This window comes from Phocoena phocoena, chromosome 18, assembly GCF_963924675.1.
Source record: "Phocoena phocoena chromosome 18, mPhoPho1.1, whole genome shotgun sequence".
NCBI lineage: Eukaryota > Metazoa > Chordata > Mammalia > Artiodactyla > Phocoenidae > Phocoena > Phocoena phocoena.
This window is the reverse complement of record NC_089236.1, coordinates 5,361,455-5,505,633: the sequence shown is the minus strand read 5'-3', so window position 1 is coordinate 5,505,633 and position 144,179 is coordinate 5,361,455. Positions and strand designations below refer to the sequence as shown.

At 44.8% G+C, this 144,179-nt stretch overlaps 3 protein-coding genes and 1 pseudogene across 3 annotated transcripts; 3 read left to right on the top strand and 1 right to left on the bottom strand.

Annotated features, from left to right (window-relative positions):
* Positions 1 to 35,151: 35,151 nt before the first annotated feature.
* Positions 35,152 to 88,864, top strand: FLT3 (fms related receptor tyrosine kinase 3). Its single transcript, XM_065896328.1, has 24 exons — positions 35,152 to 35,311; positions 38,840 to 38,961; positions 44,791 to 44,993; positions 47,662 to 47,777; positions 51,529 to 51,658; positions 53,754 to 53,881; positions 54,208 to 54,347; positions 54,444 to 54,597; positions 55,600 to 55,768; positions 65,367 to 65,470; positions 66,140 to 66,248; positions 66,515 to 66,693; positions 67,690 to 67,796; positions 67,883 to 68,015; positions 68,105 to 68,209; positions 71,733 to 71,843; positions 72,845 to 72,998; positions 74,798 to 74,880; positions 76,580 to 76,707; positions 80,084 to 80,206; positions 82,044 to 82,155; positions 82,473 to 82,572; positions 83,042 to 83,147; positions 88,742 to 88,864. Exons 1-24 carry the CDS (start codon positions 35,152 to 35,154, stop codon positions 88,862 to 88,864), a joined length of 3,099 nt encoding a protein of 1,032 aa, XP_065752400.1.
* On the bottom strand, positions 78,399 to 79,928 carry LOC136137848 (large ribosomal subunit protein eL29 pseudogene; annotated as a pseudogene).
* Positions 88,865 to 96,400: 7,536 nt separating the features above from the next.
* On the top strand, positions 96,401 to 104,168 carry URAD (ureidoimidazoline (2-oxo-4-hydroxy-4-carboxy-5-) decarboxylase). The gene is given in 3 exon segments (XM_065896327.1): positions 96,401 to 96,499; positions 96,502 to 96,577; positions 103,822 to 104,168. Coding segments are annotated over 3 exon segments (522 nt in total).
* Positions 104,169 to 112,537: 8,369 nt separating this feature from the next.
* CDX2 (caudal type homeobox 2) lies at positions 112,538 to 118,908 on the top strand. Its single transcript, XM_065896081.1, has 3 exons — positions 112,538 to 113,210; positions 116,655 to 116,800; positions 117,723 to 118,908. The coding sequence occupies exons 1-3, from the start codon at positions 112,676 to 112,678 to the stop codon at positions 117,951 to 117,953; spliced, it is 912 nt and encodes a 303-aa protein (XP_065752153.1). The 5' UTR covers positions 112,538 to 112,675; the 3' UTR covers positions 117,954 to 118,908.
* Positions 118,909 to 144,179: the final 25,271 nt, after the last annotated feature.

Below are 144,179 nucleotides of genomic sequence, written 5' to 3'. Positions count from 1 at the left end.
TTAAGGTGCAGACCAGGGAAGGATTGGGAGTTGCTATTAGATTGGTGTATTGAAATCTAAGATTTCAGAGGTAGAGGACTGTCAAGGTGTAACCTTGAAAATGGACTGGTACATTTTAATCACAGTGGTTGGCAGCAATGGTGTCAATGTTCTTTGAGGATAGATGGTTGGATGGGTGTATATCATCACGATCACAGTTGGATGGAGAGGTGCAAAGAAATGAAGAGAGTTACTAGATGGGGGTGCAACTTGATTCAGGAAATGAAAGGTTATGTAAGAAGTTATAGTTAGAAAAGAGTGGCAGTGATCAAGAGGAATACATAATGTACTGGATTTTTCTTTTAAACCCCAAAACCAAAAACATGGTTTGAAGAAGTGATTAGCCAAATAGACTGGCCAGTGTGAATTATTCTGGAAGGTGCACCCAGGTTCTCATCACCTGACGCCAAATCAATAACCCGTGATCCTAAGTTTACCTGTCGCAGCCAGGCTGAGCTTCTCTTAGTCAGATAAGAAAACTTGCAACTCTGGGAAAGTATACAAATAAGCTTTTAGATGGTTAAAAAAAAAAAAAGCCAAATTATAATGTTAATATTTTTTAATAGGTGTTGTCATAAACTTTGTAATCATTGTTTGTTTTAGTTTCTATGTTTTGTTCATGATTCGAGGTATTTGATATGTTTAAGAGAATCAGACAAACTTATGTTTTTAAGTGAAATACTTAGAAATATTTAACTAATTAAATTTATAATTAATGTTTAAGCATTTAAGGGAATCTGGGGTTTTTTTGTTTTTTTGGGGGGGCGGCCGTGCTGCACGGCTTGCAGGATCTTAATTCCCCGACCAGGGATCGAACCCAGGGCCCCTGCAGTGGAAGCGCACAGTCCTAACCACTGGACCACCAGGGGATTCCCGGGAATCTGATTATTAAATCTACAAGTTTTGCCTCATTATGCATGTAAATACTCCTTAAATGCTGAGGAAGTCTGATTGATTGATTAGGTATTTGAGGTGCTAAAGAGAAATAAATTTACTAAGTGTGTGACTTACGATTTGAAATGTCTAAGAGAATTTGACAAAACAAATATTTAGGGAGATTTAATAGTAAATTATAATGAATAATTTACATTTATAGATGATTATTAACCAAGAACAAGTAAAAATGAGTGTTTTAAAGTTCAAGACAAACTATATTAGATTTATAAATAAAATAAGATTTGTAAGTAGAGCTCAAAAGCCTCAAAAAACTAAGTCCTAAAATTTGCAACCATAACTGAATAGTAATTAAAATAAAAATAGCTGTAAAATGCCCCAGAACATCGATTGGTTACATAAATTATGATTCATCCATATGATAGAATTTCTAACTATTAAAAATAATTTTGTAGAAAAATCAACATGGACAGCATTTGATTTTTTTTAAAGCAAGCTATAAAATTGTATTATAAGATGGTCCTGTTTTCTAAAAATATTAATTTTTTAAAAAGTCTATGTATACATACATGCATAGAGAAAAATTTGGATGGACTAACATCAAATTGTTAGTAGTTACTAGTTGGTACTTATAGGTATTTGGGTATGGGTGTGTACTTCCTAATTTTTTTTTGTATTAAACATATATACTTCTGCTAGAAAAAGAATATTCTTTTTAACAGAGAGAGGAAAAAAAGGAGGTAATAGTGTGAAAGTAGCAACGAAGAACTAGGAGAATGCCCACAGTCCAGGCTCCACCATACCGTCATCCCTGCGTATCCACAGAGGATTGGTTTCAGGACCCCAATGCATATAAAATTCCAAGGATGTTCAAGTCCCTTATATAAAAGGGCCTGGTATTTGCATATAACCTATGTGCAACCTCCTGTATGCTTTAAGTCATCTCAAGATTACTTATAATACCTAATACTTGTAAATGGTATGTAAATAGTTGTAAATACAATGCAAATGCTATAGGCTATCCTTAACTCACAGCTGGGATGAGGTGGGACTGATAGAGTGGGTGACCCAGGGTAAATCTAGAAGGAGAATAAGAGTTCAGCAGACTGGAAGTGGCAAGGGAAATGGTGAGAAAGGGAAATGGTTCATTGAGGACAGAAACAGCATCAAGTATCAGGACATGGAAACAAGGTAGAACATAATTATCTAGTCCACTGTGACTCTAACTTTGGGTTTATACGGAAGAGTGGTGGAAATAAAAACAGGGTACAGACAAGGCTGTTGTTACCAAGAGACTCCAAGATACAGTGGATTAAATAGGATCAAAGTTTATTTCTCTCCTGCAGCAGTCTAGAGGTACATAGGTAGTCGGTAGCCCAGGCTTTCAGGGTTCTCATTCGAATCCTAAATACCTTCCATGTGTGGCTCCACATCCCTAGGATGCTGCCTTTATCTGCATCATCAAAATGGGATTACTGTCATGTCCATGTTGCAGGTCAGAGGAAAGAAAAAGCACATATGGAAGGCAAGAAATTTCCTTTAAAAAATAATTTATTTTGGGCTTCCCTGGTGGCGCAGTGGTTGAGAGTCCACCTGCCAGTGCAGGGGACGCAGGCTGGAGCCCTGGTCCGGGAGGATCCCACGTGCCGCAGAGCAACTAAGCCTATGTGCCACAACCACTGAGCCTGCGCTCTAGAGGCCGCGAGCCACAACTACTGAAGCCCGCGCACCTGGAGCCCATGCTCCGCAACAAGAGAAGCCACTGCAATGAGAAGCCCACGCACCACAAAGAAGAGTAGCCCCCGCTCTCCGCAACTAGAGAAAGCCCGCGTGCAGCAATGAAGACCCAACGCAACCAAAAATAAATTTAAAATTTTTTTTAAAATTTATTTTGAAATGATCCCAAATTTACAGAAAATTTGTCTGAATAGTAAAAAAAATTCCCATATCTCCTTCACCTAGATTCTTCTGTTAACATTTTATTGCATTTATTCTGTTGTGTTCATGCTCTCTTTACAGACACATATAGAGAGAGACTAGTCCCTAAACCCTCTGGTTTGTATTTCCCCCAAGCAAAGACACCTTCTTACATAACTAGGATATGAACCCTTCACAGATGTCCTTCAGATTTTGCCTTCAACAATGTCTCTTTCCCTTTCTGGTCCAGGATCCTACTCAGGAATATGTGTTATATTCCACTGTTATATTTCTTCAGGCTCTTTAGTTGTTTGAATGCCTCCGTCTTTTGCATCCTGGACAGTTAACGGTACAGGTCTTACATTATGTGGAAGGACCCTCAGCTTTAGGCTAGCTCATGTTTCCTCATGACCAGACTCTGGTAATTCATTCTTGGAAAGAACACCACAAAAATGACACTGTGTTCTTCTCAGTACATCCCATCAAGAGACATGCCATGTTGACCTGTCCTATAGGTGATGTTAACCTTGATCACCTTGTCAAGTTGGTGTCTGCTAGGTTTCTCCTCTATAGAGTCATCAATTTCATCACTTTGTAATTGATTCATATTTTGTAGGGAGGTATTCTGAGATTGTACCACTATTCTATTCCTACCACCTGCCTTAGCATCCACTGATGACTTCTGTCTGAATCCACCGGCTCTATGAAGGCTAGCAAATGTTAACGCTTCATAACATGAAATGTGGCATCATCACAGGTGTTACTGAAGCGAAGTTTTAGAGAGGCCATTGTGATCCCAGTGGGAAGGGGACAGTGATGGTGGTAGTGAGGTGATGGTAATAATCTGGGCAAGACAGTTGTGAAAATGATTGGCAACTGAGGGTAGAATGGAGGGAGGGAACATAGTAAAAAGATATACACGACACAGCTCCTGATCTAGATCTGGTGACGAACTGAATGTGAAGATTTAAGAGATTACTACGAGGGTGACTGGTGAGACCAGGGCAGTGTGTCTCAGGAGGAGCACATTTTGGTTATTTCGAAAATGGGTATGTAGTTGGTGAGGCAGGTATAAACTGCAGGTGGAGAACCTGGAATCTTTGGCATCGAGATGGTACTGGAAGTAGATGAGATCACCAGGAGGGCACAGAGGAGAGAAAAGATTTTAACTCAATGGAACACCAGAGCTGCAGGAGAGAAAGAGGAAGTGGAGCCAGCGAGGAGGGTTAAGAGGTATTATCTGAGTGGTAAGACAACTGAGACAGTGGCTGTAGTTAAATAAGACAGCAGACTAGCTGGCTACCACCTAAGAGAAGTCTGAAGGAATAGAAACTAAGACTACAAGTTTTGCATGGGCGTGGAGGAGAGTGGAGAAAGATAAAAACCAAAGAGCCCTGGGTAGGCAGGGGACAGCACAGAGACCCCAAGTGAACATGTTTGTGTAGGAAGAGTGGGAAACCCACAACTAATTAGCATTCCCTTTTCCTCCATCAACTTCTTGGCACTGAGCTGGGGCCACTCCTTTTATTCCTCCACAGCCCAAAAGAGTGTTTCCTTCCTTCCATCATCTGCTCTCTCCACTCACCACCCAGACCCACAGAGGAAAACACCACGAGCTTTACTGTTACTATCTTGTTACCAAACACAAACTATGTTTATAGTTTTAAATATCTTACTTCAAGGGCTTCCCTGGTGGCGCAGTGGTTGAGAGTCCGCCTGCCGATGCAGGGGACACGGGTTTGTGCCCCGGTCCGGGAAGATCCCACATGCCGCAGAGCGGATGGGCCGCTGATCCTGCGCGTCCAGAGCCTGTGCTCCGCAACGGAAGAGGCCACAACAGTGAGAGGCCCGCGTACTGCACCAGGGAAAAAAAAAAATTTTTTTTTACTTCGAGAAACTACAAGAGAAATAAGAACAAAGCGAAAACTCTGCAAAAATAGCAATAGAGCAGTTTGTTAGTTACTGTCTTCTCTGAGGACCTATGAGGTGCCTGGGGTAGTTTCCTTAGTTGGGTTGGGTCCTGAATCAAATGATTCCTTTTTTAAACCCAAGGTTACTTCTGCTGCTGACTCTTGCACGCATACAATTCTCAGTTTCTTTCTTCCTTTTTTTTTTTGTTAAAAAAATGTATTTACTGAGATTAAATTCCCATACCACCAAAGTCACTCACTTGAAACTTAAATTCAGTGGTTATAGTATATTCCCAGAGTTGTGCAATCATCACCATGACCTAAGTTAAGAAAATTTTATCACCACCCAGAAAGAAACCTCAGACCCCAGTAGCAGTCAATCGTCATCTACAATACACACCGCCTGCCCCGCCGCTCTCCAGCCCTAGGAAACCACTAATCTGCTTTTGGTCTCTATTGGTTTGCCTATTGTGGACATTTCATATTAATGGAATCATATCATATGTGGTTTTTTGTGACTGGTTTCGTTCACTTAGCTTAATATTTTTAAGGTTCACCATGTTATAGCATCTATCTTTCTTTTTTTTTGGTCAAATAATATTCCATTGTATGGATACACCAAAATTTTGTTTTCCCATTCATCATTTGATGGGCATTTGGGCTGTTTCCACTTTTTGGCTATGATGAATAAAATTGCCGAGAACATTCACGTACAAGTTTTTGTACGGACATACGTTTTCATCTCGCTTGGGTATGTACCTAGCAGTGGAACTGCCAAGTCATAGAGTGACCCTATGTTTTATCTTGTGAGAAACTGCCAGACTGTTTCCCAAAGCAGTTGCAACATTTTCAGTGTCCACCAGCAAGGTATGAGGATTCTAATTTCCCTACATCCTCACCAACACTTGTTAACTGTCTTTTTGATTCTCAGTCTCTTCTGATCAGAACTTTCTGCTCTTCTGTCTGGATGGGATTCAGGCCCCAGCTAAACTGCCCTTCTATGCTTTAGCAGCCTGTGGTACTCCTGAGCCCTGTGGACAAGAAAAGCAAGTCCTTTTTGGGAATTCCCTGGTGGTCCAGTGGTTAGGACTCAGCGCTTTCACTGCCAGGGCCAGGGTTCAATCCCCAGCCGGGGAACTAAGATCCCCACAAGCTGCACGGCGTGGCCAAAAAACCATAAAATTAAATTAATTAATTAATTGTAGAAAGAAAGAAAGAAAGAAAAGCAAGTCCTTTTTTTAGCTCTAAAAATTCCACTGCTAGGCTTTGGGTCAACCTGCACTGACCTGGCCTCCCTGTCTTTGCCCTTCCTGAAGTCCTCATTCCCTGGTTCCTTAGGGGGCAGGGTGTTAGGAGGCTATCCTGCCCTCCCCCACCAATTAGTCCCCTTCTTCCCCTTGCCCCTTCAGTGTTGTGGCTCCCCCAGGTCCTTTCCTCTTTGCTGGATACTGGGTTAGGAGAGTCGCTTTCGGTCTTCCTTGATATGTAAATGGACCTAAGTTTGCTCTCTCATAACCCCCCTCCCACAGGCTCACTCTTCTATTCCATTTGTCTGACGTATGTTAATTAGCTGGCTGTTAAGACTTTCTTGATTTGCTAAAACTCTACCTCTTTCCTTCGATTTTGTTTTTATTTTCATCATTTTATGTATTGTTGGTTACTGAATTCATGATTTCCTCCTTGAGCCTAATATCACTTAGCAGAGTGTTCACAAACTTCCCAGATTTGGGATTCGGATTTATAATTAACTTTTTGGCTTTACTGTAGTGTGATGAGAGAGTATAATGTATTCTTTTGAGATTAATTTCTGTGACCTAGTATACGATCAATATTTTTAAAGTGACTTGGAAGTTCAAAACGGAGATATTTTCTCTGCTTGCAAGATACCGATTCAAATAGGTATGTAAACTTCTTCCTTGTTAATTATGTTGTCCAAATCTTCTATAACCTTAGTTACTTTTTTTTTTGCCTGCACAGCATGGCACGCCGGGATCTTAGTTCCCCGATCAGGGATTGAACCAGCATCCCCCGCAGTGGAAGCTCAGAGTCTTAACCACTGGACCGCCAGGGAAGTCCCCTTAGTTACTTTTGACAATTTAAGTTGGGCCAAGTCGTCATGACAACAGATGCCACCATCTTCATAACTTGTCTTCTTTCCATGAAATCCTTCCTTTGACCTCTTGAATCATCAATCTCTCCCTGCTTCAGGATTTATGTTCTTATTAGACTTCTTTGGAATGGGAATAATGGTACCTAATTTATGGGATTGTAATGAGAATTAAGAGAGATAATAGTTGTAAAGTGATTAGTACAATGTTTGGCACATTATAGGCGCTCACAGGGTAGCAGTTATTATACTGAGGCTTAATGGTTTAAAGGAGAATGGATTCAAGCCAATCTGAATTCCATTAGCCTCTTACTAGCTGAAAGACCTTGGGTGTGTCACCCAACAGCTCTGAGCCTTAGATTTCTTTCTTTCTTTTTTTTTTTCAATGGTATAGTTGGTTTACAATGTTGTAAAGTGAAGTGAAGTAGAGTTCCCTGTGCTACACAGCAGGTACTGAGCCTTCGATTTCTAACTGGAGGAACCATTCCATCTCATTCCTAATGGCAAGCCAGAGATAACCAGTTTGCATTTTGGTGTACTGCCTTCCAGTCATTTAGGGATATATATATATATATATATATATATATATATATATATATATATAATTTGTTTATACTTTAACCTAACACAGGTTATTCTATATAGTTTTGTATCCTTTTTACCCCAAACTCTTTGAAAGCATAATTTTTTAAAAATTGAAGTATAGTTGATTTACAACGTTGTGTTAATTTCTTCTGTACAGCAAAGTGATTCAGTTTTATATATATATATATACACATTCTTTTCTGTTATAGGACCTTGTTGTTTATGAAAGCATAATTTTTAATTGTTCCCATTTTTTGTGTTAACTTCTAAGTCATCCATGTTATACTTCTTTATAAAACAAAATATACACTTGAAATCTATTCAGTATAGCAACTAACAACTAATCTGTAGAAGAATCATATGAATTATTTTCTAGGCATTGATTTTGAAACCTATCTATTGTGTGTTAGATTGCATTCCCCCTCACCTATCCCCCAAATATTTTGGAGTCCTAACCCCCTGTACCTCAGAATGTGACCTTATATAGAAATAGGGTTTTTACAGAGGCATTCAAGTTACAGTGAAGTCATTAGGGTGGGTTCTAATCCAGTATGACTGGTGTCCTCATAAAAGGAGGAAATTTGAACACAGAGACACACGCACACAGGGAGAACATCATGTGACGATGAAGACAGAGATCAAGGTGATACAGGAGAAGCCAAAGAATGCCAAAGATTTTCAGTAAGGCCCCAGAAGCTAGGAGCACCGAGGCATGGGACAGATTCTCCCACAAGGCTCTCAGCAGGAAACTTACTCAAATCTCTAGCCTCCAGAACCATGAGACAATACATTTCCATTGTTTAAGCCATTCAGTTTGTGGTACTTTGTTACAGCAGACTTACCAAACTAATACATTTTCTGTTGCCAAGAATTGTAAGGAGATGATTATTTTAAAATCATCTTAGACATAAACAGTTATCACAAAATTCTGCCATCAGAGGTTTGCAGTTCACCTGTGTGCCACCAAGTTTGCATCTTGGAAACAGTTCCCAAGGTTATGCTATAGTTCATCTCATTTAGGTGGGTTAGTAAGATGACAGTAAAGAGTAGCTGATGATATCTAAGGAAGGATAGTTATCTTCTGCACGTTCAGGATGACTTCACTAATCCATCGTTTCAAAAGCTTTTTTCCCCCAAATCTTTTTAGTATAGAAAATTTCTAAGAGAAGTATAATGAGCTTATGTCACTGTCACTTAGGTTTGATATTACTCACACATGGTCAGTTTTGATTCCTCCACTCAAATCCTCCACATCAAATAATTTTGAAGAAAATCTCAAATTTTCTATCATTTTAAACAGCTTTTTTGAGATCTAATTGCCAGGCCATATAGTTCGCTTATTTGGTGTACAATTCAATGGTTTTTAGTATATTTACAGAATTGTGCAACCATCACCGTAATCTAATTTTAGAACATTTTCATCATCCCAAAAGAAACCCTCTACTCATTAGCTGTCATTTTCTATTCCTCCCTCAACCTCCCCATTTTATATGTTACCCGTAAGTATTTCACAGGCACTTCTACAAAGATAGGAGCTATTTTAAAAATATGTAACAATATCATTAGTGAACATAGAAAATTTTGAATAATAATTATTTAACATCAAAGATAAAATCTGTGGTCACATTTTCTTGATTATTCTATACACGTTTTTCACTTTGCTTAAGTCAGAAGCCAAAAAAATCCTCACATTGCACACTGCAATTGCTTGATGTATCTGTTAGTTTTCTTTTAACCTAAAGGTCAACCGTCTAACTCTCTCTTTCTCTTTCTTCTCACAAATTTTTGTTGAAGAAACCAGGTTATTTGTTCTATAAACTTTACTAGGGCCTGGAATTTTCAGACTGTATCCTTGTGTCATTGTTTACCATGTTCCACGGTCCCATGTGTTTCCTATAAATTGGTAGTTGAATTTTAATGGGGTCTTAATCAGATTCAAATGTTTTTTGTTTGGATAAGACTTCTTCATAGGTGGAAGTGTGCTGTCAAACTGCCTTTTAAATATTCTTTTACTGTGAAATACATCATACTTACATCAGTGTATAAAAATAATTATATATTTTAGAGAAGAATAATAGAATGGACAAGCACCCATCACAAAGGTTAAATAGCAATAGAGTACTGCTATGAATAGACTCTAGTTTATCCTTTTGATAGTGGACATTGTCCCCAGATTGTCTCCAGTCTTTTGATGTTACAGACAATAATGCTATGAACATTCTTGCTCATGGTTCCCGGTGCTTGTGTGCAGAGTTTCTCTAAAGTGTCTGTGTGTCCGGGGCTGAAACTGCTGGTGTAAGGTGTGCAGACGTTCAACTCCAGTAAGTGATGGCAAATTATCGTCCAAAGTGTTTATACCAATTTAGACTCCCACTAGCAGTGGACGAGAGTTACCCATTGATTCGAATTCTTGCTAATGCTTGGTATTGTCAGATTTTGCCAGTTGGTGGGTTCAAATTCTCTATTAATAAAAGATGTGTAAAATTGTACTATATATTTGGTATTTCAACTGAATTTGCAGGAATCCTATTAAAATATTCCTTCTGCTTGTCCCTTATTTTCAGGAAAACAACGCTTTGTATTTTAAAAGTGACATTAAGGCATTTCACCTATAGATTGTCATTGGAAATATGTAACAATTTTTGAAGGGGGAGAGAGAGATTTGTGTAATTTAAGGGCTGGAGAGATATTCATGAGATGAAAGACTACTCACTCATAGCTATGCAGCAGCTAAGCATTATGGTGGTAAGAATCTATAGATAAAATAGATCCTTTGTAGGGCCAATGCAAGACCTTCCATTCAACCCAGAAACAAACTTACTCTTCTTTCTTCCGTTTCTTCTTTCATCTCATTCCTCCTGGTTGCTTCTTGCCACGAGCTCTGGAACCAAACTTTTCCACGAGGGTGTGCATAACTAGACGAACAACCTAGGGCTCCAGATAATGCAGGGCTACCTTCCTTAGAGTGTTGCTGTGACAAATAAATTAGGTATCATATTAGATATGGCTCTCGGCACCCTTCCAGGAATGATGGGCATCACCTCACCTTCTAAATGTTAGCCTAGGGGGAGGAGGGGTGGGGGAGGGATGGGTTGGGAGTTTGGGATTAGTAGATGCAAACTACTACATATAGAATGGAAAAACAAGGTCCTACTGTAGAGCACAGGGAACTATATTCACTATCTTGTGGTAAGCCATAATGGAAGAGAACATGAAAAAAGAATGTATATATATATGTATAACTGAGTCACTTTGCTGTACAGTAGAAATTAACACAACATTACAAATCAACTATACTTCAATAAAATAAATTTTAAAAAAATAAAATAAATAAAACAATGTTAGCCTATACCTCATACTCCAAAATGTTTCAGTCCATAAAATTTGCTCTTTCTAGAATTATTTTTCTCCACCAATTTCCAGGGAAAATCAAGAGTACATAGAAACCACTCTTATCTCTCCCCTTTTACTACCTCTCCTCACAGCTTTCTGCCTTATGTCTAAGATTCTTTGGAAACGCAGCAATAAATTTTGAATTGATTTTGTGTCCTTGAACAGTGCTCCACCCAAGCTGATATGTTTCAAACTTGTAATCATTAGTTTCTTTGAAAGCAGTAATCAAGCTGTAAATGAAAGGTAATGCCTTAGATCTCGGCAATTGGAAGGCTTGCTAGCCCACTTTTCTTCCCATCACCAGCCTGCCTCACTGCTTTTATGTGTTCATGTCTCACTGAACTCAACATTTCTTTCTCTAGCTCTGTCTAACCTAAGGTAGGTGCTTAAAACAAAATTTTTTTTTTTACTTTTCATTGTGGTAAAAATGCACATAACATAAAATTTACCATCTTGACCGTTTTTAAGTGTACAGTTGTGTTAAATACATGCACATTGCAACCGATCCCCAGGACCCTCTTCATCTTGCAAAACTGAAACTCTGGCCCCACCAAACAACAACTCTCCATTCCCCCTCTCCCCAGACCCCAGTCCCAACCCAACCACTCTTTCCGTCTCTACAAATTTGACTACTCTAGGTAACTTACATAGGTAGAATCACAGCGTTTGTGTTTTTGTGGCTGGTTTATTGCACTTAACATGTCCTCAAGGTTCATCCATGTTGTAGCATGTGCAGAATTTCCTTCCTTTTTAAGGCTAAATAACAGTCCAATTGTATGTATATACCATATTTGTTTATCTATTCAGCTGATTTTGTTTATCCATTCATCTGTGGATGGACATCTGGGTTGCTTCCACCTTTTGGCTATTGTGAAAACTGTTGGTATGAATATGGGTGTACAGATATCGTTTCATTAACCTGCTTTCAATTCTTTTGGGTATATACCCAGAAGTGCAATTGCTGGATCATATGGTAATTCTATTTTTAATTTTTGGAGAAATTGTCACATTGTTTTCCATAGTGGCTACACCACTTTTAAAGTTTCTGTTATGCTCTAGGGGAGAAAATTATCCTACTCTAGACTACAGCTGAGGGAAAGGATTGTACGGCCGAGAACGTGCAGTCAATTATCACGCTTGATTAGAACATGATTAAAATAATTAAAAGCATGGAATTCCTAGAACCTGGAGACACATTATAAACCATGTGGTCTACTGCGCTCACTTACAGGTGAGTAAACTGGGACTGTGAGAGAACAAGTGCTTGGGAAGGTCAAGGGCTGGTTAAGGGAAGAATCAGAGCCGGCATCCATGGCTTTCCAATCTTCAAATTATTGCCATGAAAATAATTTCAACTTGAAATATTATGTGATGAAGAACAAGAATTACGGGATGGTTAATTCAAAACATCCCCTGGGATGCACTGTGTGTTCTGCTTTTGTTCCTATGGCTGGTTTTTAGCCTCCGTGATTGCCTTGGTTGACATTGAAACCGAGCCTGTTTTTCTCGCTGCCGCTGTGGACAGCGTCCTGGGCATCCTAGGAGATGGAGTGGGAGACAAAGAAAATCGGTCCGCAGTTAGGATCCACCGGGCGAGGACCCCGACCCTCTGCTCGCCTGCGCGCCAGCCAGAGGCGTCCGCGTGTGGCGCGGATGTAGCTCCCATCCTGCGGCCTCAAAGCCCCCCGCGCGCGAGTGGCTGGCTCCCTGAAGAGTCCCCACTCTCCGGGACCCGAACCAGAGGGTTCCGGGACGCCCGGGGGCCAGACAGCTCTGGCCGTGCCTCCTCCTCAGCCGGAGCCGCGGAGCCCCTGCGACTATCCCTGGCGGAACCGCGCCCAGTCTCCCCCGCCACAGTCGGGGGACCCCGGGCGCCGCGGAGCTCGGGCTGCGGACCACGGTGGGCACGTGGGCTCGGCCGCAGCGCTGCGCCAGGCACCGGCGCCCCGGCACAGCCCCTGCCGCTGGGGAGAGGGATCCTCCCCCCCCCCCACCCCCCCCCCCCCCGTCTACTTTGCACCAGTCCGAGGGAATTTGCGGTCGGTGACGCGCATCCTTAAGCGAGCCACCTGCAGCGCGGGGCGCGCCGCTGAGGGCGGCATCGCAGGGCTGCGCCGGCGCGGCCTGGGGACCCCGGGCTCGGGAGGCCATGCCGGCGTTGGCGCGCCTCGGCGGCCGGCTGCCGCTGCTCGGTAAGGCCCCGCTCGCCCGCTCGAGCCCCCGCGGCCCCCGGCCCCCACCCCGCGCGGGGACCGGGCGCGCGCCTCCTCCGTCCCCGCCGCCGCGCGCCTCCCCGCCCCGCTCCTTCCCTCGCTCCCGCGCCCCTCCCCTCTTTCGCGCCCTCCAGGCTCGCCCAGAACCCGCCCGCGGCCCCGGCCTGGCCCACCCCGCGTCCTCCTCCCCCTCCTCTCGCGTCGCCGCTCCGACTCGGGCCGCGGTACCCACTGGCGGCCCCGACCCCGCAGGCGGCCTCGCCGAAACGCTGCCCGGGGCCGGGGCCGGGGCCGGGGCCGGGGCCGGGGCCGCGGCCGCCCCGCCCGCCTCTCTGGCTGTCCGCTCGGCCCGCGCGCCCGGGTAGTGGGCCGGCAGCCCGAGTCTGCGGCCCCGAGCTGGGCGCCGGGGGGCCGGGACCTCGCCTGCACCGACCCCGGCTACCGTAGACTCCTGGGTGGCGTCTTTAACTCTTCTTTTGAGGTTTTGATTTAGGGAGTGAACTATGATGGGAAGATGCGCCCGCTTTCCCCCCCAAAGCGAGTCATCTCGGGTAACGACCCCCTACCCGCCGAATGTCGGTTGAATCAATGAATAGTTACTTTGGAAATATTATGCAAACGGGATTTACATCTTAAAATACTAGCTACCCCCTCCTCCTGTACTCGATTTTTATCCCGGCATTAAACCCCAAGGGGCTTTTCAAGGACTCAGCTGACTGTTCCCAAATATTCTGGGTAGCACAGTTGTTACTGGAAAAAAAACAAAACAAAAAAACCACCCTTTAGATCCAGTTCATCTATCTGGAAAAAACTAGAGGGTTGATTTGCGTTTAGGGTGAAGGAGCCAGGGTCTTGGGAGCCAGGGGGGCTCTAGGTCCCGGTCCTAGTTCTGCACCCTTGGGGGACCAGCCCTCACTGTCCCCGGCCCCGGCACTGTGCTCTGTCCAGTGAAGGAGTCTGGCTGTGACTCCTCCAGCTCCAAAATTCTAGCAGTCTTTCTTGAATCCTCTGTGGTACATAAAATATTTGCAATATGGACGTGCAGGAATTATTTCCAATAGATTTTGTTTCAAATAATTCAGAATTATAGATTTTAAAAATGTAACAGAAGGGGGAAAAGAGTGGAAAAACATCTTGCATTTCCTGAACATCTTCGTTAATTGGGAAATATGTACATTTCAAATGTATGGTACAATATGTTTTTCAGAGTCTGTTACAAAAAGTTAGCTTTCTGTTATGTATAACATTAGTAGTAAGTGGATTTTTCAGCAGCATACAAAGGCTTTCGGAAAGTATAAACATCAGTACATGAAACTATAGTTAAGCTGCATTGAATTCTTTTATATTTAGGGACAATCTCAGAAATTCCTACATCTATCTCCAGATTTTTCTAAATTAGGTATAATTCACATAGAGCAAATATGCACACATCTTAATAGTACAACTCCATTCGTGTTTGTGTAACCGCGTAATCATTATCCGATCAAGACACAGAGCACTTCTAACTCCGCCCCCTCTCAGATTATACCCCCCAAAGGTAGCCACTATTGTGACTTCTGATAGCATGGTTTTGCCTGTTTTTTGAACTTCGTGTAAACCAAATCATTATGTTTTTTTTTAATGTCCAGCTTTTTTCACTCAACGTTGTGATTATGAGATCCAACCTTGTTCTTAGTAGCAGTGTTGTTTTTCCCATTGCTAGGTGCTATTCCTTAGTATGAATAGATTATACAATTTAATTATCCATTGCTGTTGAAGAACATTTTGATTTGTCTCCAGTTTTGTGTAATGAAACGTAACACAGCTGTGAATATTCTTTTACATGTTTTGGGGGGACAGAAACACCCATTTCTCTTTGATACCCTCAGGTCTAATTCCTAGATTATAAGGGAAGGCATATGTCAGTTTGGGTAGGTACTGTCAAACAGTTTTCCAAAGTGGTTTTACCGATTTACATTCCCACTAGCAGTGTATGGGAGCTCCGGTTCTTCACATCTTTGCCAATACTTGCTATTACAGATTTTCTTGAATGAAGAAGCACAAAGTGGGAAGCTTAAAAATGAGGACTTTAAATGTTTAAAAGCTTTACATTCCTTGAATTTTTGGATGCCATCCCCATTTCCCTTATATTGTAAGCTCTACCTTTCATAAATAATGATGAGGTTTTCTAAGTAGTATTTAAAGAATGGACACACACTCTCCATGGCCTTAGCTGCATTCTGTGTTGATCGTGGCTAGGAGGAGGATTTCAATATTTCAGTAACTGACAACTATTTCTCTCATTAGTGTCAGAAAATTCCATTCAGAGCTTTGACCTACACATTTTAGTTGGCATCCTTTGCCCTTGCTGCTTGTCTTACTATTTGCCTTCTTGTGAGCTGGTAGCCTACAGGGGACCGATTCAGGAGGAGGAGGAGGGAAGGGATGCTATGCAAAGATTGGTTTGAATTGGATGGGACACCAGACTTGGTGACCTGGTGTTAAGGTCCCCTTCGATCCTAAACGTCTTGGTTCTAATTGTTACCATCATACCAATTTAGATTTGGCTATTCATTTCTTCTTGGGTACTTCACGTGGATCTGTAGTAAATTATCCTCTTAGGTTTAATTATGAACTACTTGGCTCTACTTTTTATAACTAAAAAGACACTTTCATTAATTCTTAGTTATCAGTAAAGATTTTGTTGGTGGTGTTATTGACGTCTCCTGTTGTTTGACTGAAAAAAGTCAGGTAATGACGAGACATTAATTGTGGGGGAGGAAGAATTACTTATATTCCAGGGAAGACTTAAGAAAGAAGAAGAGGAAGCCTGCATGAGGAAGAATTTTTTTATTTGACAAACTTTTATTGAATACCTATTTAAGTGCTAGGCGCATGGGAGTACCAAGATGAAAGAGATGGGGAGGGGAGAACGTACATATAAATAGTTAATTCCGTTCTATTTTAAACATGCGTGCTCATCGCCTTTCCCCAAGAACACATTTCAGCACAGAGCTTGCTTTCAGTGAGTTAAACCTTCCAACACATTTATCGTGATCGCTAAATATCTGTGGATGGAAACCAGCATGCTTCAGCGAAGGAAGCTTTGACCAGGTCACAATAGGAATCCCAGGGCTGTCGTCCCCTAAAACTATTTAAACATGGATATACTGTGTTCAACGGTTGTGGGAAAGCAACGGCTCTTCCATTTAAAATAAAACAAATGAGCTGTTCAGGGTGCAACATGGCCCTTTTTTTTTTTTAGGTCCTAGGAAGAAGTAATTTTCCAAATGGTTCTTGGAACAAATTTGTGGACTGCATTTTACTCCCCAGGGAGTATCCCTGCTCAGCTGAGAAGTCCACAGGAGAGCTCAGCTTCATGACTTTCTCCACAATTCTTTTTATTCCCCTCATCTGGTCATTCTCTAGGGAAACTCACAAAGCAATGTGACAAGAGCCCTTACCAGTCAGTGTTCAAGATTGCTATCTTGCTGGATTCCCAAGTAGCCACCAGATATAGCCTTAATCTTTGGGTCGAGATTCTGATTTGGGCAAAAAAGCAAATAATCTCAAAAGTATGGTATTTTATCATTTTTCTTGATTTTGAAAGGGATCTTGGAGAGGACAGGAATAAGAATTTGCAGAGGGGAAATTGAGGGGCTGAAAATTCGCTTGGCCTGCTTTGTAATTTGCTTAGCTTGGTCTCGCCACTATGCTCCATCCTTTGTTCACTCTGAAATAGCAAAGTCTTGTGAATCTCACAGTAGATGGTTTGCCTGAATAGAGCTTTGGGTTTTCATCAGATGACTTTGTGATCTTAGTATTTTTCCATCAAGATTTCTAAAAAAGCCTTAGCTACTTCTTAGTTAGGTAGCCATGGTTGTGTGGCCAAAGGTTTTTCTGTCTTTTGGGGGTCTGTGAGCTTTACACGTAAGTGATTGAATTACCCCTGTGGCTGGAACTCTTTGTAGAACTCCGATGGTCGTTAGTTGGAATCACGCAATTCTGTTCGATGGGTCCCGACACATGTAGAGGAAAGTTAAAAATAATATAAAGTACACACACAGTGTTCTTTTGTGGCTAGAGGAATTGCATAAGATCCTAAAAGAGGAACTATTGTTATTTTTTAGGTTAAACAGTAAAAATACTTTTTCACTGCTGTCATTGTAAGTCAATTGGTAGCCAAGAATCCTCCATAAAATTATTTACAGTCTACTTTAAAACAGGCTATTGTCATCATTTCTTTAAACCATTGTGTTTTGATTTTAAGATATCCACGGAATTCAGTCTTCAACTGCTTTGCTACTTGAGTTAGATGTTCCCAATGTTAGGGATTCAGTTCTTGGAAGTGATGCAGGTGAATATGTCAGGACTAGCCACACAGTTAGGAAACATGAATTCTTTATTCTGGCAGGGAATGCCTCTACACTTAAGTTCCTCACCTGAGAAAAGGAGGTGAGCAGTGTCTTACTCCTTCATCAGTTAATACCTGTAAAGTGCAGCTTGCTTCCCTGGTTAGGCAGGTGCTTTGCAGAAGAAAGCGTCAGGATTTAGAGTCACAGGATTTTCCTCCTTGCCTTCTTAGACCCTTGGGAGTAGTGTAGTCCAGTAGGTGCCAGACAGTCCTGGTTCCTGCTCGGTCTAATGTTAGGGGCATTGGTGGGAAAGGGTAGGCATGTAAAAAGAAAAGGCATGTAAAAGGAAAATTGCAGAGTTAATTTTAGAAATAAGCACCGAGGCTGAGCCTCTAATGCAGACTGAGAAAATAAGGCAAGACCTCCAACAGGAGATGATGCCAGACCCTTGATTAGAAAGGTAAGACTTGATAGGGAAAGGGGAGTATCAGGACATTCCAGGCAAATAGGACAGTGAGGAAAATGGTACAGAGGTCAGAAACACAGGGTAGACGGAAACTGTAATTCCATCCTTGTTACTGAGGCACAATGTCTGAGGATAGGGGAACCCTCATTTAAAAAGTTGTGAGGGTCTTCCCTGGTGGCGCAGTGGTTGAGAATCTGCCTGCCAATGCAGGGGACACAGGTTCAATCCCTGGTCCGGGAAGATCCCACATGCTGCGGAGCAACTAAGCCCGTGAGCCGCAACTACTGAGCCCGCGCTCCTACAGCCCGTGCTCCGCAACAAGGGAAGCCACCGCAATGAGAAGCCCACGCACCGCAACGAAGAGTAGCCCCCGCTCGCCACAACTAGAGAAAGCCCGTGCGCAGCAACGAAGACCCAATGCAGCCAAAGATAAATAAATAAATAAGTAAATATTTTTTTAAAAAGTTGTGACTTAGAAAATTGAAGCCTGTTCAATGGGTAGCTTTCTTAAAAAAAAAATTCAGGGTTACCAGAGGCTCCGTGTGTGATGTGTAAGGAGTGTTTTAGTGATGTGATAAAGGACTTGGATATTATCACGTGGTCCAAGAGTCTCTGGATGGAATTCAGGGGGTCCGTTGCATCCTTCACGGGGTGTGTGTGTATGTGTGTGTGAAGGTTAATTGCTTTCATCAGATTTTTCAGTGGATTCGTGATTCACATGGTAAGGACCAGTGCTGTAGGTTGTCGAGGGGTTTGAGGGAGATGCTCAATGTGTATTTTAGAACGACATTTTTGGGGTCTGTGTCAAGGACGCGTGTCAGGCAGACGGGAACATGGCAAGGAACATGACAGCTAGGAAGCTGTTGGCAGTAGTCCAGGCCAGAGACAAACAAGGACTGGAATTAGGGCAATGGTAATAGAGATGCAGAGCTGCGGAGAGATTTGGGGATTATCAGGAGGTTAAAATGTCAAGGTTTGGCAGCTGCCTGGATGATGGGAAGTAGTGGGGAGGGAGGAGTCGAAAATGACTTCTGGGTTTCTGGATTTGGTGACAGTGGGTGTGCTGGCACTGTCGGGGTGGGGGTGGGGAGGGAGTAGGTTTAGGAAGGAAAACAGGGAGTTCAGTCTGAGAGTAAGGTTCCTGGGGGCCACCCAGACATACAGCCGTACACAAGGAGGTATGAATTTGGAACTCCTGAGCAAATAGACTGTAGTTAAAATCATGGGAATTTACAGAGAAAGAGCATAGACTGACTGGCAAGGATGAGAGCTCCCCAGGTCTAAGGAAGAGCACACAATCTCTGGATCTTTCTTGTGACCAGCCCCATCCTGAGGCTACAGAGGGGCCCCACCCTAAGCTGCCTTGTTAGCATAAACTCTGGAGTGCCCAGAAGGGGTCCATGATGAATAACAACAGACACTCCTATCCCTCAGGGAATTCCAGGATTTTAGGAGCTTTGTGGAATCAGGACTAAGACCAAACATATTCATTATACCATCCGGTCTGCTGCCCTCTTTTACCAAGTGAGGAAAGTGGGGCCTAAAGAGGTTAAACGACTTGCTGAAATCCAGGGTTATCACAGCAGGTAACTCAAAGCTGGACTTGGAACTCAGATCTTCAAGTCTTACCCGGTTCTCTGCCTCACAGCAGACTTGACTTGGAGGATTTGACAGTGAGGTGTCCTGACATTCTCTGATTTGTTTTATAATGTCTAAAACCATCACTTTTTCAGTGGAGTAGACTTTACTTTTACCTAAAATTTTATTTTACATGGGTGCCAAATTTCTTTCTCCACTTATCCCCCCACCACCCCTCAGGAGCTCTCTTCCGATTCTAAAGTTGTCCTTGGACTTCCCTGGTGGGCCAGTGGTTAAGACTCCAGGCTTCCACTGCAGGGAGCACGGGTTCGATCCCTGGTCAGGGAAGTTCCACGTGCTGCGCAGTGTGACAAGAAAATAAAACAAACAAACAAATGAAGTTGTCCTCATTGTTCAGGATATGTTTGGAACGAGACTCTGGGAAGTGCCACCAGGGTTTTGGAACGGATTCTTAGAAAGACCCTTAATATCAGTGGGGGCAAATTCTTCCTTTGGCTTTTTAAAAAGTCAGATTTATTGAGGTATACTTTTTATATAACAAACTTTACCCTTTTTACTGTATGGCTCTATGAGTTTAACCAACACATACAGTCACATAACTACCACCACTATCAAGACACAAAACATTTCCATTTCCCCCAGAACTGCCCTTATGCCCCTGTGTAGTCAACCCTGATGCCCATCCCCAACCCTGGCAACTAGTTATCTCTTTTTTTGTCCCTATCATTTCCCCCAAATTTTCCAGAATGTCATATAAGTGGGATTTTACAGTATATAGACTTTTGAGTCTGTTTCTTTCACATAGTGTAATTATTTGAGATTAATCCATGTTGTTACGTATATCAGATCTTTTTTCCTTTCTATTGCTGTGTACTATTCCATGGTATGGATGTGCCAAAGTTTGTTTATCCACTAACCAGCTGAAGTTCCTGAGTTTGCTTCTAGTTTCTGGCAATTATGAAAAAAGCCACTATAAATATTTGAACATAAGTCTTGGTGTGAGCATAGGTTTTCATTTCTCTTGGGTAAATATCTTAGGAGTGGTGTTGTATCACTGGAATGTATGCTAAGTGAATATTCAGCTTTACGAGAAGGTGCCAGCTTTTCAAAGTGCATGTACAGTTGCTCAAAATCATTGTCATAACTTGGTATGGTCAGTGTTTTTGGTTTTGTTTTTGAACATTTCTAACAGGTGTAGCAACATGTCATTGTGGTTTAAATTTGCATTTCCCTAATGACTAATGATGTTGATCACCTTTTTGTGTGCTTAATTGTCATGCTATGTTTTGTTTGATGAAGTGTCTCCTAAAGTCTTTTGCCTGTTTTTTATCAGGTTGTTTCTTTTGAAAATATTTTCTCCCATCCTGTGGCTTGTCTTTTCATTTTTTTAACTGTGTCCTTCGAAGAACAGAAGTTATTAGTTTTGATGAAGTCCACTAGTGGAGAAAAATTAGCTCTGTACTAAACACTGCTCTGGTCTCACCTAACCAAGCTCAAAAGCAAGACTTGAAGGGATCAAGTGTTTACAGTGAACTTAACTACATCTCAGAAAAAAGTTCAAGAATATTTAACAGAACACAGAAGTATCTGACAGCAGGTAAAATTCACAATGTCTGGCATCTTGTTACAAATTAACAGACAAACAAAAGATAAAAATTCAACCCATAATAAGGAGAAAACTCAAATGTCCAAAGGAGACCCATAAATGGCATAGAATATAGAATTACTAGACAAGAACATTAAAATAGTTGTTATAACTATATTCCTTTGTTCCTGAAGCTAGAGGAAAGCTTGTACGTGTTAAGTAGGGAAATAGCAAATATGAAAAAATCACACAAATTAAACTTCCAGAGGTAAAAACTAAAATTACACTGGTTGGGGTTAATAGATTAGATACTGCAGAAGAAAAGATTGGTGAACTTGAAGGCACAGCAATAGAAACTATCCAAAATGAACAGAGAAAATAGTCAAAGTGAAATGAACAGAGAATCAGCGAGCTACATGAGGACTTCAGTTGGTCAAACATACATGTAAGTCTGCTGTATGAATGTATCTGTTTTCTCTGGATGCATTTAAGATTTTCCCAGACAATGGCAAAAATGAGCATGAAAACTTTCTTTAACGAGCCCCAAATAGGGACTTTGTTGAAAGTGGCTACTTGCTATGACAAAATACTATAGGTTCTCTAAAAGAGGTTGATTTTTTTAAAGTTGGTTGGCAAATTCAATTTTGTCTTTAAAGTACTAGTGACCTCTCACTCTTGTCTGAATTCCTTCTCAGCCAAAAAATCCTTTTGTTGGCAAATATTCAACAAGCCTGATACCTTGTGTAATATAAAACATTACATGTATACAATGAGACATTTATGTGTGTTGTGATGAAAAAGTGATTCAGGATATACATGATTAAGAATACGTGTCATTACTAGCAACGATTAAAAAAAAAAAGATTTTCTCTTTATCATTGGCTTTAAATAACTTGATTATAATGTACCTTTTGCAGTTTTCTTCCTGATTCATGCACTTGGGTTTTGTTGGGCTTCTATCATTTGCATCAGATTTAGAAAGAATTTTCTCCATTATTTCATCAAATATTTTCTTCTGTCCTCCTTTCCCCCATTCTCTCCAAGAACTCTAATTACATGTATATTTGACCACCCAAAGGGAGTAAAATAGAAGACTTTTAAAAAAATGTTTAAATTGTTAAGATAATTGATTACTTACAGCAAAAATAATATCAGTGATATTGGGGGGGTTTAAAACTTATGTGGAAGTATGCTGTATGACAGCAATAGCACAAAGCCTAAAGAGGCATGAAATGGAAATGTACTATTGTAAGTATATACTGATACTATTGTATTCTGATATTATATGTGAGGTGGTATAAGAGCACGTAGAAGTAGACTACGTTAAGATAAAGACATATACTCTAAACCTCAAAGCAACTACTAAAATAAAAAAGCAAAGCATTATAGGTAATGATCCCAGAAAGGAGATGACGTGGAACCATAAAAAATACTCAATTCTTCCCAAAGGAGGCAGAAAAACAGGAAAAGGGGAAAAAAGAACAGAGGGACAAATAGAAAACAAAGAATAATATGGTAGATTTAAACCTAAGCGTATCAATAATGTCATTAAATAATCTACATATCACAATTAAAAGGCAGAGGTAGTCAGATTTTATTAAAAAGAAAAAAAAAAAAAAAAGCAAGACCCAACTATAATGTTCTTAAATGAAACCAGACTTGGATAGGAAGACACAAATAGGTTAAAAGTGGAAGGATAGGGGAAAAAATTGCATGCTAACACTAATCAAAAGAAAGCCGGGGAAGCTAAAATACTAGACAGTATATTCCAGAGCAAAGAATATTACTAGGGACGGAAAGTCATTTCATAATGCTATAAGGCTTGATTTATCAAGAGGACATAAAACTCCTAAACATTTATGTATCTAATAACAGAGCTTGAAAATACATGGATCAAAATGTGATTGAATTGTGAGGAGAAATGAACAAATCCATAATTAAATTCAGAGAGTTCAACACTCCTTCAGTAATTGACAGAAGAAAGAGAAATAAAGCATTAAGATGTAGAAGACTTGAACAATAGTATCAACCAACTTGACCTAATTTACCTTTAAAGAATACTTAACAGCTGAATATAGGTTCTTTTCAGTTGCATGCAATACACATCAATTTAGACCATATTCTGGACCATAAAACAAGCTTCCATAAATTTTATTCCTTTATTTATTTACTTTTATTTTTAAAAATAAATTTATTCATTTTTATTTTTGGCTGTATTGAGTCTTCGTTGCTGCACATAAGCTTTTTCTCTAGTTGTGGCAAGCGGGGGCTACTCTTTGTTGTGGTGCGGGGCTTCTCATTGCAGTGGGGCAAGGGCTCTAGGCACGTGGCCTTCAGTAGTTGTGGCACACGGGCTCAGTAGTTGTGGCTCACAGTCTCTAGAGGTCAGGCTCAGTAGTTGTGGTGCATGGGCTTAGTTGCTCCGTGGCATGTGGGATCTTCCCGGACCAGGGCTCGAACCTGTGTCCCCTGCATTGGCAGGCAGATTCTTAATTCCCTGTGCCACCAGGGCAGTCCCCATAAATTTTAAAAGATTCAAGACATACAAAGTGTATCCTTTGACGACAATGGTATTAAATTAGAAATTAATAACAGAAAGATAAATGGAAAATCCTTAAATATTTGGAAACTAAATAACACATTTCTAAATAATACATGGGTCAAAGAAGAAAACAAAAGATAAGTGAAAATGTATATTGAACTAAATGAAATGCAATTTATCAGAATTTGTGGGATGTCTCTAAAGCAGTACTTAAGAGGAAATGTATTGTATTAAATTATTAATTATTAAATGATTAGCGGCATTAAATTATATTGCTATAAATTACTAGAAAAGAATAAAGATCTCAAATCAGTGATCTCAAATCTAAGCACAAGCAAGAGGGGAAAAATAACAAGTTAAACCCCATGTAAGGGACTTCCCCGGCAGTCCAGTGGTTAAGAATCTGTGCTACCACTGCAGGGGGCATGGGTTCGATCCTTGGTTGGGGAACTAAGATTCCTCTTAGCGTGTGGTACAGCCCAAAAAAAAAAAAAAATCATGTAAGAAACAAAGGAAGCACACATGATCAGAGTGAAAATCAATTAAATAGAGGAAAAGGGAGAAAATCAGTGCAGCCAAAAGCAATAAAATATCAATAAAATTGCTAAACCTCTATAGCCAAATCGATCAGGGGGAAAAAGGACACAAATTTCTAATATCAGGAGTAAGAGAGGCAACACCACTACAGAATCTATAGATATTAAAAGGATAATATGGAAATATTATTAACAACTTTATACTTTGACAACTTAACATTTAATGGAAAAAATTCCTTGCAAGACACATACTACCAAAGCTATCCAGGAAAAATTGATAACCTAAATAATGCTATGTCTGTTAATAAATTGAATTTGTGGTTAAAATATTCCCACAATGAAAATTACCGAAGCACATGCCTTCACTGGGGAATCTACCAAGTATTTAAAGAGGAAATAATACCAATACTGCACAGATTCTTCCAGAAAATTTAAGAGAAGATAATACCTCTCAACACATTCTATGAGGCCAGCTTTACTTTGATACCAAAACCAGAAAAAGACATTACAAGCAAAAAACAAAAACAAACCTGCAGACCAATAATTGCCATGAAAATAAATGCAAAAATTCTTAGCAACCCTTTAGCAAATCGAATTCAACAGTGTATACATGGGCTTCCCTGTTGGCGCAGTGGTTGAGAGTCCGCCTGGCGATGCAGGGGACACGGGTTCGTGCCCCGGTCCGGGAAGATCCCACATGCCGCGGAGCGCCTGGGCCCGTGAGCCATGGCCGCTGAGCCTTCGCCCACGATGGTGAGAGGCCCGCGTGCCACAAAAAAACCCCGAAAAACAAAAAAACAGTGTATACAAAAGATAATATATGTCTAATCGGTGTTTATTCCAGGAAGTCAAGGTTGGTTAATATTTGCAAATGAATCAATGTAGTTCACCATATTCACAGAATAAAAAAAAAATCCATTAAAAAACAAAAACAAACCTGTATGATTATCTCAATAGATACAGAAGAAGCCTTTGACAAAATTTAACATCCATTCCTGATAAAATTTCCCAGCAAACTAGGAATAGAAATGATTCTCCTCAAACTAAGTAAAGGTATCTATGAAAAACACTTAGCTAACATCATACTTAACATCAAATGACTAAGTATTTTATCCTAAGATTAGAAATAAGGCAAGAATATCGATTCTTACTACCTCTTTTCAACATTGTACTGGAGATTCTAGCCAGTGTAATAAAGCAAGGAAAAGGCATCCATATTGGAAAGGTAGAAGTAAAACTGTCTATTTGCAGATGACATTAATCATATATGTATAAAATCCTATGGAACCTACAAAAAAGTAACGATAACTAATAAGCAAATTCTGTAAGTTTGCGTGTTACAGGTTTAGTGTAGAAAAATAAATTGTGCTTCTGTAACAATCAGAAATTGAAGTGAAAAATATAAAACAGCACAAAAATATGAAATAGGGATAAAGATAGACAAGATCTGTACAGTGAAAACTCCAAAACATTGCTAAGAGAAATTAAAGGAGCCCTAAATAAAAGGATATATACAATGTTTATGTATGGTATGACTCAATATTGCTAAAATGTCAGTTTTGCCCAAATCAATCTAATGATTCAATACAATTCCTGTCAAAATCCCTGCAGAACTTTTTGCAGAAATTGACAAGCTTATTCTAAAATTCATATGGAAACGAAAGAGACCTAGAATACCCAAAACAACTTTGAAAAAAAGAACAAAGTTTGAATATTAATAATACTTGATTTCAGGGCTTATTATAAAGCAATAATAAGACAATGTGGAATTGGCACCAAGATAGACAAATAGATCAGTGGAAAAGTATAGGAATTCCAGCAATAAATCAGAAATATGCAATCAATTTATTTTTGATGGAAATTTAGAGGCAATTCAATGGAGAAATCATAATCTTTCAATATATGGTGCTGAAACAATTAGATACTCATTTGCAAATACAGTCATATGAACAACTGTGATTCATGTATCATACCATATAAAAAGTTTACTCAAAATGGATCATAGACCTAAATTTAAAACTAAAATGTAAATGTAAAAACCTACATGTAAAACCTAAAACTGTAAAACTCCTAGGGGAAAATCTTTCTAACCTTATATTGGACCAAGATTTTTTTAGTTACAAAACCAAAAGCATAATCCATAAAAGAAAAACTGATAAATTGGACATCTTCAAGATCGAGTTTCAGGTCTTCAAAAGACATGTCACAGGTTCGTAGCAAATATTTGTCAATTACATATCTGATGAAGGACTTGTATCCAGAAGATACATTTTTTAAAAACTCGATGATGACTGTGAAGGAAGTTCCTGAACTCACCTCCGCCCATGGACACGCCAAATCTACAGCTACACGTGGAACAGTTCCTTCTGAAGGAAATCCGGAAACCAGCTAAGCAACAGTTACACATCAGGCAAATGAGAAAAAAAAAAATTGAAACGGATAGAAAAGACTGAGACACAATCTTGCCATAAGTCCAGCCCCCAGCACAGCAACATGCAATTGGTAAGGAACTCACAACTTTAATTTTCTCTCTGAGGAGCGAAGGGTTTGGACCCGGCATCTAGTGTTCTACTATTAGGACTTCCATCTGAGGGACAGGCCCCCAAAACCCCTGGCTCTGAAAGTCAGTGGGGCTTATGTCCATGAGACCCACCAGAATCTAGCAAACAAAGAAACAGTCTGTAAAGGTTTGCAAGGACTCATTATGACTGTACCTGAGCCTCTGGGCCGAGGCAACAGACATAAACGTCCTTCTCCCAGTTTCTTCCTTAAAGAGGCCTGTTTTTTTTTTTTTTTTTTTAATGCGTTACGCGGGCCTCTCACTGTTGTGGCCTCTCCCGTTGCGGAGGACAGGCTCCGGACGCGCAGGCTCAGCGGCCATGGCTCACGGGCCCAGCCGCTCCGCGGCATGTGGGATCTTCCCAGACCGGGGCACGAACCCGCGTCCCCTGCATCGGCAGGCGGACTCTCAACCACTGCGCCACCAGGGAAGCCCAAAGAGGCCTGTTTTTTTAAAAAAAATTTTATTGAAGTATATAGTTGGTTTACAATGTTGTATTAGTTTCTAGTGTACAGCAAAGTGATTCAGTTATACCTGTAAGTATATACATATTCTTTTTCGAATTTTTTTCCATTATAGGTTATTGCAAGGTAATGAATGCAGTTCCCTCTACTATACAGTAGGACCTTGTCATTTATCTGTTTTATATATAGTAGTATGTATCTGTTAATCCCAAGCTCCTAATTTATCCATGCCCCTCCTTCCCCTTTGGTAACTGTGAGTTTGTTTTCTATGTCTGTGAGTCTGTTTCTGTTTTGTAAATAAGTTCATTTGTATCATACTTTTAGATTCCACATATAAGTGATATCATATGATATTTGTCTTTCTCTGTTTTTCTCTGACTTCACTTAGTATGATAATCTCTAGGTCCATCCATGTTGCTGCAAAGGGCGTTATGTCATTCTTCCTTATGGCTGAGTAGTTTTCCATTGTATATATGTACATCTTCTTTATCCATTCGTCTGTTGATGGACACTTAGGTTGCTTCCATGTCTTGGCTGTTGTGAATAGTGCTGCTATGAACATTGGGGTGCATGTATCTTTTTGAATTATAGTTTTGTCCAGATATGTGCCCAGGAGTGGGATAGCTGGATCGTATGGTAGCTGTATTTTTAAGTTGTTTTTTTTTTTAGCTGCTCCACTCAGCTTGTGGGATCTTAGCTCCTTGACCAGGGATAGAACCCAGGCCGCCGGCAGTGGAAACATGGAGTCCTAACCACTGGACCACCAGGGAATTCCCTCTGTTTTTAGTTTGTTAAGGAGCCTCCATACTGTTCTCCATAGTGGCTGTATCAATTTACATTCCCACCAACAGTGCAAGAGGGTTCCCTTTTCTCCTCACCCTCTCCAGCATTTATTATTTGTAGACTCTTTGATGATGGCCATTCTGACTAGTGTGAGGTAATACCTCATTGTGGTTTTGGTTTGCATTTCTCTAATGATTAGTGATGTTGAGCATCCTTTCATGTGTCTGTTGGCCATCTGTATGTCTTCTTTGGAGAAATGTCTATTTGAGTCTTCTCCCATTTTTTGATTGGGTTGTTTGTTTTTAAAGAGGCCTACTTTCAACCTGAGGGTCAGACTCCTAATTTAACATACATCTAGGAACTGACTGCAATTCCGCCTGAGACTGGGGAGGCTGGAAGCACCATCTACACGTCCCCCCTCTGATATCTCTCTGAAAGGAGCTTTTGCACATATCTAGAACCCTGGCCTTTGTGACTGCCATGCAGAGGATACACCCCCTTGATCTGGTGGCCAGCAGGTCTTGCATTTGTGGGCCCCACTGGACTGTAGCAAACAAAGAAACAGTTATTAACTGGCTATCCTTTATGGCTCAGTGCAGAGAGAGCAGACAGAAACACTAGCTCCCATTCTCTCCCTGAAAGAGGTCTGCTTACCACTGCCTGGACATCCAGCCTCCCATCACTGTGCCTCTAGGTGCTGACTGAGACCCTCTCCTTTGGTACACTGACAAGTCATGGTACCCCCTCACTACTGGGAGACAATAAGCACAAAGAAGGCAATTTGAGAGACAACCAAGAGCTAAGCCTGGGCTGAAAGATAAGATTTATCTTCTACAAGAGACCACTCTGAATACTGGGAGGATATGGCTGTTTTATCTAATTCACAGAAACCAACATGGAGAATTAAGGGAAATGAAGAAAGAAAGGAGTGTGTTCCAAACAGAAGAACAAGATAAAACTCCAGAAACAAACCCCAGTGAAATGGAGATAAGTGATTTACCTGTAAAGAGTTCAAAATAATGGTCATAAAGATGCTCACTGAGGTTAGGAAAACAATGCATGAATAAAGTAAGAATTTGCATGGAGAGAGAGAGAGAGTTTAAGAAAGTACTAAACAGGGCTTCCCTGGTGGCGCAGTGGTTGAGAGTCTGCCTGCCGATGCAGGGGACACGGGTTCGTGCCCCGGTCCGGGAAGATCCCGGATGCCGTGGAGTGGTTGGGCCCGTGAGCCATGGCTGCTGAGCCTGTGTGTCCGGAGCCTGTGCTCCACAACAGGGGAGGCCACAGCAGTGAGAGGCCCGCGTACCGCAAAAAAAACAAATTTATAGGATGCAACAAAAACAGTTCTAAGAGGGAAGTTGATAGCAATAAACATCTACATTAAACAAAAATAAAGAGTGCAAACGCACAACCTAACTTTACATTTCAAGGAACTAGAAAAAGAACAAATGAAACCCAGGTTAGTAGAAGGAAAGAAATAACGAAGATCAGAGCATAAATAACATAGAGGCTAAAAAGAAAATAGAAAATATCAATGAAACTAAGACGTGGTTTTTTGAAAAGATAAACAAAATAGACTAACCTTTAGTTAGACTTACCAATAAAAAAAAAAAAAGAGGACTCAAAATTAGAAATGAAAGAGGAGACATTACAATTGATACCACAGAAATACAAAGGATCATGAGAGACCACAGGCATACTTTGGAGATATTGCAGGTTCAGTTCCAGACCGTCACAATATAGCGAATACTGAAATAAGATGAGTCACACAAATTTTTTGGTGTCCCACTGCATATAAAAGTTATGTTTACACTATGCTGTAGTCTAAGTGTGCAATAGCATTATGTCTAAAAAAGTGTACACACCTTAATTAAAAAATACTTTCTTGCTAAAAATGCTAACCATCTTCTGAGCTTTCAGCGAGTTGTAGTAGTAACATCAAAAATCACTGATCACAGATCATCACATAACAAATTAATAATAACAAAAAAGTCTGAAGTATTGTGAGAATTACCAAAATGTGACACAAAGACATGAAGTGAGCAGATGCCGTTGGAAAAAATGGCTCTGATAGACTTGCTCAAGGCAGGGTTGCCACACCCTTATTAAAGACGCAACATCGGGCTTCCCTGATGGCGCAGTGGTTGAGAGTCCGCTTGCCGATGCGGGGGACGCGGGTTCGTGCCCCGGTCCGGGAGGATCCCACATGCCGCAGAGGGGCTGGGCCCGTGAGCCATGGCCGCTGAGCCTGCGCGTCCGGGGCCTGTGCTCCCCAACGGGAGAGGCCGCAGCAGTGAGAGGCCCGCGTACCGCTAAAAAAACGCAACATCTGTGAAGCACAATAAAGCAAAGTGCAATAAAACAAGGTATGTCTCTACTATGAACAATTATATACCAACAAAATGGACAGCTTAGAATAAATGAATAAACTTCTAAAAACATACAGCCTACCAAGACCAAATCATGAAGAAACAGAAAATTTGAACAGAATTACTAGTAAGGAGATTGAATCAGTAAAAAAAAAATAAAGCTCCCAAAGAAAATCCAGGACCAGATGACTTCACTGATGAATTCTAACAAACATTTTAAGGAGAATTGTTTCAATCCTCTCAAACTCTTCTAAAAAATAGAAGAGCTGGGAACACTTCCAAACTCATCTTATGAGGTCAGCATTACCCTAACACCAAAACCAGAAAAGGACCCTACAAGAAAAGAAAGTTACAGGCCAATATCCCTGAACATAGATGCAAAAATCCTCAAGGAAATGTTAGCAATCTGAATTCAACAATACATTAAAAGGATCATATACCATCATCAAGTGGGTTTTATTCCACAAATGCAAGGATGGCTCACCATCTGCAAATCAGTCAATATGATACACCACATTAACAAAATGAAGGATAAAAATTATATGATCCTCTCAAGAGATGCAGAAAAAGCATTTGATAAAATTCAATATCCACTTATGACAAAAACTCTCAACAAAGTGGGTATAGAGGGAATGTACCTCAACATCATAAGGCCATATATAAAAAGTTCACAGCTAACATCATACTCAATGGTGAAAGCTGAATGCTTCTCCTCTAAGATCAGGAACAAGACAAGGATGCCCACTTTTGCTACCTTTATTCAACATAGTACTGGAAGTCCTAGCCAGAGCAATGAGGCAAGAAAAATAAATAAAAGACATCCAAATCAGAAAGAAAGGAGTAAACCTGACTCTATTTGCATATAACATGATATTATAGATAGAAAACTGTAAAGACTCCACCAAAAACCTGTTAGAACTAATCAACAAATTCAGTAAAGTTGTAGGATACAAAATCAATATAAAAAAATCAGTTGTGGTTCTATTCTGTGGTTGTTAGAATCTATGTGGTTCTAACAACAAACTGTCAGAAAAAGAAAACAATCCCATTTACTATTGCATCATAAAGAATAAAATACCTAGGAATAAATAACCGAGGAGGAGAAAAATCTCTACGCTGAAAAGTATAAGACATTGATGAAAGAAAATGACTAAGACACAAATAAATGGAAAGAATTTATGTCTTCATGGATTGGAAGAATTAATATTGTTAAAATGTCCATATCATTTAAAGCAATATATAGATTCAAGGCAATCTCTATCAAAATTCAAATGGCACTTTTCACAGAAATAGGAAAAAAAAAAACCCTAAAATTTGTATGGCACATAAAAGACACTAAATAGGACCACATCACACTGAAAGCTTTTGCACAGCCAAGGAAGCTATCAACAAAATGAAAAGGTAACCTATGGAATAGGAGGAAATATTCACAAATCATGTATCCAACATACATAAAGAACTCATACAACTCAATAGCAAAAAAAGACCCAGCTAATCTGGTTAAAAAATGGGCAGAGGAAGTGGACAGACGTTTTTTTTAGAAGACCCTCAAATGACCAACAGGTAGATGAAAGGCGCTCAACATCACTAATCATTAGTGAAATGTAAATCAAACCCACAATGAGGGAATTTGCTGGCCATCCAGTGGTTAGGACGCCACACTTTCACTGCCAAGGGCGCAGGTTCAATCCCTGGTTGGGGAACTAGGATCCTGCATGCCGCATGGCCAAAAAAAAAAAAAGAAAAAAAACAACCACAATGAGGTATTACCTCACACCTGTTAGAATGACTGTCATTAAAAAGACAAAAGGTAATGAGTGTCGGTGAGGATGTGGACAAAAGGGAATCCTTGTGCACTGTTGAAGGGAATATAAAACTGTATGGCTACTATGGAAATCAGTATAGAGGTTCCTCAAAAAATTAAAAATAGCACTACCATATAATCCAGGAATTCTACTTCTGGGTGTATATCTGAAGGAAACAAAATCAGTATCTCAAAGAGATGTCTTCAGCCCCATGTTTATTGCAGCATTATTTACAGTAACCAAGACATGGAAACAACTTAAGTGTCCATTGATGGATGACTGAATAAAGAAAATATGGTGTATACAGTTGACCTTTGAACAACGTGGAGGTTAGGGGCACCGACTCCCTGTGCAGTTGAAAATCCGAGTATAGCTTTTGTCTCCCCCAAAACTTAACTGCTAATAGCCTACTGTTAACCAGGAGCCTTACTGATAACATAAACAGTTCATTAACACATTTTTGTATGTTATATGTATTACATATGGTATTCTTAAAGTAAACTTAGCATAAAGAAAATGCTATTAAGAAAATTATAAGTAAAATAAAGTACATTTACGGTACTATACTGTATTTATCAGTGCTGTAAGTTTCCATTGCCTGTTTACATGATGAATCATCTGTCAGCACCTACATCAATATTGTCTTACATGTTACAAAACACTGTAGGTGTTATATGTATTACTAACACTACACATCAAAAATGAAAAGATGGGAAAGTCCCTGGCGGTCCAGTGGTTAGGACTTGGTGCTGTCACTGCCGTGGGCCTGAGTTCAATCCCTGGTCAGGGAATTAAGATCCTGCAAACCGTGTGGTGAGCCAAAATAATAAAAATAAAAATAATAATAATGAAAAAGAAATTCATATTTACTTATAACGATTCCTGCACTGATAATGAAGAAGCAACAATATGATTGCTTTATGATAGCTTAGTGTTAAGTGATATGATTGCTCTTCATGTTAGCCTAGTCTATTTATATATATACTTTTATAATTTTTAAAAATATTTATTTATTTGGCTGCACTGGGTCTTAGTTGCAGCAGGCGGGCTCCTTAGTTGCGGCTCGCCAGCTCCTTAGTTGTGGCATGCAAACTCTTAGTTGTGGCATGCATGTGGGATCTAGTTCCCTGACCGGGTATCGAACCCAGACCCCATGCATTGGGAGCATGGCGTCTTAACTACTGCTCCACCAGGGAAGTCCCTAGCCTATATATTAATGAATGAATCGGTCTAAAAATGTTATGGCATACAGCATTACAGTCATGTTCATAATACAATATCGGAAAAATTGTTATTTTTTTTTACAAAAGTGGTGAAAGACTGATATGCAATTTCTCCAATTACAGTAGAGAGGCATATAGTATGGTAATGTAATTCTTTGAAAGCAAAATTATAAAACAGTAAGAAAACTAAACATTATTAATTTTATATTAAGTATCACTCACCTTATGCCTACATAAGGATAGGCTATCCACTTCAATACAAGTCTTGCACACAATGGTCTACACCAGGGGTTCTCAACCCTGGGCCGTACAGAGGAAGTGAGCGGCGGGCTGAGAATCTAATGCCTGACGATCTGAGGTGGAGCTGAGGCAGTGATGCTAGCGCTGGGGAGCGGCTGCAGACACAGATTCTCGTTAGCAGAGAGGTTTGACTGCACAGAGACCATAATAAACAATTGCTTGCAGACTCATATCAAAACCCTATCAGTGGGCTTCCCTGGTGGCGCAGTGGTTGAGAGTCCGCCTGCTGATGCGGGGGACATGGGTTCGTGCCCTGGTCCGGGAAGATGCCCCGTGCCGCGGAGCGGCTGGGCCCGTGAGCCATGGCCGCTGAGCCTGCGCGTCCGGAGCCTGTGCTCTGCAACAGGAGAGGCCACAACAGTGAGAGGCACGCATACTGCAAAAAAAAAAAAAAAAAAAAAAAACCCTATCAGTGAGCGGCAAGTGAAAACAAGCTCAGGGCTCCCACTCATTCTGCATTCTGGTGAGTTGTATAATTATTTCATTATATATTGCACAATAAATGTGATGTGCTCAAATTATCCCTAAACCATCCCTCCCCTCCTCCCCCCGGCCCCTGGTCCATGGAAAAATTGTCTTCCACGAAACTGGTCCCTGGTGCCAAAAAGCTTGGGGACCACTGGTCTACGTGATGAATACGTAGGTGATGATGATGATGGTGACACAAAAACATCTCATACAGTTAGATTTTCACACGAAGATACACACGTACGCAGGAGATAAGTTTATTAACTGTAGGACGTGATGATGATTTACTATTTGTTAAGTAGAAGTAGATCATCATAAAGGTCTTCATCCTTGTCGTCTTCAGGTTGAGTAGGCTGAGGAGGAGAGAGAGGAGGAGAGGTTGGTCTTGCTCTCTCAGGTAGCAGAGCCGGGAGAGGTAGAGGCAGGAGAGGTAGGCACCCTTGGTGTAATTTTACAGAAATACATCATAATTTATCTCTGACTTTTTTGCTTCTTGTCTCTAAAAATGTTTCTATATGGTGCCCACCCTTCTTCCGCCATTTGCTTTAGTTTCAGTGCTTGTATCATAAAAGGATCCATGTCATAAAAGAAGTCAAAAGCAGTGTTGAATAATTGGAACTCTCCTGCCAGATTGTTCCATGTCAGTTTGGTTTCTGTCACCGCTTCTTCTGTGTCTTCTTCCTCATCGTGTGGCTCTGGTTGGAAGTGCTCGTCTACATCAGATCCTCTTCTGGGAATTCCTCGGGCATGGTGCCTATTAGCTCTTGAATTTCTCCAAGATCCGTATCTTAAAACCCTTCACCTCCCACCTCTTTTGCCATGTCCACATCTCTTTCATGATTTCCTCCGTTGGCTCTGTTGTAAAGTCAGACACACAACATCTAGACACAGTTTTCTCTAGCAGGAATTTATTGTTACAGGCTTGATGGCTTTCACGGCTTTTTCTCTAACAATGATGGCATTTTCAGTGGTGCAATCCTTCCAGACTTTCATGATGTTCTCTCTGTTGGTGTTCTCTTCCATAGCGTTGACAATCCTTTCCATAGAGTACTGTGTGTAATGAGCCTTAAAGGTCCTTATGACCCCCGCAATCTAGAGGCTGAATTAGATGTTTGGGGGCAAGTAGACTACTTCAGCGCCTTCAGTGTTGAACTCATGGGGCTCTGGGTGGCGAGGGGCGTTGTCCAGTATCATAAGAACCCAAGGCAGTCCCTTACGGGCAAGGTACGTTTTGTCTTCAGGGACAAAGCATCGATGAAACCAATCCAGAAAAAGTTACTCATTGTCCAGACCTTCTTGTACAACCAAAGGACAGCTTGTGTTTATCTTTTCCTTCAAGGCTAGTTAGCAGCTTTACAGGTACGGGCAGTCCTGATCGTAAATCTGTTGCTGAACCCAAGTTGGTGTGCCCGATTCCCAATGAGGCCCCATATATTTTATGCATTCACGACATACCTAACTTTTTCTTATTTTTCAGTATTTTTAGGCTATGCAGTTCGTCTGCGAGGTTTTTCAAATTGTCACAAATCTCCAAAAATTTTTCCAAATATTTATTGAACAAAATCCATGTGTAAGTGGACCTGTGTAGTTCAAACCCACGTTGTCCAAGGGTCAACTGTATATATACAATATTATTCAACCATAAAAAAGAAATAAATCCTGCCATTTGTGACAACATGAATGCCCTTTCAGGGCATTCATGTTGAGTGAAATAAGTCAGGCAAATTCTGTATAATCTCACTTATACGTGGAATCTGAAAAAAAAAAAAAAAACCAAACTCAGAAACAGAGAAGAGACTGGTGTTTGCCAGAGGCGGGGGTAGGGAGTGGGAGAAATGAGTGAAGGTGGTCAGGAGGTACAGACTTCCTGTTATAACATAAATAAGTTCTGGGGATGTAATGTCCAAGATGGTGACTATAGTTACCAATACAGGTTTCCCCACTATCTGAAAATAGAGCATTCCTGTGAAACCTTTTGCAAGCTCAGATTGTGTAAAGTGAAGAAGCTATTAACTTAGGGACACATCTTGCAAACAGATGCCACAGAATAAATGGAGATAAAGCACAGATGCTCACAGACACAGTACAAAGCTATGATGGCTTGATGGTGAGATGCTGAGCATAGTTTCTGGGGAAAGAGCTTGGCAGTTCCACTCTCCTTGCTTGGGGTTCAAGCCACCCCTATAAGAGCTCGCTACCAAACAAACTCTGATGCTATTTTTGCTTTTCACCTTTTTTCATAAAAGCAAAAATCCTCTTCAGATTTCTTTCAGTTAGTGAAAACAGGTGCTAATGCAGGTCTTTTGTAAAAGTGAAGTGGCATAAAGTGAACTTTCAAAAAGTGGGGGCTACCTGGACTCTATTATATATTTGAAAGTTGCTAAGAGAGATCTTTATTTAATTATTTATTTGTTTATTTATTTTTTTATTGGAGTATAACTGCTTTACAATGTTGTGTTAGTTTCTGCTAACACAACAGAAGTGAATCAGCTCTATGTATACATATATCCCCTCCCTCTTGGACCTCCCTCCCACCCTCCCACCCATCCCACCCATCTAGGTCATCACTGAGCACCGACCTAATCTTCCTGTGCTTTATAGCATGTTCCTGCTAGCTATCTATTTTACAAATGGTAGTGTATTTATGTCACTCCTAATCTCCCAATTCATCCCACCCTCCCCTTGCCCACTGTGTCCACATGTCCGTTCTCTACATCTACGTCTCTATTCCTGCCCCGCAAATAGGTTCATCTGTACCGTTTTTCTAGATTCCACATATATGCATTAATATATGATATTTGTTTTTCTCTTTCTGGCTTACTTCACTCTGTATGACAGACTCTAGGTCCATCCACATCTCGAGAGTAGATCTTCAGAGTTCTCATCACAGGAAAAAAACTTTAGTAACTGTGTGAGATGATGGATGTTAACTGAACTTATCGTGGTACTCGTATTACAATAAATACATATATCTAATTGTGATGTTGTACACCTGAAACTAATACAGTGTTATATATCAACAATATCTCAATAAAACTGGGGGGGGCGCCTCTCAAAACTCAATAATAAGAAAATAAACAACCCAATTTTAAAAGGCAAAAGATGCAGCAGACATACTACCAAAGAATATGTAGGATGTCATACAAGCATCTGAAAGGATACAATTGCAAATTAAAACCATGATGAGATATAATATGCCTCTTGGAATGGCTAAAATTAAAAATTCTCATCCAACCAAGCGTTGGTGAGGGCATGGTACAACTAATTCTCATACACTGCCAATAGGAATATAAAGTGATACACCCTCTTTGGAGAACAGTTGGCACTTTCTTAAAAAGTGACACAGACACCTCCCATAGGAGTGAGGTATGCTACTCCTTGGTATTTATTCAAGGAATCTGAACTCATACATCCAAACCACGACTTTTATACCAATGTTCATAGCAACTTTATTTGTAAGATCTCCAAAGTAGAAACAATCCAAATTCTATCAACAGGTGGATGAATTGAAATGTTGTGTTATATCTATATAATAGACTACTCCCCAGCGATTAAAGGGAATGAACTGCTGATAATGGGCATACCTTCTTTTACCTTGTTTTACTGCATTTCTCTATATTGTGCTTCACAGATATTCCTTTTTTTTCTTTTTTTTTTTTGATATTGCATTTTTTATAAACTGAAGTGTTGTGAAAACCCTGCCTCGAGGGAGTCTGTCGGCGCCATTTTTCCAAAAGTATTTGCTTACTTTGTGTCTCTGTGTCACATATTGGTAATTCTCACAATATTTCACTTATTCAATAATTATTTAAATCGTTATTGTATTTGATACGGTGGTCTGTGATCCGTGATCTTTGATGTTATTACTACAATTCACTGAAGGCTCAGATGATGGTTAGCATTTTTTAGCAAGAGTGTATTTTTTTTTTAAGAGTGTATTTTTTGATTAAGGCACGTACATTGTTTTCTTAGGTATAACGCTATTGCACACTTACCAGACTGCAATATAGTGTAAACATAATGCTTATATGCTCCAGGAAACCATAAAGTAGAAAAAAATGGCTGGCATACAAATAATCAGTTCCTCAGCTGCATTAACCTCACTTCAAATGCAGCTAAGGACCACCCTACTGAACAGCGCTAAGGAATATTTCCATCATGCAGAAAGTTCCCTTGGAAAACACTGCTCTAAGGACCTCCACTCCTGATTGATAGTAAGACGTACCTTTTATGAAATTATATTTCCTCCACACTTTCCTGTTGGCCACTTTCCCTTGATTACATTTTTTAAAAAATATTATTTATTTATTTATATTTTTGGCTGCGTTGGGTCTTCATTGCTGCTGCGCGCGGGCTTTCTCTAGTTGCGGCGAGCGGGGGCTACTCTTTGTTGCGGTGCGCGGGCTTCTCATTGCGGTGGCTTCTCTTGGTGCGGAGCACGGGCTCTAGGTGCGTGGGCTTCGGTAGTTGTGGCACGTGGGCTCAATAGTTGGGGCTCACGGGCTCTAGAGCGCAGGCAGGCTCAGTCGTTGTGGCGCACGGGCTTAGCTGCTGCTCTGCAGCGTGTGGAATCTTCCCAGACCAGGGCTCGAACCCGTGTCCCCTGCCTTGGCAGGCGGATTCTTAACAAGTGCGCCACCAGGGAAGTCCCTCCCTTGATTACATTTTGTTTTGTTGTAAGACAAACACGTATATTCTTTTTAAGGTGTGCATGGATCAACATCATTGTCTTTATTTTGTTTTACAGTTGTTTTTTCCGCAATGATATTTGAGACTATCACAAATCAAGATCTGCCTGTGATCAAGTGTGTTTTAATCAACCATAGAAACAATGATTCATCAGTGGGGACATCATCATCGAATCCCTTGGTAAAGTAATATTAAAATGACAACTTTAGCTATTTTCTCTAGAGACCATACTTTGTAAGCTATTGACACCTGCCATGGCTTATGGGCTTTTCTTTTTTGTGTATTTAAGTATACTATGTACTCATATCTGGTACAGATGAGCGTCTCTACTCATTGCTACCTGGCACTCCATTCCATCAAGAGCCTTGTTCTCTTTGGGTTTAGATTCAGGAAGGACAGTGATACTAGAATGAGTAAGAAACAGGAATTTCCCTTTCTCCTTAAAAAGAAGCCAGGCTTCTCTCTCAAGCCTGAATCCCTAATTTCCAACTGTCTCCTGGATTTAGGTAAGTAGATTTTTCCATTTGCTCATTGAGACACACCTGTATAATTTATTTCATTTCTATTTCCCCAAGCATCTTCTTGTTTTAATGGATTTCTGTTTATGGCCCTGTCTAGTTCCTAGGCTTGAAAGCTCAGCCTCGTTTTGGACTGCTTCCTCTCCCTTGACCTCATATTCAGTCAGTTACCAAGTCTTGTCAATTTCCTTTCTTTCCTAGTTCTCCTGTAACCACCTCATATTCCCTAGTCCCCCTGCCGCTTCCCTACTTCCGGCCCTCATAGTCACAATAATATCGTAAGTGGCTTCTTCCTTCTACAGTTCAGCTCACTTAGGGCTGCCACATGGGTCTTCCTGAAGCAGGGCTACATCCTCTACAGCCCGGCTTGGTCTTCCCACGGCTTCAAGTGACATGCACGTCGCTCCATAATCTGGCTCTGACTCCAAGTTCCAACCTTGTTTGTCGTTACTCTTCTTCATGCTATTCATCTATCACAGCCTAGCTATTTACTCAAATGAAGGAAGCTTAAATAACCGAGAAGTGAAAATATTAAATGTCTATATACAATAAAAAGTGAACATAAATTAGCCACTTCTATGGCTTTTATCCAGTTAAGGATTCATACAGATATATAGTCACTCTGTTTTCTTTAACGTAAGTATAATACATAGACACATGCCATGATGCCCTGGACCCCCCCACTTCCCTCCCCAAATCAGAGATATTAAAAATATTCTCAAATTTTAAGCAGTGTGAAATAGGCGTCAATAACAACCTTCTACATGCATGTAAAACTCCTGATTTTTTTTTTTTTTGGCCGTGCCACTTGGCTTGCGGGATCTTAGTTCGATCAAACCCATGCCCTTGGCAGTGAAAGGGCAGAGTTCAGTTCCCTGGACCGCCAGGGAATTACCCTAAAACTCCTGATTTAATACATGATTCTTTTTTATGCCAGAAGCATGGTTGGTTTAACTTTTTAACACATATTGGTGTCATAACACATTGACTTATTAATAATTAAGGCATTTTGCATACATAGTATTTTTGTGCAGACAAGAAAAAGTTTAATATTATTTGCTATGACAATTTAAAGTCTTAGTGTCTTTTATTTAGTATTTATTTATTTATTTGGCTGCATCGGGTCTTAGTTGCGACACGCAGTGTCTTTCGGTGTGGCCCACGGGCTCTTCGTTGTGATGCATGGGCTTCTCTCTAGTTGTGGCATGGGGGCTCCAGAGCGCACAGGCTTAGTTGCCCCGTGGCATGTGGGATCTTAGTTCCCCGACCAGGGATCGAACCCGCGTCCCCTGCATTGGAAGGTGGATTCTTAACCACTGGACCACCAGGGAAGTCCCTTTAAGTGTCTTTTCAATGTGAGAAAATAGCTGCACACATTTAAGTGTTTTCTTATAAAACACAAGCTTTTTTTAAAAAAAATTAATGATGATTGATCTCAGTTCCTAGTATTAAGTGCTGCATTGTGTTCTATGTCGTATAAATTATATTCTTATGCAATATCCAGGGTTGTATTAAGACCTAGTAATTCTGAAACAACATCAGACAACAGTATTTGTTATACAACACCAGAATACAGTATTTGTGTACAGTTCTTTTTGTCTTTGACCTTATAGTGTCCAAAGCATTATTTTCCGAAGTTATTTATGTTCGTTCTTTTCTTTCCCACCACCTTCACTCTGGTTATGTTAGTTATTTGTGATACAATTAACTTCACTTGGCTTGTATTCCATTTTGAGTTCCCCCTATATCCTGGTTGGCTTTAATGATTTACTTTTTTGAGTATGTGCAACATGACTATGGTCCTGAAAGCTAAAGCTATGTACTAAAAGATATACTCAGGGCTTCCCTGGTGGCACAGTGGTTAAGAATCCGCCTGCCAATGCAGGGGACACGGGTTCGATCCCTGGTCCGGGAAGATCCCACATGCCTGGAAGCAACTAAGCCCGTGTGCCACACTGCTGAGCCTGTGCTCTAGAGCCCGCGAGCCACAACTACTGAAGCCCGCTCACCGAGAGCCTGTGCTCTGCAGCAAGAGAAGCCACCGCAATGAGAAGCCCGTGCACCACAAAAAAGAGCAGCCCCCACTCGCCGCAACTAGAGAAAGCCCACACGCAGCCAAAAGTAAATAATTAAATAAATTAAAAAAATATATATATACTCAGAGAAGTGTCATGCCTTCTTCATGCCTACTACCAAGTTTCCAGCCTTTTTCCACCTACCTCCTGAACTTCACCAGTTCCTTTAGAATTTTTGTATTATTCCTGTTTCTCGTGCACAAAGGAGCAGATACATGTGTATTTTCTTAATCTCCTTCCTTCTTACACGAAGGGTAGCATACTTGAAAGTAGATACTTTTGCCCTTAGCTTTCTTCACTTAACAGTCTATCCAGGAAATCACTGCATATCAGTTCATGGAGTTTGTCCTCATCCTTCTTTATGTCCTCCATTGTGTGGATGGACCATAGTTTATTCAGTCAATGTCCTATGTATGAGCATTTTGGTGGTTTCTAGTATTTTACAACTGTAAATAATGGTGCATTTAATTGCTGGAGATATAGCCCTCAAAATAGGATTGCTGGCTCAGAGGGTGAAGTGTACAGTAGTTCAGTTAGGTGTTGCCGAATTCCAGTTCCCCTGCAGAAGGGTTGCACCTGTTTGCATTCCCCCAGCAATGTGTGAGAGTAGCTGTTTCCTCACAGCCTCCCTGACAAAATGTGTTGTCATACTTTAAAATTTGTGCCAATACTTTAAAATTTGTACCAGTCTGATAGATAAGGGATATCTCAGTGTTGTTTTGAGTTTTTCTGGTTATGAGTGAGCTTGAACATTTTCTCATATGTTCGAGGGCCATTCTTTATAGCTTTTTTGTGAATTGTCTATTCATTTCTTTTTCCCATTTTTTCTTTTTTCTTTTCCCCCTTATTGTTTATTTATTTATTTCGGCACCAGGTCTTAGTTGCAGCGTGGGGGATCTTCATTGCACCATGCAGGATCTTTAGTTGTGGCATGCGGACTTCTTAGTTGCGGCATGTGGAGTCTAGTTTTCTGACCAGGGATCAAACCCCGGCCCCCTGCATTGGGAGCGTGGAGTCTTATCCACTGGACCATCAGGGAAGTCCCTCTGTTTCCCATTTTTCTACTGTCTTTTGGCTCCTGTGTCCCTCAATGTTAAAAAAAAATTATTTTTTCCTTTTTTTGGCCTGCGTTGTGAGGATTGCAGGATCTTAGTTCCCTGAATAGGGATTGAACCTGGGTCCTGGGCAGTGAGGATGTGGAGTCCTAGCACTGGACTGCCAGGGAATTCCCTAAAAAAATTATTTACATATTAGGGATATTAGTCCTTTATTTCCTTTATCTGTAATACGCATTGCAAATATTTTCTTCTAGCATGTCAGGTTTTTGTTTTTACTTTTTTTTAATAACTCAATTTTTAAAAAACTATTTATTGTGGCTGTATTAGGTCTTCGTTGCTGCGCTCGGGCTTTCTCTAGTTGCAGCGAGCTCTTCATTACGGTGCACAGGCTTCTCATTGCGGTGGCTTCTCTTGTTGTGGAGCATGGGCCCTAGAGTGCATGGGCTTCAGTACTTGCAACATGCGGGCTCAGTAGTTGCGGCTCGAGGGCTCTAGAGTGCAGGCTCAGTAATTGTGGCGCACGGGCTTAGTTGCTCCGCGGCATGTGGGATCTTCCGGACCAGGGCTCAAACCCGTGTCCCCTGCATTGGCAGGTGGATTCTTAGCCACTGCGCCACCAGGGAAGTCCCTGTTTGACTTTACTTTATGTCCCTCTTTTAAGATCCAGCTCAATTGCTGTACTCCAGTGAAGCATTCCCACCCCCACTATCCCAGCCTGGAAGTCACCTCTCTCTCCTCAGAAGGTTCAGAGCACTTAAATGCACCTTTCAGAGTAGTCAGTATCTGTTTATGGGGCACATCATATTTCACTTTTAGTTATTTCTTCCTATTAGAGTCAAAACTCAAGGACAAGGTCAGTGTCTTTTTTCCCCTAGCCCCATTGCACCCAGCAGGTGGTCTAGCACTTATCAGATATTGACTAAATAACTCACCAGATACTAACTGAAGAAATGAACAAATAAAATCAGAAATATGGCTTATGGTCAGTAGCAGAAGAGCTACCCTACCCTGCTCTTCACCTGCAGAAGCTTGTGTGTGTGTGTGTGTGTGTGTGTGTGTGTGTGTGTGTATGCGCGTACACACGTGTGAGGGCTACACTATGTGTTGGGGGGTAGGAGGTGAGGGGTCCAGCAGCAGAAGTTGCTAGCACACCATCCTCTCAATATATCTCAGTTACTTAAAGCAGGCAAGGGGTGTGATGGTGGCAATGAGCCTATGGGGATGTCTGCCCAGAGCATACTGGGTTGGCCACAAAGTGTGTTTGGGTTTGTCTGTAACATCTTATGGAAAAACCTGAACGAACTTTTTGGCCAACCCAATATTTTAGTTTTTAAGTCCCCTCTAACACAGATACTAATTTACTATTACTATGTAGATGCTTATCTGCATACCAGTAATCACAAAAACATATACCTATGTATTCTTTCTTTGTTTTTGTTTTTCTTTGGCCGAGCCACGCGGCTTCTGGAATCTTAGTTCCCTGACCAGGGATCGAACCTGGGCCCCCAGCAGTGAAAACACGGAGTCCTAACCACTGGACACCACGGAGTTCCCTATACCTATGTGCTTTAATTTTATGATTATTAGCTGTATATTAGTTTGTGATTGTGAGGGCTGCCATAACAAAGTCTCAGACTGGGTGAGTTAAACCACAGAAATTTATTGTTTCATAGTTCTGGAGGCTAGAAGTCTAAAATCTAGATGTCGTCAGGCTTGGTTCCTTCTGAGGCTGTGAGGGAAGGATCTGTCCCAGGCCTCTCTCCTTGGCTTATATGGCCATCTTTATGTTCACAGGATGTTCTCCCCGTGTGCTTGTCTTCTCCAAATTTCCTCTTCTTATAGGGACATCAGTCATAAGATTAGAACCCACCCTAATGGCCTCATTTTGACGGGATCACCTCTGTAAAGGCCCGGTTCTGAATAAGGTCACATTCTGGGGTACTGGGGGTTAGGACTTCAACATATGAATTTGGGGGACTTCCCTGGTGGTCCAATGGTTAGGACTCCGAGCTTCCACTGCAGGGGGCATGGGTTCGATTCCTGGTCAGGGAACTAAGATCCCACATGACACATGGCACAGCCAAAAAAAAAAAAAATGAATTTGGGGGGAACACAGTTCAACCCATAACAGTCTATAAAACATTTTCGAAATGCAGCCTAAAATTATCTGTCTTTTCTTTAGAGACTTGTAATTTATAGGCATCTTGGTCAGACATATGATCCTCAGTGGGTTATGATGGGCTTGGCTGCTGTGTGCCATATGTCAACGTGTGTTTATTTGATAAAGGTTCCAGCTAAGAAGAAGATGCATTGAACATGCACTTGTAGTAAATTCACGTCATTTTGTCTATGACATAGGTATCAGAATCCCGGGAAGACCTGGACTGTGCCTTGAGGCCCGAGAGCACAGAGGCAGTCTACGAAGCGGCCACCGTGGAGGTGGACGTGACTGCATCCATCACACTGCAAGTGCTGGTCACCACCCCGGGGAACATTTCCTGTCTCTGGGTCTTTAAACACAGCTCCCTGAATTGCCAGCCACACTTTGATTTACAAAACAGGTAAGCAGGGGCGGGGCAATGTGCAACCGTAAGGATTTTTGGAGGAATAGTTTCTTGCCATACAGAGACTTTCTTGCTTCATTTAGAGTTTCTTTTCCAATCTCTGTACATGTTCACTGTAACTCTTATTTCCAGTGAAAGAAAATAAACTAAAAAATAGCTAAGGCATGGATACATGACCTTTTACAGCGGTCAAAACCCATAGGACAAACAACACAAAACGTGAACCCCAGTGTAAACTGTGGACTTTAGTTAATACCAGTATTGGTTCATCAGTTGTAACGAATACACCACACCTATGCAAGATGTTACTAATAGAAAAGCTGTGTGTGAGGGGTGGGAGTGGGGCGAGGGTGTATGCAGGATCTCTCTGTACTTTCTGCTTAATTTTTTTTTTCTCCTTAATTTTTCCATAAACCTAAAATTGCTCTAAAAAATAAAGTCTGTTCATTTAAAAACTTATATACAGATGTATAGGTATATTTAGGGCCTAAGAAAGCAGTGATGACTGGCAAAATGTAAAACAAATAGTGAAGAGTATTTGGGATTTTAAAGATGGCTTGTTTTTTAAACTGGATTTTGTCTTAAAGGTAAAAACTTAGGGAGTTTTCATTCCGTTCTGGTTAAAGTAGCAAGGAGCTTTCTAGTTAAAGCAGTGAGAAGCTTCTTTCTGGGAAATCCTTGGGGAAGAACCCTTGGCTTTACCTAGTTTGTTTCACAGTACGATGAGCAGAATTGCAATGATATGTGATATCCACAAAGCATTTTAGTAAGAAATTGATCTGTATGTGGGGAACGTTGGTCTCACCATCCAGAAAGATATCATGGCCAAGGTTTGTAGATTGACCACCAAGCCTGTGTCTAACCCTGGGCTGACTGCTGCCCCCTGCTGTCCGAGCCCAGGTGGGGCAGGAAGCAAGGGGCACAGGCCACTGAAATGCCCACTTACTAATTCTAAGGTGCTTTATTCTCTAATTCTTGGGGTGCTCAGGTGCCCCGAAGCTGTAGAAGAGCCACTGTCTTTCTAGGAGCAATGCAGGAAATGGCCCCTCAATGACCCAAAGGGGGTTCCGTGCCACCTGACTGAGACACGGGAGAACATCTGTGACTGACTTGTACCAAGTATTCACATTTGTGTCTTTAAGGTCAAACCAATGTTTAAGTAATTTTCAGGACAGTAGCTATAATTCTGAAGTTTGGTTCTAAATCTTAGAGCACATTCATTTTCCTTTCCTCTTTTGAGGCCATGTTACTCACTTCTCTGTTTTGCTTACTTTTCTCTTGGGGTTAAACCAAAGGCAATCTTCTATTAAGAATTTTGGCTTAAAGAAATGTTCTGGTAATCTTATTAAAATCTGATGCCCCAACAGTTCTTGTTAGATTGAGGCCAAAAAAACGCAAAGTAAAAAAGTAGGGTTCTTTTTACTCTGCTAAGAGGTTGCCTTTTTTTTTTTTTTTTTGAGGTTGCCTTTTTATTCTAGGACAGGCAGCCCAAATCATAGGTCTTATGTGGATGAGTTAACTTAGTACCAAAACATTTTTAGCAACTTCTCCATAGTAAAGAGTTACTGAACTTAAATCTGGGCTTAGACTCATAGCCAGACAGATTGCACGCCTAAGCTTTGATAACCGTCTTAGAGTTTTGTATGATATGCCCAAGAGTTCTCACGTGATACCAGGAGAGTGAAGTTTCAGAGAAAGAGAGCACATCCCCAGGGTACCTGCATAACCAGAAAATACGTATACTCCTTACTAATTTACTGCCTATATGAACGCAAGCACAAGTACTCTGGAACCATGCGGCTTGGAGCTCTAAATCAGGGCTGTTCCAATGTCCTGTGCTTGGTTCGCCTGGGGTCTTGTTCAAACGCAGATGTCGATTCAGTAGGTGTGGACGGGGCCTGAGATTCTGCACAGACTCTCCCAGCTGATGCCAAGTGTTGAGCAGTAACGTCTAAAGGTCAGAAAGTGTCCATTTAAATCCAACACTACTCAACCGACTGCTAGAGCGTATTCTAAGCTCTAAGGAGGACAGATATCACCAAACACACATCAAAGTTGTTTCTTTGAAGAGAATGCCCCTAGCCAAATTTATCTTTACCAAGTATCTGAAAAGTTAGAAATACTCACATTGAGACTTCTCTCCTTTGTGATATATCAGTGTAATTACTACCTCAAAGGAAAATGCTTTGTGTCTGATTTTGCTTGAATTCTTTCCTCTAGAGGGGGTGGGAGGGGGGCACAAAACGGACTGTTCTTGATGTCAGTGAGTCTTGCTTGTATCGTCATCTGGTTCTGCACGTGGGGCACGCCGGCTGGTGGCCGGGTGGCCGGCAGATACGCCTGTGGAGGATGGTTTGTCATTGGCAGGAATGGTCCACTACTGCCAAGGAGGGCGTCCCACCAAGTCTATACGTTTTTGGTAGGAGTTTTCCCTCCGAGGGGCTTGGGCAGCATGAGGTGAAGGTGCTCACTCCCAAGGGAGGGACTGGATAAAGGTCAAGGTGAAGCTAACAAGGCCCAGGCTGAGCGCCGGCACAGGACAGGAGCTGCGTTCTCCACCGAGGTGGACCAGAGGCGCCCAGCCACCTTCTGACTCAGTGTGAAATTCGAGGGTTTTTGTTTCACACGTTTTCCAGATTAACCAGTTCTCTTTCTTGTGTTTCAGAGGAGTTGTCTCCATGGTCATTTTGAAAATGACAGAAACCCAGGCTGGAGAATACCTACTTTTTATTCAGAGTGAAGCCACCAATTATACAGTATTGTTTACAGTGAGTATAAGAAGTAAGTGCTGTTTGCTACTCGGTACCCTCAATATTCTAAAGGAGCAGTTAGAACCCAAGAGCTCTTACCGGCTTCCCCAGACACACGAGCCAGGTTTCCCTCAATACGTAGTTGAATTAATTGAACTCACTTCAACCGCCCCGTCACCTGTTGAGATCCTGAAGTGACCCACGGACGGTGAGAGTGAATGCTTTTCCGAACCCAGGGCACCCTGTATTTTCCGGCTCCCCGTTTTTTTCAGCCACGGATGGATGACAGGAAAGAAGTGGAAAGCATTTTGACCGTGGAGTCAGAAGACCTGAGTTCTTATTCTGGGTCTGATACGACCACCTTGGGCAGGTCACGTAGTCTCTCTGAGCCTCAGTGTTCGGATCTGTAAAATGGGGATACCCATACACACCTCAGGATTTCAAGAGCTTAGAGCTATCCAACAGAGCGGTCTGAGGTGATGAGAATGTCTGCTCTGTCCAGTAAGGTAGCCACTGGCCACATGTGGCTGGTGAACACTTGAAATGTGGCCAGCGTGACCAAAGTTTTCATTTTGATCAATTAAAAATTCCATTTAAATAACCACATGGACCTGGCGGCTCCTGTGTTCATACAAACACCAGATCGCTACGCAAACCATCAGGAACAACGCGGAAGTTCTCACCCAGGGAAGCAGCTGTGCAGTTGGCTGAACCACCATCTGCGTGTCTCCTGGCTTCTCCTTCTTTCCGCCCACTTACGCGCAGGCCTGCGGTTGTGTGGACTCAGCCCTGTACCCACTGGCTGCTTTACCCCACATGACAAATGGGTACTAGCGGTGGAGGCGTTCACATGGGTCCCGCTGCCTTTAGGGGCCAGGGCAGTGCTCCAGAAACTCTGGGTTTAACCATTTTAAAGCAAGCTCCCAGGCTACGCCTTGGTGTGTCTTGCCAGGCGGAGGCTGTGGTGCACGTGTGTCCAGCCCACAGAGGTGCGGGGCTCAGGGGGAACCACGGCTCCCCTTGGCCGAGGCTGTTCTGCACCCACCATCGCAGGTGAACGGCTTGCTGAGAGGTATGGAAACGGGCACGACAGCCCGAGGCCGAGCGTGGCCAGGTCCACACTCTGGGCCACACTGCACTGGGTCTCGCACTCAGAGCTGCGAACAGAAGAGCACTCGTGGCCGTTGCGATTCCCACAGGTGTCATCTGACCAGGGCTGGGGACAGGGTGTTAGGTTCCAAAGTCAGCCTGTCGGGCAGAAACCCAGCAAAGTCAAAATCGGTCAACATTTGTTTTGAAAAGCCTTTCAGTTACTCTGATATCTATAGGACCAGAGCCCTAGAAGGTCAGAAGTCAAGAGGTACCTCTTGTTTCTCTTTGATTTTGGTCTTTTTCCCTGTCCCCTCCCCAGTCCCCGACCCCGCTCTGTGGGACAGTAAATCCTCAGGTTGGAAGAGAATAAGAGATTTCTTGCTCTCTCTCTCTCTCTCTCTCTCTTTTTTTTTTGTCAAGTGTTTATACTTGAATTTGTATAAAATAACTGGGCATCTGCTCTCTTTATTTAGGGTAACTTCTTTTCACTTAAGATTTACAATGTAAAAATAGTACAACAATCATTCAAGTAAGTTGTAACTGTTTTTAACGTGCTGCTGGGTGGTGGGATTCAAAAAAAATCAGGTGGGGTAGACTTGGCAACAGTCAACGTGAAAAAGAGGAAAGGGTTTAGTGAACCACAAGTTCACTATTAACCAACAGTATGGCATGGTTGCTAAAAAAGGAAATCTGAACCTTGGCAGCGTTCATGAAAATGTAATGTCTGGGTTAAGGAAATTAGTGGAAAATTACTCTTTTCGGTTCTACAGTTTTTTCAGATGAATATTGACAAAACAGAGCAACCAGCATAGTGAAGATCTTAGAATTCCTTGAATTGGGAGCAGCTGAGGGAATTAAGAATGTTTAGCAGAGAGAAGGAAATATGTTTGAGGAGAGAAGAAGATTGATTGCAGTGTAACGTAGAGGAAACCCTTCTGGCATGAGTCAGGAAACCTGGGCTAACTAGTTAAAATGCCTTCGATGATAATGATATCCCTTGACCTCCGCATTTGATTTTAAATATTTGAAGGATTTTCATGTGGCAGCAAACTTCACTTTAAATAAAAAATTGCTCTAGAGGGTAAAATTGGGACCAATGGTCAGCAATTACAGGGAGAGAAAGTAAAAACTACCAGAAAATGGGAAAAGATGTTTGGAAGTCACATAATCAACAACGGATGAATAGTCATAATAGGTAAAGAACTTCTATAAATCAATAAGAAAAAAACCAGTAGAAAAATTAACAAAAGACACGAGTAGGCATTTCACTATTGTCAGTAAACATATTAAATTAATAACTGAGACATGCAAATTAGGGCCACAGTGAGATACCATTTTATACCCAGGAGATTGTTGAAAACAAATTGTCATTATGTGTAAAGCAGAAGTGCTCACACTATATGGACCAGCAGTTGCACTCCTAGGTACACTGTAAAGAAACTTACACACCTGCCTCACTAGGAATGCACAGAATGTTCATAGCACCGTTGTTGGTGATACAAAATACAGGAAACAACCCAAATGTCCACTGCAAGAAAATGGACTGATAGATTGTGATATATCCACCAATGGAACGCAATGTAGTGGTAGCAAAATGAATGAAGCATAGCTACATGCAAAACCATGGATGAATCTTAAAAACATAAACTGAAGTTGTGAAAGACTGCATACTGAGCGATGCCGTATGTTGAAGCTCAAAAACAAACAAAACAAACCAGTGTATTGTTTAGGGCCACACATCTATGTGGTGAAATATGTGTGAAAGTATGAGAATGATAAACAGGAAATTCAGGATAAAGTTAACCTAGGCTTGAGAGACAAGGAGAAGCAGGACAAAAGTAGATTCAAAGATATTTGTCATTATTCTGGTTATTAAGTTGAGCATGGGTCCACGGGTATTCGTTTTTATTATTATGTTTCAAAATTAACTCGTCATATATTCTTTGCTATGTATATACATATATATAAAGTATTAGATACTATTTTAAAACAGAATTTATTATAAGGAGGAAGATTGAAATTTAGCACGGGAAACTTTCTTTGGAAAAAAAAAATGGTTTGTTGAAAAATGGGAGGATCGACTCTGGGCGGTCATGAACTCCTGTTCCTAAGGGGTCCGAGCAGAAGCAGAGAGTTTATATGTGAAGGGAGGGGGAGGGGGAGAAGGGGCGAGGGGAGAGGTGTGAGGGTCCAATGTGAACAGGAGGCTAAGCCAAGCCTCTCAACTCTGTTCCAATTCTACCTCCATCCTACTATATTTCTGCCTAGTTCTAGATAAAATTATGGGAAGAAAGTTGGGTCTTAAACTATATAAGTATGTGTTATAAACTTTATGTTATTTCTACTTTTCTTTTTCCCATGCATATTGATATTTGTGTTTTTACGTGGCTTCACTCCACTAAACATTAGTTGTCTTCGGATTCGTGAAATACCCAAAGACATTAGCTACGAGAATAAATGCTAAAGTTAGCATTTCAGCCAGAGTTGAATTTAATATATTGGTGAGGAGGGATATGTTATTATATCTATTTGGAGTGGAGCAGAAGACACCGCTACGGCACGAAAGGTTAACTTTTCTTAATGGTGCAGAATTCTTCTTTTGAGGAGGTTGCTAAGACAGTTTTTTTTTTTAATGTTTATAATATGAAGCATTTTTAATATTAAAACGTTAATAATTTATGATGCTTTAGATACACTGCTTTACACGTTAAGGAGACCTTACTTTAGAAAAATGGAAAATCAGGATGCCCTGGTCTGCATCTCGGAGAGCATTCCAGAACCAACCGTGGAATGGGTGTTCTGCGATTCACAGAGTGACAGGTATGACATGTGGAGAGAGAACTGCTTTTATGACTTTACTTTTTCGGTCTCTTTCTAATATAGTTGACATCGTACTGCCTGTACAATTTATCACCCTGTTAACAGGAAACGTTGGCTTTTTTTTTTTTTTTTTTTTTGCGGTACGCGGGCCTCTCACTGTTGTGGCCTCTCCCGTTGCGGAGCACAGGCTCCGGACCGGGGCACGAACCCGTGTCCCCTGCATCGGCAGGCAGACTCTCAACCACTGCGCCACCAGGGAAGCCCAGGAAACGTTGGCTTTTTAAAGAATGATTGGTGTGGGCTTCCCAGGGAGGATGGTGGGGGACACCTTAGTGACGAGCCCTTTGGAGCGCCTCGTCTGTCACGTCACTGACCTGTAGGACCCTCCCTGGATATCACATGACACGAATAAAAGCCCTTTTAAGTTACACGATTGTCGACTCCCTGAGCATTTGGTTGGGGAAAAAGAAAGGTCCAGCTTTTAGTGTATAATTCCCTATAAGTAAGAAACTCCCTGTGAATAAATGTTTAATTTGTGATTATGATGTTTACTCTGGAAGAGCGGTTTAATACGATTGTTTAGGGATGTAGAATCTGCCTGGGTTTGAACCCTGCTTTGCTTATACCTGTGTGGCCTTGGGCAAGTTAGTTAACCCCTCCCCGCCTATCAGAAGAATGCGGGTGGGAGCAGTACTTACCTTAATACAATCGCTCTGATGAGTAAATGAACTGGTACATGTGAAGCACATAGAACAGTGCCTGGCAGGTAGTAAGAACCATATAAATGTTCACTTCTGTTTTTCATGTGTCATAGCTAAGTGTTCACAAAGTAACGGTTCATGCCATTTGAACCAGTTAAAATTTACCAAACAACTTTTATTGAAAAAGGGAACTAAAGAGAAGGAGAAAAAGTGAAAAATCAGGTTACCAAATAATATGAGCGGATCCCAAATTTTAAACGAACAAGAAAAAGAGATTACCTATAGATATATACGTCACACGTGCACAGAAAAGAAAAAGATTAGAAAGCTACACACAGCAAAATAGTAACCGTTGTTATCTCTTGGTGGTAGGAATATGGGCAATTTAATATTCTTTTCTTTGGGTTTTTCTGGATTTTCCAAAATAAACATAGTTATTGTTGTCTTATAATTTAAAAAAAAACTCAAGGAGTAATGCATAAACAAAGACGAGAATACATTTGACTAAAGTGATAAAGAGAAGAAATGTGACTATACACAGAGTCCAATAGCCGTATCTGCTTTGGGAAAGGTGATGGTTAAGGAGGCGGGAGAGGGGAGGTGGTCCCTCAAATCCCGAGATGTGGCTGACACCCCTCAAGTGACACTGCCCTCTCCTCTGTGAGCTCCGGGGACTCGGGACATTTGCAACTGTGGCCTCTCTCCCTCTCACTGGTTGTCCTTTTCAGAGCTTCAAAGAAAGCATACCTACACCTTGTTAAGCTGTATTAAAACCTAATCATGCTTTTCCTTTTCTCCATTTTCTCTTTTTTCCCCCTTTTCTGTCTTTTCTCAGTTCTTCCATTCTTCCTCTCTCTTTAACAACCAAGAAGTCACCAAACACAAAGCCTTTTAAACTGTTTTATTATGTGATTCTCTCTAGATTCTCACTCTATTCTAATTGGGTGAGATGAGGAATTACTAACTAGTTGTGAATTGGTTTGCCTTGTGACCTGCTCCTGTCTTTGCTTTCTTATCAGCCTCTTAAAATCTAGAACCTTTAATTTGGTTCTTCTCCTGAACATTCATTTGTAATTTTAAAAGATGTTTAGTCAACTGATATTTATTTTTTTAATAGATCTTTACTGGAGTATAATTGCTTCACAACACTGTGTTAGTTTCTGTTGTACACCAAAGTGAATCAGCCATATGCGTACACGTGTCCCCATATCCCCTCCCTCCTGAACCTCCCTCCCACCCTCCCTATCCCACCCCTCTAGGTCATCGCAAAGCACCAAAGTCTGTCACACAGAATGAAGTAAGTCGGAAAGAGAAAAACAAATACCATATGCTAACCCCTATATATGGAATCTTAAAAAAAAAAAATGGTACTGACATTTATTTTTTAATTGCAGCTGTAAAGGAGAAAGTCCAGCTGTCATTACAAAGGAGGCAAGTGTACTCCATGAGTTATTTGGAACAGACATACGGTGCTGTGCAAGAAATGAGCTGGGCAGGGAATGTACGAAACTCTTCACTATTGGTAAGACCATAGTATCATGTCGTTCTGTTCTCAGTGACTGTTCCTTAGAGATGAGCTGGGACTAATCATCACCCCTTAGGTCCTTACCCAATTTCAAAAAGTCTATAGCTCCTTCAGGCCATTTCCAGTGTAATATTTAGATTTCTGTGAGTGCTCATTTCTTCATAAGAGCCTTGTCGGTCTCTGAAAGACTCTTATTTTGAGATGGTTGGGAACATTTGAGATACCATCAAAATCTTTGTTCTGCAGAATTTTCAGGATATATTTTGTGATGAGTTAAAAAAAAAATCACTATTTTTCTTACCCGGGGTGTTTTCATCTTCTAGATCTAAACCAAACTCCTCAGACCACACCGCCACAATTATTTCTTAAAGTAGGGGAACCCTTATGGATAAGGTGCAAAGCTGTTCATGTAAACCACGGATTCGGGCTCAGCTGGGAATTAGAGAATAAAGCACTGGAAGAGGTGAGAGGATGAGCTTCCATCCCAAAAATGCAGAAAAATGAACCAAGAGTCCAGGTGGAAATCACTCCATTCAAACTCTGTTTTATTAAAATCTAGGGCAGCTACTTTGAGATGAGTACCTATTCCACAAACAGAACTATGATACGGATTCTGTTTGCTTTTGTATCATCAGTGGGAAGAGACGACACTGGCTATTACACCTGCTGCTCTTCAGAGCATCCCAGTAAATCAGCTTTGGTCACCGTCCTAGGTAATGCGGGCTGCGCACGTAACCTGTACTCACGTGTTCAGTTGTTTTAGTGTGGAATGTAGGGCAGGTACTGCAAATTCTGCTTTCAGTATACTGTCAGTATCAAAAAGCTGAGAAAGAAACCGAATTAGGGGAGTTTTGTAAGTACAAGCTGCCCCTTCCTATCCTCTCCTGGTTAAACCAAGCCCGCCTGAATGCCACTGTCTTTGCAGGTAGCACGTTGTAATGTGACCCTCTGTTTGTGGATTTTTGTCTTCCAGTAGGCTGGAAGTTTCCTAAGGACAGGAATAATCCCTTCTATCCTATACTCCCAGACCTGGCAGAGAACCAGATACAGACTCGACCCTTATTAAGCACTTGTTCTAAGAGCTACCTGAGAACTGCCTCTCAAGGGTAGAACGCAATGGCCGAGAGGGTGGGACACGCACTTAGATGCATGGAAGTTTGGGTGAGCTCTGTAGGATCTGACAATAATCACGCTTTACGTAATCTCGGAGTAGGTGGCAGCCTTCGGCCATCATGAAAATGCTAAGAAGTGAAGGGATTCTCTTACTCAACTAATAAGGAAGTGTTCCATAGGGAAACCTTGTGAATATCTCCGGCTAGACTATTCTATTTGTGACCTGAGATTATTTTATGCGGAATGTGTCGCGAGGGGGCCGTTTTGGTTGAGGACAGGGATTGTCAGTGGGCCCCTCTGTGTCCATGGTTGGCCAGGCTGGGGGAAGCCCTTCAAGCCCTTGAACTTGTCAGCAAAATCTATAGGTTTACTTATACATTTCTTTGGGAAGAGTGTCAATTATTTGCATCTAATGCTGAGAGGAATCAGAAGGTGACATGCTCAGGCTTATCAATGGGGACAGGACTCCTGCGTTTCTTGTTAAACTATCAAATCTGAGTTTTCTTGCATAAAACTGATGAATAAAAATTTATTTATCCTCTCAATATATTTCCTCCATATGAATCTCATTATCTAACTTAAAAATGCATTTTTTTTAACAGAAAAGGGATTTATAAACGCTTCCAAATCAAGTGAAGATTATGAAATTGACCAGTATGAAGAGTTTTGTTTTTCTGTCAGGTTTAAAGCATACCCACAAATCAGATGTACGTGGACCTTCTCTCGAAAAGCATTTCCTTGTGAGCAAAGTGGCCTGGATGACGGGTACAGGTGAGCAAACTCAGCCCGGGACACATCATCGCTCTCTGGTTGCCCTCGAGAAGAGCGGTTTTGTATTATAAGTTTATGTGCTGTGACGTTGACACTGAAGGCGAGAAAGCAAACGGCAGATGTGAGGACACGGTAACAGCGCTTTCATCAGTTCAGATAGTGTAACCCACCGCACGAAAAATGGAAAGGATCATATCAGTCTGAGTCTGGCATTTTCTGAGTCACCAGATTGCTACTTCCCATTTGAGAGTACATGCTATTGGTACACGGAGCCTCTCTCAGCCCATTTGCAGATGACTGAGGAAGTAAAACCCCTTAAAAACAGGAAAACACTACCTATAGGTGTGTTGATTTAAGTTTTCAAAAATAAATGCAGAAATAGCCCAGTGATGAGTGCTGAAGGAAAATCTTATTTTCCTGGGGATTTGTCCAACTGCAGTCAAGTTTCTCTTTGGAAGTCTCTTTTTTTTTTAATGGAAGTATAGTTAATTTACAATGTTGGGTTAGTTTCAAGTGTACAGCACAGTGATTCATTTATACATATATACATACATATATATTCTTTTTCAGATTCTTTTCTATTATAGGTTATTACAAGATACTGAGTCCAGTTCCCTGTGCTATATAATAGGTCCTTGTTGTTTACCTATTTTACATATAGAAGTGTGTATATGTTAATCCCAAACTCCTAATTTATCTCTCTCCCCCCCAAAAAAACCAGCTCTTCCTTGTATTTCCTATAGCCGTGATACCCCTTATCTCTTAAAACTAATCCTAGGTAACAGGGTTTCAGGATAGACAATGAGCTGAGAGGTACCAGTCATCTCTCCAGCGAGTCAGTGGTCGAGAGTCCATCACTGATGCTCAATAATGGGTCCATAAACCACTGTAAAGGAATCAGCTGAATCACTGAATCAGAGCCAGTGGATTCCTGACTCCCATTCCAAACATGCTGAACTAAAATTGAGGCGCAATCCCAGATTCTGCATTTTTCTTTTATTTTTTTTGGTTGCACCACTTGGCATGCAGGATCTTAGTTCCCCGACCAGGGATTGAACCCACGCCCCCTGCCGTGGAAGCGCGGAGTCTTAACCACTGGACTCAGGGAAGTCCCCCCAGGTTCCACATTGTTAATGAGAACCTCTGGTGATTCCCATCACGGGTCTGGATCTGTGCTGTGCGGTACAGTAGCTGGCAGCCACATATGGCTATTGGGAGCTTGAAATGCAGCTGGTCCCAATGGAGATGTTGTGTGGCTGGAACATGCACAGCAGATTTTGAAGCCTTCGTATGACAAACAAAATGTAAAATACCTCAATAATTTTTGTCTTGATTTTATGTTAAAATGACAATATTTTAGATATATTGAGTTAAATAAAATCTATTATTACCATTTACTCCTTTTTACTTTTTAGATAGCTAATTGGAAACTTTAAAATTACATAAGTGGCTTGTTTGGGTTTTTTCCATAAATTTTATTTATTTATTTATATTTGGCTGTGTTGGGTCTTCGTTGCTGTGCGCGGACTTTCTCTAGTTGCGGCGAGCAGGAGCCACTCTTCGTTGTGGTGCACGGGCTTCTCATTGTGGTGGCTTCCCCTGTTGCGGAGCACGGGCTCTAGGCGTGCGGGCTTCAGTAGTTGTGGCACGCTGGCTCAGTAGTTGTGGCTCACGGGCTCTAGAGTGCAGGCTCAGCAGTTGTGGCACGCGGGCTTAGTTGCTCCGCGGCATGTGAGATCTTCCCGGGCCAGAGCTCGAACCCATGTCCCCTGCATTGGCAGGCGGATTCTTAACCACTGCGCCACCAGGGGAGCCCGAAGTGGCTTGTTTATATTCCTATTGGATAGCACGGGTCTAGGTGAAGAGTCAGAGTAAGCTCTTTTCATCTTGATTCTTCTGTTTGTTTCCTGATGACTGCGCTGTTCTATATCCCAAAGTGATTTGTGACTGATCCTTGTTTGCTTTTTTAAGAAGAGCTGTAACACAGGGTTTGCATGGCATCGTCTGCCCTCTCACCCAAACCTCCTAATGTTCGAAGCATTCATTTTTCAAGTAATTAAGAAAGCAACCTTTGGACGGACACATAGTCCCCTAATTCAGGGATTCCCAACAGCAGGCTGTTGACATCCTGGGCCGGGTAATTCTTCATTCTGCCGGTCTCCTATGCATGATAGGATGTTTAGCAACGTCCCTGGTCTCCACCCATTGGATGTCAGTAGCACCACTACCCCAAGTTGTGACAACCAAAAATACCTCCAGACATTGCCGAAGTCCCCTGGTGAGAAAAAATTGCCTGGGGTTGAGAACCACTGCCTTGGAGGGGTCACCCCATTGTCATAAGCCCTTATGCTGAACCATCAAACTTTTGAAAGTAGAAGGCAGGGGGTCAGCCCCTCTCCTGTTAGTTGAGTTGACTACCTGTGTTCAGGATGTCAGTGCTGTCACTTTCCCCATCCTTCTTTGTATTGTGACCCCCTGTCAGAGAAGCTCTTAGTTCTACAGGATTCTCTTTTGAACCTGATTCAAAGAGATAGAGGATCAATTCAATTTAGTTCAACAAATATTCCTTCAATGTCTTCTTGATGGTCTCAATGCCGTAAGGGGCTACAAGTGTGAATAAGGTGATGTCTCCCCCCAAGCCCCTCAAGTTATACAGGCACATTTAAGTGCCAGGGGCCACCTGGGAGGTCATTGCTACTTGTGCTGGTGACATCTGGCACAATTCTTAAGGTTTGACAGACTCACTAATTAGAGGACTGTGTCTCTGATCTATGGGTCTCGGAGCAATCTAGTGGGCTAGTTAATCTTGTTTCATCCCATGATCATACTCTGCACCCCTGACCCCAAGTAGTTATCTTCTGGAGGTAGCTAAATGAATAAATCAGGGCAGGTCCTGATTTCTATAGTGATGTGTACCTCTCATTCAAAGTTAACCTCTTTTTGTGTTGAATCCCAACAGTGAGCTCATAACCTCCGTTGGGATTGGTGCTGTCATTTCTCTGTCTTTGTACAATGCCTCGTGCAGTCAACAGCTGTTGAGTAAATGAATGAATTCATCATCACCCCTAGAAAGCAACTCAAAGTGCATAGCCTGGGCCAAAGATAAGTCAGTGGCATACTCTTTGCACTGCAAGGACCATGACACTCACCACAACACCTAGCACATGGCACTCACCACAACACCTATCACTCAGTGTTTATTTTATTTAAAAAGTTCCTGAAGAACTACAGTATTAATTGGTGATAACGATGTACTGGGTGTGATGGGCCACTTGCCAAGGTGGCAATGCCAAGGTGAGATGGAACCTCCTTCATCATGAAAAAGATGCTCAAAATGTTGAATAAAAGATGAACTACAGGGGTGGGGGATGAATTGGGAGATTAGGATTGACATATATACAATACTATGTATAAAATAGATAACTACTGAGAACCTCTGTGGGTATAGCACAGAGAACTCTGCTCAATGCTCTGTGGTGACCTAAATGGGAAGGAAATCCAAAAAAGAGGGCATATATGTATATGTACAGCTGATTCACTTTGCTGTACAGCAGAAACTAACACAACATTGTAAAGCAAGTCTACTCCAATAAAAATTAATTAAAGAAAAAGAAAGATCAACTACAAAAATATTGAGCACAAGTGCTCTACATGTCATCTGCTCTCCACATGAGGCTCTGTGTTGTGATAGGGGATGCAGACTAAATTCTAACCTGAGTTCTTTTCAATCTTTTATCATAAAAAGTTCCAAATTTACTAATAAACTAAAAGAATAGCACAGTGAGCATCCTTTACCCATCACTTAGGTTCAACAATTTAGTCAAACTGAATTTTGTTTATGAAGTACAGTATTTTCATCCTGGGGCAAGAGAGGACTTTAAAAGCAAAGTGACACCAGTTTTTATTTGTAACCGAAAGGTCTGTGTAATAACAGTACTACTGAAAAAGCTTTGGTGTGGTCAGAGCATGTGTGCCAGAAATCTTACAGCTTCCCCACCTTCACAGCTTCGTTTCTCCAATTTACTTCCTCAAATATTACACCAAAGTTTATCAGGGCTTCCCTTTATGTGTTTACATTTTATGAAATCCTGACAGCCTGGTCTTGGGAAAAGGTTCTAGAATATTTCATCTTTTAGTTTGCCTAATTTTCTATCTCTGTAGACTTACTTATAAACAAATCTGCCTTAGCTTTTCCTAGTTTCACAGTTAAACACACCCACCCACACACACACACACACACACACACACACACACACACACACAAAACGACTTATTAGGATGTTATAATTATTTAAGTAAGTTCTTCTGAAAGAGTCTCCTGAGGCATGCCCAGTCCCTGTATTTTCTTTTTTCCCTGAAATATTTAATTTCCCAACTCTACCAAGTCGAAGTTCTGCCCACAACAGGCATTAACTGAGCACTTATTGGTACCAGTGGTGTGGTGGAGTCTGGGTTCTGGGTGGTGAGACATATTTCTTCTTAGGACAAAGAGAAAAGCAAACTCTCAAGTCGATAAATGATATGTGATTACAGGAGTGTATTGAGCTTCTTTAGGAGAACTTTTTTAGTTCCCTGAAGGAGATGAGCCCTGAATGTATACAGAAAGGAAGGAAAGACGTTTGGGGACCGTAAATAGTGGTTAATAGAGGTAAATAGCGGAACCTCCAACCAAACCCTGCCCCTTCAATTGTAAGATACTAACCACATCATGAAGCCTCACTGAGACCAAAAGAAACTTCTTTGAGCCCTACCAGGTGCCGATGTGCAGAGTCCTTTATACGGATTATCTCATTTGATCCCCATCATCTCATTTTATTAAATATGGAAACAGGCTATGCTACTTGCTCTACACCTAGGGCAAAGTCAATACCTTTCATTCACTCTTATTTTGTGAAATTGCCTTTAAAAAAAAAAAAAAAAAGAAATAGGGCTTCCCTGGTGGCGCAGTGGTTGAGGGTCCGCCTGCCGATGCAGGGGACACGGGTTCGTGCCCCGGTCCGGGAAGATCCCGCATGCCGCGGAGTGGCTGGGCCCGTGAGCCATGGCCTCTGAGCCTGCGTGTCCGGAAAAAAAAAAAAAAAAAAAAGAAATAACACCCATAATTCCACCACCAGGAATTATATTTCAGACTTTGTAACCACCATGATAGAAACATATGAGTATAGGTTTTTGTACAAACGGGAAATTAATTGTGCCATTTGTCACCTGATTTTTCACTTTAAAAATCTCATCTCTTGCTGTGTTAATAAGTACATTATTATTATTTATATTATCATTTTAATGGCTTACCTTATTTACATTACCACTTTTATGGTGACACAGTATTCTTCTTTTTAGAAAATTTTATTTTGACTAACTCCTGTTGATGGGCATTTACTTTAGTTTTTTTTTTTTCTTTGCATCTTTATTTTAATGTGATTTTCTCACTTAATGTATACCCCAGAGTAAAGGTTCTAAATGTCTTTTTTATTCAAAATGATTGCCGGACTTCATAAGCCTCATAGTAATGACAATCTAACACATTTATCGTGTTTACTAGGCACTGTTATAAGCCGTTTATACAAAACCGTTTTAATAAAAACTCAACAAAAACTTCTCCTCTAACAACCATAAAAGGTAGATACTATCTTCGTTTTACGGATGAGGAAACAAGCACAGAGAGACTCAGTGACTTGCCCACGGTCACACCACCGGGCAATGGCAGAGTTGTCTGCAAAGCCTGTGTTTTTAACCATCACTCTGGTACTGCCTTTTGACACCAGCTCATTTCAAAAGTGTGAGATTCTCATACCTAGTGTGTAAGAAAACAGAAGAGCAGGCATGTGCTTTGGTTATTTAAAAAGAAAAGTGTGCTGCCTTAAGAGATGTGCTGTGCTTCGCTCTTGGGTTTTTAATGATTATGTAATACTTCCCCAGGCTTGTGGGCTCCCCTGAAATAAAATACAAATGAGCATGGTATTAAGTAGATTGATATAAAGTCATCAGCACCTCTCCTGCCCCCTGCCCGGCTTTCTTCGTTTAACTCTGGACAGAAATGTGTGCAGACTGGGTTCAACTTCAGCCAGGCTGTACCCCCTCCATGTCCTGCAGTCTGAGGGGGCAGGATCTGCTGATGGGGACCTCCCAGTGCCGGGTAAAGTCACTCGCTCCTGCCAGCCCTTCACTCTCCAGTTTCAGAAGCTCCCAGCTTCCCCAGTCTGTGCTTTATTATTCCCTGTTTTCTGGTTTGACTTTTATCATCCCTTGCTCTTTGAATAATGCATTTTTTATAGTGAAGTTACTCCCTGAGCTGCTGGAAAGACCTGCCCCTTTTCAACTCCCCAGCTCTGGGCGCTAAATGGAATAGAAAAATCACCTGCATTTTGCTTGTAACAGAGGAGAAATCCCTTCTCATAGTTGTAATGAGAACACATCTTCTTAGTCACCAAAGATACTTCAACTGTGAACTCCAGTTTCCTGATCTCCCATCTCATGGCTGCTGGGCATTTTCAGAAAAACCCCAGGGAAAAAGGAAGCTTGCAACTCCCTGGTACTAATCGGTTAGTCCCCTTGGAATTTCCAGGGGAGGGTCGGCGATGCAGTTGTTGCTTTTGCTGGGGTTAACTGCCATAAACAGGAAGACAGGCGGTTGAGAAGGATCTCGATATTCCATTTTGTGTTCAGGCTATTTTTGTGACCGATTTCCTACCTGGAAGAATGAGGACGTTTCAGATGCTCTCTTGTCTATCCCATGGCAAGTCATGCTCCATTCAGACAGCACAAAAGACTTAGGAGGGAAAACGTTTACAAAACAGATTGGTCTGCGTGATAATCAATAGTTGTATAGGTAATTTCTTTTTTTTAATGTTAATCTTTATTGGATTATAGTTGCTCTGTAATGTTGTGTTAGTTTCTGCTTTACAGCAAAGTGAATCAGCTATATGTACACATGTATCTCCTCTTTTTTTGGATTTCCTTCCCATGTAGATCACCACAGAGCATTGAGTAGAGTTCCCTGTGCTATACAGTAGGTTCTCATTAGCTGGTAATTTCTTTATCAAATTGATTGGTGCTTTTGGCATGGTTCCTGGCTAGCACACTGGCTTCTTTTTTATCTCTTCTCTTCTTCCTTTTCAGGGTCTTTGGCTATTGTCTGGTGAGAATTACATTTTCCCTTTTAGAAGCTCACATCTGTCTCTTCTTGGACCACTTAAACCCTGCCTTCATAAAGTCTGGAAATCGCATTTACCTGTACTTACTTTTCTCCCTAAAGTTATAATTTGTCTTTCCCGCGATCTTTCTGTCATTTCCAGTTCACCAGCCGGTTCCTTCTGGCTGTCCAGAAGTAGGTCAGGGTAAGAATCTCCCTTTTCTGGGCTTCCCTGGTGGCACAGTGGTTGAGAGGCCGCCTGCCGATGCAGGGGACACGGGTTCGTGCCCCGGTCCGGGAGGATCCCACGTGCCGCGGAGCGGCTGGGCCCGTGATCCATGGCCGCTGAGCCTGCGCGTCCGGAGCCTGTGCTCCGCGACGGGAGAGGCCACAACAGTGAGAGGCCCACGTACTGCAAAAAAAAAAAAAAAAAAGAAAGAAGAGAAAAAGAAACTTCACTTTCTGCTTTTTCAGCCTTCTTGTTAACAAGGCAAACAAAAAGCTTGTTCAGTGCTCACTTGATAGGAAATGAAATCTCCCATCACTATACACAGTCAGAATTACCTTTAAGCTTCCGAGTTAAGGATGCAGAACATTGGTGTCACATAAACCTGGGCTCAAAAGCTTCTCTATTGATCGCTAGGTGTGCGGTTGGACTCTTAGGAATCAGCTGGGACTCTGTTCTCTCCTTCCGCTTCACGTCCAATCCAGCACCTGCTGTTTCTTTTTGTCCTGGTGCCTCTTGGGTTGGCTGTTTCCTCTCCCTCCCCATTCTCCCTGCCTTGGACAACACTCATCTTTTCACAGTCTGAACTCTCAAATCTGAACTTTTACTTCTCCTCTCCTAAGATTTCCCACATTATACCGTAACTGCTCATTACCTGTCTGCCTTCACCACCAAACTGTAAATTCTGTGAGAACAGAAACCTAGTTTTGTTAACTCACTGTTGTATTCCCGATTCCTCCCACGAATAGCCTCTACCATTGACAGGAGAAAGAATGAGTGAATTCATGAATGAATGAATGACTTCCTAGGTTACCTGAACAGCTACCTCCAGACTTCCCCCCAATAAACTTTCCTGCTGCCATCACTCTAAACTAAAATACTATTCATAACATTCCTCTCCTGCTCAGAAATCCACAGCATCTCCTCCCTGCTTTCTCCGTCAGGTCGAAATAATTAGGCTTGTTTTCCAAGGTCCCAGATCAGTTGGCGCCACCCTGCCCATTTAGCCCTCTGTTCTGCTCCATCCCACCCTGCACCTCTGCTCTAGCCAAGAAGCCTCCCCGTTTCTCTCCTTGTGGCCTTATGAGTTCCTGTCCCATGGCTTAAATCATTGCCGTTGCCCCCTGCTTGGATGTCTTTTCTTTACTCTCTCATGAAAACCAACTCACCTCTAAAGACCTAGCTCAATTCCTGCTTCTATGAAGCCCTCTGAACTTTTCTCACGACACTGGCCTCTGCCTTCTTTGATCTTCTACGGGCCTTCAGTTTAATGCTTTCACTCTTCCACATAGGCAGGTTTTGTCCACCCACCTGGATTATGATATCTCTGAGGACCGGAGCCGTATTCATAGGTCTTTTGCATCCTACATAGTTCCTCCTGTTCACATTTCCTGTGTATACATACTTTTTCTTTCCTTTTTTACTTCAAGTAGGCTATATAGAGGTGGCCTAATTCAGTATCTTCTGAACAAGGCTTAGATTTTCTTATTCTAAGGGAAAGTTTTTTTTCTATTTCTTCAATGCATGAAGGCACATTCACCAGCTCCTTGCTTCCCCACCTCTCCTATAATATCCACCATCCCGTATACCTGCTAGGATTGGTGGGTGATCCCCAATACCATATACCTGGTAGGCTTGGTAGATGAGCACTCCAAGTAGATACTAGAGACTGCTGAGACCGCTCAAACGCGTCTGTACTCAGTGGATTTGAGCCGCCATCACTGTCAATCACTATGTAAGTCAAGGGTTGGTCATAGGTCCTGCCTTGGACCGATGTCAGAGAGCTATCCTTTCAGGAAGCTGGGGGGTCCATGGGCTCCGCCACCTACCAAGGTTCTTCCATATTTCCAGGAAGTCAGACTAGTCTGGAATGTATGTAACAGTAGGGGCCGGAACCTTCTTGTCTCTCTTAGCAGCTCCAGCCTAGATCAGTGCTTCTCAACCTTTAATGTGCATGTGAATTCCACGGAGATCATCTTAAAATACAGACTCTGAGTAGTCAGTAGGTTTGGGGTGGGGCCTGAGATTTTGTATTTCTGGCAAGCTCCTAGATAATACCAAGGCTGATGCTGCCTGTTTGTGGACCACACTTTGAGTAGCAAGAGCATCTGGGAACCTCCCTGTCCACTGAACTTGAGAGAGCGAGTGTCTTCAGGAAGACTTACTCCCATGCACACCATTATTCATTTCAACAACTCCTCAAAGAATCTGGCTAAGTCTGTCTTTCATTCTTTTTCCAACAGCATATCTAAGTTTTGCAACCATAAACACCAGCCAGGACAATATATCTTCCATGCAGAAAATGATGACGCCCAGTTCACAAAAATGTTCACACTGAATATAAGAAGTAAGTGAAACTGTCAAGAAATTTTATTTTACGCTTGTAACTCCTTAGTACCGGATCAGAAAGAGATAAGCCATGGCTTAGGGAAGGAATGCTGCAAAAGTGTTTTGACATGCCGAAGTGCTTTGAAATTGTACTTTCATATCTACTGGCTTGTTGATACGCAGATCTCTTTGTGGACTCATCCTTTGAAGCTAAGATGCTGATTCCATATCCTCTCTGAAGGTGCTTTACTGTGTGACTTTATTGATTTTAGTACTTTGAAAGGTCCTGTTAAGGAAAGACCAAAAGCCATACTACCTGCCATTTCGTTTTTTCTAATAATCTTGGTTTCTCTGGTCCATAGAAAGATGAGAGTCCATTTTGCAGGTGCTTCTCCTGAAGCTAGACTCATTTTAGGGTGCTCAGTAGATGGAGGTCTACACCTGAGCTCTCTCCAGGAGGGGTCTAGCAGTGGAAAAGGGGGTGCTCCCCAGAGAAGTTCAGGGCTGCCTGCACAAAAGGTGACACAAGGGGAAAGAGGACCCCCTCTTTGAGTCACCCTGCATGAGACACGCTCCCAGGAGCACAAGCTGCGTAGAGTACGTGAGCAGCCTATATGAAGCTGACTTTGAAACCCTTTCTGGAAAGAACTGTACTTCATGAGCTTGATTTCCCTGTTGTTTTCTACAGGGAAACCTCAAGTGCTCGCCGAGGCATCGGCAAGTCAGGCTTCTTGCTCCTCTGACGGGTACCCGTTACCGTCTTGGACCTGGAAGAAGTGTTCAGACAAGTCTCCCAAGTAATGAAGACACTGGCCCCTCTTGTGTTAGAAGAACATCAAACTCTCTCTGACGTGTTGACTGTGTCTTATGAATTCAGTTTAAGAAGAAACGATGAAGCATTTAAAATGCTTACCTTCTGAGTCGACCATCATTCTAAATGGCCGTAGATTGTTTCGGATAACCTTATAAATAGATGTCTCTTGTAGACCCCACTAGAGAAACCCTCACTTCCAATCCGACGGCAGCCCCGCCCGTCTAAATTCTGTCTGCTGTTTCCTTTCAGCTGCACAGAAGAGATCACAGAAGGAATTTGGAATAAAAAAGCCAACAGAAAAGTGTTTGGACAGTGGATATCAAGCAGCACCCTGAACATGAGCGAGGCCGTCAAAGGGTTCCTGGTGAAGTGCTGTGCATACAATTCCCTCGGCACCTCTTGTGAAACAATCCTTCTAAACTCACCAGGTAGACAACAGTTGCTGTTGTAACACAGCACCTTCAGGAATTCCCTACTAGAAGTTAGTCCCTGTAGTTCGCTTTTATCTGGGGAGTTTTACAAGAGTGTATAGGTTCAGTGTGTGAGACGAGAAGGCTTTTTGAGTCAGGCAAGAATCCCCCCTGAACATACCTGTTTTGCAGTTCAAGGGCAGAGTGACTTCCACTGACATCATTGTGACTCACGAATTCAAGTGATGTGGGTAGAGCAATAAGCTCCCAGCATAATGGACATCTACCAAGAAATCCAGCTCTAGGGAAACAGATTTAGTGGTTTGGAGTCTCTACCACTTTCCATTTTGGTTAATCTCCTTATTTGCCTTTAGCTTCCCGTTTTATCATTTTGGGTTTGATATTTAGATCCCTCCTAAATTAAGCAATTCTGAAACCTGACCACCTACACTAAGGGTTCAAAATCACCAGCGTCCCCAAACTAACTTCCCCACATTCGTATGACAGCTTCATAGTGGGAACACAAATTTCTTTTTTTTTTTTAATTGAGGTAGAGTTGATTTACAATGTTGTGTTAGTTTCTGACGTACAGCTAAGTGATGCAGTTTTATAGAAACATATATACATTCTTTTTCGGATTCTTTTCCATTAAAGTTTATTACAAAATATTGAATATAGTTCCCTGGGCTATACAGTAGGACTGTGTTGTTTATCTAGTTTATATATAGTAGACGGACATCTTTTTTATCTGACTTTCACATCCTGTGGGTTTAAATAGATGTAATTCTTAAAACCCCTAGTAAATGATGTTTTAAAATGGGTTCAGAATCATTTAAAATTTTCTGGGAAGGAATCGTTCTTTGTATGAACATGGCCTGATTTTCTGTGGGGATAGCGTATTAGTAGAGGGCTTGTAGGCTCCTCAGACAGGATGTGAGACACTGTAGCGAGCATTCTGCTACAGTATCCACCAGGAATTCTCATCCACTGCTCCTTGATGCTCTTCCCTTGCAGGCCCCTTCCCTTTCATCCAGGACAACATCTCATTCTATGCAACAGTTGGCCTCTGTCTTCCCTTTATTGCCGTTTTAACCATGCTAATTTGTCACAAGTACAAAAAGGTAAAAGCAAAGGTAAAACGTCATCATTGTGTCCCATTTCTGAAGAACTCTCTATGGCTAATCGACTCATTATTTCACCTCTGAAGCAATTTCGGTACGAAAGCCAGCTACAGATGGTGCAGGTGACCGGCTCTCTGGATAATGAGTACTTCTACATTGATTTCAGAGAATACGAATATGATCTCAAATGGGAGTTTCCAAGAGAAAATTTAGAATTTGGTAAGAATTAGGTGTTCCAAATGCTTCTGTCGCGTTTCCTTCTTGTTGGAAAATCTTCGACATGCACTCACTCACCATGTGTCTTGCAGGGAAGGTCCTGGGATCGGGTGCTTTTGGGAAAGTGATGAATGCAACCGCCTATGGAATCAGTAAGACAGGGGTCTCAATCCAGGTCGCAGTCAAAATGCTGAAAGGTATGGTTACGTCGATCAATAGCCACAGAGACGCACAAAGAGGGGAAGTGACGCCTCCCACCTCCTCTTTTCCATCGTTGCTATGGTTACTGCTTGCCATCCTTCAAAGCTAAAAAGGGAGCGCGTTGGGGTGGGTGTCAACTAAGTCATGAATATAAAATACAAGTCGTGAACACAAAACGCCACCTCTTCGTCCTCTTCTCTCTTTGTTTAGGTTTTTTCAGCCTCAATATTTGCGGATACCATTGCTACAGGCAGCTGTGTGTCTTACATTTCGACACAGACTCTGGGTAGAAGAGGGAATTGGCGCCTTCTGTATCACTTCCCACTCTTTTCTCATCCGCTGCCACCTGGCTCTCCCTAACCTCCTCCCCTTAGTATCACTCACTTAGCAAGAGCGCCCCCGGCTGGCTTTGGCTAAGCGATCAGTGACCATCACCTCCACCATCACCGCGAACCAAGCCTAATGGGCATTACTTGAATTTTTGGCAGAAATTGGCACGATTGACCGTTCCCTCCATCTTCATTGTGTTTTCTTCCTTTGGTTTCCACGTCACCATACTCTTCTGGTTTCCTCCTACCCCTCTGACTGCTTCACAGTCCTTTGCTGGCCCCTCATCTTCTCACCCAGCTTCTCACCCAACGGAGTTCCTGAAGACTTGCTCCTGGGCCCCCTTCCCTTTTCACTCCGCGTGCTCATGGGCTGTCTCAGCTTACCCGTGACCTCCTCCCATGTACCAATGGTTCTCACGATTGCACCTCCCTTCTGAGCTTCAGGTTATGTCCAAGTGCTTGGACGTCTCCAGAGTCCCTAGAATTCAGCTTATCCAAAGTGGACTCCTCCAACCCTGGCTCTCTGTCAGCCCTCCCTCTCTCACTGATTGGTTGCGAGTACCAAGGACCGGCCACGTGCCACCCGGGCAGGCCAACCAGAAACCTAGGACTGACTCATCCTTGCAGCCATCCTCATTCTAATTCCCTGTAGGCTATTCCTGTCAGGCTTCGTGCCTAGTGCCTCTTGAGTTATCCTCTTTTCTCTTAACCTCTGTTACTACCACCCAGACCAAGTCTATCCCTTCCGAATGGAGGCGCTAGCCTTCCAAGCAACTACTCTATATGGACTCTTACCTCCTTTAGGATTCTGAAGCCCAAGTGATGGTTATGAAATGCAAAGCAGAGCATATAACTTTCCTGCTTAACCTTTCCAGTTGCTTTTAATTTCTCTTGAACGGTCCACACAGCCCAGCACGACATGGCTGCAGCTCGCCTCTCCCCTCTCACCCCAGCGCTACAGCACAGTTCCTCTGGAGCACCGTGCCCCCTCCCACCTCAGGGCCTTTGCACAGGTCGTCCTTCCGCTTCCGCTTCCCCTTTCATGTCTTTATCTCCTGCTCCTCCTGTAGACCTCAACTTAAATACCACGCTCAGGGAAGCCTTCTCTCACGCCACAGATGAGCTCAAGCTCCTTGCTAGATCCTATATCCCAGCTCTCTGTGGGCTTTTTTCCCCCCCCATAAAGTTGATCACAACTACAATTACATATTTGTTTAATCGTTTAACTAATGTCTTAGCTGCCTCCGTAGTCTGTAAGCCTCATGAGGGTGGGTCTGTATGTTTTGCTATGCTGTCCTCTTTCTTGATCTTGGCCCATCCTGTTTTCAGGATGGCGTGTTCTTCTTCATCCTTCCCGCTGTGAATTCACCTGGTTAACTCCTAGTTTCCCTCAGGTCTCAGCGTAGACATTTGGTGTCCCCTTCCCCACCCTCCCTTAGGCTGGGTTAGGTGTCCCTCTTCTGTGGGACAGCACCCCTACTTTCATTTGCCATGTGGCATTTATTTTTTATTTTTCTTTATTGAAGGATAGTTGATTTACAATGTCGTATTAGTTTCTGCTGTACAGCAAAGTGATTCAATTATACATATGTATACATTCTTTTTTATATTTTTTTCCATTACGATTTATCACAGGATATTGATTATAGTTCCCTGTGCTATAGAGTAGGACCTTGTTGTGTTTCCATTCTATATATAATAGTTTGCATCTGCTAATCCCAAACTCCCAATCCATCCCTCCCCCCGCCTCCCTCTTGGCAGCTATAAATCTGTTCTTTATGTCTGTGAGTCTGTTTCTGTTTCAAAGATAGGTTTATTTGTGCCATGTGGCATTTATGACACTATATTGTAATTGTTCATTTACCTGTCCCCCCTTTCAAGGAGGCTCTAAGCTCCAGGAAGACAGGGGCTGTGTCTTTCTATCATTTATTCCCCCAAGGCCTGGCACATTGCCTTATACACAGTAGGCCTTCAATAAATACTTGTTGAATGAATGAAAGCCAGGTAGTGGTATATGAAAGTGCTTTGAAAGAGTTAAGCACACTGTAAAAATATATTCTTTTGGTCACGAGGAACAAGACGTGGACGACTGAAAGCCACGACTCCCTATAAAACACGAGGCAGTGGAAAACCTGAGGTACAGTGGGTCCCAGTGCACGCAGTGAAGGATGTCACTCCCAGGCCAAGTAGTTGGAAATTAGGATGCCCCTGAGAGCTCACACAAGTCAAAACAGATGACATCAAAGCTCTGAGAAAGCCACATAAAGGCTACATGTCTTCCAGGACAAAATAATGACACCTGGAAATAGCTAATCAAATCTCCATTGAATGTAAAGAAAAGTTACTCTATCTGTACGAAAGAATATGTTAACAGACGGGGCTGGGGTGGGGGTGGGGGCGTGCCTGGAGAGGGAGGCCCAGAGACCTTGCCCTTGCCTCTAGGGCTCCAGCACCCTCCCGGGCAGGGGTGTCCTGACCACCTGGGCACATTGGCCTCAATGACAGGAGACCTTTCAGTTCACCGGTAGGTGCCTCCATGCTACACCTCTAAGCAACATGATGAATACAACTTGCCAAGCTCTCTGGACTTACGCCGGGGAGAGTAAGTGGATACGTTCTAGCCTACCCAGCAGTTCTGTTCCTCGTGGGCAATTAGGGACTCTCTTGAGAACTTGGTCAGTGGGAATTGGTCTTCTTTGAGCTTCTCACCATTGGATCCACTGACAAATTTAAGATTCTAGACCTGAGGGTCACAGGCTGGAACCAACCACCCTCGCTGACATTCCCATCTTGTCACTCTATGACTTCAACAAATAAAGGTGTCAAAAAAAAAAAAAAAAGTATGTTTCTCCCTTCAGCATATTTATTAACTTCAACTGTGGAGGAAAATCATGTATTATTATTATTTTGTTTTATTTTATTTTTTAAGGGTCAATTATAAAGATTTTTATTTTGTAGGTAGAGGAAAGTCCAGTAGAAAGGCACATTATTTGGTTCAACTTTCATGCTACAATCTTTGAAATTCTGCCTTAAAACATAGGGTATTATTATTCAAAATGTATGTATTATTGTACGTATTTTAAAACTTGTATGCAAATCTACTCTGAACTGAGGAAAATTTTAATATATCGAATAACCTAAAATACCTAATTTACTTCATTTTACATTTGTAACGCCCTGCCATTGACAGAAAAAGCAGACAGCTCGGAAAGAGAGGCTCTCATGTCTGAACTCAAAATGATGACCCACCTGGGCAGCCACGAGAATGTTGTGAATCTGCTGGGGGCATGCACCCTGTCAGGTAACCAGTTCCCACTAAGAACACCTAATCGAAAACGTTTTAGCCTGAAGACAAAAAGGGCGTTTGTTCCCGTGTTTCTCTCAGTCACAGGGTGGGCCCCCAAACCCAAGTGGGATTGGACACACCTCACTCTAGAGTCAGATGGGTCAGTGTAGACAATGCCTGTCTTCTTCGGGATGAGACACATATTCTAACCTACTTAAAGGGACTTCCCTGGTGGTTCAGCGGTTAGGATTCTGGGCTTTCACTGCCTTGGCCCAGGTTCAGTCCCTGGTCGGGGAGCTAAGATCCTGCAAGCCGCGTGGCACAGCCAAAAAAAAACCCCGCAATAATAATAACAACGCTGCAGGTACATTTTGTGGTGTCTCACTGCCTGCTCAGACGGTGCTTGTCCCTGGCTGTGGAGCTGGCCCAGATGCAGTGCTGAGCTGTACAGCTTGGCCATGGCCCTAACTGAGCTGCTTCAAGTAAGGCGTAGCCAAGGAGGGGTTTCAAACTCTATTCTCCCAGAATCCAACAGAGCATGTGCTCTGATTCTCTCGCTTCTGCCTAGAAGTACCCGAACCCTGTGCCCAAGGGTCATTCCTTCTGGGACAGCCAGCCAGGCACTGGGACAGAGAAATAAAGAGAAAATGGATTTACGAGGTGGCTAGGGATGTATTTCTCCCTCCTCGGGTAAACCGCAAATCAGCTTATATTTACCAAGTGCTCACAACGCAGTCAACCTATTATTCCCAGTTGCAAACTGGAGAATTTAGGTGGCCAGTGGTTCTTGGTGAGGCCACACGGGCCAAAGTGGAAGGCAACAGCTTTCCAAGGAGTTTGAGCAAAAGTCTGAAATTGAATTTAAAGTCCAAGAAGAGATAGGCTCAGAGAGAGCTGTACTCTCCCCAAGTCAGGGGACAAGGGAGTTCTCATAGAGTATGGTTTCTGCCACACAGATGTCTGAAAAAAATTATTTGGTGTCTGTATACCTAGGATTAAAACTGTCACTATTTCAGGACCAATTTACTTGATTTTTGAATATTGTTGCTATGGCGACCTTCTCAACTATCTAAGAAGTAAAAGAGAAAAATTTCATAGGACGTGGACGGAGATTTTCAAGGAACATAATTTCAGTTTTTATCCCACTTTCCAATCACCCCCTAATTCCAGGTAAGAGACTGGGTCACAGTTTTATAATAATACATTACAGAACAGACAAAGTATGGTGGTTAAACACACCCCACTGGCCAGTTTCTAAAGGCCATCCTCCAGCATTTTGTGTGGTCTGTGGGTTCTAAGACCTAGAAAGGTCTCTTATCTTTCGTTATAGTTTCCCTGTTGATTTGAACAATGAGGCTTTCCCTTTCCTACAGTACAGGTACTGTAGCTGAACAATTCTGTCCACCGGCGCCTAATCACATCCTAGACATATATTCAGTTTTAGGAAAGGTGCATTGTTCAATATGTCAGGCCTCCTGGCTGACACATGGGTGTTGGTAGAAAGAATGAACCCCTTTCCCAAAGCCCTTGATATATTCCTAGAAAGTAGTGCAGGTCCTGGGAGTATTGCACAAAAGAGCTCTAAACTCATAAATCGGATTTCTAAAAATTAGGATGGATTGATTGACATAATGATGGGGACAAAATAAAGTAGTGGTGACATTTGTCTCTATGCTCTGCCTTGTATATTCTGCCATCTGTGGGATCCTGAGTGATTCTCAGTCCCAAGAGGGCTGTAGGTTTGGCGGGATGCTCGCCCTTATCCTTGGAAATTTCCTGCTAATTACCTGAACATCATAGCTCGATGACATCCTTCTCTGAATGAATTCACAGGCGCTCTGATAGGATGATCCCTCAAGCCACAGTGCATCCCTACTTCCCTCCTACGTGAAACCTCTCCCTTTTTCTAAATGCGGGTTTGTCAGAGACTGTTAGCTTTACTGGGGGACTTTCGGAGGATCCGTTTGAGATTCCTTGTTTTCTTAGCATGTAAGTTTCAGCTCACACCTCTGGCCTTCTAATGGCTGAGACAGAGACCAGCATCTTAACCCCAGGGACCCCATGGAAACCCCATGCATGTCTTTGTGCAGCTCCCCTTAATCATTTCACACCAAACTTCCCTTTTACACTCGTTTCTCAGTTCATGTTCCCAAACTGAGAGGATTCTATAATGTCATCCGAATTCTAGATCAGAGAATCCGTGTGTGGCCAGGACTCCATGGTTAGTGACACCATGCTGGTCACTCCGTGCCTTTGATTCCTTCCAGTCACTGGGTATTAGACACACTGAAGCAATTACTTTTGGAATATTTGTGGTCTGAAAGCATTAAGCTGTTTTCTAAAGATGTGGACATTGTAATTGGGGTAAACTATTATGCTGGAATAAACTGAATCATTGTCTGTATATAATGTATACAAAATGCCTCAGTGAAGAGTTCTATATTATACACAGTAAAAGAGACTTTCCTTATTACTGTTTATTAATTTCACAGGAAAAGGGAATGAGCTTTACAAAGGCCAACTTGGAAAAAAAAAAAGGATGATGAAACACTAAAAGGTCTCCATAGAAGATCTATAATACATGGACTTTTATAGGGAAAGTCACACTCTTTATTAGCTTCGTGATTTCAGCAAATCATATTTATCTCACCCAGCCTAGTTTTTCTTTTATAAAATGTGACTTTGACACCCAGCTTGTAGGGTTGTGGGAAGGATTGAGTGAGGTCCTCTTTGAACCATAAGATTCCATACAGATAACAGGGATCACTCTTATCCTTGTTCGACAGACAGGCTCAGTTACGCAGATGTGTTTAATGTCCACACACACTAAAAGGACTAGTTGATGCCATGCTTTTAATTTAAAAGCCCATTTATAATTGGAATTCATTTATTTGATGAATTGTATTTTTTCTAATAAAATGTCTACTCAGAAGAAGAACATAAATAATGAAATAACTTTTTTTTAATAGTATGCCTGGTTCAAGAGAAGTCCAGATACACCCGGACTCAGATCCTGTCTCAGGGTTCAATGGGAATTCATTTCAATCCGAAGGTAATGTTTTATTCTGAATAGTAGCACTTCCAAATACAAATGGATACAAGAGTTCTGTGTTAGCTATTTTTAAAAAGTGTGTAAATGAAAAAGCATGTTTATCTTTGCTGATGTCATCTGTAGGCTTTATTAATGCATATTTGCTTTATAGCATTTTTAAAAAATAAATTTATTTATGGCTGCATTGGGTCTTCGTTGCTACGACTGGGCTTTCTCTAGTTGTGGAGAGCGAGGGCTAATCTTCGTTGCAGTGCGCGGGCTTCTCACTGTGGTGGCTTCTCTTTTTGCGGAGCACGGGCTCTAGGCGCGTGGGCTTCACTTGTTGTGGCTCGTGGGCTCTAGAGCACAGGCTCAGCAGTTGTGGCGCACGGGCTTAGTTGCTCCGCGGCATGTGGGATCTTCCCAGACCAGGGATCGAACGGTGTCCCCTGCATTGGCAGGTGGATTCTTAACCACTGCACCACCAGGGAAGTTCCAACGCATATTTACTTTAAAGGTAGTGAAAAGCCACCAGTTTAATAGTGTGAATTTTATGTCAATGTTTCTACTAATAAACACTGAGAGCTATTTTATTTGATCAGGTTATTCTTTTTAAAAGTTGTAAATTGGGACTTTCCTGGCAGTTCAGTGGTTAAGACTCTGTGCTTCCACTGCAGGGGGCATGGGTTCGATTCCTGATTGGGGAACTAAGATCCCACAAGCCACACAGTGCGGAAAAAAAAAAAATGGATTAACTAGAAGAACATTAAGGGCTTCCCTGGCGGCACAGTGGTTAAGAATCCACCTGCCAGTGCAGGGGACACCGTTCGATCCCTGGTCTGGGAAGATCCCACATGCTGCGGAGCAACTAACCCCGTGCACCACAACTACCGATCCTGCGCTCTAGAGCCCGCGAGCCACAACTACTGAGCCTGCGTGCCACAACTGCTGAAGCCCACGCGCCTAGAGCCCGTGCTCCGCAACAGGAGAAGCCACCGCAATGAGAAGCCCGCGCACCGCAACGAAGAGTAGCCCCCGCTCGCCGCAACTAGAGAAAGCCCGCGCGCAGCAATGAAGACCCAATGCAGCCATAAATAAATAAATAAATTTATTATTAAAAAAAAAAAACTTTAGTGGTGTCACACACACAATGAGGAGTTTCATCCCCCTTAAAAAAAAATTAAGTGCACAAACAGTTCATAAAATGTAGTAGATAATTGGTAATTCTTTTCCCAGTGTGACAAAACTACCTAGTGCAAAAGAAACCCCTGACTCATCCCCAGAGAGCTGGAGAATTCACTCCTCTAACCAAAGAGAATCTTTAGGTGACCCTTCCCGGGCTTCACAGTTCTCTGCATAGATAGCTTAGCCCTAGTGCCACCAGGAAGATGACGTAATAGTTCCATTTGCACATGAGGTGCTCACAGAGATTTATAAGACAACTTCTTTTCTTTTTTTTAATTGAAGTATAGCCGACGTACAATATTATATAAGTTACAGGTGTACTATATGGTGATTCACAATTTTAAAGGTTCTATTCCATTTATAGTCATTACAGAATATCAGCTCTATTCCCTGTGTTGGGCAATATTTCCTTGTAGCTTATTTTATACATAATAGTTTGTACCTCTAAATCCCCTCCCCCTATCTTGCCCCTCCCCCTTCCATAAGGCAACTTCTTTGCGTTTTGGCAAAAATGAGGACCAGTTGTATTTTACAGATGAAATTGAATACGAAAACCAAAAAAGGCTGGAGGAAGAAGAGGACTTGAATGTACTTACCTTTGAAGATCTTCTTTGCTTTGCATATCAAGTGGCCAAAGGAATGGAATTTCTGGAATTTAAGTCGGTAAGCTCCTTTTAAAAACGAAACTCACAGTACCAACAAGAAGATAATTTTGAAGAAGAGATGTGGGGTTTTCTTTTTTTCTTGTCTACTTTAACTTGCAGCTCCTAAGGTCTGTCTTTCCCTCCCGTTCACAGTTGGAATCACCTAGGATGTTACATGGGCTCTTGGCTAATTATAGTATAAAGGTCAGGGATCCCTTATTAAATGACGGTTATCACAGCCCTCCCAGACGGTCCAAAGTCCCTGAAGCTTCCAGATAGGAAGTCCTCAGGAATCCCTCCTCAAAACCAGGCGTAACCCTGTCGGACAGTCACTTCAGGTTGTTTAGACTGTGTCCTACATTTGACCCAGGGGGTGAGCGGAGGCTCAGATCCTGGGTGCTCTTCAGGCCAAGCCAGCCGCCCAAGGCACCGGTGTCTCTTTCGAGAGTTTGCTGTGGGCTGGCAGCAGCCTTGTGGGTCTGCTAATCCCAGGTCCACTGGGGCTGTGATGTGAAGACCTCAGGGCCCCCTCACACCGTGGACTCTACCCCAGTTTTGCATTCTTTCTATAATATTTTTTCAGTTCTGCTCTTCTCTGACATTTCAGACGTCTGCTGCCTGTGAACCGATTTCAGCCATTCGTCTGGCTACTTTCTGTCCTCGTTTTCTTCCCTTCTACTACTTCTCTTTATTTCCCCAACTTTTTCCTCTCCTTTTCCCTTTGGTCTCCTAGTCTCTTCCTCTCTCTCCTCCACTGCCCTCTCTTGGCCTCCTCTCTCCTCTTTCTCCCTGAATTTGGAAAGAATCATTTCAGCTGTATTTTATTTTCTTTAAAAATGTACAGTCTCCAATATAATGTATTACATCAATTATATCCCAGTTTTAAGAAAAAGATTAATGTGAAATAAATCAATAGCTTTGAAGAACAAGAAAAAAAACTCTATTCAGGAGAGCAACCAAACTATGAAACAGGTTAAGATAAACAAGAAACACATAAGATATATTTCTTTCATGAAGAAACCTGTGAAACTTGATTAAAGGGCAAAAAGGAAGACCTGAATAAATGAGTTCTGTTTTGTTCATATGAGAGAGATTCACCGTTTAAAAGAAAAGTCAGTTCTCACCAGATTAATCTGTATATTTCTCACAACCCCAGTTAGAATCCCAAGGTTTTTTTCACTCATGGATATTAAAAGTACATGTTGCTGTCTTTTTTTTCTCTCTCCCTTTCTTCCTTCCTTCCTCCTCTCTTCTTTCTTCCTTTCTTTCTATCTTTTCTTTCTTTCTTTCTTTCCTCCTTCCTTTCTCTTTCTTTCTTTCTCTCTCTCTCTCTCTTCCTTCCTTCCTTCCTCCCTCTCTTCTTTCTTCCTTTCTTTCTTTCTATCTTATCTTTCTTCCTTTCTTTCTTTTCTTTCTTTCTTCTTTCTTTCTTTCTTCCTTTCTTTCTTTCTTTCTTTCTTTCTTTCCTTTCTTTCTTTCTTTCTTTCTTTCTTTCTTTCTTTCTTTCTTTCTTTCTTTCCCTCCCTCCCTCCCTCCCTCCCTCCCTCCCTCCCTCCCTCCCTTCCTCCCTCCCTTCCTTCCTTCGTTTCTTCCTTTTTGCTAACAGATCCTGCCTCAGGTTTATTTGTACAGGAGGACACCAGCCCCATGCAGACAGCAGCCCAGGGGTCACACCAGTCCTTCAGTTCCCACATTGGCAGATAAAGGCCTCTACTCTGGAGCCTTTGTGAGGGCCTAGGTATCTTTGGGAGTCTGAGCCGGAGCCGGAGCTGGAGCCACAGCTGCAGCTGCAGCCTTGGCCTTGGTTTGAGCCTTGGCCTGGGACTTTGGCCGGCAGAACCCGAGACCCTTGGCGATGCGGGAACGTTTCCTGAGCTTGGGGTGCGCAACGTAGGCAAGCTGACTGAGCTTGCAGCCGCTCCCTCTGGGACCTTGGGTTTGGCCTCCTTGGGCTTTCCGAGAGCCTTGATATCCTCAGCAGTGCACGCGTGGGCCTGGCGTTGTTGGCCTGCATCTTCTACAGGCCCTTCTTGTTGTGCCTCTTGGCAAAGGGCATGTTCCTCGGGAACTCGGGGTCCACCCCCTTAAGAGATAGTTGTGATCGGGGTTTCTTGACGCCGTTTCCGGGCCATTTTGGGGACTGGCTGTGCATGCTGTGGTTCTTGGACTTGGCCACGTCTGCACCAGGGCCACAGATCCCGAAGCACCTGGGACCGAAGAGTAAGAGCTGCCGTCTTTACTTTTCCTTTCCACAGTTGGGCGTCCTCGTTCTTGCTCAACAGTGAAAAGAATCACGGTCTCAGAATCCTTCCCCACCCCAGTCCCCGGGCACTTTCCTCTCCTCGTGTTCCCTGCCGGCTATTGGAGTAAGTCTCCTCTCTCACCTCTGTGTCTACAGTAGCACTGACACCAGTTTCTTTACAGACGTTGAAGGCATCTGCCTCGTCGGTCCAGCCCGGCTGCTGCCTGTTATTAAGTAAATTCTCAAACTACTCACGATTGGAGGTCAAGGGGCACTGCCTTTTCTCCCCCTGGGCTTGTGATAATAACAATGTTTTGAAGTATATCTGGTTTCTTGGAACTCCCTCCCATTTTCCCTTTAGGCCATCCCCGTTCTCTAATTGCATTAAGTGGGGGCTACTCTTCCTTGCGGTGCGAGGGCTTCTCATTGCGGTGGCTTCTCATTGTGGAGCACGGGCTCTAGGGCGCACGGGCTTCAGTAGTTGTGGCCCACGGGCTCAGTAGTTGTGGCTCACAGGCTTAGTTGTTCCGCGGCATGTGGGATCTTCCCGGACCAGGGCTCGAACCCATGTCCCCTGCATTGGCAGGCAGATTCTTAACCACTGAGCCACCAGGGAAATCCCTGTTTCTTTTAAAATCTTCCTCCGTGGAGTTAATTTTCTTGCCAAACCCCTGGAATTAAAGTCACATCATCTCTCAATTCAGGAACTGTTTCTAATTCCACCTTAGTCAACCTTCCCAAACTTCTAGTATTTTCCCTCTTTTTTTTATATTATGCCACTTCATTGCCAAAGGTATTTTCCCATCAGAAAAGACATTGTCTCCACCCCACAGAAGAGTGCTCTGAAAACCCCTTTAGAGGCCCTGCTGCTGTGTCTCGCAAGATATGCACCTTGCTAGGGTTGACCTGCTTTCTCAGAACCCGGCCCCTTTGGCCTCTGGGAACGTTCCCTAAGCAGCACCAACGGCTGAAGAATTGTTCACGCACTTGTTACACATCGTGATGATTGCTCAGGGCCCAGTAAAGATAAGACACCTCGAGGAACTACGGTTCTGTCATCTGTAACTCCTACTGAACTTGAAATGAGAAGAAAGATTGTACTCTGTGATAATATACATCATGGTAAATAACACTCCCAGTTTGTTCCTTCTAGTGTGTTCACAGAGACCTGGCAGCCAGGAATGTCCTTGTGACCCACGGGAAAGTGGTGAAGATCGGTGATTTTGGACTGGCTCGGGACATTATGAGCGATTCCAACTACGTGATCAGAGGCAATGTGAGGCTGCTTCTTCTCATGTAGTTTCATCCTGTTATTTTGTGTTTTTGTCATCACTAATCTAAACACGTGCACTCCCTGTAGTGCATTTGTGATTTACGTTAACCTCAGAAAACTTCCTCCCTGCAGTTTGCTTTCCTGTGCTTCAAAGGTGTTTCTGCAGCTTCACGGAAATATTCCATCTGTAATAAAAGTTGAGCAAGATAGCGTCACACCTAGCAATTAGGGGGCTTTGAGTGCAATCCACACTTTAAAAAAAAAAATCTCATTACTTAAAACTTATTTCGGTTCCTTAATCTCTAAAGTGACTATTGAGTTATGCTTTCATTATGGGAATAGGTAATTGTTACAAGACAGCATTTTAAAAATACAACATGTAAATTAAATATTAACTGTACATTTTTAAAAGGCACAGTATTTCAATCAAATGTTAGTTAATGAATATCTGTCATCCTCTTACTGTTACACAGGGAGACCTAAAACATCACTGAATCTACTTGTTAAAAAACCCTAAGCATACATGTGTCACTTATAAGAGAACTACTAAAAATACTAGATGATAAGATCGTGTATAGTTGAAAGAATATGGTTTTTAAGAATTACAATGCCTGGATTTAAGCCCCTGTTCTTTTTGGCTGTTCATTTTTGTGATTTCTCTCTGCTTTATTGCCTCTACTTGTGAAGTGATAATAATAACAAATGCTGGTACTGTGCTTTCCATGTGCTAAGCGCTATTCTAAGGGCTTTACGTGTATTGACTCATTTGGTCCTCAAAGTACCCATTTGTGGTTGAGGAAACTGAGGCACAGAAAAGTCACCTGCTCGTGATTACACAGCACATGGGTTAGAACATGAATGGTCTGAGCCCCACGTCTGTGCACGACCGTGATGATACAGCGTTTCCCATGAGGAGTATTCACTTACCGCAGAGCGTTTATGGGAATAAACCAAGCAAACTCCGTTGTCCAGTACATGTTGCAAATCAGATTAAACTGTGTTCCCGCTAGAATCAAACACACAGCTGATTTTGGATCTACACTTCCCTCATTGTAGCTGCAGTCTTAAATAGGAGGAACTAATAATGGCTATGAAGTTTCTACCCTACTAGCTGGTGGTTTCTTAAGCAGGAAAGGGAATTCCATTTGGAGCCACAGTTAATCCCTTTAATTCATCAAATTAACCAGACTAGCCTGCTTTACTCTCCCAGCTCATCCTTTCGAATAGGATTTAAAACAGGGTATCTTTCTTGAGCTTTGATTTTACTTGGCAGATTAAATGTGCACCGTTAAGGGCTCTCAATCCCTGAAAAAGAAAATACTACAAGATGCTCAGCCCCAGGAACCTCTCCGTCCCCGTGTCTTGATTCTAACCTGAGGCTGTACTAATTCAAAACTCCCCTTTCATGCTACTGAGAATTACTAGAGCCACAGAAACCCGCCTGGTGTCATTTCTGGAAGTGATGACGTATGCTCCTCCCATCACATTCTTGTGGATGGCATTTCCACTAAAATTCTTCCAAGAAATGCCTTAACAAAATACTCCACTTACCTCTGGGGAAGTGCCTGGCTACGCAGCAGGAAGCTTGTCTACTGTGAAACTTACCAATGCCAAGTGCAAGCTTGAGTTTTAAAGAAATAAAGTTTGTTTGTTTAAGGCCACTATGTTACAATATTAATTTGAAAGTGAAAAAAAGCCCACTTGAGGAATACGATTTTCTCAAGGAAGCATTAAGTGTGGCCTTAGGGAGAGAATAAAAGTGATCACCTAGCTAACGAGAAAAGAAGGAATGCTTGTATGTGGAAAATTCACCATTAATCTCCGCTTGGATTTTACACAGGCCCGTCTGCCTGTGAAGTGGATGGCTCCTGAAAGCTTGTTTGAGGGAATCTACACAATTAAGAGCGATGTCTGGTCATACGGAATATTACTCTGGGAAATATTCTCGCTTGGTAAGACTTGCAGTTCCCTGAGCCCTGGGCTTCTGCACTGTGCCCCCTCTGCGCTCCTCCCCCACTCCTAAGTCAAAGGGTAGAAGAAATGCCATGACCCAGAGCCCGCCTAGTCTTACTTCCGTTGCAGCCTGAGCCCCTTCCTTTTTATGTGCTGGTGTCCGTTGGTCTGTCCTGCCTGCCAGAACGTGGCTTCTCCTGCCCAGCACCCCACAGTGCTGGCCCAGGGAGCCACAATCCATCGTGTTTGCCAATTGAGTGAATACTAAACAACTGAAGGGTGAGTGGATGGTTATAGGCCCTCTTGTTTTTCTCAGGTGTCAATCCTTACCCCGGGATTCCAGCTGATGCTAACTTCTACAAACTCATCCAGAGTGGATTTAAAATGGATCAGCCATTTTATGCCACGGAAGAAATGTAAGTTTAAGTCAGACCGTAAAGCGGCTGAAATCGGAAATTTACAGCCTGTCTAGCTCCAAACCCATGAGAAAAAAAAGTAAAACTCTTTAGTATGAAGTTCCCATGATTCCTCTTAAGAAAAGGAAAGCAAAGCAAAGCAAAGAAAGGAAAAGAAAAGGAAAGGAAAGAAAACTCTTCCTTTTGGTTTCGGGGATTTCTGAACATAACTGAATGTTTTCTGGGTTTCGGTTCCTTTACTTGAGGGACCCTTCTCCTGAATTGCGGCCCACACTGTATTTGTCAAAATGCATCATCTAACTTGTCCTTTCTCATATGAGTTCAAAATCTAAGCTAGTCCTTGCCTCAGGATGAACATGCCATAAACAACTACCTCCACAGCCATAAATGGTGCTTCGTTAAGTGGAAAGTGACCCACTTTGCTTCATTCAGATTTCCTATCTTGCTTCTTCTCCTGTTGTCTTCACAGATACTTTATAATGCAATCCTGCTGGGCTTTTGACTCAAGGAAACGGCCATCCTTTCCTAACCTGACTTCATTTTTAGGATGTCAGCTGGCAGATGTGGAAGAAGCGGTAGGTAGCAGCATAGCATCTCATAAAGTATAAAGAACTCTGTAACTCAGAACACTCATTGCTGATTTCCTAAGTGCCAAAGGTACCAAGTTGCCTTCCTCATCACAACTGGTCTAGGTTGCTCTTTAAAAATTGTATGGGGTCAAACTCATAATCCTAAACTCAAAACAAAGGGCCACCCATCCTTCAATATAATTAGATTAAGAAAAGCATTTGGAAAAGTAAAGCTGCTCTTGTCCTGAAAAAAAAAAAAAAAAATTGTATGGGGTTAGATATACTTACGGATAAGTGTTTTTAGGGGGAAAGTAAAAAAGAAAAACTTTTCCTGAAGATTTTAGCCAATTGATTAAGAAATTAAATGCTTTTAAGTGACCAGTGCAGAGGACCAAACAAATAAATAAAACGTAATCCCTGACCTCCAGAAGCCACTGACTTTACCTAATTCAGCCTGAAGGTTTTGTGTGGAATAATCATACAACTCAATCATGTAACAGAGTGGAAAGAACATTGACCTGGAGTCCTGAGAGCTTAATACCAGCACTGGGCCTTAGTTTTCTTACCTGTAGAATGGGTTGCTAAGCTAGATGACCTTTGAGCTTTGGGAACTAGGAATTACTTTGCTGGTACTTAACAGTACCACCTGATGTAGTTAGAGGAGCCATCCCCTAGACCAAATGAACAAAGGAACCTGGAACTCCCAATACCTCGGTTCAAATCTTGGCTCCGTTGTTTGCTTCTGATATGAGTTAATTAAGTCACTTAATCTTTGGGGGAGGGGTGGTCTCAGTTTCCTTATCTGAAATATGGGATTAACAAATCTTTGTGGATTTGTAAGGAGTAAATAAGGTGATGTATGTGAAAAGACTTAGCACATGGGGAACACTTAGCAGGTGATAAATGTTAGTTAAATATGAATCTGAGTCTTTAAATGGATTGTCCATCCTCTTTTTCTACATTATGGGGAGTCCATTTTCAATTCTGTAGTCTTTCCAGAGACCTGTGAGGATGGTATGTGTCTTCCCCTCCTGCTATGATTTTGTTTTTAATCACATATGGAAATTCAGTATTGTCAGGGAATTAGGACAGAAGGGAGAGATGGAAAGCCCCCAGGGGACTCACAGGCTACAGAGCAGATGCCTTGTAAACAGTTAAGGACACTGTAAAATAAACCGAAAGCAGAGTTTTATAGGAAAACAAGTAATGAGTAATTTTTACTTGTTGGGCAGTTGGTGTGGCTCCACGGCGGTGTTATTTGAGCTGAGCTGTGAAGACTTAGATTTTGGCTGCTCTCTGGGGGATGGGGGTTAGCAGGGTGCTCCAGGCTGGGTGAGTAATATAAATAAAGGTTCGGAGCTGAGAAAGTAGAATGGAAAATAATGGGTTGTAACTAAAGTATAGGGTGAGTGAGGGCATGTGGAGGAAAACAAGACTGCAGAGCTGGTGTGACCAGCATGGAGGGTCCACGGCTGCTGAGGTGCCCTTGGCTTTGTTCGGGATGACCTTGATCTGGCCAGAGTTCCCCTCTCACATCCCCACACCCACAGGACATCCCAACCCGCTTCCCTCTGTTCGAGGGGCCTCAGAGGTATCAGGGATGGCTGAATTGCAAGATCCCCGTGGATAAGGATTCAGCTGAGGGCATCTGTGCTCCAGAACCATCCTCCACGTTTTCCCCAGTCTCCTCCACTCCCTGCCCCTCGCGATGGAAGGTTCCTTTCCCTCCCAGTATCAAAGGCGCTGAGAGCAAGCTGAAACACCTTTAGCTAAGTTAGAGGATGGGACCCCTTGGGTGAAATGAGCACCCCAGGAGGAGCCCCTTACTCCTGCAGGTGCTGTGGGCTCAGTCCAGAAGCCTGGGAAGCAGACACTGGGTTTCGGTCCCCACTTGCCGCTTGGCTGGTCACCTTTGAGGCAGGCACATCCTGCACAGCGATGCCAGGCAGCTCCGCCCACAGTGGGCAGGCCCCTGCCCCTCCGTCTCTTCTCTTCACATCTCCTAACATGTCATGTCCAGTCTCTTGGGTGGGAAAACAGGCCAGCATGCCTGGCCCAATCTTTCCTTGCACCCACGTGAATGGTTTTTGTAGAATCTCTGTCTCGGCTTCATCACAGACCAGGAAGGGAGATGGCTCTCGGAGAACAAGTGAGACGGGGAGGGAAACACATCTAGAAATTTCAGGTTAACACTTTAGATCTAACCCAACCCTGACGGTACGGAGTGAGAGCAGGGAGCTCACTGAATAACATGCTAAGGCATTATTCAGACACTGATGAACCAATGAGATTTTTAGAATGGACAGACGTGCTTCAATATCTGTCTTTGATAAAGACCCAGATCACTATGGATGGTGACGGATGTTAACTAGATTCTTGGGGTGATTCTTTTGCAATCTATACAAATGTGAATCACTGTGATGTACACTTGAAACTAATTTCAAGTGTAACAACATGTCGATTATACCTCGATCATTAAAAAAAGAGCCTGATCAAATAGTTTCCCCTCTCCAAATTCTCCCCTAACTTCCGATTTCAGGTTCCTTCTTCTGAATCCCCTAACACTCTGTCTATCCCTCTCCATGAAACTCAAGTCAGGCTGTGTGATAGTTTTGCTTTGTGGGTCTGTCTGCCTCATCACTAGATTTGATCCATGAGGGTTAGGATGACGTGCTCTCGTCTTTACATCACCTGATGTCACCCCATTGTCCGGAGACAGTAACTGGCTATTAAATAAATGAATGAATGTCAACGTGAGAGTAGGTTAGTGACCACATCTGTTTTGTTCGCCATGGTATACGCAGCTGTAACATCACGCTTAGTTCTCTCAACTGTAAAATGTGCTGCTAAGCTACGTGATCTTAGGGGGTACTAAGCAAATATTTCTGGATGGAGGGAAGGAAAGGATGCATAAAAGTACGTTCAGGAAAACAAAGGCAAAAGAGCGGAAGCAAGGACACCAGTTAGGGTAGTTCCCTGGCGGTCCAGGGGTCAGGAGTCGGCACTTTCACTACCAGGGCCTGGGTTTCATCGCTGGTTAGGGAACTGGGATCCTGTGTGCCTCGGACGGCAACAGCAACAGAAACAAAGAAGGACACCGGTTAGGAGGTGACTGCAGCCGGAGAGGTGAGCAGACGGGGTGAAGGGATGATGAAGTATGAGGGAGGGACAGGCATGCCTTCTGCTTCCAGAAAGGCCCCTGAACTCACGCCATCTCTCTTCTCCTATCAGCCCCTATAAATTATGGGAAATATATACATTTTAAAGATAGAACCGGGGCTTCCCTGGTGGTGCAGTGGTTAAGAATCCACCTGCCAATGCAGGGGACACGGGGTCAAGCCCTTGTCCCAGAAGATCCCACATGCCGCGGAGCAGCTAAGCCTGTGCGCTAGCTACAACTACTGAGTCTGCGCTCTAGAGCCTGCGAGCCACAACTACTGAGCCCGCGAGCCACAACTACTGAGCCACGAGCCACAACTACTGAAGCCCGCACGCCCTAGAGTCCATGCTCTGCAACAAGAGAAGCCGCCGCAATGAGAAGCCCACGCACTGCTGCAAAGAGTAGCCCCCGCTCGCTGCAATTAGAGAAAGCCTTTGTGCAGCAACAAAGACCCAACGCAGCCAAAAATAAATAAATTTATTAAAAAAAAAAAAGATAGAACTGAGTCCATAATGGCCTCTGAAAGCAAGAAGGAGATCTTTGTGGACCAGAAATTATGGAAAATCCCCGAGAAAATGAAAGCAGTTAAGACTGAAGAGGGAAAACCCAAAACAGAGGCTTCTTTGAAAAAACAAGGCAAAGTGCTTTCCCAAAAGGGTGGGAGAGGTATAGATTCTGCAGGAGCTCTGTGGTGGGAGCAGCCACACTGTTAAATAAATACAAGAATAAAATGCGTGTTAAATATGTAAGTATAACCACTGGTGAAGGAGAAATATAATACATAATCTCAGATTCAGCAGAGAAGAAAAAAGGGACCCTAGAAATCATGATCAACCTAACAAGATGGAAAAGAGAGAAACAAAAAGAATTCATGACAATAGAAAAGACAAAATGGCAAGGATTATTAAGCTCATTTAAGAAAGAGAATTTTGGGCTTCCCTGGTGGCACAGTGGTTAAGAATCTGCCTGCCAATGCAGGGGACACGGGTTTGAGCCCTGGTCCGGGAGGATCCCACATGCCGCGGAGCAACTAAGCCCCTGTGCCACAACTACTGAGCCTGCAGGCCACAACTACTGAGCCCACGTGTCACAACTACTGAAGCCCACGTGCCTAGAGCCCATGCTCCGCAACAAGAGAAACCACTGCAATGAGAAGCCCGAGCACCGCAAGGAAGAGTAGCCCCCGCTCGCCGCAACTAGAGAAAGCCTGCACACAGCAACAAAGACCCAATGCAGCCAAAAATAAATAAATAAATAAAATTTAAAAAAAAAAAAGAAAGAGAATTTCAAAAGTGGGTATGAACCATCTTCCACATCTTGGGCCCTGGAGCCCTGGTAAGGCTCCCGGACCCAGAAGATAGGAGTAGGAATAAGTAAACCTTTCTGCAGGGCAGACTGCTGATGTGAGTCACAGTTCACAAGTGCGTCCTCTCTGGTCCAGCAATTCCACTTCCCTCCTTTATTCCAAAGACAGACAAGGTCATGTGTGCCCTTTTCAGTTTATGTGGTACAACCAATCCATCAAGAGTTTAACTGTGGTACATCAGTACTGTGGAACCCTAGACTGCCGTTAAAAAATGGGACGTGCCCATGTGTAGTAAATAGTGAAAAGATGTAACACATGTAACATATGAGCAACATATTTGTAGTTCAAAACAAGGTTCTACAACAGAACCTACAGTCCAAGCCTCCCGACACAAAACTGTGTGTGAACGGCAAGCTAGCTATAATGGTGGCTTCAGCTTTTTTAAAAATATATATATCTTTCTATATTGCTTATTTTATCTATATGAATGTGTATTAACTCTATAATGAAACAAAAAAGTAGAGCTGTTTTCATTTTGGACAAAAATTTTTAAAGTCACTAAACTCCCAAGTGAAAACCCAAGAAATCAATTCTCTGTATTTACTGCATAAAGAACAGATCTTTTTTGTGGCCTTTCTCTGAGCTTTTTAAAATTTATTTTATTGAAGTATAGTTGATTTACAGTGTTGGGTTAGTTTCTGCTGTACAGCAAAGTGATTCAGGTATACATATCTATACATTCTCTACCATTATGTTTGATCACAGGATATGGAATATAGTCCCCTGTGCTATACAGTAGGGCCTTGTTGTTTATGCATTCTCTATATAAATGGCCTTTCTCCTTTATGGTTTTTCTGCATGGCCTCAGGATTTCTAGATTGAGATTTTACATCTAAAAGAAGAAACAAAAAATAAAAAATAAAAAAAAATAAAAGAAGAAACAATAAGGAAATAAAATATTTGACTCTGACTTGATTTCTCCATTAATAAAAGGATGAAATTTGCTTTGTCAATCAATATGTAGAATATCTTCTAAGATCTATGCATAATAAAAGTAACGATTACCATGTAGGCATGTGACACGTAAGTCTTCATCAGATGGTAATAAGTGTCCTGTCTCTTTCCCACATGCAGATGTATCAGAACATGGATGGCCATGTTTCGGAACGTCCTTCTGTTTACCAAAACAGGCGACCTTACAGCAGAGCGGTGGACTCAGGGCTACCCTCTCCACGGGCTCACATTGACGATTCCTAGAGAAACCATTTAGTCTTTAAGGACATCATCCCCCCGCCTACCTTAAACAGGCTGTAGATTACCAAAACAAGATTAATTTCATCACTAAATGAAAATATATTCTCAACTGCTGCTTTGCTGGACTTTTCTCTAGAAGCTCTCTGTATTTACTCTCGTTTCCAAAGGGACTTTTGTAAAATCCAGTCATTCTTTGCACAGGGCAAGAAGAGCTGATAATTAACTTTATCGGAGCATCTACCTACATCCACAGGCCTTCCCAGTCTGGCTTGAGTGAAAATTGTGTACCTGAAGTATAGTATATTCTTGTAAATACATAAGACAAAAGCATTTTGCTAAGGAGACGCTAATATGATTTTTTAAATCTATGTTTTAAAATAATATGTAACTTTTCCAGCTATTTAGTGATATATTTTATGAATGGAAATAAAATTTCTACTATAGAAATGTTCGTTATTGAATTGTTTACATGGTAGATTTAGGGTGAGACTTAACTGGAGTCACGAACCTACTGAAACCATGTCAGATGTTTTGTTTGTGCCTGTGTGTATTTCTCCTATGGTGATGGCTAATTCCTCTGTCATATTTTTGAAAGGCTCCATGACTCCTGCCCCCAGACTGTGTGAAGAACAGCCGATGTTCATGAGCTTTACAAAAAAAGGTGTCATACACTGTGTAGACTTCCAGAGCCTACTTTCATTAAAAAACGAAACAAAACAAAAAAAAACAACCAACATTATGCTAAGATTCACTCATGATATTACACGGAGCTGTGAATATACAATTACTACTATTTATTCATTTTCACATGATATTTGAAGTTTTAGGGGTTGGGTGGTGTAATGGGTTCACAGGCGTTCCTCACTGTATTATTTTTTTTTTTTAATTAATTAATTAATTAATTTCTTGGCCGTGCCGTGAGGCATGTGGGATCTTAGTTCCCCGACCAGGGATCGAACCCGTGCCTCCTGTATCGGAAGCACGGAGTCTTAACCACTGGACCACCAGGGAAGTCCCCCTCATGGTATTATACTTAATAACATAATTTTTGTACGTACCAAATATGATATTTAAAAGGCAATATTTTCTTAGGAGGGATGGCATTTATTTTATTTTTAAAATTTATTTTATTGAAGTGTAGTTGATTTACAATGTTGTGTTAATTTCTGCTGTACAGCGAAGTGATTCCGTTATATATACACATTCTTTTTTATATTCTTTTCCACTATGGTTTATCACAGGATATTGAATATAGTTCCCTGTGCTATACAGTAGGACCTTGTTGTTTATCCATTCTCTACATAATGGTTTGCATCTGCTAATCCCAAAGTCCCAATCCAAGGAAGGATGGCATTTAAGATCCTCTCAGGGGAGCAGATAGGGAGGGAAGGATTGGGTGTTTCGGATTAGCAGATGCAAACTATTATGTAGAGAATGGATGAACAACAAGGTCCTACTGTATAGCACAGGGAACTATATTCAATATCCTGTGATAAACCATAATGGAAGAGAACATGAAAAAGAGTATATATATGTGTGCGCGCGTGTGTGTATGTGTATGTATGTGTGTGTATGTGTGTGTGTATGTGTGTGTGTGTGTGTGTGTGTGTAACTGAGTCACTTCGCTGTACAGCAGAAACTGGCACAGCATTGTAAATCAACTACACTTCAATAAAATTCAAACAAATAAATAAATAAAAACCTCCTAAGGGAAAATGAAACTAGACCCTTTTAAACCCAGCTCTTTCCACAGGTTTAGTTTGGGTCAAGTTGTGTCCCTGACATAACTACACATTTTAAAAAGGTGTCAGAACACAATTTACAAGCTCGGATCTTAGAGAAGCGTTGCTGCTACCGCCTGGACAGCCCCCGCCGCCGAACCCTTGTAGGAATCTTGCCAGTAGGTGGCGCCCTGGGACCACTGTTTTCATGACCGAGCCAGACTCCAGGACTCGAGCCTGCCCCTGGACAGACAAACTGTAAGAAGCAGAATTAAAGAAAAGGCCAATCAGTTGATTAGAAGGAAAAATAACCCTCTATGCAGACATCAATTCATTTATTCACCAACCGTGGGAATGATAGTGCATTTTATGTGCATTATTTACACATTCCCGACCGTAATGGAGCAGCCTGGGGTCAGATTCTTTCCGAGGACCTGTTATTTACTCTATTCTACACGGTGCATTCATCTGTGCAGGGAATGTGCTTTGGAGCTTCTTCTTGGAGCACGTTCTCTGCTTAATGTTTTCTGAGCCTGGACTGGCTTCCTATAGTGAAAACAAAGACTGTTTCCTAGAGATTCTCAGAATTAAGAAAAACACCCTGAGGGGCTGGCCTGCAGCAGGGAGATACCTAGGTGACCTCTTATCACAGCTGCAGCCCTTCTTCTCCCACCACCGCAGCTTGTGTTCCTTCCTGATCGAGCTTCTCTCTCTTCAGCTCTTCATGAAGGACCTTCTCAGAAACAGATTTGTCTGAACTCGCCTGCCAGGCCGACTGTCGGTTTTGTCAAACATAAACGACGTATCAGAATTCACATTTGCCAGTGTCTGTGCCACAATCGCCATCAGCAGCAGAAAGAAAAGGAGGAGCTCTTATCACCTAAAAAAAACACATCTTTTTAGCTCCTGGAGACCCAACGTGTATTAAATTTCAAATTAAAGAGGCAGAAAAGTCTTTGATGATTTTTTTTTGCACTAAAATATGCATAATATAAAATGTATCACTTTAGCCACCTTATAAATTGATGTATAGTTGATTTACAATGTTGTTAGCTTCAGGTGTACAGCAAAGTGATTTGGTCAGTTATATATATGTATATCTATTCTTTTCCAGACTCTTTACTGTTATAGGTTATTACAAGGTATTGACTATAGTCCCCTGTGCTGTGAGTAGGTCTTTGTTATCTGTTTTACATGTAGTAGTGTGTACACATCTTGGTGCTGAAGGCTTCACATGGATTTTCTCATTTAACAAATTGTGAGGTGGGAGCTTGTTCTGTGGCAGTTTAACGGTGAAACGGAGACGTAAGCCTAAGAAGGATTAAGTCACTTACTTAGATCCGCGGAGACACTAAATGCAGGCCTGACCCATCACCCACGCTGGCCACCTCCTCACCATCTTACCGCCCACTTCGGTCCTCTGGGCCTCCTTCTGCCAGGACTTCGTCTTGCTTTAGCTCAGTCCTCAGCCAATGAAATGAGTCTGGTAACAGCAAGATCACACGAGTTCCAACTCCCAGTTTGCTTCAAATTAAAAATGCATGTCTAGGGACTTCCCTGGTGGCGCAGTGGTTAAGAATCCTCCTGCCAATGCAGGGGACACAGGTTTGAGCCCTGGTCCGGGAAGATCCCACATGCCGCGGAGCAACTAAGCCCGTGAGCCACAACTACTGAGCCTGAGCTCTAGAGCCCACGAGCCACAGCAGCTGAGCCCACGTGCCACAACTACTGAAGCCTCCAGCGCTTAGAGCCCGTGCTCTGCAACAAGACGCCTGCACACTGCAACTAGAGGAAGTCCACGCACAGCAGCGAAGACACAACACAGCCAAAAATAGATAAATTAATTAATTAGTTTTAAAAATGCATGTGTAGGAAAGCAATTTGCCTTCCTGGTATCTTATTGAGAAAACTTCTGCATAAGCTCTGCTTGTGAAAAGTTAAGGGCTATAGTTGAAGGGAGCAGATACTTGAAATGTTTCAACTAAAAAGCTAAATAAAAATTTGACTGTGCCTATTTAAGAATTTTCTCTGTGTACTGCTAAAGGTCTCTTAAAAGAAAAATTATAATGAAGTCTGATATAATATATTCGGCAGCCAAAACATAAGAATCATAGCTTGTATGGTTAAACACAAATTACAAGGCTACAACTCTATATCAATTAACGTAAGAAAACAATAGCTTTATTGATGCACGATTCATATGCCATATAATTCGCCGGTTGATAGTGTATGATTCAGTAACTTAACTTTTTTTTTTTTTTTTTGCGGTACGTGGGCCCCTCACTGCCGTGGCCCCTCCCGCCGCGGAGCACAGGCTCCGGACGCGCAGGCTCAATGACCATGTCCCACGGGCCCAGCCGCTCCGCGGCACGCGGGATCGTCCCGGACCGGGGCACGAACCCGCGTCCCCTGCATCGACAGGCGGACTCCCAACCACCGCGCCACCAGGGAAGCCCAGTAACTTAACTTTTTGCTTGGTTTGCTTGGATGGAAATTGCCTGACCTCTGACCACCTTACATTTCTTTGATTTGACTGGGGAAGAGTCAAACGGGGTTAATTGAGCCCCAGAGTGCTTCAGTGGCCTGGCTTGCCAGGTTCCACATCAGGAATTTTTGTTAGGTTTTTTTTTTGCTGGATGTTGCTTCTATATCCAGGACTATTTAATACCGTAACCTTCTGTGTCCTAAAGGTTCCTCTGTTAGTAGTGGGCTATTTGAAGTTCCTACTGTGAGGCAATAGATAACACAGAATAAAAGGTTAGGCTTCTGGTCTCCTGTCAGTGGCAAGGCCCTTCCCACCGTGGTATCAGCATTTCCATGAGCAGAGGAGTTTCCACTTGCAAATGCAGATGTCTATCTCTCCTGCAGCTCTCAGAGGAACTGAGAACCGCCAGGCTCCAGGCCCAGGCTGGAGCGCCTTGGGTGAGGGAGACGGTCCACATGCAGAACAAGAGGAGAAGGTAGGTAAGGGTCGCACAAAGAGGGAGGGGACGCAGAGCAGTGGAGCCGGGACCCCTTCTCCCTCGGTTTCTGCTCTGCCATCTGTTCCCGCTCATCTGCTCATCCGAGAGCCTGGGACCAGGGAGGGAATAAGGCTGAGGGGGAGGGGCTAGACAGACCTCGCCTTCTCTTCCCCACGGTTCTGTTCTGAATTGCGATGCTGCATGGTCAGCGCTGGAATGAACCGAGGCTGAGGGAGCTGCTGGAGGGAGAAGGGGAAGAAGTGGATATTGGCCGCTAACTGGGTCTGCGGAAAACCTGCAGGGACGGGAAAGGGCTGTGTTGACTCTGGTGGCAGAAGGGAGAACAGGAGAACACTCTGTGGCTGGTCCACTGCAGAGATTGTACACAATGTTACATTGGCTGACACCTCTGCAGTTGTTTTGTAACAGGAGCACTTTGGTACATTAATTCATTTCATCATTGTAAAAATCCCATGAGGTCAATACTCTTTTGAGCCCCGTGTTACAGACAAAGAAATTGAGGTGCAGAAAAGTTCGATAACTTGACAAATGCCAGTGGGTAGGTGGCAGAGCCTGGACCAGCGCTCTCCCGGGTCCATGTCCTCCACACTGGGCTCTTTGCCCGAAACTGCAAACACACTACGGGATCCAGTGTTTTCACATACCTATGTGAGGTATACGATGTGCAAGTGTTAGTCTGATATCTATACCTTTTTTCATATTTGAAGACATGGCCTGTAGTGGTGGTACTTCTGGCCCCCTTTGAAAAGCGAATTTCATCAACTTCTTTTCTGTCAGTCCTTCAATCATGACCCTTTGGCCCAGGCAGTCAGGGTGAGACCTGGGATGGGAAACGGCACAGAGTTAGGACAAAATCTGTGGCTGCTGATAGATTGTCACCTGCCTCTCACAGACTGTGCGGGCCAATGTGACTGATCTATTAATGCGAATGTGCTTGCCCTCTCACTGAGTTATTTTTCTTTTTTTTTTTAATTGGAGTATAATTGCTTCACAATGGTGTTAATTTCTGCTTTATAACAAAGTGAATCAGCCATATACATACATACATCCCCATGTCCCCTCCCTCTTGCGTCTCCCTCCCACCCTCCCTATCCCACCCCTCTAGGTGGTCACAAAGCACCGAGCTGATCTCCCTGTGCTATGCGGCTGCTTCCCACTAGCTATCTATTTTACGTTTGGTAGTGGATATATGCCCATGCCACTCTCTCACTTCGTCCCAGCTTACCCTTCCCCCTCCCCGTGTCCTCAAGTTCATTCTCTATGTCTGTGTCTTTATTCCTGTCCTGCCCCTAGTTTCTTCAGAACCATTTTTTTTAAAGATTTCATATATATGTGTTAGCATACGGTATTTGTTTTTTCTCTTTCTGACTTAACTTCACTCTGTATGACAGACTCTAGGTCCATCCACCTCACTACAAATAACTCAATTTCGTTTCTCTTTATGGCTGAGTAATATTCCATTGTATATATGTGCCACATCTTCTTTATCCATTCACCTGTGGATGGACACTTAGGTTGCTTCCACGTCCTGGCTATTGTAAATCCTCTCATTGAATTTTGATTCAGATGAAAGCCAATGTGGAGTTAGCATGACTTTTGGAAATATGTTTGCATTTTCAGTTCTACAGGGAAAGAGCAGCAATATCTTTATATTTTAACATTCTGACCCCCCCCCTTTCCTTTGACTTTATCTTCCACAGTATTTTTTAATTTTATTTTTTTAATTGAAGTGTAGTTAGTTTACAATGTTGTGTTGGTTTCAGGTGTACAGCAAAGTTATTCAGTTACATGTATATATCTATTCTTTTTCATATTCTTTTCCATGATGGTTTGTCACAAGATATTGAATATAGTTCCCTGTGCTCTACAGTAGGACCTTGTTGTTTATCCCATTCTATATATAATAGTTTACATCTTCTGACCCCAAACACCCAGTTTTTCCTTCCTCCACCCCCTGCCCCTTGGCAACCACAAATATCTATGTTCTCTATGTCTTCTTCCACAGGATTTTTGTTTTGAGTATACATAAAAGGTATCAGGGTGAGAAATTTAATCTATGTGGTCATCTGGTCAACTAATTCACCCCACGGTGTTTATTACATGCCTCCTGAGGTCTCGGTTCTTGGCACCCAGGACACAAGCAAACCAGACACACTGTCTCCAGGCTCGTAGAATTCACTGTGGCTGAGAGGTGACACGAAAATAAATAGAATAAGCAAGGGGATTTCAGATAAGGATAGATATATTCAGGAAGAAAATAACACATAACGGTGTCTGGGCGACAACTGAGAATGGGGCAGAATGATTCCTTAGACACTGCTTCTTGTTGAGTGAGATTTTATTAGATACTTATTGCGTGAAGCATTTGAAATGCAGAGAAAGAGTAAAACATACTACCTGTTCTCTACAGCAGTAGCAACAAGACGGGACATGGAATTTCAAGCGGGTCGACTTTGTGACCTGCCTGGGTTACCAGGGAAAACTTCCCTGGGACAACATTGACATGAAAATGCTAATGGCACAAAAAGTCTATCGAGCTTGAGCGCTGAGAGTGAATATGGCCCCTGCCGGCTTAGATGGTGGGAAGAGTTTGGTTGGATAGCCTTACCCCTTTACAAGACCTCTGCTCCCTGGATTAGACCTTAAGCCTGTGTTTGTTGATTGCACAAGTACTCTGGATCGGCTTCTCCCAGAGGCATTTAAAACATGCCAAGCTGGTGTTGCATAAAACACAAGCCTACGCATTCAGCAAATATAACTCGGCGAGCAGAGACGCGTCTCTCACTCACCCGGAGGGGAGCCCAGGTCCTGCTGCCGCCAGTGGAACACAGGCGATGGACATTGAGAAGGTCAACTCCACGGACTTCGGAGAATTTGTGGATGTGTTTGGGAGTGTCACCGAGAGATGTCCTCTGATTGCCCCCGCCGTGTTCGGTCCCAGCGCCCGTTCTCTGACTTGGAAGATTTAGAGCAGCACTTTTTTGCCTTTACTGATGCTCTTCCACAGTCAGGTAAGGCTTTGGTGTTAGACACTGAGATTCTCAACAGAGGGATTTCAGATATGCTTATCAAAAAAAATTGGGGGGGGGCGGTCATGTGGCATTTTTTTAGTTTTTAATTTAAAAATTTTTAATAGTTTTTAAAGGTTACTTTCCATTTAATTATTAGAGAATATTGGCTGTGTTCCCCGTGTTGTACACTACATCCTTGATCCTGTCTTACCCCCAATAGTTTGTACCTCCCCCGCTCACCCTATATTCCCCTCCCACAATGGTAACCGCTAGTTTGTTCTCTGACCTGTGAGTCGGTTTCTTTTTTGTTATCAAAATAATTTTAGATATTTGAGCACAGTTGAGCACACTGGTATACATATTTAGCTCTCTTTGCTGTAAGGGTCAGTAAGTTCCTTCAGACTCTGAGAATCAAGTCTTTGCAGCGTTAAGCGGAAACTGGAGTGAAAGAACGTTCGTTGGCTCAGGGAACACGGCTGTTAAATACTGAAGCTACGGGGTTACCAGGAAAGAGGGACAGGCAGTGGTCTCCTCAGGCCTCGCAGCGGCTCAGGGGCCAAAGGTCAGGCTGGGGGCCCACCCTCTCGGCCGTGTGTTCGCTTTGGGAATGTCCTATATGCAACAGAGAAGACAGCTCCATATCAGGCTATCTCAGCAGCCCAGGGGAAAGAGCAAACGGCTGACATTTTTACCAGCAAGGGCCGGTTTGGACCAGATGGCGGAAGAAAGTAAACTGCCTCAGATCAGCAACTCCCTGGGGGAGTGAGGGGGGGAAAAGACAAAAATCTGAAGGACTCCCTCTGCAGAAAGGGAAAGACATTGCTGCTGTCCTTTGGGTAGACAGAGAAAAGGAGGCACTTGTGGGTGTGGAGTGGGGAGATGAGGAAGTTTAGGGTCAGGCCAACCCCAGGTGACTCAGAAGGGCACACGGCCTCGTTCAGAGGCCGGATGTTAGGAGCCAAGGCTGCCTCCTGGGCTGGCTTCACGGTCCTTGGAGAAGCCTGGATGGGCTGAGGGGACCTCGAGGGGACGGGCTGCCTTCACAGAGGGGCTTCCACAGGGATCTGGGCTGAGAGGGAAGCAATGTCTCTTCTTTTCCAAACACTCCTCACCTGTGCGCCCAGGGCTTGGACACCCGGCATGGTTTCTAGTTGTCAGGGGATTCTCCCAAATAAGGAACTCATTTTAATTCACTGTAGGCACATATAGGTTGAGGGGAGGCTAGGGGGATAAAATCAAGCTGACAGGAAAGTGGGCGCCCTGTTGATCCTCACCCACTTCTCAGGGCCTCTCTGAAGCCGAACCCTCAGCTGCCCCATTGGCCTCAGACACTAGGGAACCTCTGAATCCTGACCAGTGTCAGAATCCCACACCACCCCGAGGAGAGGATGTTGGGACTTGATAAAGGTTTGCTGAGTGAATTAATGAAATTGTTCTTAAGAGGATCTTGAAAGATGATCGATCTTGGTATTACCCCTTCCCCACACATTTCAACTGGGGTGACTTTAGTGGCACGTCAGTGGGACAAAATAACTGGAGGGAGTTTGGACCACCTGGGTGTTTGTTTGCGTCTACACTTGACACGGGTCTTTGGTGGGACCTCCCTGCTGGTCGAGCACGCTTCTCAGCCCTAGGCTGGTGTCCCCACTTGCCTCAGGCAGCTGGGAGCACAGTCTGTCTCTAATCACCTTGCCCCGTATCTAATCACCTTCATGGCATTAGACAGATGACACTAGCAGTAGAAATAATAATAACAACCACTAAACTGCCTTTAACCCTTACTCTTGCTGTTTCAGTCACCTTTCCAAACACCTCGCATTTAACTCATTTAATCCTCATAATAATCCTATAAAACGAGGATTATCATTATTATCCCCCTTTTACAGATAAGAAAACTCAGGCACAGAGAGATTAAGTAACTTGATCAAGGACACAGCTAGAAAGTGGCAGAACTGGGATTCAGACCCTGACACTCAACCCAACAGCTTTTGAAGGATTTTCCAGAGAATCAAAAGCAAAATCTAGAAACAGTTTCTAGGGGTTGTATTTATTCATTCACTGATCTATTCAATTAACATTAATGCTTGATGTCCCAGACTTATTTTTGCTTTTTACTTTTTATCCTTTTTTTTCCCAGCCCCCGGCCACGCTGCGAGGCTTGTGGGATCCCAGTTCCCCAACCAGGGATTGAACCGCGGCCATGGCAGCGAAAGCGCCAAACCCTAACCACTAGGACACCAGGACACTCTCTGGTGTTTTAAAGAATCAAGCAAAATGGGATTCACTGCATAGTCTAGCTTTACTCCTGGAATAGTAAGCAACAAACTGGGTGTAATAGAGTCTTTGAATCCTAAAACGAAAAGGGACCTTAAAGAGCTATTCAGGATATGATGATCTAACTGGTCAGGGACTTGTTTTAGATGATCCAAGAGAACCCTCTACCATTAAAAGAAAACTGGAAATCCTGTTTCTAGAGGAAGCTAATAAGGTCGACAATCCATTTAGGAGACGCTATGACGACTATTGACCAGTAGGTGGCAGTCCAAGACTAATATTTAGCTCCAGCACTGCTTGGCAAAGTACCCTTTCAAGTCAATCAATTCCTAATTCCCAAGCCAGAGGAATGGCATAGTAAAGGGAAGAAAGTACACACACACACACACACACACACACACACACACACACACACACACGGCTAATGACGAACCGATGCAATACTGATTTGTGTTAAAAATCAAAGAGCAAATAACACTCTCATGACAGAGTTAATCATGCACCTCTTTGTGGCATTTCAGAATTGCAGTAATGCCATAATTCGTTATTTAATACTTATTTCAGAACACAGTTGTTGGTAGAATCAAAGAGTCGGATACTAATAATTTCCTTAAATGTAGGCTATAAGGTATTTAGATGAGGCTATCAAAATGTGTTTTTTCGCTCAAAGAATACATAACACTCCTTCCCCAGAGTGATGTGTCAGTCAGTAAACACTTACTGAACGGCTGCTATGCTCGAGGAATTGTCGCAGGCACTGCGGATAGAGCCTTGAACAAGACAAGTCCCCGCCTTCAGTGAGCTTACATTCTAGTGAAGTGACACAGGATCAACATAAATTAATAAGATCATTTCAATTCTAGAAACTATTAGAAGAAAATTTGTAATAGGGTGGAAAACGTGTAATAAAAGAGGTCTTTCTTAGGAAGTGATATTTGAGTTTAAAACCAAAAGTTGAGAGGGAAGCTGTGGAAGATCTAGGACAAGGGCTCCCTGACACAAGGAACTTGAGACTTTTGACATTTGGGGGGCACGGAAAGACCAAGGTGGTTGGAGAATGGTGGAGAGTGGAGGGACAGGAGGAAAGAGGGGTCAGGCAGAGGGACCGCGGTAGCAGTAAAAGTGAGAGGTGATGGTCGGGTGAACTAGGGTTGGGGCAGGAGAGATGAAGAGATGTGGCTGGATTCTCAGGATAGATTTTAGTTAGAGCCAACAGGTGTTTTTGATGGATTTGTTGGGGGAAGGCAGGTCAGAAACGAAGAGAAATTAAGGATAAGTCCTCCGTTTTTAATCTGAGCAACTGAGTGGGTGGTGCTCTGTTTTCTACAATTAGAGGTTCGGAATTGAGAGGACAGGATGGAGGATGGGAGCTTGGTAGGTCTGAGACGCCTAGTCATCACCCAGATTAAAATATTGAGTGTCCAGTTGGCTCATAACAAAGGGACTCAGTGGAAAGCTGTGGACTAGACTAGATCTGGGTGTCGTGAGAGAACTGATGGCAGTTAAAGCTATGGGACTAGATGAGAACACCTGGGGCATCCGTGTGAATGCAGAAGGGAAGAGATGTGAGTACTGAGTCCTGGGGTACTTCGGTGTTAGTGGTCTGGCAGAGCAAGGACCAGTGACGAGAGTAGGTAAGCGATGGTCATCTTCCAAGGAGAGAGGGCCAACCATGTGACATGCTCCCAACGAGGCTGAGAGAGGAGAGGACAGAGCGCTGGTCACAGGCCTGAGCAAGCCGTCCATCATCTGTGACCTGATGAGTACAGATTGGTTGGTGGGTGGGGCTGGAAGCTTGATGGGGTGAAGGGAGGCGAGGAAGTGGAGATGCTGAGGAGACAGTTCCTTCAAGGAGTTTTGCTATAAGAAAGAGCAGAGACGCAGGGAGGAACTAGAGGAACAACGGGGAATCAAGGGAGGGTTTTACTTTTGTTTATGGAGTGAGTGGCTCTAGGGAGTGATTGTGTGCTGATCAGGACAAGGCAGCGGTGGGGCTGATGTTTGAAATTGTAACCTTTGAGATGGAAGGAGGGGCTGGCTCCAAGAACACAAGTGGAGCGATTGGTCCAGACGATCCATTGCACCAGGAGGGAGAACACACCAGTTGGTACAGTGTGGGGATCCTGGCGGACCGTGATAGGCTTCCAGGCCAACCATCTACGCTTCAGTGGCCGCCACTGTCTGCCCTGTTCTCTCCTGTTGAAGCAAGGAGTGTCCACTCTGTGCCGGGAACTCTTCGAGGTGCAAAGATTCATGGTTTGTGGTCACAGCAGATAACGCATGTCCACACCTGCATCTCCAGACGTGGCACACCAATGGCAGAGGCAGTACCGTCTCAGACTTTAGGAGGGACCAAAGAAAAGGCAGCACTGAGAGGCCGTGAAGCACGGTCCACTGACCAAACCCGGCTAGGCTTAGGCTTTCCAGGTGGAAGGACCACAGGACTGAGGCAGCGAGGTGGCAAGTACCCAGGTGAGGTCTCCAGCCTCCTACTAGGGTTTAAGGCCACGGCTGGGAGTGCCTGGGGGATGCAGCGCTGGGAGGGAACCAGGGCTGTGCCGCAGGCCAGTGCGACTGTGCCAGTGCCCTCCTGGGCAGGGCTCAGGGGTCAGTGATTTGGGGCAATAAAGATGGAGTCTTTGGCTGAATGAGGTCAGGTTCTATTTCTGCGGAGCTACCACTCCCTGCCTGACTCCCACCATCTCCTTTTATCTGCAGCTGAGGGCTGTGTGTGTGTGTGTCTGTCTGTAAATCCTCTTTTCTAGTCTCTTTTCTTCTTCTCTTGGCTTTGTCTTCTCAGCCTCCTTTCTTTCCTCTTCCCCCTCTCCTCCCTCAAACCGTGGAAAACACATGCTTAATCCTGGGCAAACATTAACCCCAGGTGACGTTTTCAAGAGGGGAGACAAGCCCAGCCGAGTGAGAAGCGGGGTGCCAGGGCCGGGGTGCTGGCGGCCCTGCCCCACGCTGGAAAGGAGGGTCTGGTAGGGGCGGCCAGGGGACAGACCCCACCCCTGCCGGGCCCTCCGGTGGATAACCGCATCCTCCACCCTGGAGCTGGGCCTCTGCAGAGTAAGAAACGAGGAAGGGAAGCCGAGAGAGGGAGGCCTGTGAGAAGGCGGGGTCTCGGGCCCCTCACCTCCTCACCTCGAGGCGTCTTTGAAAATCTGAATAAGTAAGGAGGAGGCGCGGGGCGGGCCTGCGGTTCCGGCCTAGGAGCCGCCCAGGACTCGCCTGCCTGGGACCCCGCCGCCGCCCATTTTCGCGGTCCCGGCTGGGTGGGTTCGGATCGGATTCGGGTGCCGCTTGGCCTCAGGCCTGGGAAGCAGCCCGGCACAGCCACCTCCCGGCCCAGGGCTGGGGGCCCCCAAGGCAGGGAATTTATCACCTACATTTTCGCACCCCCCCCCCCCATCCGCTGGACGTGGGAAGTGGGAAGCAACCACTTCACCTTTGCAGTGCCCCAGGGACAGGGCCCAGGAGAGGGGTTCTAAAACGGTGGTGTTACAGAGATGGGATTATTGGTGACATGAGTTTCGTTTTCAACTCCCCTTAACCTTGAGGGGGCAGCCAGTGCCCCGAAGCCAGTGGTTTTGAGCCCAGGATCCTGGGCGGGCAGCTCCTGGCTCAGTGACCTTGGAAAGGTCACCTACCCCTTTCTGAGTCTCCCTTGAATCCTCTCTTCAGTGTAGATGTTCCCCCCCCAGTTCTCCCACCTCTCAGGACATGGGTCCACGATTAGATGGCACAATCTCAGTCGTCCTTTAACGGTGCAGAAACTGTAAGATTTAAGCAGGGGAAGTTTATACCGTAATTAAAGGGAGGGTTAATGATCTCCTTTTCTAGTGGAGCCCCAAGCCTGTCCCTAGCCCCAGGGTCAGATGCTTCCAGCCACATTGCAGCCCAGTTACACTGAGTTTACTAGGACACATAATATGGCTGTTTATTGAACATTTGCTAGCATTAGGTGCTGTTTGGGTAAATGAATTGTCTCTAATCCTCACCACTAAGCAAGTTAGGTGTCATCAGCTCCCCTGTACAGATCCAGCTCCCTGCTTACCATATCTGAAACCTCGCCCAGCCCCAGGAATTCTAATTCTCTCTTTAGAGAGCTAAGCAAAATGATTGACCGGGACTCAGGAAAACCCCGGTGGATTAGGACTTGAAATCCCAGGTATCACACCAGGGGTTTCCAGTTTTAGGCCAATGTTAGGAGAAGCTCTCTTCCGAGGAAACGTTCTTCTCTGAAAGCTCTTTGAGATTTACAGTGGGAGAAGGGAAATGAGCCTCAGAAACTGTGCGTGGTGAGTGGGTGCTATTTTCCTAAAAGGAGGAAAGCCCCTTTCATTCAAAGGGCCGTAGAATTCGGCTGGAAATGGGTTTCTTTGCAGTTAATCCTCTGCAAAGCTCTTTGGATGCCTGATTCCAGAATCCCAGAAGTCACACTTAGGGTCACAATTCCTGGGCATTTATTCGCCAAGCCCCACGGACGTTACTCCCATGGACCGTCCCCGCCCTTCTCCTTTGGAACAGAGCGAAACCCATTCCGTGGCTTTGGCAGGAAGTCTTCAGGCCCTTGTGTCCGGCCCTCTGCGACATCAAAGCCCCCCTGAGAGCAAAGGACTTTGAAAAGATACGAAACGCTCGGGCTCCCTTATCGCGTCCCTGCTCCCTCCCGAGCAAGTCGTAAATTCCGAGCCTCTGCGGCCTCTCCCCAACGCTCTTGCTCCAAGGTCTCAAAGGACAAACTTGTCACTTACCGCCCCGCCCCTGGGTCCTGGCCGAGGCCGATTGAAGCGGGGATGGAGGGGCGCGAGGTTTGGGATGGGCTGGAGGGACGGGTGCGGGGGGGGGGGGCCCGAGCCTCCTGACACCCCTAGTTGCCCCTCTTCACGTCCTGGGACCCTGCTTCCCTCGGAAACCCCTCGGGGCGCGGTAGCGCGCTCCCGCCGCGTGTCTGTGCTTCTCCGCAGGCCAGGAGGGCGTCCTGCGCTGGCACCCGGACCTGGCGGGCCGCGAGCTGCAGCGGGGCGAGCTCAGCGCCGAGTCGCAGCGGGAGCAGAGCGCCGCGGGCCACACGAGCCTGGGCGCGGCCGAGCGGCTCTGGCTGGCCGAGCTCAACGCGCAGTACCGCGCGCGCTCCGGCTTCCCCTTTGCGCTCGCCGCGCGCCTCAGCGACCGGGCGGCGGTGCCCCGCGAGCGGGCGCGCCGGCTGCACTGCCCACCCGCGCAGGAGCTGAACACCGCACTGGGCGAGGTGAAGAAGATCGGCCGCCGGCGTCTCGCCGACCTCCTCGGGAGCCACGCCACCGAGTCGTAGCGGCCGTGCCAGCCAGCGACCCGGGACGCACGTCGTGACGCGCGAGGGCCGCGGGCGCGCGCGCTGCGCTTGGAGCAGCGTCCACACCCGCGCACAAAGGCCGGGGAGAACCGAGGCAGTCTTACGAATAATAAGCCCTTTTGTCCACCTACCCGCATGCTCACGCTTTGCCAAAATAGATAGTTGCGTGCTTTTCGGCCCCCGCTCCCCGCGCCGCTCCCGATTTATCCAGCTCACTGCTCCAATTCTTCACTCCCTTAGCGGCCCGCTGACACCAGCTTTTGCGGCTTCCAGGGCGCTAATCGAGCTCTCTCTGGCTCCCCACCCTCTCCTGCCAAACCCCAGGCGCAAAGCAAAACGGACGGAAAAGGAAGCTTTTATTCCGCAGCGGTTTGTCTGTTTCTTTTTTCTTCTCCCACCTTAGTTGCTGCACGCAACATTTACATGTGAGTGGAAGCGCCTCTCTGGCTCTGGGACACGAACGGGAGCCAGAGCTGGGACAGCAAAGCGCCGGGGAAGCAGCGTGCGGGGGGACGGCGGGCAGGAGAGAGCCCCGCAGGGGCCGGTATTGCGGAGGCGCCCCGTGGAGCAGAGAAGGCTGGGAGCGGGGCTTTCTAGGATGGACGGGCCTGAAGGTCAGGGCCAGCGGCCTCCCGTCTCTCCCGGGGGTGGGCCCAGGAGAGCTGGTTTGTCAGAGTCCCTGGAAACCATAAGTCATTAAACATAATTTTTAAAATAATTGAATAACACTCATTGAGTAGTGCTGGATATCCGCACCCCCCCCCCCATGAAGATGGGACCCTATAGCACTGATAAAGTGGTTGATGAGGGAAGATCTGTGTCCATAGAAAGCTTTCTGGCCAAAGGAGGCCAGACTGGGCAGCTCTGCACTGGTGGCCAGAAAGTCCACTCACATAGGAGGAGCCCATCACGTTTCTCTCCCACCCCCCAGCCAGACAGCCATTTGCACTGGGAGGTCTAACGAACCCCGACAAATACTCTGTAGGCTTCTGTTGGCAAAGGAGAAACAAGCCATACCGTCCTCCTCACCGCAGACGGGGTAAGACGTGAAGGCAGAGCTGGCCCTTTTGAAGACAAGAACCTCCATTAGTGACCAGCCCAGGTCTGAGGGACACAGCAGCAAGAAAACCTTTCCATAAAAAGTGGTGTGGCCGCACCCTTGGTTGGGGGCTGAATTCCACAGAGAGAAGCCACTGTGGTAGGACAGGGATTTTAATCACGGAAACCCACTCCCCTTTGCCATCTTACAGACGTTGCCCGCTAGTGGTGAGGGTGAAGGCCAGAGGCTGGTCAGCGTGGTAGGTAGGGGAGCCAGGAAGTGAGCTGTGACCCCACCGAACCTGTAGAACAACTCCAGGGCCTCCCCTGCCAAGGGCGGGCGGGTGCCAGAGCGCTCTGGATGTAGGAGCACCAGGTGCACATCACAAAGGACCTGGAGGCAAAGTTGGGGCCCTTGGGCCTGGGGCTAGACGCTGACCTCCCTCCAGCCAGGGTGACTTGGGGGCTTTCCTGACACATGCAAGAAACCTGCTGCTTGGCGAAGAGGGTTTTCTGGTCCAGGATACAAGCGCCAAGGGCTGGGCCTGAGACTGAGAATAATACACTATATTGAAGGTACCTTGCCCAACCCTGGGGTGAGTCCAGCTCTCAGACAGATGGAGCCCAAAATGCAGAGTCTGAGCTCTTTATGTGAATATGCTCAAGCTAAGATAGGCAGGGCTCCCCAAGGCAAGATTCTCAGCCGTATTTTTAGAACGAGAGGGGATGTGATCTGGCCCTCTCAAGGCACGATCTGTGTCTCCAGTTACACGGTTACCTTTCAAGGGCTCAAAGCTTGTCGGTGAAATTGTTTATTTCTGCAGGAGGGGATCCGGGTGGGGGAAGACGCTAGACCCGCCCCTTCAAAGGATCTGGGGGAGAAGGGGGAGTGCCTCTTCCAAAGCCCCGAGCGCTCGCAGCCGCGCGGGCGGGAGGGCGCGGGACGCAGACGTGGGCGCCGGCGGGGAAGACCCCGGCAAAAGCCCCCGGGGGCTGCTGCTTTCTTCTCGGTAGGAGCAGAGAGGCCAGGCCGGCCCTCCTGCAGGCGGGTAACCTGAGGCTGCCGAGGTCTGGCAGGGCAGTTTGTTTCCCGCCACATCTTTGCTCAAACAGTGACTCGTCCTGGGCTTGTGCCGGCCTCGGAGACGTCTTCTGGTTTCCGCGCTCCGATGCGCAGGACGCGGGAGACAAACCCCGACGAGCGGGGACCGCGACCGCGGACTCGGACCTCAGCGTGCGCGCCAGCCTGGGCGGCGGGGTGGCCCGGAGCGCGCCCAGAGATGTCGGGGGAGGGGGCGCAGAAGCGGTGGTGTGGATTCCAGGGTGAATAATTAATACTTTTACTTACTAATTCGTTATGAAAGCACGAAGGCGACTCTAAGAAAAGTTGGAGAGCAAGGAGCTGATTTCAGCTCCTTTCAACCCCTCCACGCACGCTGCCTTCCGAGATGGGGGGCTGCTTCGCCGACTTTCACTCCCCCTTAAAGTGTCCGGGCCAGCCGGCGAGCAGGGGGCGCCCCCCGGCGAGCGTCCCCGCTGGGAATTCCGGAGCTCAGTCCCACTCACCTATGTTACCGGGTAACTGAATGGGGGCCTCCTTTTCGTCACCCAGACAGGTACGCTTTAGGGTCTGGGTGTCCAAAGATGTGCACGGACACGGGTGCGGGAAGAAAGACAGCCCAATTCTTGGCATAACCTTTCGTCATTTTAAATTTGACACATTGCCAGAGTTCAGCCACAGGATACGGGTTCCGATTCAAAAATAAAGACGAGCTCTTTTTCATAAAGTATTTACTGTGGGACTGGAGTGGATGGATACCTTCGTTGGCAGTTGGAGAAAAATCTGGATGGAATCAATGGAAAACTCACCATTCAATAAACGAATAAACCGCAGTTAGCAGGTGCCTGTGAAAGGGAGAAATAAATAGGATGCCGAAAGCAAGCAGTCAGAGGTGTCACAACAGCTGAACCTCCTTGTTCTGCGACTCTTTGGTGTGAGTGGTGGGGAGTCTGGGTTCCGGCAAGGAGGCCAGTTGGTTTGGGGTTTAGAAGGCAGTGTTTCTAGGGTGGCACCAGCAGCCCTGTAGTAATCTACATCTTTACAGAGTGCTCTGACTTACAAAGAGTGCCCCTATAGTAGCTCACTTAAGGGTCGTGACTGGGACAGCTAGCTGTGTGGCCTTGGGAACGTCACCCAACCTCTCTGGGCCTCAGAGTTCTCCTTTGTGAAATGGAAGGGCTACAGACACTAAGTCCTCTGTCCCCCCTCTTGGGAGAGTAACTTCCCAATGGGCTCAGTGACTCAAGGAGAGCTGAACCTTTATCTGAGCCACTTCCTTTAGCCACATAAAACCTACTGCGTAGGGGCTCCTAGGAACATATTTTCATATGACAAACAAAGGTCACTCTAGGCACGAGACATTGGGGAGTGAACAAACGGTAACTCCACGTCAAAGCCACGTGAGACCATTTAGGTGTTGCTGGCCTGGGGGCCTCTCCTCCCCAGCATCAGGGTTTCCCTCTGGGGTGAGATCCCAAGTGCTCTGTCTCAGGGCTCTAAGTCATGCTCTGTGCTCATCACACAGAAGTAGAGTGTGTTACACAACACCCACACTGTGTCCAGAGACTGATTTTAGGGGGGGAAAGAAAAAAAAAACCACCACGTATTCACATAACTTTCAGCCAGTGAGCAAAACCAGAGTTCTGCACCCAAATATCAGCCCCTTTCCTGAGGCTTTTTATTTTCCAAACCTCCTGGCTTTGAGGGGAGAAAAAAAAAATGTGTTCCTTGCCCTGCATGAGAAAGCTTGCTGTTTTCTCCTCTGTCCTGCACCCTGAGTGTTAAAACTCTAGTCCACCAATAACCTGCCACAATTTCAGGGACTTTTCCTCCGGTAGAGAGACTCAGTTTGCTTGGGGGAAAACATTCTTGACTCCACTGGGTGGAAACACATCTGCTCCTGTGAATGAAGCCCGGACAGCTGTGGGCAGCTGCGGCCCCTCCCTGCTGTTCAGGACGAACATGTTTGGCTCCTTTGTGACCTGACGGGGCTGAGCAGGCAGTGGACTCTGGGGAGGCCTACAGAAAGGACACTGTGATGGATTTCCTTCCCAGAGATGTTACCCGAGCGGGCTGTGGCGTGGCAGGGCAGGGTGTGTGGGGGTCAAACCACCCATTATAGAGCCTTCCTTTGTGTGAGGGGGTTGCCCACTGAGTGCGATGGCCCAAGAACTCCCTGACTCCAAATTAAGTGGAGATTGAGTCGTTTTTCCACATCAGTGTAGACTGCCAAGGTGAACAATTTCATCAGACAACACTCTCTTCCTTCTCACTCTTCCTTAATGATCCTGGGAATTCAGGTCAGTGCCGGGTGAAGGCTTCCTGTGTGGGGGAGGAGAGGCAGTCTGCAAGGGCTGCGTTATTTGGATAATTTCCTGGACCTAAAAGGGGCTTCAGGAAGTAGGCTTGCATGCTAAGGTGGATACAGACAGCCTGCCCCATCAGGGTTACAAGGGTCACGGGTGCCCCAGTTCCAGAAGCCACAAATATGGGGAAAAGCAGGGTCCCCCAAGCTGGAGCAAACACTGGGGACCTTTGAGCAGGGAGAGAGCCCTGTCAATGATCTGTGGATTCAAGGAGTGTCTCATCTGCCCGGAGGAGCAGCCCGCCCCTTCCGGTGCCTCCTGCCCCCGCCCCCCTCGGTGCCCCTGCCCTTGCCAGCGGCCGGGCTCCTGGAAGCTCCGACCCTCTCCGAGGAATGTGGAGGGGCCGCTACACTGTCAGTAACAAAGGGACGGCCTCTTGATAACCCGAGTGGTGGCTGCCCCTGGAGTCTTCCGGACCCTTTATTTACCTGGCTCTCTTTCCCCCCACCCTCCCCTGCCCTAAATAGCCTGCTCAGGCTCTGGCTCCGTGGGGTCACAGCTTCAGCCCCAGCTCAACCCCACCCCCGAGCGTCCCAAATAAGTTTGCCTCTCTCCAGAGCAATTCACTGAAGCTGCTCTGGAAACGGAGGTACGGGCTGGAACAGCGCCCTGAGCAGTGGAGTTGGGGACGACCATCCAAGGTGGTTCTCAGCTCGGGCCAAAAGGCTCTGAGAAAGCTACCACGCTCCTTGGGTCTCCGCTGGGGGACCTGCTGCAGGTGGCACCTGCATCCTTCCAGGCCCCCACCCCTGCACCCCGAGGCTGGAGGAGCTGCCTCCCCTCCCCCATCTAGCGCAGGTTTCCAGAGGATAGGCACGTCACAAAGAGCTGTCAGAGGCTAAACCGTGGGGATGAAAAGACACGCTGGCTCCCTTCCCATCAGCCACCTTCCACCCCTCTCTGACTGCTCCCACCACCCTGCCCCTGCAGGGACCTAGATGGGTCCTCTCCTGGCTGAGAGGGCAACCCAGAGGTGAGGGGACATTTCCACTCCAAGGAGCTTGTCCAAGGACATTGTTGTTACCTCCTTTTCCCTCACCCACAGCCCAGGGCCCAGGACCACGGGTGGGACCATGCTACTGCCATGGGGGCCCATTTTTCCATGAAGGAAACCAATCAGTGTCCTTTCTCCAGCCCTCACACCCCACACCCCCAAGTGAGTGGGCCTCACTGAGATCTGGCCAGCTCCAGGGTCTGGCGTGACCCCTGGGGACAGATCAACCCTGGCCGCTCCCAAAGCATTTGGGCAGGCAGGCCAGAGCACTTTCTCCAGGGCAGAGCACAGAGACACAGCTGGAAAACCGGGACAATTAGCCAGAGGCCGGCGGCCGGGCCATAAAAACGCAGGAAGCGGCCACCGCAGGGCGGAGGGGATGGCTGTCCCCAATAAAGTGATTGTTCCAAAGAATGCCCACATTCCGAAGACACAGGCTCAAGCCTGGGCCTTGGCTTCCAGAGCTGTAGGCTTGGGAGGGGGTTGTGAGGGGCGGAAGAGGGATTGTGTCTCCCAGGAAGAGGAGGAAGATGTTTGCTAGATCAAAAGTCTGCAGTGCCCACCACTTAACCTCCCATATCCCCACCCCATCAGGACCGCAGACGCCCACCCCCCTTGCATCCCTCCTCCCCATTCAGTGATTTGGATTCTGTATTGGGGTTTGCAATTTGTTTCCTATTTTATTTCTCAAGAGGTCTGATGACACCCAGTTGCCCGGGCTAGGCCCTGGAGGCCCACAGGGATGATCTGCTCCAGTCTCCATCAGTTGAGTGGCCAGTTCGCTCCCCTCCGCCCCAATTTTAACCTTCTTCCTTAGGAAACACAGAGGACGGGGGACACCAGCAAATAGGAGATCCCAGGACCTGATCCTGCTTGGGCCTGGCTTCTCTGCGCTCTGAGGCAGGGTGGGTGTCATCTGTAAAATGGAGAGGATGACTACACCCGCTTTATTCCCGATCCAGGGAGGTGAGAGGATCTAGGGACATAAAGGACACTGGAAGGAGCTCCAGAAATGACAAGAGGAAGTGACAAATGCCGGAGAATGCTCGGCGGTGAGAAGCAACAAGGGCAGATCTGCAGGAGAGGTGTTGCGCCCCGCTGGTTCCCAGAGCGCTCAAAGCCACCCAGCCAGCCTGCCCAGCCCGCCGCCCCGGCCGCTGCGACTCTCAAATCCGAGTCTGGCAGCGCCGTCTGGGCTCGGAGAGAAGGCAGACGGTGACCACCGGCCCGCTCCCCGAGGTCGCCAAACCGAGATGGGCGCCTGAGGGAGCAAGTCTGGTTGCCCTGCGCTCCTATCCGCCGTGGGAGGCCCCGAGCCAGGCCGCGCAGTACAGTTCCCCAGAGCCACCACTTCCAGCCCCTGCCCCTGGGACACAGCGCTTCAAAAACCAAGCAGGATCCTTTCTCAAACCTTCCCCACTCGGGGCTTTTCAGGAGCAATCGTTAATGATGCCCCGGGGTTCCCTTCCCATCCCCTGAAGATGAAAAACAATTTTCTCCGGAGAAATGTTTTACTTTGCAAATGAGAAAGTGTTTTTAAGCCATAGGTATGATGTATGACATAAATACCTAGGTACATATTAACAGAAATTCTAGACTCCCTGTTCCTTGATTTTTAACCACGTATTTAACTATATAAACATATAACTGTAACTTGCTTAATTTTCACAAACAACAAACACACCAGCACCCTGCTCAAGAAACAGAACGTTACCAGATCTCTAGCAAAAACCCTCCTGCTCCCCTCCATTACCGCCCTCCACTAGCCTGACTTCTACCACCCCTTTCTTGGTTTGCAGTTAAGACTTTTGAATCTTGAATGTAAATGCTTTTTAAATTTTCTAATTGCTTTAAGAACTTCCCTGGCGGTCCAGTGGTTGAGAATTCCCCTTCCAGTGGGGGTGGGTGGGTTCGATCCCTGGTCGGGGAGCTGAGAATCCCACCTGCCTCGCGGCCAAGAGACCAGGACACGGGACAGAAGCGGTATTGTAGCAAGTTCAATAAAGACTTTAAAGATGGTCCACATCAACAACAACAAAAAAAATCTAAAAAAAATTTAATTGCTTTAACTTGAATCCCAAATGTGAGACGAACTCGGAGATGCAACCTGCAGCTAGGGTCTTAATTTATCTCGTGTGGAGGGCCAGCGGTTTCCTTGGGGAAGAAAATAAATGATCAGAGGTGACAGTTGTTCGGGGCGCGCAGTCGTTCTGGCCACGGGCGCAGAGCGGAAAGGAACCGGCCCATTTCTCCTGGCTTGCCTCGTCACCTCCCGAGTTGGCCAGAAACGTTGTCATCAAAGCAATGGCTTCCCTTTTCTTTTCTCTTTGGGATGGAAGGAGCTTCTTGATCACCCCCCACCTTCTCTGCAAATGCAGAAACACGACTCCTTAGTCTCTAAACCCAGATACCCACCAAGATAGCTCTTTCCCCCTCTCTTTTGCAAGTCTCTTGATTTCATTCTTTGAACCTGTGATTGGAGGTTAAAGTGCACCAGGTTGGAAAGAGGAAGCTCTTAACAATAAAGGTTTGAATATTTAGCTGTGATGGGTCGCTGCCCTCTCGCGAGCTCCCCCCCCGCCTTATCTTTTAAAATGCAAATCGTGTTTCGGGGGGTTGTGCGCCGGGTGCACGCTGCGCCTCGACGTCTCCAGCCATTGGTGTCTGTGTCATTACTAATAGAGTCTTGTAAACACTCGTTAATCACGTAAGGCCGCCGGCCGGGGCTCCGCACGCCAGCCTGTGGCGGGTCTTCCCCTCCTCTGCAGCCTAGTGGGAAGGAGGTGGGAGGAAAGAAGGAAGAAAGAGAGAGACGGAGGGAGGGAGGAAGGGAGGGAGGAGACAGGCCAGAGGGAGGGACCGCCTCAGAGGCAGAAGCGCCGCGAGGAGCCGGCGGAGCACCGCAGGCCGGGGCGCAGCCGCCCGCCGCTCCTACGCCCCCTCGCCCCTTCCCCAGCGCGGCCCCCGGCAGCCTCCCGCGTCCGTCCCCGGGCAGCATGGTGAGGTTTGCCGTCGGGCCCTCGCCACCATGTACGTGAGCTACCTCCTGGACAAGGACGTGAGCATGTATCCCAGCTCCGTGCGCCACTCCGGCGGCCTCAACCTGGCCCCGCAGAACTTCGTCAGCCCCCCGCAGTACCCGGACTACGGCGGCTACCATGTGGCCGCCGCCGCCGCCGCGAACTTGGACAGCGCGCAGTCCCCGGGACCGTCCTGGCCGCCCGCGTATGGCGCCCCGCTCCGCGAGGACTGGAACGGCTACGCGCCGGGGGGCGCGGCGGCCGCCGCCAACGCCGTGGCCCACGGTCTCAACGGGGGCTCCCCGGCCGCCGCCATGGGCTACAGCAGCCCCGCCGACTACCACCCGCACCACCATCCGCACCACCACCCGCACCACCCGGCCGCCGCGCCCTCCTGCGCCTCGGGCTTGCTGCAGACGCTCAACCCCGGCCCCCCCGGGCCCGCCGTCACCGCCGCCGCCGAGCAGCTGTCCCCCGGCGGCCAGCGGCGGAACCTGTGCGAGTGGATGCGGAAGCCCGCGCAGCCGTCGCTCGGCAGCCAAGGTAAGCGCGGCGGCGCCCTGCCGGCGGGCGCCCGGGGAAGGCGCGGCCTCGGCCTCCGGCTGCGGGGCGGCGGGTGCCCTGTGCGGACCGGCGTCCGGGGCGGTCTGGGGACTCCGCGCCAGGGGGGCGGGGCGGGGCGACAACGTCTGGGGGCCCCGGCCCCCCCGGCCCCCGGCCCTTGCGTCTGGGCTGGCTGGGGTCGGGAGTGACTATTGTGGTCTCGCGAGCAGTGTTCAGTGTAGGACAGAGAGGACGCTTCCTCTTTCCTCCCGTGCCTCATTCATAACGTCCTTAGACTCTTGGGAGAGTCCCGCGAAGGGCGGCGGAGCGCGGCTGCACGGGAGCGGGATCGCTCTCCTCACTTGCTGCCGCTCGCACTCGCTCGGTGCGCGGCTTCCCTGGAACGCCCCCGGGCCGGGCTCTAGACCGTCTGTGCACGCCGTCCTTGCCCGTCCGGGCCACTCGGGATGAGTGGTGGTCTGGGGACCAGGAGGGCGGCGAGGCTGCGCGTGGGACCAGATTTGCCCATTCGGGGCAACTCTGGGCATCGGAGCTCCAGCGCGTAGGGAGACCCGGCAAAGCTGCTGAAGCTGGAAAGAAGGTGTTGGCCCCAGGAGCTAAGTAGGGAAGGCGGGGGCGCCCGGGTCTTTGAACCTTTGATCTGCAAAGGGGTTATTTCAATCAAAAGCCGGAGGGCTGGGACAAGACACCCCGGGACTCCCCTTCTTTCTGCAGAGGGAGAAGGAGAGGAAGTCGTGGTGCAGATTCAGCCGCTGCTCCAGACACGGATCATTTCTCTGGAACCCTCCTTTCCAGGGTCTCCTCCCGTGTGTGTGTGTGTGTGTGTGTGTGTGTGTGTGTGTGTGTGTGGCTCGTAGGTTCCGGGTCTGCCCCTTCTGGTGTCGGAATGTGTGTCAAGGTGGGAAGGAAGTTCAGTAGGTGTGGTGAGAGAGTCCTGTTGGGTCCCTTTTACTCCACGAAGTCTTTCCCAGCCTTCTGCACTTCCGCTTTTTTCTCTTCCCTCCTTTCTGGCCCAGCCCGGCCCGCATGCAGGTTATGGACACTTTGCAGAAGTTTATAGCCAATTACAGCCGTATAAATCAGAGCAGCCGTTGGAGGCTGTCTCTGGGCCTCGGTTTTTACGTCACTGGGCACATGCCAGGACCGACCAGGTGGGAAATGCGGCGTCCCGGGGAGAAGGCCTCAGGGCCGACCTGGAACCTCGGCTGAGTCCCTTCCCCAAGAGGAGGCGCCCTCGCCTAAACAGAGCGCGCTCCGAGGAAGGCTCTTTGCCACAGAACCTGCCTGGGGCGCAGCCGGCGGGGCTGGGGCGGCCTAAGGGAGACCCTTGGCCAGTCCCGGGAGAGTGACCGCGGAGCAGGGGCGGGTGGGGGTGAGGAGAGGGAGGGGAGCCGCAGGAGCCCAGGCCGCGGGGTCAGCAGATGAGAGGCCGCTGTGAAGTCCCGCGCCGAGGTGGCAAGACCGCAGTCGGCGCCGGGCGCCCTTGTGATGCTAATGTGGGGAGACCGCGGCCCGCGGGCCGGAGCCCGACTCCTCTGCGGAGTGTCATCTGTCAAGGGGCGAGGGGGGGTGGTACTCCGCCCGGCCCGCTTTGATATACACCTTCCCAGCCCTGCCATTGTCTCTTTTAGGGCCCGGAAAGAGGGTGGTGACTTTCGCAGTCAATAATGAATTCTGACAAGTCCCTCTCATCTCTCCCCTCTTCTAGTCCCCGCCTTGGTTCCCAGGGGGTGCGGGGCGCCTCCAAGGCCCTTGGGGCGCTGGCCGCGGGGCGCACAGGGGTCCTGGTCACCGCGTCCCCTGGTCCCTCTGGGATACGGCCAGAGCCGCTCCCAAGTACCTCAAGGCCACTATCGCTGCTGGAGAGTTCGGCTGGGAGAACTTTGCGCCCGGCTCTCCAGCCCTGGAGGTTGTCCTTTGTGGCTCCAACCTGGCTCCGGTGCCAGCCCCGCCTTACACTATCTGCGTGACCTAGTCTGATTCTCAGTTTGCTCCTCTGTACGAAGGGGCCATTACCGCTGGCAGCTCGAGTGGGTTGGAGGCGTCAGCGCAGGCTCGCAGGACGTGTCAGTTCCCTTTAATTTCTTCGCGGGCGCAGGGTCGGGGCTGCTGCGCGCATTCAAATGCTTCTGCTGGCGGTGTTGATGTTAATGCGCCTGGCGGGGAGGGGGATGAAAGCCCCGCCGCCATTTGCTCAGTAGTGGTAATTCAAACAGAATGCGGTTGTTATTAAGGCATTGAAAGGGCTTTTCTTTGATAAGATCGCCTTGTCCTGCATTGTTTGGGGCAGTGTTCTCCTTTCAGCGGCTTGGGGGAGCTCCCTCTGATCCGGCCTGTATCTTCCCAGGGCGCTTTTGTTGTGGTTTGCAAAGGGTTTTACCTGAACAAAGTCGGCCTGCGGGGCATTAAACACCTCTGAGCAACTCCCAGACCCTTTAGATCTAACTGTAGCGCCGGGCACAGGGCGATTGAACCTGTTCTGCTGGGAGAAGACCCCGACCTGAGGCCAAGTGGGAGAGAACAGCTCCTGAGCGGGGCTTTGCCGAGGGCTGACCTGGGACAGACCTGGTGGAGACACCAGGCTCCGGCCTGCTCCGACTTGGTCGCGCTGTTTGTCAAGGCCCTTCAGTAAAACAATCAATCCAAGGTTTTAATATGTTGACTCAATGCAATGAGCATAGATCACTGGTCAGGATAGCTCTGGCAGGGTTTGCAGCAGAAATAAATGGGGGATTAAAAAAGAAAGAGTGCCAAATGCCAAACCACGTTCGGCCAGGTATAGAATGTCCCCAGAGAGAAGGATTATCTGCCTACCAGACCCCGGCTCAGAATTCCTTCCACCCGATAGATAGGACTGGGGCGTGCGTGTGTGTGAGTGTGTGTGTGTGTGTGTTTCTGGTGACTTGAGGAAACACGTCAGCTACTGCACCCCCTTCCCACTTCTAATAAAACAAACAGAAAGTAACACCCCACCACTACCACGAACAACACATATCCACAATGCCGGCTGTTTTTAGGGTAGGCTTCTATCCCTGGTAGGCCTGGAAATCTGAATATTCCCAGGACTCTGGTGCCTCTGCCCTGCCCTCTTTTCCTCTGGGCCTCACCAGCTCAGGTACTGTATTTGGTTTACAAAACCGGTGGTGGGGTTCTGCTATCTTCTGCGTATATGAATTTAAATTTTTTCTTAATTTTCAAAAACTGCTTGATCCCAAGACCAGTTTAGTTGTCCCGAATAGCCCCATACCCTCCCCCCAGGACCCTCTGGGGGGGTCTTGTCAGACTCAGCAGGAACCAGCCAAACCGTGGCCCCCCAGTGCGGTGGAGGAAGAGAAATGGCTCTTGGGTTAGGGAGGTTTGTCATTACCCATGACTGATGGGCTGCCTTGCAGTTCTCAGTGCTAACTTCGCCTTCCTCCACAGTGAAAACCAGGACGAAAGACAAATACCGAGTCGTGTACACGGACCACCAGCGTTTGGAGCTGGAGAAGGAGTTTCACTACAGTCGCTACATCACCATCCGGCGGAAAGCCGAGCTGGCCGCCACGCTGGGGCTCTCCGAGAGGCAGGTGGGAACCCTCCAGGGCCTGGTCATTACCTGGGGGAGTCCAGTGAGGAGGGTTAGAAGCCAGGCCCCAGGATCCACCTAGTTCTGTGGGCAGATTAAAGCAAGAAGATGGAGAGCATTTTCCTTCCAGATGCTTTTTATAAAGACTTTTCCCCCCTCCAGTTGTCTTCTTTTTTTAATATATATATATTGTTGAACTTTTTTTTTTTTCTATTTTGGGGGACCTGGGAGGTACAAGAAAAAACTGAGTATAGTCTAATCCAGAATTCTATTTGGGTCAATAAAGCCTTAAAGGCTTACTCTCTCTGTACTCAGCACGGTACCTGGGCAAAAAAATTAATATAAGACCCCGATCCCTGCCCATGAAAACTAGAGGGTTGAGGCTTGGCTCCTGAACGCTCTGTGTGGTCTGGGAGAAAAAAAAAAAAAAGTCAAATTCACAGTCAGGAAACCCCACATTAAAACTCATTCTCAGCCCCAAGGTGAGGAATATTACATTTCAATTTAGCTCTGAGAGGCCAAAGGTTGTTATTTTGAAGTACATCCAGCCCTGGCCTCCTCTTGCTTGGTGTGAAAAGGGCCTGGCGGTTTCTGTTTTCCTTGCTTCTGAGACTCTGAACTTTTCCAGTAAAGTTGTAGATAAAGGTTGCTTTGGAAAGAAACCTGGGGAAAGAGGAGGGAGGGGGGAAGCTCTTCTCTCTCGAGTCTGAATTGGGCTTGGGAAGGGCTCCAACAAGCACTCCAGCGCCGGGCCATTATGGGATAGTCCATGAAAAGCTGTGTGAAGGGCTGGGATCCTTCAGGTCCAGAGGGCACTTCTTTGGCCGGAGAAGGGGACACTGGTGTTCGTGCCGAACACTGTCCCTTTTTTCCTTCGCAGCCGCTTCACCACCTTCTGTTTCTCTCCGCCTTTCCATTTCCAGGTTAAAATTTGGTTTCAGAACCGCAGAGCAAAGGAAAGGAAGATCAACAAGAAAAAGCTGCAGCAGCCACCGACGTCCCAGCCACAGGCTCCCCAGCCGCAGCCAGGTCCCCTGAGAAGTGTCCCGGAGCCCCTGAGTCCCGTGTCTTCCCTGCAGGGCTCGGTGCCTGGTCCTGTCCCTGGGGTTCTGGGGCCGACTGGGGGGGTGTTAAACCCCACTGTCACCCAGTGACCCACAGTGGCCTGCGGTAGCAGATCAATTCCAGGCTGAGCCATGAGGAGCATGGACTCTGCTAGAATCCTCAGGAAAGACCCCTCCCCTCCCACCCACGACCGTTCACCAACCGACCTAGCCCTCCAAGGAAACATGGGGGCCTGGGGGAAAGACAAGTGCGGTTGGAGGCCTCAAGGAAGACGTTCTCCCAGATTTTGACTTTTTCTGGTCTGACTCTTTCTGCCACTGAGGAGATGGGAAATGACCACCGGCACTTCCTTTAGTACTGGCAGAAACACTGCCTGGACTGGCTAAACAGACCAGCCTTTCAGCCCCTTCCTCAGCTCTTTGCCTTCAAAATCTGAAGGTTGCCTCTCTGGTTGGAGCTGACGGGGCAGAGGGACTCGGGGGACCGCCAGGGATGGAGTCAAGATGGCTGCTGTCCACTCACTGCCCTCCAAGGACCCGCTGGGCCCTCTTGCCTCAAGGGCAGGCAAGGTTCAGACCACAGAAGCCAGAGGCGGCTGAGATGGAAACCTGGACCCACTGAAGAGTGCAGAACCCCCAGGTCTTTGTCTTTCTTCTCTTCCCTTCCCAGGCCAGGAAAGGCTTGGCTGGTGCATGTGCAGTGTGTGGTGTGAGGGGGAGGTTACTGGACTCCAGGCCTGACGAGGGGGCCCGAGACAGGGCCTTGTTTAGAAAGCCTGTCACCAGAGCTTCTCTGGGCTGAATGTATGTCAGTGCTATAAATGCCAGAGCCAGCCTGGACTTCCTGTGATTTTCACAATCTTGGGGCTGATGAAAAAGGGGAGTTTTTGTTGTTGTTGCTGCTGTTTGGGTTATTGGTCTGTGTAACATCCAAGCCAGCATTTTTAAAGCCTTCTGGATCCATGCGGAGAGAAGTGATACGGTGAAGGGAAGTGGGGGGGGGGTATTTGAACACAGTTGAATTTTTTTTTCTAAAAAGAAAAAAAGAGATAAAGGAGCTTTCCAGATTTCAGATCCTGTCTTTATCACCTTTAGATTTTGTCTGCAATTATTATTATTAGTAGTATTTTAAGTAATGAAATATCCTTTCTACTTGCTAACTAGAATTAGGAAAATCAAGGAGGGGAGTGGAGAAGGTTATCTGGACAACCTCATTTTACCCCAGAGCGGCAGAAGCCTGAGGGAGCAGGTTCTGAGACCTACCCTGCCCCCAAGCCCGAGCCCAGCCTCGGATTGTGGAATGTGTGGTTCTCCTGGGGGTGCCTGTGGGCAAAATGCACAGCTGAGCGCTCAGCTGCTTCTCAGCTGGGGGAATGATGGGGAGTGAGGGTGAGAGAGCCCGCTCACAGCGTCGCATCGAGTCCACACTGAGGCAATCGCGCACACTCCCTTCATCGGTGACTCCCTACTCCCCAGGATGCTCCCCCCCATCCAGCTAAACACAAGCATTCAAGTAAAAATTTTCGATTTTCTGTTTCCCCAAGGCAACGTTTCCACGAATGTAGACTCCAGCGTATCGGTTTCCGTGAGCCCTTTCTGACTCCACCCCTTACCTTGTCCCGCGCTGTTTCCCTTCCCCGCTCCTCCCTCCACCACCCCCACAGACAAGAATTCGAGACCCAGCAAAAGAAGATCCTTTTAGTGATGGTTGCTCGTTATCTGGCTGATCCGCTGGGGACGGGGCTGCTGCCCTTGAGGTTTCTGGTCCTGGAAGCCGCCGACCTGGGCGCTCTCGGTGGGGCCTGCGGAGAAGGGCTTTGCCCTCCGTTGCGGTCTTTCCCACAGGCAGCCTGGAGCCCTAATCAGCGCCTCCACCGAGGGAAGGGGTGCCCCGAGGGCTGGGCAGGATGAGCGGAGCTGCGAGGCAGAAATAGCCCCTGGAGCATCTCCCCGATTCCGCGGCCCTTCCAGGTGGCGCCTTTCACTCCGGGATTGGGAAAGGGCTCCGGGGCTGGGCCCGCGGCCCCCGAAGTCAGAGGGAGCGGGCCTGGCCCGCCTCTTGGGCAGGAGGCGGCCCGGCCGAGGCGGGAGACGCACCTGGGTCCGCGGGGCACTGGGAGGTCCCCCGGCGCCCGGCGCGGGGAGGGCGGCGCGGACCCCGCTCCCGGCCGCGCCCGCGTGCCCGACCCCGGGCCGCCGCCGAGGTTGCTATGCGTTGCTGTGAAACGCCTGTCAATAAACCCTGTTTGGACAGTGGAGCGAGAGCACAAGGGTTGTTTGCTTAGTGGTTAGAGGTTCAAAAGTCGGCATTGTCCCGCTGCAAGCGATTACAAGTTCTTCCCCTTCCCGGGGCTCGGCCCGGGAGCGCTGACGCCCGCGCGCGGCGCGCATCCGGGCGCGGAGGGGCGCTTGGCTGCTTTTGGACCTGCCAGGACCCTGCTCTGGGCGGCGAACGGGCCGCCGGCCACCAGGCCGCGGAAAAGGCCAGGAATGAGGGCCCCCGCCGGCAAGTGAGGCCACCGCGCCTGCGACGCCAAGGCACCACCCCTGGAGCAAGCCCGGGGGAACGCGGGGACAGGGCGCGAGCGGGCGGCGCAGCCTGGAGAGGCTTAGGGAGGTCGGCGCCGGGACACCCGGGTTTATTTTTGACGACAAGACCTAGCGGCTCCGAGCGCCGCCCGCACAGTGCCGGGGGTCAAGGGGCCTCAACCCCTCGGGCCTCCAGGTGCCCCAACCCCTCGGGCCTCCAGGTGCCCTGTCCCGGGTTCGGGCCGCCAGGGGGCGCGCGCGCGCTGCTCGCCGCCTCTGGAGGAAAGGGACACAGTTGTGACCCAGCTGAGAGGTGCAAACTCCAGGGCGTCTCCGACTCCGCTGCTCCCAGACCCACGCGGCGAGCCTTCCCCGCCACGGTCCCGGGCCTGTTGAAACTAAGTAAAAACTAGGTCCGGTGCAGAAGATTCTTGGATCTGGTGAATGTTTAAGAAAAACAAATTTGGGGGAGGGGAGCTATCCACTAAGAGTCTTTTTGGGGACTTCCCTGGCCGTCCAATGGTTAAGACCCCGCGCTTCCACTGCAGGGAGCGCGGGTTCGATCCTTGGTCTGGGAACGAAGATCCCGCACGCCGCAGGGCGCCCCCGAAAAAAAGGGGGGTCTTTTTGCACAAGACGTTTCTTTAAGAAAATCACAGAAATATGGGTACGATATTAATATAAGGAAAGAGTGTACCAGTGTTGTGGAACTCATGTCAAGAAAGGGGATATATGGAGAGAAAACAGGCCTGGTCTTTTTTTTTTTTTCCTGTAAACAATTCATAACTCTATCACATCCATCTAATAAAGTTAACAAGATGGACTGCTAGTGAAAGCAATGACAGTTTCAATGAGTTTCACTTCTTTCTGATACTATCTAGTAGAGGCCTCCGACTAGAAGGCCTCCTACTAGATAGTCAAGTACCTAGTCAAGAACACTAATCTTAAATAGAAATCTAAATATATAAACAGCAGTATTCTGGCTGTTGTCGTTCACAACCAGCCAGGAAAAGATAAGAGAAGGCAACAAGCAGAAATAAAGAAATCTCAGCTACAGAATCTTAAGAAGAGCTTGTATGTTTTTAAGAGCACTGTTTGCACCTTGTTTTAGAAATAGGCTGCTGTTTGTTAGTTTAAGGGCCTTGGGGAGATCACAACCTTGCAGCCACAATTTCCTCATTTGTAATATGACGATCAAATGAGGTAATGTAAGCAAATGCAAGTTACAGTGTACACTTATGATGAGACCCCAATAATGACATGAACTCCTCCTCCTTTTAACGATGAATCATCGTCTCTGAAAGGCTCAAGCGTGCTTAAAGTGAATTTTTGAACGAGGATAATTTCTCAAATCATTAGAGAATAACTCCTTCCAGAAGTTTTTCTAATGTATTCAGCTCTGCTTACTTTGTCAAAATAGCCTCAAGTCTGTTGTCTTCTGATTTCCAGTGCCTAGGTGTCTGCACAGAATCTCAAGTGGCAAAGCACTAACATTCCAGAGGAGAAGATGAGTTACTGCTCTGCATAGCTTACCTGCCCTTTTCTCTCCCAGGAAAGATACTGTATCCCCAAACACTTCCAGTTGTATTTAGGAGACAGATTAGTTGAGGTTGTAGTTGGGAACCTCATTATCAGTCAGGATCCTTTAACCCCAAAGGAGGCAGAGAGGCAGATACTCTACCTAGATGGTATTATGAGTTTCTTTATTTTGAAACAATTTCCATTTCAACACCTCAATTCCGTACTCTTCCGAGAGCCGCCCCCAAAAGCTGCTGCGGATTGAATTCTTCAAGCCCGACTCTTCCCTCGAAGTCATTTTAAGGCAAGCATTTTCTTCTAGCCCCCATAATTCTTCCCTTACATTAAAACTATAGCAGCAGATCTTGTGTTAAATTAGTTTTGCTTTGGAGGATAAGGAAAACATACCTAAATAACGTAGGTTACCTGGAAATATTTTAAATTAACTTTTAAAGTATATTCTTAAATCTCATTTAGACTATACAATCTTCCAACCCCCATAATTCTCACATTTAGTCTTTTTCTTTCTTTCTTTTTGCCTCGTCCTCTTCTTCAAGAGATTACTATGATTTTAGGAAACCAAGCAGATTTTATTGATAACTGGGACAAGCCCAGTGATACTGGGCCAGAACAATCACTAAATATTTTCTTTACTTAGCTACAAACCAGAGGGAATATATACTTCTTATATCATTCATTTCTTGAAGGTTATGAAAATAGATCTAGGAAAACCCCCTCAAATTCCAAATAAGGAAAGTAGAATCTGTCAGTTCCAGAGATTATAGCAACATTTACCTTGACATTCTTCTTGGAGGTATCAGTTTAGAGAAGCTGGGGGCAAGTGTGTAGGTGACCTTTTGGGTCTGTGTCTCTAGTACCCAAACATTTGTTTTAACAACAGCTTTTTCAAATTGGAATTTGTCACTAACCTCAGTTTATATGGATAATATCAACTAAGTTGCCAGAGGCCCAGAGTTAATGACCAGTTTGTTCTCTCTCCGGGATCTTGGTGATTCTGTGCTAGAGATATAATCCATAAACCAAAACACAACCAGTTTTGATCTATGAAGAAGAGTTCCCTGGGATTCAGTGATGACCAAACTGTCCCTTTACACACACACACGTGCTTAAAAAATAATATTCAGGTCATGTATTGGGTCTATGCCTCAAATAATTTTATTGGCAAGTAGGAACCTAGGCATTTCATGGCCCTCCACCCTTTTTTTCACAATCAGTATCAGCACATCTTTTTTTTTCCATTTCATGTCTTTTAATATTTGTGTTTTAATTTCTAGGAAAGAAACTATTTTCTAATTGTTCATTTGTTATCTCAGAACTTTCAGGACAGTCTCCTCTCATAACACTTTGTATCTGCAGTATGACAATAATAGGTTTTATACAAGTGGTAGTTGATAAATTCCTCTCCAACCTCAGGAAAGCAAATAATGAAAAACAAAGTAGGAGCTAAAGTCACTGTAGTATAAGCATACAATGGCTTGTTGGGTGGCACTTAAATAATTTTAACTCACTGACATTTAGTAGAATCGGTGAGAAAGATTAAGTACCTAAACCACAGATTAGGAGCTGTTAAAAATGGTGTCGCCAGGCTCTGTCTTTTATTCATGAAAGACACAGTATATGTTCTTTCACTTTGTGTATCTAATATATTAAAAACAACCACAACAAAACTCAATGGATCTAGATTCTATTTTCAGCCCTCCCTCCGTTTTCTAGGCACACCTATGTTAGGGTGTATGTGCATTGCCAGAAGCAAACAGAAGAAAGACATACTTAAGCGAGAACCAGGGACCATTGTCCAATAAATAGCAATATAGAAGTATGCAGGAAGGACAAAAAGAGAGACTGCTCGTAAGGAATCCACACATATTAAAAAAAAATAATGTTCCCCCTCAAATCACTTTATTGAAATAATGCAAATTTCAGAAGTCCAAATTCCTCTAGTTATTTTCATGTGTTCCTGTTATAATTTTCATCGTGTCTATGAATTTCATATAACCATCTTTATACTTTTAGACATCTGTTAGTGATATATTGTTAAACACAACAGACCCTGATTCAGAGTGACAGGTCTTGGTCATGATCTTCAGCCCACAGAAAACCAACAAGCAACATTTATTCCTCATTTTTAGGGTTAGAGTCTTGAAATGCACCTACAGTGTTATGATAGCTGCTCTTGGGTGGACACGTGGCCAGGACGGAGAACCACAAGGCCAAATGACCACACGATCGGGCCGTCGCAAGCTGTTCAGGGAGCAGATTTTTAGATGGGCTTGGATTGCTGCACAAAGCTGGGCGCTACGTTCGCAAGTGTAAAGCCAGACAAAACAGACAGGCAGCAAGCTGCTCCCTTGGCGGGAACTTTTAGTTTGCCGCCACCTCACACCTCTATCTCGGAGAAACTACTGCCTGGATTCGAGTCTTTGAATGTTTTAGACAGAAAAAATGAAAGCATGCTTTGCTCATGTCCAGACAGGCCGGTCGTCTACAACAGGGCTGGAGGAAGGGCAGTCGGCCTGGTATCGAGGCGTCTGTGCGCGGCCCCAGCCTGCAGCGAAGATGCCGCTCAGGTGGCAGCGGCCTCGCCCCTCCCCCTGCGGCCTGGCCCACGGATCAAAGGACCGGACTCTCGCCACGGCCCTCAGGACCCACCGCCCAAGCGCCACGAGCCGCAGGAGCGCGCCGCGGGCGCCGGGGTCGCGTCGCTCCCGGCCTCGGACGCCGCGTCGGCTCCTCGCCCGACGGGGAAAGGCCGCGCTCGTCTCCAGGCGGCCTGGCGCCTCCCGAGGTGGAAGCGCAGCGAGGCCCCCGTGGCAGCCGCGCCAACCTGGCGGGAAGCCCGGGGGGCCGCCGCCGTCTGCGCCCCGGAAGTCGCGCCTCGAGATCCCGGGCACGTTCCTTTTCCTCTTCGGAGCAGCTTGGTTTCCACAGCTGCTTTTGTCATCATGGTTAAACATACTCTGAGTTTTTCAACGGCGTGCCCCGCTATGGGCGGCGGAGGTGCCGGGAACCGGGCCCCGGTGAGGAGCGCGGCGGCGGCTTCCACGTCGGGCTTGAGCGCCGCGGGCGATGGCGGCGGGGGCAGCCGGGCGGGAGGGAGGGACTTGACTTTGAAGGGGAGGCGGGAGGTCGGCGCGCTCAGCCCCACTCCCTGCCGCCCCTCCCGCGGCCGAGCTTGCGCGAGGTGCCCGGCAGGCGGCGCTGCTGCTCCGGCGGAGCGGCCGGGTCCCCGACTGTCCGAGGACGGGAGAGCCGGAACCAGCGGGGCGGGGGGCGGAGAGCGGGAGGGGCAACCGGCGGAGGCGCCGCAGGAGCGGCCCCAGGGAGAGACTGCGGCCCTCGGCTGCTTCTCCCTCTTTCCCAACGAGGGCGCAGGGCCGGGGTCCACGGCAGCAGGTGCCGCCTGGCCCAGCGGGTGCGAACAAGCCCACCCCTTTGCGCCTCTCCCGGCCGCGCTCTGGCACTTTCGACCTCAGCCGCCTCCCTCCATCGCCATCAGGCGCGGCCTAACCCGCGGAGAGGCCACGTCCCCCGGAGCCGGGGGCCCGGTGGGTGCCCACCGCCCTCGCACCTCGTGTCGCCGACAGACGTCTCCCTGGCCTGCCCCTCACCAGACTCCAGATGTCGTCCAGCTGAAATGATTAGTGGCGGTTTGAGGGCTGATCCCCAACCTGGGCCCGCTTTGCGGGTGGGGGAGGGGAGAGGGCGGAATCACTCTTAATCTCGCCTCACGGCTAAATAATTTACTCAAGGTTTTCTCTTCCTGCCAATTCCCTTCCCTGCACCCCTGCCCTTGGCTTCCTGCTTTGTGAAGCCCCAGGGAAAGAAGGGCCAAGTCTTAATAAAAGTTAATATTAATAGTGGTGGAGGCGCCGGCAGGTGCTTCTCCACACCTCATCTCCCCCTCTCGCCCCGCCCTCCTCCTCCAAGCCCGGCCCCCTCCTCTGGGTTTCCTTTGAATATTGGAGATGGGCCTTGCGCTTGGGGGGACCATTTCGGAAATAAGGGCGCTGGAGTGAGACGCCTCGGTCCACGTGTTCTGTAAACCACATCCTCCTGCAGTTGCCGTGAGCGCGGAAGGTGGCAAAGGTCGGGCGTGCACACGGTGCGCGGGTGCCGCTGCAGAGCACGGGGTCAGATAAGCGCGCAGGGGGAGTTGGCAGGTTGGACAGGAAAGATACCCGCAGGAAGGGGACGGGCTGAGCAAACTCGCGGGAGGGGGGGTTGTGTTGGGGGGAGGGGCACAAAAATCAAAAAAGCAACAAACCAATACTGTAAAAAGAATACCTAGTAACGCCAAGGACCTGTTGCCAAGGACCTGTTTTCCTAACGCGGGGGCAAAGGACTCAAAGAGGTTGTCCTTCCCATAGCAAAGCCTGGCCTGGTTTAAGTTTTTATGAACGCACGTTGAGGCCTTCCACGGAACAATTCCTTCCAACAAGTTTGAACAATGCAGAGGGGTGGAAAAAGTTAAAATTTGCCTCTTCTTTCAATCCCATCCCTCTGGGGTGCCAGTGTTAACACCCCGGTCCATATCATCCCAAGAATTTTTTGTGCTTAGACAAATGTGTATCACTTATCTTGTTCTTCCTTTTGTCTCTCCTTAAAAAAGAATGAAGTCATACTTTTCGTTGTGACTTGCTTTTATCAGTTAATAATATATCATGGCCATTTCCCCAGGTCATTATATATAAATCCAACTGACTTTTTTTTTTTAAATCCAACTGACTTTTTAATGGCCACTGCATTTTATAAATTTGGGTATACCAGAATTTTATTCATTTACTCAGCAATTTCTTTGAATGTTCATTATGTTCTAGGTGCTGGGAAAACAGCATTAAGATCACAGATAAAAATCCTTGTTCTTGGGAAGCTTACATTTTAGTGGGTAGAAACTGAAAAGAAACACATTTATTCAACTGCTTTTCTACTACTGATGGATTTTCACATTGCTGTCAGCATTTTGCTATCATAAGTGGTCCAAAGGTAAGCATCGTTTTACATATACCCTTTTGTATCTTATTTTATTTTTTTTTATCTTTGTGGTACGCGGGCCTCTCACTGTTGTGGCCTCTCCCGTTGCGGAGCACAGGCTCCAGATGCGCAGGCTCAGCGGCCACGGCTCACGGGCCTAGCCGCTCCGTGGCATGTGGGATCTTCCCGGACTGGGGCACGAACCCGTGTCCCCTGCCTCGGCAGGCGGACTCTCAACCACTGCGCCACCAGGGAAGCCCCTCTTTGTGTTTGTAAAGGATAGATAACTCAAATAAGAGATCCTAGGTCAAAGAAAATGCTCAATTTAAAACTTTTTTTTCACCTTTACACTGTAATAAATATAGTCATTGCATCCCGAAAAGGTTTAGCAATTAACAGTACCGCACAGGTGCCTATAATGAGTTCCCCTTTCTCCATGGCCTCTTTGCACTAGAGGTTATTGCTTAAATTTTTGTTAATTTGATGGACAGAAAATGGTAACTAACTTAATTTTATGTTCCATGATGTACTAAGCAGATTGAGCATATTTTCATATTTTTTTGGCATTTGCATTTTTTTGTGATCTGCTTGAGTCTATTATTTTCTAGTAAACAGAAGGAAAGGGACCAGAGGGTTTACACATCCCAGGCCTTGTGCTTGATTCTTTAACTTATTTCATTTAATCTTTGCAAAAACCAATATCTAACCCTGTGAGACAGATTATGACCCATGCCTTTCTGATGTCGAACACCATGCTATTTCAACCGTGGTTGAGTCTGCTCTCTGACTTAGAAAGTGGTAGACTTTCTAAGTATAAAGGCAAAGTAAGAATTATAAGGAGAATAGTAGAGAGCTATCAGAACCGTCATCTTCAAAATTTAAAAGCAAATTAAAAATGACAAAAAAGCCTTTGCTACAAAAATGTCAGAGGATTATTTTCCTTAATATATAAAAAAATTCAATGCAAAATGACAGGACAAATACCAGACTTCTAATAAAATATCATCAAATAACATAACACTTTAAAAAATCCAATACACAATCTGGTGACGGTTTGATAGCTTTTAAAAATCCAATACTCAGTCTGGTGACGGATGATAAACAGGCACCTCCTATACTGATGAAACTGTAAATTAATATATTTTTGAATGGCAATTTGGCAATATTTTAGAAGTCTTAAAATATACTCATTAAGTTTAGTAATTTCACATCTAGAACTAATCTAAGGAAATAATCAGAAGTAGGGAGTTGGAAATAAGTGTCTGATATTAATATTTTGGGTAACTAAGTTATGGTATACCCATTCAGTAGAATATTACATAACCATTAAAGCTGCTATTTTCAGAGTGTTTGATGATCTGAGGAATACTTCTTCCTTTTGTCTCGTAAAGAATATATACAGTATGACGCAAAAGAATATACATGTACAGTATGATCTTTTGCATCTAGGTATCTATGTATTTATGTATCTGGGCTGAAAAATGCCCCTCTGAAAGACATCTATAACCTAATCCCTGGAAGCTGTGACTGTTACCTTGCATGGCAAAAAAACCAAACAAGCCCAAAAAAGGGACATAAAAATCAAAACCAAACCAAAACACCAAAAAACAAAAAAGCAACAATCCCACCCCAAACTATTGTTACAGATATGATTAAGTTAAGGATCTTGAAATGGAGAGATTACCCTGGATTATTCATGTAGGCCCTAAATGCTACCGCAAGTGTCTTTATAAGAGAGAGGCAGAGGTAGATTTCACACACACACACACACACACACACACACACACACACACACAAGTGATACGAAGGAGCAGTGAGAGATTTGATGTTGGCTGGAGTGATGCAGCCACAAGCCAAGAAATGCCGGCAGCCACCAGAAGCTGGAAGAAGCAAAGATGAGATATTCTCCCACAGTCTCCAGTGTGGCTCTGCTCACATCCTGATTTCAGCCCAGTTTTGGACTCTGGCCTGAAAACTGTGAGAGAATGAATTTATTGTTTTAAGCCAGCAAATTTGTGATAATTGGTTACAGCGCCCACAGGAAACTAATATGGTGGTGTTTCTATTGCTGTATAACAGCTCCACACTCAGTGTCATACAACAAGCACGTCATTATGTCCATGGATTCTGTGGGTCAGGGACCTGGACAGGGTACAAGAAGAATGACTTGTGTCCACTCCACAATGTCTGGACCCTCAGGAAGACTTGAGTGGCCAGGGCAGAAATCATCTAGAGGTTTCTTTAGTTTTAATTTTAAAATTTTATTTCATTTAAAAATTTTATTTATTTTTTTGGCTGCGCCTCACAGCTTGTGGGATCTTAGTTCCCCGACCAGAGATTGAACCTGGGCCACTGCAGTGAAAGCACCAAGCCCTAGCCACTGGACCGCGGGGGAGTCCCCTAGAGGTTTTTTTATTCACGTATTTGGTGCATAGGCTGAAAAGAGCCCAAAGTTGGGATCATTGTGGATTGTTAACCAGAGCTCCTCTTCGGTGTGGCTTGAGCCTGCTCCCAGCATGGAGGCCTCAGGGTTGTCAGACTTTTTACATTGTGGTTCAGAGCTCCGAAGATTTGTGTTCCCAGTGAGCAGGCGGGAAGCTCTATGGCCTATTATGGTCAACCTTCAGAAGTCACAGTGTCATTTTTACCACCAATTTTAATCTATTGATTGAAGCATTTACAAACCCTCTCAGATTCAAGAGGAAGGGAATAAATCCACTTCTCTATGGGAGGAATGTCAAAGAATTTGCAGCCATATTTTAAAACTGCCACAGTTAGTTCCATGCCCACAAATTATTTACATTCTCCATGTCCAAGTTCTCTCCTCCTAAAGTTTTATGTTACTTACTAAGGCATTGGGCTTAGGCTTAGGTGACAGGGTCTCCTAATATAAATCAGGTCCAGGTGGATGTTAGGCACCTTGACTTAAGCTCGTTGGGTATGGTTCTGCTTGATCTGTAAACTGATGAATTAAAGAGACAAGTTTTCTGCCACTCCTCCCTCAAATAAACCCAACATACAACAGTAGGACGAGTATAGGATGACTGCTAAGATACTCCTGTTCCAAAGTGGAGAAAACAGAAATGCATAGCAGTCATTGGTTTATATTAATTTTGAAATCCATCCCAGTATGTGATGTTCACTTATTGATTAGGACTCTGTCCTGCTTCCTGGGAGTGACTGTCTGGGACTTTCCCCTCTCTCCTGTGGGTCTTTGTTCCCATTCTCTGAATCATCCTCCCTTTCCCCATAAAAAGTAGCCAATGATTGTAAATTTTTTCAGTCTGCCTTCTGCCTAAGTTTGGGCAGCCAAAGACCTCATTTCATTTTTTGTTTGTTTTGTTTTTAAAAATATTTATTTATTTATTTATTAGTTTATTTATTTGGCTGTGCCGGGTCTTAGTTGCGGCATGTGGGATCTTCGTTACTGCGTGTGGGACCTTCGTTGTGGCATGCAGGATCTTTTAGTTGTGGCATGTGGAATCTTTAGTTGCAGCACGCATGTGGGATCTAGTTCCCTGACCAAGAATCAAACCCAGGCCCCCTGCATTGGGAGCGCAGAGTCAGCCACTGGACTACAAGGGAAGTCCCTCATTTCATTTTGTACCACCTCTGTTCCTCTCTATTCAAGCTGATATAATTCCCTCAAAATCTCTGTGGATTTCTCATATCGCAATTTATAAAAAACGTGCTCCGTTAGATAAAGTCACCCACAAACCTCTGAGATTCCTTGTCTACCCTGAGCCCCATGTGGCTGTCGTGTAGCAATGCCTTTAGATCTTTAGAAGCCCTACTGTTTAACAGAGATTGCTTGTAAGGTTTTCCCTGAAATTCTTAGAAGGCAGAAGAGGTCCAGAATGTGCCATCTCAACATGTGCCACTTTGGCTTGGGCCGTAGGCAGTGAGAGTCAGCAGATCCAGGGAGAGTTCTCTGTCCTTCCCTTTCCTGCCTAAAAGTAGGGCATAAGATTCCCTTTGTGAAGGTATCCTCCCTCTCCTGTACCAGGAAGTGGAGAGCAACTTCTATCACTGGAGGTGGAGAGTCAGCACAATGAAGAGCCTGCAGACACACCTTTTACTAAAGTGACCGTCATCGGCCTTTCGTTTTCCTCATATATTTCCTAGCCGCTTCCCACATGTATCATTTCTTGAAGCCCAAACCTCCTTTCCTTTGTTAAAATGGTATGCAAGGCCTTGAGTCTAGTTACTTCTTTGAGTTTCACTTCCTTTCTGTGAACTCCCGTGCAGGTAAAATATTAATAAAATGTGTGTTCTTTTTCTCCTGTTCACCTGTCTTTTGTCAGTTAAATTGGAAGGCTCCCAGGTACTGATCCTAAGAGGAAAAAAATTTTCCATCCTGACAAGGCCTTTTGTTTAGTTGAGTTTATGAAGCAGTACTTATACCTTTCTTAAGTGCTAATAAAGGGCTTTAAAGTCACGTCCTTGGCTTCATTTTTATTCTGAAAACACTTTTCTTTTTTTTTTTTTTTTTCTTTTTACTGTGTCCTGGACTTGATCTTTGCTCAGAGAATCCTTTGCTGGCTAAGTTCCAGCTGAGCCCTCTACATTTCCTCTTAATCCTCACTGATAACTGAATGGTGTATTCTTTTCACCCTTTCACATCCTCTGTAGGCAGCTAGAACAAGTTGATGGCCCCTTTAATATCCCGTCCAGAAATCTCCTCAGCCAGATTACTGAGTTTATTAAGTACATTTCTTATTTTCCCTGGTATCCCAGGTGACAGCGTTGCCAAACGTTCTGCCAGTACCTAGCATGTGTCTCCTTTCCTTCAGCATCCAGTAACATTTTCCTCACTTTGTTCAAACCCTCACCATCAGCTTTTCCAATGCCTGCCTGACTTCTCCCTGCCAGCCAGTCCCCAAACAAACACCACATTTTAGGCATTTTGATGGCAACAGCCCATTTCCAGGTACCAAATTCTGTCCTGTCATCTATTACTGTGTAGCAAACCACCTCAAACAACAACTATTTCAATATGTTCATGGATTCTCTGGGGCGCAGGAGCTGTCTTTTCTCCACTGCCTGGAGCCTCAGCTGGGCAGTCTTGAATGGATGGGGGCTTCTTCATTTACGTATCTGGCACCTCATTTGACATGACTCAGCTGGAGGTGTTAACTGGAACCTCTGCATGTGGCTTGGGCCTCCTCACAGCTTGACAGCCTCAAGGTCATCAAACATCTTACGTGGTGGCTCAGGCCTCCGAGAGCATGTGTTCCCAGCAAACAGTGTAGAGGCCACATGGCCTGTCATGACCCAACCACATGGAGTTACTTCCTCCATATTATATTGGTCAAGGCAGCCACAAGCGCATCTGGATTCAAGGAGGGAGGACATATATTCCACTTCTTGATGGGAAGACTGTGAAAATGTGGCCATGCTTTAGAATAACCACAGGCACACACCTGTGTTTATATATATATGTGCACAGACTGCAGACTGAAAGGAATCATACCAAACTATGAGTGATTAAGACCACTGCTGTGGTGTTAGGAGCAATTTTGGTTTTGTTTTTTCCTTTTTCTTAGACTCTTCTGTATTTTTCAGATTTTCTATAATTATATTTATTTTGTAATAAGCAATTCTTTTATGTTTTACTATTATAACAAATTTCAAGAACATTAAAAAGAAACATAGTATAAGAAACTCCCATCACCCAGTTTTAATAACGATCAACTCATAGCCAGTTTTGCTTTGTCCACATCTCCCCAATATTCTGAAGAAAAATGCAAAATATATAAATGCATCTCTAAATGTTTAGAATATATCTTTAAAAAATATGAATAAAAAAAAATGTGAATACTTTTATCTTTATCATACCTTAAAAATAGCACTTCTGCACAGCAAAGGAATCCATCAGCAAGATGAAAAGGCAACCTACTGAGTGGGAGGAAAGATTTGTAAATCATATATCTGATAAGGGGTTAATATCCAAAAAATATAATATACAACTCAATAGCAAAAAAACCCCATACAATCTGATTTTTAAAATTAGGCAAAGGATCTGAATACATATTTTTCCAGAGAAGACATGCAGATGGCCGACAGGTACAAGAAAAGATGCTCTACATCATTAATCATTAAGGAAACCCAAACCACGATGAGACAATCACCTCACACCTGTTAGAATGGCTGTTATCAAGAAGACAAAAAATAACAAGTGTTGGTGAGGGTGTGGAGAAATGGGAACCCCTGTACACTGTTGGTGGGAATGTAAATTGGTGCAGCCACTATGGAAAACAGTATGGAGGTTCCTCAAAAAATTGAAAATAGAACTACCACATGATCCAGCAATTCCACTTCTGGGTATTTAGCCAAAGAAATCAAAAACACTACCTTGAAAAGATACATGCACCTGCATGCTCACTGCAGCATTATTTACAATTTCCAAGATATAGGAGCAACCTAAGAGTCCATCGATGGATAAATGAATAAAGAAAATATGGTATATATATATATATATATATATATATATATATATATATATAATGGAATATTATTTAGCCATAAAAAGAATGAAATATTGCCATTTGTGACAACATGGCTGGACCTTGCGGCCTTATGCTAAGTGAAAAGGTCAGACAGAAAAAGACAAATACTGCATGATCTCTCTTACATGTGGAATCAAAAATAAAAAAGAACAAAAAACCAAACAGAGCTCACAGGTACAGAGAGCAGATTGGTGGTTGCCGGAAGTGGGGGTGGGGTGACAAAATGGGTGAAAGGAGTAAAAAGATACAAATTTCCAGCTATAAACTGAATGTCATGGGGATGTAATGTACGGCGTGGTGATTACAGTTAATAACACTGCATATCTGAAAGTCGCTGGGAGAGTGGATCCTGAAAGATCTCATTACAAGAAAAACATTTTTTATAACTGCGTACGGTGATGGGTGTTAATTAGACTTATCGTGGTGATCATTTCGCAATATATACAAACATTGAATTATCGTGTTGTACACCTGACGCTGATACAATGTTATTTCAATTATACCTCAATTTTAAAAACAGCAGTTCTTCTTTAATACCATTGAATATCTAGTCTGGGGCTTCCCTGGTGGCGCAGTGGTTAATCCACCTGCCAATGCAGGGCACATGGGCGTGAGCCCTGGTCCGGGAACATCCCACGTGCCGCGGAGCAGCTAAGCCCGTGCGCCACAACTACTGAGCCTGTGCTCTAGAGCCCGCGAGCCACAACTACTGAAGCCCACGCGCCTAGAGCCCGTGCTCCGCAACAAGAGAAGCCACCCCAATGAGAAGCCCGCGCACTGCAACGAAGAGTAGCCCCCACTCGCCGCAACTAGAGAAAGCCTGGGTACATTAAGACCCAATTCGACCAAAAATAAATAAATACATTTATTAAAAAAATTATCTAGTCGGTGTTCAAAGTTACAATTGTCTCATAAATGACACAAATGTCCTGTAAATGTTTTTTGTGGTTTTTATTTTGCGGTATGCGGGCCTCTCACTGTTGTGGCCTCTCCCGTTGCAGAGCACAGGCTCCGGACGCACAGGCTCAGTGGCCATGGCTCACGGGCCCAGCCACTCCGCGGCATGTGGGATCTTCCCAGACCGGGGCACGAACCCATGTCCCCAGCATCAGCAGGCGGACTCTCAAGCACTGCGCCACCAGGGAAGCCCTAAATGTTTTTATTTTATAGTTTTGTTTTTTAAAAATGAGGTACAAAAAAAAGGTTCGCAAATTATGATCCGTTGCTATATCTCTTACAGCTTCATTAATCTATAGTAGAGATTAACTGTTCCGTCTCTTGGGTTTTTTTAATCTTACAATTCAGTTGTTGAAAAAAAACAGGTTTAGGGGACTTCCCTGGTGGTGCAGTGGTTAAGACTCTGTGCTCCCAATGCAGAGAGCCCAGGTTCCATCCCTGGTCAGGGAACTAGATCCCACGTGCATGCCACAACTAAGAGTTTGCATGCCGCAACTAAGGAGCCTGCGTGCCACAACTAAAACCTGGCTCAACCAAATAAAAACAAATAGATAAATATTAAAAAAAAAAGAAAACAGGTTTATTTGTCCCATGGAGAAGTCTATATTCTGGTTTGTTGATTATATCATCACAGTATATACTCATATTCATAAATATATAAATATATTCTCCTTTTCTGAGACAAATGATAAATGGATGTATACTATACACACGAAGAGTTATTTTGAAAACATGATTGTAACTGTGGCTGAAAGGAGGAATCCAAAGAGGTCTCCTGAAATTTCGCCAGAAATTGTATTAAAGAAGATAAGAGCATAAAAGTGGTAAATTAAATGAAAAGTATAATAAAAAAAAAGTATAAAGAAATCCATGGAGGATGTTTGGCATCAGGGGAGGGAAAAGAAAAAAGGAATCAAATGCATTGGGGAATTATAATCTAACAATGAAAAACCAGTAAGAGGCATAAAGGACAGGATGGGAAGAAGGGAGATGCTAGTTGCACTGAATTCATTGATGCATTCATTCCTTCAGTGAGTCATTCCCTATTTACTGAGCACCTGTCCAGCACAGGGCTATACTTTATGTATTGTAGCACTCATAAAACTATTAGAGGAAAGTCAAAATGGAAAAAGGAAGTATGTGGAAAAGAAACATGGAAACTCTTTATATAGTTTCCTGGATATTTGTTTGGCTTAGCATGTCCCAGAATTAGGTCAGAAGAAGTGGGATGCAGTCGGCTTTCTCAGATGATGGACCTTTGTCTGGGTTGATATGAGAGGTGTGACATCCATGCCTGGCAACCCTCAGGGACAGAGCCTTCAGTTTTAGGACTTGAAAACTGACATTTGCAATGAACAAATTTAAGAAATTTTTGCAAACTTTATTTATTTAAAAAATGTATCTATTTTTTTCCACCCAAATGTGACACAGTTATTGTGAAAAATACAAACCATCAGAAACATAAATTATTAACAGTGGCTACCCAAACCACTAGTGTCTGCTAAATTTTTCTAGGTGCATATTACTCTTTTTCTCTACTTGCAAACATTTATAAATTTCTGAACTTCTTGACACAGAATAATTTCTTCCTTGGAAACTAGCTAATGACAGCTAACATTTATTGAAAGAAGCTAAATAATTTGCCTCAGGTCACACAGCCAGTAAATGGTGGACCAAGGATTCAAACCCAGACAGTGCAGCTTTTAGAACACATGCCATAAGGGCTTTCTAGGGAAGTGATAGCCAATAGAAAGAGAATCCAAATCTCATATGCAATGTAAAATTTTTAGTAGCCATATTAAAAAGAAGTAAAAAGAAACAGCTGGAATTGATGTTAACATATTTTGTTTAACTCAATATACCCAAATTACTATCATTTTAACATGCAAACAGTATGAAAATTATTAATGAGATATTTAACACTGTTTCACACGGAATCTAAATTTAATGTGCGTTTTGCACCTCCAGCACGTATCAGTTTGGATTAGCCAGATTTCAACTGCTCAGCAGCCGTGTGCAGCCAGTGGCTACTCTACTGGACAATGCGGGCTACGGAGCTGGAGTTGTTCATTCACAGATGTTGACTGTGGGCCCTCTATGTGCCATGCACCATGCTTGGTGCAGGGGAATCAGTGGTGAACGAAACACAGGGCTCACACTCTAGGGGAGGAAGCAGAGGAAAAGCAGTGAATAAATCAAGAAGTACACACCACAGGGAAGTCATGTGATTGTGATCATTGCTATGAAATAAAAGAGAGAGAGGGAGGGAGGGGGAGAGAGAGAGACAGAGGGAGGAAAGAAGGAAGGAAGGAAGAACGGAGGAAGGGAGGGAGGAAGAGACATGTAAAGAGTTACTAGGGGGCCTACTTTAGCTAGGGTGGCCAGGAGAGATGTTTGTGCAGAGGTGACATTGGAATAGAGACCTCGGTGACAAAAGGAGCAATAACAATGACAACAATAAGAGGCCAGTTCTTGCGGAAGGTGCTGCTCTGAGGGCTTTCCATACGCTAACTCACTGTAGCTTCACAAAAACGGATTAGGCTGGGTCTATCATTATCCCCATTTTCCAGATGAGGAGACCGAAGTGCAAGAGGTGAAGTAAATGGCCCAAGTTTACACAGCAACTGGGAAGGAGCCACTGAAGCAGACCTAAGGAAGAAGAGCTGTCCGGGCAGAAGAATTCACGTGAAGCCTCAGGGGGACAGTAGCAGGCTGACCCATGGCCCCAAACATCGCCAGGTCCTAATCCTGGAACCTGTGGATGTTGCCCTGCAGGGCGAAGGGACTTTGCAGATGGGGAAGTTCATCCTGGATCATCTGGTGGGCCCAGTGTCATCACGAGTGCTTATACATGGGGGGAAGAGGGAGATTTGGCAGCACACATGTGATCCCTGTGGAAGCAGAGGTTGCTGTGATGGGTGGAAGGGCAGGAACCAAGGAGTGCAGTCCCTGCCGACAGTTTAAACTTCGACCTTAGAAGCGTAAGACGGTAAACTTGTGTCGTCCAAAGTCACTAAGTTTGTAGTAATTTGACGGCAGCGATAGGAGCCACCCATACGTCTTTGTGCTCTTTCTGGCCTCCAGTTCTTCCTGGCTCTTCTCTCTGCAGAGAACTCCTTCCCTTGGTCCCCTCTCTCCAGCTCGCCTCCTTCAAACTCTGCTAAGATTCCCCGGAATCCCCCAGGCTTGGTGTCCCCTTCCTCTGTATTCCTTGAACACTTCGCATAAATCTGTGTTCAAGCACTAATCATACTGTATTATAATGTGCCCTTTCACTAGTCTGATTCTTGCTTTTGATTTGATGTTGGATTTCTTGAGAGTAGGGATCCTATATTTTGCCTTTTTCTATCCCCAGTAATTGGCGCAGGGTCTGGTAAAACTGTAAGCCGTTCATCCAAGTTTATGGAATAAAAAACAACAATTAAACAGAAAACTGCAATAAGGAATCACACCATACAAAGTCCCATAATAAAGGTGATTCGCTCCATAGTCCTGGAATTCTCCGGCCAGGGTCTAACAGGCACAAAAGAGTGGGACTGCGTCTTCCTATCCCCACACCCTCACACCCCCCGGAGCCGTCCCCTTCCCTCCCCCGGCAGTCTGACCTTGACCTGTCTGAGGCATCCTAAGTCCCACAGCTTCCCCAGTGCTGTGCACTCTGACCCCGGCCTATACTGGTTGTTGAGGCTAAGAGCTCAGCCAATGATGAATGAGGTGGAGAAGTGTTTAGGGCTTCTGAGGGCTGCCCCAGCTGTAACTTGATACATCTGTGGCACTTTCTGTAGGAAAAGCAACCATTTAGTCAATGTTCTTTTAAATCATGCCCATTTCTTCTAGACATAAAGTAAGGTTCAAATAAGAAAAAGATTTAAAAATCATCTGTAATCTCTCTACCCACAGTTAATCATTAATAACATTAAAAATAGTATTATTAATGTCAGAATGAGTACATTGCTAATTAACACATAGAATGAAGAACATAAAGTGAAATGTAGAAGAATACCCAGTTCCACTCCCCAGAGTTAACTACTATGAATATTTGGTTATACTTTTGTCTAGCCTTAAAAAAAAAAAACTATAAAGCAACTCAAAAAAATAAAAACAGCAACAGTATTGTAAACAAATAATAAAAATTCCACAAAACCTACTAAGATGAATTCCATTTCTTTTAAAAAAAATCTTAGTCTTGTTTTTACAAATGGCTAAACTACTCTAGTGGCCGACGTGCTTGTAATTGTACATGAGCTGTATGGTCTCTCAAACCCTCTCAGGTACTCAGTGTACAGGATTGAGGAGTACTCTCGCAGTATGTGTTTGGTCACCCATCGAATACCTGCATTTTATAAATGGTGAAAAGAGCACAGCTGAAAACGAGCTCTTAACCTGCCTTTACTAGTTACTGGCTGAACTAAGTAAAGAAACCTGGAGTCTTGAGTTTCTATTTCTGGTCTCTCTCTGTTCCTCATCCCTGAGGAACTGACAGCTACGTGGCACCATAAGTGACAGCCTGGATAAATAAATACTACGTGTGAAGTGCTTTTATTTAACCTCCAAGGTTAAATGAAGTTCAAGGTGAAGCCATAGAGTTTACCTGTCAATATGGGCCTAGTTTTGACTATTTTCAAGAATCTTGCCTTTGTGGCTCATTTAATTTCTTTAAACATGCTTTATGTTTCCAGAATCAGCTACAAGGCTGGCCTTGGAAAAGCAACCTCCTTACTTCCAGGAGAAATTGGTTACATTTGCAAAACAGTTTGAAAAGTTAACCTCTGAAATGGATTCTGTATTTGTCTATTTACTTTCATAGCAGGGCAGAAGATACAGACTCCACAACAAACAACAGTGACAACCTTACAAAAGTCACTCTCGTGTTCCACCCTTGCTAGGGCTCAGTTCTACACTCAGATTTTGCTCTTGGGAATTTTTTGGTTTTTTTAACCATATATTTACCCTTTCCTTCCCAGCATCTAATGCAGGAAAGGGTCCATAACAGGCCTATAATTGTAGGCTAGACTGAATGATTGATACAATAGTTAATTTTATTTTCATCCATTCATTCAACAAGCCTATCCTGAAGACTTTCTACTTGCCAGGGCATCGTGCTAGGGGCTGGGAAATGCACATGTGAGGTCCATTGGCCGTCATCACCCACCTCTAACCCTGTGAGTCTCCCCTGTTTAGCATCAGCTGGAAGTGGAAACCTACATTTCCCAGAAGTCTTAGCAGCAAGACTTCCGGGTGAGTTAAGGTTCTGCAGTCACGTAATGTCTGGAAGACAGAAAGAAGGCAGAAGTCATTCTTCCTGTGATAGTCGTGGCTGACTGATTCCGGCAGATGTGAGTATTACCATGGCCAAACTCCACATTCCACTGTTTGGCCATCCTCTTCTTGGATGTGGGGCAGCTGTGGAAAGATCAGCAGTTTCCAGACCTCTGATTACAACCATGGCAAAATGACCCTGAAGCCAAAAGTCTAATGGTAGCTTATATTCCAATGACTTTGTAAATGCTGAATCACCATTTGCTTGAAATACCTCAAGTGGTTTCTATTTTCATACTGAATCTTTTCAGATGAAAGAAATAAGGAGGATTGCCCTTAAGAAACTTACCATCTATTAGAGGGGAGAGACAATGCAAGATGATTAGGGAGATAATAAAGGTGTGAATGCAACAGGTATTATGGGAGTAAAGAGTGAGAGCAGGGCCTGGTGAAGGGGTGTCCTGGGTGTCTATTACTGCATAGCAAACGTAGGGGTCCATGCCTCTCACAGTTTTCTGGATCGACCGGACTTGGCTGGGCAGTTCCGCTGGCCTTATGCAGTTGCAGTCAGATGGTGGCGGGGACTGGGGTTTTCCACAGGCTCCACGGAGACACTGCGATGCTAGGGCCTCCCTCCGTCTCCACATCTCCCAGGGCTTCTCCTCTCCACACAGCCTCTTCATGTAGTCTCGCCAGCAAGGTAGCTCCCAAAAGCACACACAAGTCAGGCCTTCCTTTAGGCCCAGAACTGGCATAGTGGCCGGGGACTACTCCAAGATGCAGAGACCAAGAGGCATGATTTATGGGGGCCGTCTCAGAGACTAGCTAGCCATCACAGAGGGACACTCTGGAAGCTGGGGAAGGTTCATGGAGAACGTCCAGTGGTTGATGAGCTACCAGACTTGAGAGAGGACCCAGGGCCTGGTCCAGAGCCCAGCAGAGCTATCACTCAATAAACCTCAATGAAGGGAAGGCTGGAGGAACAGATGGAAAGCAGGCGGGCACAGGAAGGGTAAGTCGGTAGCCCTTCTGGTTTAGAGGCAGCCCAGTGGGTGCAGGACCTGCACGTATACTCATGGGCTCAGAGAATGGAGGTCCCTGAGGGTCCAGGCTGGGGGACTTGGACGTGACCCTTCAGATGGTGGAGGCTACTGAGCAGCTCTGGGTAATGGAGGGGCACAACCACATCCCCAAATTAAAAGGATCCCTTGGCCTAAGCGAAGCGAAGGGGTGGCCGGGGGGAAATGGAGCTGGAGATAGTGTGGCCAGTGAGGCTCCCACAGTGGGGCTGGTGAGAAAGGAGGAGGGTGTGAGGAAACCATGGTGGTGGGGAAGCAGAGGCGGAAATAGACTTGAGACAGTCCTGGAGGAGACAATGAACAGACCCAATATTCTATGATTTATGGTGTGATTAAGAGGATTTGAATACATATGAGGACATTTATCTTAATAGGGGGCCTTTCCCTCTGTATATTTTTATTATAAAATAATACATTATATAAACATACACATGTACGTGTGTATATGTATGATATATATATATATATATATGATTTAAAAATAAACACAACATAAGAAGTAGTACATTCCCAATGCTTCTGAAGTAAAACAAAATGTGAACTTTGTGTAACATGACGTTTTAAATTAATGATCCAGGTTTCCCCCCCATCTCATTCCTTAATAACATGTCTTTGGAGACAAAAGACACCCTGTCTTTCTTCACAAGGATCCCATCTCACCAAAGCAGTATAAAAACATAACTTCAATAACAATTCAAACTCAAAGTCCAGGCCTTAAATGGATAAGCTAAGTAGTCGGATTTTTCCATATAGATAAACTTTAAGTCTGTATGGGGTCTCCAAGGAGCCAAGAAGGGATGCTCAGCGAAACTTTTGGAAAAGAAGAATGTAAACTGCAGTTTCCCCCTCCACGGTTCAGCCTCACCCTTAAAACACATTGACTTGCCTCCTGGTCCAAGATCTAGTCAGGAGACAGAAGAGAACCAAGTGACTCAGCAGGTAGAGGAATCAGGTCCATGAAAACTGAAAAGGTAAGAAGGGCCCCTAAGGTGTCCAGGAGGTAGTAACTGCAAAACCCAGCTACCACCCTAGGGCTGGGGCGACAAAATAGAGGTTGTAAATTTAAAAACCTTAGAAACCTGAAGGAGGCGGCCCCTGGAGCTGAGACTCACATCTCTGAGGGGGGCTGCCTGCCAACAGTGGTGACGCCCTTGTGAGGTGGTTGACGCCTTGAGGGGGTGCTGACACTGGGAAAAGTGCAAACTGGATTACGCTCCTGCTCGTGGAATAAACTGCCGCTATCAGAAGACGCCTGGCCTGGCTCTCAGGAGGCGAACAGGAAGCAGAAAGGAAGAAACAAGTCCTGCCTTCAGCCCTCAAGCCTCCCTGCAGCACCTCCTCCTGACTGGCAGATGTGAACCAACGGCCAGATGCCAAGGGAGAAAAGCACCTGTGTCGGCTCAGCTCCTGCATCACTAGGCAGAGTATGGAAGGGTGGGTTTGACGACTAGAAGTAAGAGCTTAACCACTGTATCTGGAGTGAAAAATATTCGACATGAGTTCTACCCCACCGCCCTGCTCTCCCTTCTCTTTCATTTTTAGCCCAACTTTCTCCCTCCAAAGAGAATTTGAGTCACTTTCCAATACAGGCACATACTTAATAGGACATTTTTAAAAAAGGGCTTAAAAGAGATAAGAAACACCAAACACCAATTCAGAACAGTGTTTTCCAAACTTTGTATGGCAATCAAGGTAGAAATATATTTTATATTATGATTTATTAGACATATACATACATAACTGAAAAAGTTTCATGAAGCAATCCTTATCCTCACTATGCATAATGCACTCTTATTTTTCTATTTTATATTTTTATAAATTTATTTATTTATTTATATCTTGGATGTGTTGGGTCTTCGTTGCTGCGTGCAGGCTTTCTCTAGTTGCGGTGAGAGGGGGCTACTCTTCGTTGCCGTGCGCGGGCTTCTCTTGTTGAGGAGCACGGGCTCTAGGCGCGCAGGCTTCAGTAGTTGTGGCACGTGGGCTCAGCAGTTGTGGCTTGAGGGCTCTAGAGCGCAGGCTCAGTAGTTGTGGCGCACGGGCTTAGTTGCTCCGCGGCATGTGGGATCTTCCCGGGCCAGGGCTCGAACCTGTGTCCCTTGCATTGGCAGGTGGATTCTTAACCACTGTGCCACCAGGGAAGCTCCATAATGCACTCTTATATTTTCTATTTTATTTTATTTAATTTAAAAAAATCTGACAACAACCCATGACACTGACATTATCAATGGCTAATACGTTGCAACCTCCTCTTTTAAAAATGTTGATTTAGAGGAAGAAGAGATACAATGTTTTATAAGGACATATAACACTGACGGTCATTTCCATACCAAAAAGTACTTTTCACATACATTATTTAACCCTCACAACAATCCTGTGAGATGGGTATTTCCCCCAATTTACCAATGAGAAAACAGACTTAAAGATACAAAGTCATTTGCCATGTAGTTCAGAAGAGTGATGAATGGTGAACGCAGAAATGGAAGCCAACTTTTTCTGATGGAAAATCTCAGTCTTCCTCAATCTGCTTTGCCAGGCTGAGAGACACGGTTGAGTTTGGTTTTGAGCTTTCGAGCAGACAAGGCAAACAATACCTTGTACAGTGTTCACTGTCTGATGAAAGTAAGCATGCACATTCGTCCGAACAAACTTCCTTCTTGCACTAAATCCCAGCACATGGGTTCCACAAGTGGGCTATGTATAATAATGAGTATTGTTTTCATCTGTGGCTTTTGCAGAAGGCACCAAATTATGATGAAAAAGTTTTAAATGCAGACTCTTGGTAACAGTGGTGGAGACAGCTAGCTGTCCCCAATATCCATTCTACCCTTCCTCCTTTAATGCTGTTCCCTCCCATTAAAAACATTTTTTTAGTTATTATTTTATTTATTTTTTTAATTAAAAAAATTTTTTTGAATTTTATTTTATTTATTTTTTTATACAGCAGGTTCTTATTAGTTATCCATTTTATACATATTAGTATATATAGGTCAATCCCAATCTCCCAATTCATCACTCCCCTCCTGCCACTTTCCCCCCTTGGTGTCCATACGTTTGTTCTCTACAACTGTGTCTCAGTTTCTGCCCTGCAAACGGGTTCATCTGTACCATTTTTTCTAGGTTCCACGTATATGCGTTAATATACAATATTTGTTTTTCTCTTTCTGACTTACTTCACTCTGTATGACAGTCTCTAGATTCATCCACGTCTCTACAAATGACCCAGTTTCGTTCCTTTTTATGGCTGAGTAATATTCCATTGTATATATCCATTCGTCTGTCGATGGGCATTTAGGTTGCTTCCATGACCTGGCTATTGTAAATAGTGCTGCAATGAACATTGGGATGCACGTGTGTGTATGTGTGTGTGTGTTTTTTCAGTATGCGGGCCTCTCACTGTTGTGGCCTCTCCGGTTGCGGAGCACCAGCTCCGGACGCGCAGGCTCAGCGGCCATGGCTCACGGGCCTAGCCA

Bases quoted from the DNA above. Each gene is read 5' to 3' on its own strand.
- FLT3 (XM_065896328.1), top strand. From the start codon at position 35,152: ATGAGCCTTAAAGGTCCTTATGACCCCCGCAATCTAGAGGCTGAATTA. The intron at 65,471-66,139 runs GTAAGTGAAACT...TGTTTTCTACAG, and splicing joins GTTCACACTGAATATAAGAA to GGAAACCTCAAGTGCTCGCC. The intron at 82,156-82,472 runs GTAAGACTTGCA...TGTTTTTCTCAG, and splicing joins CTGGGAAATATTCTCGCTTG to GTGTCAATCCTTACCCCGGG.
- CDX2 (XM_065896081.1), top strand. From the start codon at position 112,676: ATGTACGTGAGCTACCTCCTGGACAAGGACGTGAGCATGTATCCCAGC. The intron at 113,211-116,654 runs GTAAGCGCGGCG...CTTCCTCCACAG, and splicing joins GCCGTCGCTCGGCAGCCAAG to TGAAAACCAGGACGAAAGAC. The intron at 116,801-117,722 runs GTGGGAACCCTC...TTCCATTTCCAG, and splicing joins TGGGGCTCTCCGAGAGGCAG to GTTAAAATTTGGTTTCAGAA.